This window comes from Bactrocera oleae, chromosome 5, assembly GCF_042242935.1.
Source record: "Bactrocera oleae isolate idBacOlea1 chromosome 5, idBacOlea1, whole genome shotgun sequence".
Taxonomy (NCBI): domain Eukaryota; kingdom Metazoa; phylum Arthropoda; class Insecta; order Diptera; family Tephritidae; genus Bactrocera; species Bactrocera oleae.
In genome coordinates, this window is record NC_091539.1 from 24,563,044 (window position 1) to 24,702,507 (window position 139,464).

Consider the following 139,464-nt stretch of genomic DNA (forward strand, 5'->3'; position numbering starts at 1 on the left):
TTGTATTTTAGTTAAACAATTATTTATTCGTCCATGCTCAACCACGCATATCCGACACTTAATTCGGGATTGCCTCAACTATCTATTTAATGGACTGCTTCAGTTCAGTCAGATTTATGGCTTTGATTTTGTACACCTCCTTCTTGACATAACCTGATAAGAAAAGACCAAGCGGTCCCAAATATTCTTAAACATATACATATTTATAATTATGTGTGCATGTAAACAAATATGAAAGTACTCATTATAATTGTTAATGTGTCTATATGCAACGTATGTATGTAAATATGTACACTCTTTGTTTCATGCGAGATCTCCGATGCCACGGACAACCAATGGCTGAAGCTCACGTGTTTCATTTTCTTGTCAAAGAATCACTGTGTCGAAGGACTGACGCGACGACAAAGCGTCACAACATTGTGTTGTTGGTAGAAAATCTGAGCTGTGCCGAAAAAAAATTAACGAACGGCGGCCGGGTGTCACCGCTTTCCTAGCCGCTCTAACAGCTTTGCCTACAAATTATCGCAAATATGTATGTTTATGTATGAGCATGCATACATATTGACGGAGATTTTTGTCATGGAAAAATATTTTTGAATTGTAAAATATATTAAATCGACAAAAGCTTTGTTGCCACTTTTTTCTGTGTTTTGTGGGCTTGTGGGGTTGAAACTTTTCCCTTCTAGAGGGAACATCAGAATTTTCGCTTTTGCCATCGTCGCGAAAAGACGCTTATAGGCAAACGCATGCTCGGGGAGATGAGAGGGTGTCTGTTGTGAAGCGAGATTGCTTGTTGAAAGTACGAGCGCTTTCATGAATGAAAATGTTGTTGTTATGTGATTTACTATAAATTTGGCTTCGGCTATTTGGCTTGTGACGGTTGTTGTTTTTGTAGAACAATTTTTGTAGTTTTTGCGGGTGACATATTTACATGTGTATGGATATTCATATGTATGTAGGTTGGTTTGTGTATGCATTATTTGTTCGGCAATTTTATATATACATACATATATATGTTGACATATAAATCAATGCGCGCACATATAGTGTATTGATAAGTAATAAAGTTATGATTTGAATTTCTGAATGCGTACATTCAAATGCGCATGTTCAGATATACATATGTTCATATAACTATATAAGATTAATATTATATGATAAAAGATATACAATTATAATACAAAATATTTATTAGGAATGCATATTATGTAAAAACTATATTATATTAATAAATGCCCAAACTGACTATAAATATTATTTTGAAAATTACATAATTTAATAGAGTCTTATGAGTTTTGCATGCATTCATAAAAATTGGCATAATGATATTAATATCAATAAATATGATTGAGCATAATTTTCATTGAATGCTCAGCTCTGTTCATACGCCACTGTTAAAATTTCTCCATCCGAACTAGCTGTTGTGAAACACGCTCATCGTATTTTGTTAGGTTTTGACAATTCACACGCTGGTCCGTAGTTGGACCTTCTCTATATTTTAAATTCTCTGACAACATCATAATCAACCGCGTGATAGAAAGTCATACAAATATAGTGGTATTTATTTCCGGTACATTTTATTTATACATTTTCAACCAAGAGTTAGCTTTTTCAATATATTTATATCAAAATGGCGCCGAACGCCATACGGATTAATTTAAAAAAGTAAATAATGGATCTAATGTATAGTGTAATAAATGTGCGTAGTAGCTGATATAGTAACAGTACAACTAGTTGGATTAAACATCTGAATAAAACACACAAACTTGATTTAACTCCTGCTAATCATAATCGTACTAGAGCAACGAATGAGAAAGATGGTGAAGATGAAACATTACAGTTTCAAAACCTTAACATATAAATATATATATTTATATTAACAACCTTCAAACTTACACTTTTTCCTTGTATATCTCTTTATTTATCAATTTAATGATGGAATTTATAATAGTTATTTTTTCAAAATGCTCGCTCATGGCATTGCGATTTGATAAATAAATTTATTACCAAATAAATTGTTAGTATTGTAACGGATTTCTCGATAAATCGTCTACCTGTAACTCACTCTTGAGTTCGATCACTGGATTGTTAAATAAAAGTCCCAATTTAATGGCTACACACTAATCTTTATTTCTAATTCCAACAACTTAACACTTATTGCTCGTTATTCGAGCTTAAAACTTCTTGCTTATAGCTTAATTGCTCTTATCACGACAACACTCTACCTAGAACTGTGTTTGCTGCACAATCCGGCAGCCCATTTATATTAAATCTCTAACAAAACATTGCTTCTAGAACATTCTGGCAACTACGAATTCGCTAACTAGCTGCTTCTGGCAGATTATCGTTGATTCGATTTTGTTCTATCATCCGTGTTCGTCACAGTATTATAAATTAAAATCGATTGAAATCGAAATAATCGATTCTTGTCCTGGACTAATAGATTGTTAGAATCGTAAAATATAAAATCGGAAACGATTCTTTATAAAAAGTTTCCATGTCTACGAAGAATGTAGGATCAAAATAGACCAGATCATAAATGCTGTGTTTACATAGGGACTCTTTGGACCCTCATTATCGGCAAATTCTCGTTTGGTGTCGCGCTGTGCATATGTTTTTATACAAGTTTTCTGTCATTCCATTTCAAAAAATTTTCGCAAATGATTGCGCGTTCGGCTATGTCACACTTAGAGATAGTTGCATATTTCATTTGTATGTTGGGATGGTGATCTCACATTTTGCTTGTAAGGAATTACCTTGAATGTGGTAGAATATACGCTTAATAGTTTAAAGAAATACTTAAGATGGGAACTCCCTAATCCACCGGAATGTATTGAATACCCGCTACTAATATTTTCAAGGCCAAATTTATAACAGGAATTTACTAATCTTCAAGTATCAAAAATTCCTAATTTCTTTACTCCATATTTTTGTCTATTTATTATAAAACATCCTTGAATTAATTACAATTCTTGTTTAAAATAAAATGATATTCAAACTTAATCCTTTGTGGTTAAAAGAAATAAATATGACAACATTTTAATATAATATGTAAATATAAAACAGTGAAGTTGCAATTTTTATAAGAATTATTTTATGTATTCTGGTATATTATTACATTTAATACCGCTAATGTTATTAAAAATGTAAATTGAATGTATTTGAGTAACTTAATTTTCTCCATTTTTACAACTGTGAAAAATATTTCTATTATTCAATGCTTACATATTTGCATATTACGTACAAAAAATAGTAACAGAATTAAAATTTCTGAACATATGGTATATATTCATTTGAAACCGAACGCTGTTGCAACCATTTAAAGAATTTGAAAATGAAAAAAAATGCTGAAAAGGGTCGAAGCGAGCAGTTACGAGCAAGAACACAAAGTGTGCCACCCGAACACGAGTGGCACGGTCCCTTCGTCTATTCTTGTCGTCCCCTCGACCACACTAAACCGGTTTGGGTTACATAAGAGTCCCAATGTAAACACACTAAAAGCTGCAAAGCTATTGATTGTTGGACCACCCTACACTTTCGATAGTTTAAAAAAAATACTATCGATACTTTTCCTCTTTGAATTCTATCTACTTTTCGCTGGTTTAAAATAAGGGATCTTGGCTTTGTACACCATGGATAAAATGATCTCAACTCTTTGTTTAGATAGAGCGCTGTCAAAGTCCACATTTTTTATAACATTTGACAGTGGTGCCATTAAGGAAAGAAATAAGTTTTGAGATTTTTAAATGTATTTCTTGGGTATTTTTCGGTTTCCATTTTACAGAAAAATATACATAAATAAAATTAGCTTAACAAGCTAGATATCCTGTATGACTTCTAAATATAAGTACATGTATATTTTAATCATAATGATTTTCAAAATTAACGTTTAAAACTAAATTTAACAAAATATTTTAATATTACAAAACACACAAGTTTTAAATAACCTAAACATGATCCTTATTTCTTTTTGATATACTCAATAAACAAATATCTTTTGATAATATATTCGGAAGTCAAAGTTTACATAACATTTGCTGGGAGTTCTAACCAAAATAAGTATATACGTAGGCAATTGGTACTGCTAAGCAAAACAATACTCTGCGACAAAATACCGCTCTTTATTAAAAACAAAACTATATTAAAACTCTTTCGAAAAATCTGATCTCACAAATTACCCACTGATTTCGCAATTTATTTCTGCGGGATTCTTAGTGGTAGGTCATTATTTTGGTTATCATCTGTTCAGTAGCTCATGAACTCGTGGTTTTCTTGGCAGCACTGAAAGTTCATGAGCTCTCTCAGAAGTCAAAGAGAGGAGTTTCGGATCATTTTATCCATGTTGTACACTTCACGTTTATGAAATAATCTGTGGATTTATTTATAAAGCGAAACATGAACATTAACGGAAAACATACAAATTAATAAAGTTTCAAATGTATAGAATTGTTCATGTTACTATATAAGCTACTCTCAGAGCTGACGAGTTTTAAAAGATATACGTTTTATACATTTACTACTGTTCAAGAAATGTATACCTAAAATACGTTTCTATTAAGTTTTTTATTCCTTAATCATCCACTTGTTTGTGTTTAAAAATAATAATTTGTCGACGTTATAAGGATTTAGTGTTGTGCTACTTCGTGATATTCAAAGTGTGAAGCAAAACCTTAGATTTACTGCACCCAAAATCGATCAATATGCTAAGAAAAATTATAAAAAATCGCTCTGCACTGACACCATTCTCATAATTTAAAACAAAAACAGGGTTATATGGGGTTTTCCGGAAAGTTTTAGAAGACAGTTATTTTTTATTTATTTTTTTTTTTATTCATCTATGATATACACTTCAATATAGGGGTCGGCTTTAGAATAACGTCCCACGCTTTCGGGTATAAAATGGGTATGGGCGGATAGAGGAGATCCTCCAGATCAAGGATATATAAAGATATAGCCGCGGGAAATTTATAGTTTTCGAGATATTTACGTTTAAAGTTGAAAATTTCAACTATTTAAAGTACGTATTTTCGCGATTTAAAATGAATTATACACTTATATTTTTTCACTAACACTTGACTAATTCGTTTTTAGAAATTTTTTGCTGCAAAAATAGCTTTATTTCAATAATTAAATCATTCTCAAATTTTATTAATTTTGACAATAACAAAATGGTTGTGAATGTCAAAAAATAAAATAAACAGAGAGATTGTATCCTAGATACAGGAAACAACGCAAAAAGAAGTTCTGCGTGAAAAATATTTTGATACACCCCGGTGTTGGACCGACCAGGGTTATTTTTTTGAAGCGCGGCCGAAGGCCGCCAACGCAAAAAGAAGTTCTACAAGAAAAAAGTAATATTGTCATAGAGGGTATAACATAGTACTTAACATCAATGCTTTGTAATAGTTTATTTCTCTAGGTTTTGGATTCCTGTATTTGGGGTATTATCTGTTTTAATTTTTTTCAGTTCAATTACAAAAGATGTCGATAAGGTAACACTGGTTATTTGAAATTTTGCAACCCTTTTGATGCCAGAATTAATAGAATTTAACAATAATTTAATTATTGAATTAAACTATTTTTGCACTATATAATGTAAAATAAATGTGTACAAACGAATTAGTGAAGTGTTAGTGGATATAAAAGTGGAAAATATGAGTGTATAATTCATTTTAAATCGCAAAAATACGTACTTTAAATAGTTGAAATTTTCAACTTAATGTCGAAAACTATAAGTTTCTTGCGGCTATATCTATATATATTCTTGATCTGAAGAATCTCCTCTATCCGCTCATACTCATTTTAAGGAAAACTTTAGTATACCGTTTCAGGCTTTCAGTTCTTTTATTCGTTTCATGGTAACCATTGCTGTTGTGCTGTTTTCTGACGAAATAAGGGTTTCTTCGCTGCCCCGTTCGTCCCTATTATGCTTTCTCTGCTTTGTATAGGCGAGGTTTCTATGGTCCTTTTTCCCCTGCTCTCTTTCTGCTATAGATTTAGCGTAAGAGGCCGAAAACATGCTAAAGCAGATGCTAGATCCTTCGGCTGAGCCGGAAAAACAATAGCTTAAACTTATATAAACCATGAACAAGAAATAAAAGATATAATCCATGCTCATGAAAATGAAAAAATAGAAATATTGAATATATTATCTTCTGAAAGTAATTATAAATTTAGTAATATACAAAAAATGTACAAGTTTTTAATACCTATAGAAGAACACCCCTTTAAATTTATTTTATACCTTATTTTAATTGATATAGTATTAGTTTAAATCGTGTATTCATGTGTAAAAATATATATCTATCGACAAGTACAAACAAATAACCAACGTAAAAGAAATTTCGAAGAAATATTCGAAACAGAATTACGCCGACTTCAGTCATAGATGTCTCGAAATGAGGATATTTCATTTTAACACGGGGGAGAGTTAACGACATAGCCGCACACCGCATACATATGTACATACATACAAACATACACATGTACATACATACATGCATATCATAAATACTTATATATAAGTGACATAACACTTATTAGACATAAATACATAATACCAAAATAAGCCTATGTAAACATATCTATCAGCTAACACACTTGAAATGTACAACACACATTGTAAAATATAAATATCAGAGATAAGAACATATAACAATAGAAATGTACTATCAATAACAACCCAAATATAACAATAGAAACGAATAGTTCTATCTGTTAGTAAACAGATAACTATCGATACAGCTCAATAGTATAAGTAGCACTAAGATTTATGTAAACTAGTTAGTCTAAAGATTATGAATAAAGAACTCGCACTTCGGCGTAGTGAAAACATATTTCTTTTTTCTCATATCGTAAAAAACGATAATAACTCGCTCGTTCATAACTCTGCGCCGCGCTATTTTTTCTGTGCGCCTGGTAAACCAAATTTGGTTTTCATATAGAATTCCTACGCATATGCGAAATTAAGTTTATAAAATGAATGAATGAATGAAATTGAGTAAAACGAGAAAAATTCAATTTTACAATTTGACAGCCACCACTGAAAATCCTACCATCCCCCTCGCATTTGTATGTTGCCCACAAGCAGCTTCCTCACAACATTTGCTAAAAATCAGAAATTGAAGAATTTGTCTGATGTTCCCTTCAGAAAGGAGAATTAGCAACATGACCTATTAGCGAGTTTAAATAATATTTATATTTTTGCATATTATGCACTATATATGTCATTAAATTAAAAAATTTATATAAAATTGCCATTCATATGAAATCATTAACTACTTCTATATATTCTAAGCACACTGCACATAGTACTTTTATATGTTTACTTATTATCATTATTTCATAGTTTCTCAATTTAGCCCATTTTATCTAAAAGCGACGCTATGAAAATGCAGCCCAATCGGTAATCGCAATATTTCAAAAGAGCATAAGTCAACTTTCAATAGCAAACCACTGCAAAAACAAATTTTGTCAACTCCGCGACGATGCGCAAAATTTGGCGTCAATATGTATGCGGGCTCGTTTGTATGTATGTATGTTTGTCGACAAAGTCGTCTTTTCGTTTTTTCAACAACACAATGTCTGCGCGAACTCGCCGTTATTTCGTTGGCTTGCCACCATCACAGAGGCGTTCTAACTGAGGACTCTTAGTATATTATTATGTTGCTTATATTGTATTGAAAAATACTGATGCATTTATGAATTATTTTCGTAATATAATATATATTATATATATATATATATAAATACACATAAATTCATACCTACAATCGTTTTTAAACTAAATTCGATTAATAAAAACTATCTGAAATAATTATGTGGCAGTGCGCCCCAACCCCTCCTTGCTTGTGATCGTTCAACTTGATTCTCGTAAAAAGCAAAAAAATAAAAAATGCATTACAAGAACAGGTTGAACTTTTCCAACCAGATTTCTCAAAACCTTTTAGTTTAACAACAGATGCAAGCAATGTTGCCATTGGTGCAGTTTTAGCACAAAATCGTCAACCAATTGCATTTATTTCACGCACATTAAATAAAACGGAGCAAAATTATAGTACTAATGAGAAGGAATTATTAGCAATTGTATGGTCTTTACAAAAACTTAGGAATTATTTATATGGCGTGGCAGATTTAACAATCTACACTGATCTTCAATCCTTAATATTTTCTATTTCCGAGAAAAACCCAAATACAAAATTTAAAAGGTGGAAAAATTTAATCGAAGAATATGGTGCTAAGTTAGTCTATAAACCTGGACACCAGAATGTCGTTGCAGATGCGCTTTCGCGTCAGCAAATCAACAATACAACAAATTGTTCCGATCACTCACTACAAAGTTCCCCTGTCGAAACTATGAAAAAAGTTAAACAGCCACTTAACTCTTTCAAAAATCAAATAATTATTTTACAAGATAATGAAAGGAATGAAGGCCTCAATCAAACAATATTTCCCGGGCAATTTAGACACACAATATTTTATAAAGATACCCCGGATTTACTATCTAAACTTAAAGATGTAGTTAATCCAAAAGTTACTAATGCGATGAAGATAAATGAGGAAATACTATTTCACTTAAAAGAAGAAATTATCTCCGCCTTCCCAAACTATAACCTGGTGCTAGCCCAAAATAAGTTAAATGACGTAATTTCCATAAACGAACAAAGAGAAATCGTCACACAAACACATCAACGTGCTCACAGGAACTACAAAAATAATAAGCAAGAAATATTGTTGTCCCATTACTGGCCCAATATTAAAGAAATGTGTCGTAAACTAGTCGTAGGCTGTGAAATATGTTTACAGCACAAATACGAAAAAAAACCAAATAAACAACCTATATGAAAAACTCCAATACCAACTCGAGTAGGAGAATATATACAAATGGACATATTTCATATAAACAATATGCTGTATCTTAGCTCAATAGATAGGTACTCCAAATATTGTTATTTACGAAAACTAAATACAAAGATAGATTGCCATGAATCAATAGAAGAAATACTCACACAAGTTTACCCTAATGCTAAATATCTCATGACTGATAACGAAAGTATATTTAATGGAAACATAGTAAAATCTTTATACAATAGATTAGATATAATACATTCAGTTACTCCAGTACACCATTCAACTTCCAACGCTCAAGTAGAACGGTTACATAGCACAATTATAGAACTTTGTCAAAGTTTAGCAGCTGAAAACAAAACCGCGCCTGGTGAAGAAATTTTCAACGCTGTTCGAGAATACAATAGGACTATTCACTCTTCCACAGGACACAAACCTGAAGACATATTTTTCAATAGGGAAAAATATACCAATATCAAGGATATCTTGGAGCAAAAACAGGATAAACACTAAAATATCATAACAAAAGCAGAAAAAATATAACATATAAAACAGGTGATATTATATATAGCACAACAGATCGACGTAATAAGCTTGCAACAAAATATAATAAACACAAAGTGAAAGAAGATCGCGGAGACACGATTTTAACAGTGAGGGGAAAGGTTATACATAAAGGTAACATTAGGAAGCAAAGTACACAATGCAAAGAATAAGAGTCATAAACTTTTGCATATTTATTTTACAGCCTACCTGTATCATATAGCCAACCTTTCGACAATATTAGCGCCTTATGAAAATATAATCAGAACAAGATACAGTAACATACAATCCCAGGAAGAAAGTATTCTCATTAATAAAATAGAAACACTGAAAACACAACTGATACCATCCGAGCATCGTATCAAACGTGCCCTTAATTTTTTAGGCTCAATTTTGAAATTTATAACAGGTACGCCAGACCACGACGACCTAATAGAAATAAAATCAGGTCTTAACCAGTTAATAGAAAATAACAACCTACAAAGACAAATTAATTCACAGTTTGAGAAAATCCTAGAAACTTTAGATCCAAAATCTATAACAGAAACATTAATAATTAGGGAAGTATATAAAGAATTAGAATCAATAACAAACACAATTAATTTTGCGAAAACAGGTCTTTTTTATTCAGGCACTCTTAACCTTAAAGATATTAAAGAAATCATTAAAACAGAATCATATGACATTCCAATAATAAATATCTTAGAATACTCCAATATCCACGTGTGTATTTTTAATAGTGCCATTGTGACAATTTATAAATATCCAATAATAACCAATAAATCTAAATGTATAATTTAATTCCATTAGCATTTAAACACGGAAAATATGAGCTAAAAAATAAAATTGCTAAATGTAATAATAATTTCACAAATCTATCAAATTGTAAAAATTATATAGGAACTAATATCTGCAAAATAGAATTAAAAGATGAATGTACAATCCCATTATTATTGAACCAAAAAGCCCAATGTAACGTGATACAAGAAAATAATAATCCTTTACAAATATTAGATCATGGTAATATTATAGTTGATAATGTTCATATATGGAATGGGCAGAAAATAAATGGTCAACATTTAATCCAATATGACCATAGCACCACCATTGATAATAAAACATATATAAACCATGAACAAGAAATAAAAGATATAATCCATGCTCATGAAAATGAAAAAATAGAAATATTGAATATATTATCTTCTGAAAGTAATTATAAATTTAGTAATATACAAAAAATGTACAAGTTTTTAATACCTATAGAAGAACACCCCTTTAAATTTATTTTATACCTTATTTTAATTAGTATAGTATTAGTTTTAATCGTGTATTCATGTGTAAAAATATATATCTATCGACAAGTACAAACAAATAACCAACGTAAAAGAAATTTCGAAGAAATATTCGAAACAGAATTACGCCGACTTCAGTCATAGATGTCTCGAAATGAGGACATTTCATTTTAACACGGGGGAGAGTTAACGACATAGCCGCACACCGCATACATATGTACATACATACAAACATACACATGTACATACATACATGCATATCATAAATACTTATATATAAGTGACATAACACTTATTAGACATAAATACATAATACCAAAATAAGCCTATGTAAACATATCTATCAGCTAACACACTTGAAATGTACAACACACATTGTAAAATATAAATATCAGAGATAAGAACATATAACAATAGAAATGTACTATCAATAACAACCCAAATATAACAATAGAAACGAATAGTTCTATCTGTTAGTAAACAGCTAACTATCGATACAGCTCAATAGTATAAGTAGCACTAAGATTTATGTAAACTAGTTAGTCTAAAGATTATGAATAAAGAACTCGCACTTCGGCGTAGTGAAAACATATTTCTTTTTTCTCATATCGTAAAAAACGATAATAACTCGCTCGTTCATAACTCTGCGCCGCGCTATTTTTTCTGTGCGCCTGGTAAACCAAATTTGGTTTTCATATAGAATTCCTACGCATATGCGAAATTAAGTTTATAAAATGAATGAATGAATGAAATTGAGTAAAACGAGAAAAATTCAATTTTACAATTTGACAGCCACCACTGAAAATCCTACCATCCCCCTCGCATTTGTATGTTGCCCACAAGCAGCTTCCTCACAACATTTGCTAAAAATCAGAAATTGAAGAATTTGTCTGATGTTCCCTTCAGAAAGGAGAATTGGCAACATGACCTATTAGCGAGTTTAAATAATATTTATATTTTTGCATATTATGCACTATATATGGCATTAAATTAAAAAATTTATATAAAATTGTCATTCATATGAAATCATTAACTACGTCTATATATTCTAAGCACACTGCACATAGTACTTTTATATGTTTACTTATTATCATTATTTCATAGTTTCTCAATTTAGCCCATTTTATCTAAAAGCGACGCTATGAAAATGCAGCCCAATCGGTAATCGCAATATTTCTAAAGAGCATAAGTCAACTTTCAATAGCAAACCACTGCAAAAACAAATTTTGTCAACTCCGCGACGATGCGCAAAATTTGGCGTCAATATGTATGCGGGCTCGTTTGTATGTATGAATGTTTGTCGACAAAGTCGTCTTTTCGTTTTTTCAACAACACAATGTCTGCGCGAACTCGCCGTTATTTCGTTGGCTTGCCACCATACACAGAGGCGTTCTAACTGAGGACTCTTAGTATATTATTATGTTGCTTATATTGTATTGAAAAATACTGATGCATTTATGAATTATTTTCGTAATATAATATATATTATATATATATATATAAATACACATAAATTCATACCTACAATCGTTTTAAAACTAAATTCGATTAATAAAAACTATCTGAAATAATTATGTGGCAGTGCGCCCCAACCCCTCCTTGCTTGTGATCGTTCAACTTGCTTCTCGTAAAAAGCAAAAAAGTGTTTACAAAAGCCATTGTTTGTTCGGGGAAAGAAAAAGCTAGCATCAGCGTACGTATATTTAAGAATGTATGTGTGATTATCACATTTGTGTAAATACGCATAATAAAGAAATATTCAATAAACCTAAATATATGAACATATTTTCCTGATATATTTTAATTATATCAGGAAGTAAAATATGCAACGCACATACAAAAGAATTCTGGGGTTTTTACCAGTAATCCTCCTTTTTAATTCAAAAGACTTTTCATAATTATAAATTTGTCATATCATAGAAATTGAAAACATAAATCTAAATAGGTATGCGCAACGATTTTTCATATAGGAATATTTGTTGTGTCTATTTATAGCATTTCGCATATTGTGTGGTGTATTTTTCTTTTTCGAAGTTATATTTTTCGATGTTCCCTCATGTGGAATTACAAATTGGTACTCAAAAGGATTTCATTTAACATTTGCTCCTTCTCTATTCATTTACATTCTCTGCTAATATCACAAAGGAGCACAACACTAAGACCAGAGAATGTTAATGAATAGAGGAGCTAATGTTAACTGTACTAAAATGTTAATAACGATGAGGGAACATCGAAAACGCACAAGTTCGAAAATAAAATTTCACCATCCTATCAGGCGACGCAATGAATTACACCACTCTATAAGCCAAATGTATATACACAGATGTTCTTTGATATGCGCATAACCAAAAAATTAAATATTAAAAACGAAAATAATCGACTTCTGACAAGAAAATATAAATAATGAGGGAAATAATATAAAAATAGAATTAAAATATCATTCAATAAAAAAGGGTTATTAAAAATAAAAAATAGTATATAAAAATGTGATAGGATTTGAACTTAGTCAAAACATTTCATTGCAATAAGGAAGTGTGCTATACAAGGAGCACCACAGATGATATTCGAACAATTTTGTCTAATCTGTGAATTCAAACAGCTATTGTTGTTTACTTGCTTCAAATGTTCATAAGTCCATATGTAAATATTCTTGAAATTGCCTTCCTTCATTCGTATGTCCAAATATATTTGCAGATATGTACACAAATGTACATATGTATGTCCCTCAATATGTCTTTCACAAAAAATCAAACATTCGCGCAAGTGACAAAAAAACGTAGACGCACCATCATCGGCCAATAATATTCAAGCGAACTCGCGGCTTATTTTCTAAGTATTTCATATTACAACGACAACAAATTCATTCATAAGGAACGTGCGTCTGCTTCAAAGCAAAGTGCGTTCATTCATAACTCTGCGCCGCGCTATTTTTTTTGGGCGCCTGGTAAACCACAGTTGGTTTGCCTATAGAATTCCTACCGCAAATGCGCGAAAATAAAAATGAATGAAATTAAATAAGATGTCTTCAGTGAAGAATGAGCAAAATTTCAATTTTTACAATTTGTATCACTGAAAATCCTACCACCCCCCTCGCATTTGTATGTTGCCCACAAGCTGCTTCCTCACAACATTCGATAAAAATCAGAAATTGAAGAATTTGTCTGGTGTTCCTTTCAGAAAGGAGAATTGGCAACATGACCTCTTAGCGATTTGAAATTTTATTTTAATTTTTTTCATATTATGCACTATTTATGGCATTAAATTAAAAAATTTATATAAAATTGCCATTCATATGAAATCATTAACTACTATTATTTCATAGTTTCTCAATTTAGCCCATTTTATCTAAAAAGGACGCTATGAAAATGCAGCCCAATCGGTAATCGCAATATTTCAAAAGAGCATAAGTCAACTTTCAATAGCAAACCACTGCAAAAAAGACAATCGAGACAACATAGCCGACTGACATTGTCGATTCAAACAAATTTTGTCAACTCCGCGACGATTCACACAATTTGGTGTCAATATGTATGCGAGCTCATATATGAATGTATGTATGTATATACAAATGTATGTTTGTGGACAAAGTCGTCATTTGGTTTTTTTCAACAACACAATGTCTGCGCGAACTCGCCGTTATTTCGTTGGCTTGCCACCATATACAGAGGTGTTCTAACTGAGGACTCTTAGTATATTAGTATGTTGCTTAATTCGTATTGAAAAATACTAATGCATTTATGAATTATATATATAAATACACATAAATTCATACCTATAATCGTTTTTAAACTAAATTCGATAAATAAAATATATATCTGAAATAATTATGTGGCAGTGCGCCCCAATCCCTCCTTGTCTGCGATCGTTCAACTCGCAAAAAGCAAAAAGTGTGGACAAAAGTCATTGCTTGTGCGGGGCAAGAAGAAGCAAGCATCAGCGTACGTGTATTTAAGAATGTATATGTGATTATCACATTTGTGTAAATACGCATAATAAGGAAATATTCAATAAACCTAAACATATGAACATATTTGCCTGAAATATTTTAATTATCTCTGAAAGTAAAATATTCTATTTAAGTAATTGAATTGAGATATGCTAATTATTTCCAATTAATAAAATAAAAAAATTTTAATTTTATGTATTTTACGATTCGAACGTATATTCGGATTGAGCTTAACTCCTTCACGCCTACGACCTAAGCCACTATATAAATGGAAACGCGGCCACTTAGCCACAGTTTTATTATTATCATTTGTCTAATAAGTATATTGCTTACGCAACGCACATACATAAGTTGGAAAAATTGCATATCAAAGGTTATTTTATTATGAATTCTGGGGTTTTTGCCAGTAATCCTCCATTTAATTCAAAAGGCTTTTCATAATTATAAATTTGTCATATCATAGAAATTGAAAACATAAATCTAAATAGGTATGCTCAACGATTTTTCATATAGGAATATTCGTTGTGTCTATTTATAGCATTTCGCATATTGTGTGGTGTATTTTTCTTTTTCGAAGTTATATTTTTCGATGTTCCCTCATGTGGAATTACAAATTAGTATTCAAAAAGGTTTAACATTTGCTCCTTCTCTATTCATTTACGTTCTCTGCTAAAACCTCAGACTGTCGACAAATTATTATTTTTACACACAAACAAATGGATGATTAAGGAATAAAAAACTTAATAGAAACGTATTTTAGGTATACATTTCTTGAACAGTAGTAAATGTAGTAGCTTATATAGTAGCATGAACAATTCTATACATTTGAAACTTTATTAATTTGTATGTTTTCCGTTATTGTTCATGTTTCGCTTTATAAATAAATTCAAAGATTATTTCATAAACATTAAGTGTACAGCATAGATAAAATGATCCGAAACTCCTCTCTTTGACTTCTGAGAGAGCTCATAAACTTTCAGTGCTGCCAAGAAAAACCACGAGTTCATGAGCTACTGAACAGATGACAACCAAAATAATGACCTACCACTAAGAATCCCGCAGAAATAAATTGCGAAATCAGTGGGTAATTTGTGAGATCAGATTTTTTGGCGGTATTTTGTCGCAGAGTATTGTTTTGCTTAGCAGTACCAATTGCCAACGTATATACTTATTTTGGTTAGAATTCCCAGCAAATGTTATGTAAACTTTGACTTCCGAATAAATTATCAAAAGATATTTGTTTATTGAGTATATCAAAAAGAAATAAGGATCATGTTTAGGTTATTTAAAACTTGTGTGTTTTGAAATATTAAAATATTTTGTTAAATTTAGTTTTAAACGTTAATTTTGAAAATCTTTTGTGATTAAAATATACACGTACATATATTTAGACATCATATGTGATATCTATCTTGTTCAACTAATTTTATTTATGTATATTTTTCTGTAAAATGGAAACCGAAAAATACCCAAGAAATGCATTAAAAAATCTCAAAACGTATTTCTTTCCACAGTGGCACTACTGTCAAATGTTATAAAAAATGTGGACTTTTACAGCGCTCTCTCGATTCAAAGAGTTTCGGATCATTTCATCCATGGTGTATATTAATCGATAAATATATATAATAAGTAAATGGTGCGTTAGAACTAAGTAATAATTGAACCAGTACAGCTAGTGTGTTACATATTTGCAGATACTCTGCTAATGTGCAAACAAAAATTTAGTGTTGCCGATTATTTGCATAATATGCGTACAAAAAAGGGAAAACTTTAGTAGTAGTTGTTAGTCAAGTAGTTGTATACCGTCGAAGGCTTTCGGAGATAAAATAGGTATGAGCGGATAGAGGAGATCCTCCAGATCAAGAATATATATACATAGATATAGCAGCGGGAAACTTATAGTTTTGGAGATATTTACGTTTAAAGTTGAAAATTTAAATTATTTAAAGTACGAAATTTTTCGATTTTAAAAGTGTTATACACCTTTATTTTTCACTTTTATATCCACTAACAATTCACTAATTCGTTTGTACACATTTATTTTACATTATATAGTGCAAAAATAGTTCAATTCAATATTTAAATTAATGTTAAATTCAATTAATTCTAACAATGCAAATTGTCAAATAACCAGTGTTACCTCATCAACATCTTTTGTAATTGAACTGAAAAAAATGAAAACAGATAATACCCCAAATACAGGAATCCAAACCGGGGTGTACCAAGGTCCTTCGGCAGCGCTGCAAAAAAAAAATAACCCTGGTCAATCTAATACCGGGGTGTATCAAGGTTTTTGTGCTCAGAACTACTTTTTGCGTAGGAGGCCTTCGGCCGCGCTTCAAAGAAACTACCCTGATCGATCCAACACCGGGGTGTATCGAGGTTTTTTACGCGCAGAAATTATTTTTACGTTGGTTCCTGTACCTAGGGTATAATCTCTCTGTTTATTTTATTTTTTTTTCGTTTGCAAAATATATTAGTATAACAACACTGGTGTTTTTACATTTACAACCCTTTTGTTATTGTCAAAACTAATAAAATTGAAGAATGATTTAAAAATTGAAATAAAGCTTTTATTGCAGCATCTTATATAAAAAAAATGTCTGAGAACGAATTTGTCAAGTGTTAGTGGATATAAAAGTGAAAAATATAAGTGTATAATTCATTTTAAATTGCAAAAATACGTACTTTACATAGTTAAAATTTTCAAATTTAAACGTAAATATCTCCAAAACTATAAGTTTCCCGCACCTATATCTATATATATTCTTGATCTGAAGGATCTCCTCTATCCACCCATACCCATTTTATCCCCGAAAGCGTGGGACGTTATACTAAAGTTTTTCCCAATATAGAAAGAAATTTATCATTTATTTAACCACCGATAAAGAATAACGATAAAATTAAGATTAATGTTCAAAAATTGTAAAAGTATTGCTCTCTATTTCGCTGTTTTACGCACTTTGTACACATTTAAAAAAAAAGTAATCCTAGTCGATTGATCAACAGGTTGTTCATATTTTATTTTTTTTTGTAAAAATTCATTGTATAGCGTAATTACAAATATACTAACTGCAAGTGTGTAACACATAACGAAATAGCGTACATTACTTTTAAAATTTTTGAGCTTTACATACAAATATCTCGAAAACAATAAATCTGAGCTGGGAGATTGTGTGTGCATTTTTAATCCTGAGAACCTCCTCTGACCGTCCATAACACTAGATCGCAGCGCTAATGAAATCGTTATCATGCCATAATAACAAAAAAACTTTAACTAATTATACTTCCCAAACCATTTGTGATCTACAGGAGATAACCACTTATGACAACCGCTTAAATTATTTTGTATTATATACTTTATATAACTGTGTGACGGATCTTCAATTGGTGTATGCTCTGAATCAATTAACAGATTGTGTGATATAACACGAGCTTTGAAAGGTAATTGCTGCGCCACTATATCCAAAAAGGATTTTACTTCAGAAAATTCGCAGTTACCAGCGATTTCAAGAATAACACGACCCTTTTTTATTGGAGTAACGTAATAGTCTATGGCGCCTTTTCCACCTCCCATGCGCTGGCCTTGGCCTTTTTTAGTTACAGGTTGCCAAGGCGGCGGCACTCTCCATATGGCGAACATTCTGTTAATATCCATCTTGCGACCAATTGTAAGCCTTAGCATTTCGAAATGGCCCCATCGCAAACGACCGCCACTTTCCGCAACAATTCCATACTGTTTATGAATAAAATTTTTATGAACAACTTCAGGTCCCCTCATAAACTTCAATCTTTTCTGCATTTTTGGTGGTCGGAGGTTAGGGGGATACTGAGGTACTCTCTCCATTACTCTTAATTTTGGGCGCTCCAATTTCTCCACATCTTAAAATATATTAATATATCAATGATTCTTTTACATTGTTATAAAACATACAATCACTTTTTTTCTGTGGCGCAAAGTATTTCATTCCAATAGCTGTAATTATATGATCACGATATCACAAAAACAACAATTATAAAACAATTAAGTATTATACCGGTAAACTTGCTAGGGCACCATAACTTCATTTTAAGATTTGCCCACATTGAACAAGCCGTAAGTAATTTCTTTACACCTTTCAAAATATTTTACCAATATAACCTTATGGTACTATTAGGAAATGGTACACACGTTCAATATATATTGAATCACGATATTTATTGAGTTAGGAGCACGCAATAATGACGCCTGCCACACGTTCAATTTAAATGTGATATATTGAAGATGATGGATCGCGAGCTTCAATTTCAATAAAAAGCACGTCAGTATTGATTTCAAACAAATCGAGTGTTTGAGAGATATATGTTTATAAATAGTTTTGCTTTATTATTTATTAAAATTTTGGGAAAACTTTTGTTTACCATCCCAGGCTTTCGCGGCCAAAATGGGTATGGGCGGATGGAGGAGATCTTCCAGATCAATATGTATATAGCATAAAAATATATATATCAATATAGCAGCGAGAAACTTATAGTTTCACGTTTAAAGTTGAAAATTTCAACTATTTAAAGTACGCATTTTTTCGATTTAAAATGAATTATACACTTATATATTTCACTTTTATATCCACTTACACTTCACTAATTGTTTGTACACATTTATTTTACATTATTTAGGGCAAAAATTATTTAATTCAATATTTAAATTATATTTAAATTGTATTAATTCTGACAATAACAAAAGGGTTGCAAAATGTCATTGGAATCTTTACTACTCAACATTTGCAGAAGGCTCAGAACTTGTAGACAGGTTACGTACAAACAATACCCGAATCAACAGTAACTTACCTTCACATAACCGTGAGTCCACAGCGCCCCTCTCCACAGCCTCCTATTCACTCATTTTAATTATATTCAAACTACAAAATCACCACACACTATTATTATACTTCGAAATATTTCGTATGAAATATCAAATCAAGATTTAAAATTAACAAACTGACTTTATTACTGAATTTATTACAAAAGTCAACACAATTAAAACACTCGCATTGGAAGCCATGGCATGCTTCACTCACTAAGGCATCAACATTTGCTGCGTAGCTCTCTATCTCTTTCTTTCTCTTTCTCCTTTTATTAACAGTGGCGTTAAAAGCTTAACGCAACCGTGCCGGTGCTCACTAGTGGATGCTTATGGATTTGCTATTCAAAAGCCAAATTTTATTCCGAAAGAAATAAAATTAAAAATTCCACAGGAAGTAGGACTTCCAGCACTAAATGCCTGATAAAATAGTGAAAATAAACGGCAATAATTAGAAGTATTAATTCTTAAACAGCGGATAGTACTTCAAGAATTGAATCACCAGCAGGTCTTGAAAAAAGGACAGCGACAAATTCATGAAGATTCACAACATATCAAAAAACAACGGAAAACGAATCCTGCAAAAGTTTATGAAAAGTGGAACAAAGTAAAAAAGGTATAGGTCTATAGGTCTTGAAACAGCGGATAATACTTTCACGAAGATTCGATCCTGATCCTGAAATAGGAAGGTTGAATCATATATGAAGGTTGAATCATGAATAACAGATCCTGAAACACTGGACAGTTAATTAAGACCTTAAAAAAAACCAAAATGGAACAACAAATGGCCCAACTTCATGCACAAATGATTGCATTAATGGAAATCATAAACAAGCAACAAGAGGAATTTACCCAAAGGTGATCCTTAGTGAAGCAGCAAAAAGTCCACAAGAAACTCCAACTTCAAGCCTAGATGTTTCGAAATGAGGACATTACATTTTAACATAGGAAAGAGTTAAGGAACCTATTACTTATCACAGTAATATCTTAAACCAACAAACATCAAAACACCTTATGTTTCAGTAAACAAAACATATCAAAACAAGATTTCGAATAATAATTTAGAGATAATCTAAATGAACAGAATATATGAAAACAATATTATCATAGAACAAACAAAATGAATCTAAACAAACAGCTATCAGCTATAAGTAAACTACTAGTAGTAAGTAAAGACTGGTGTCGGTATAAATAGCAGTAAGATCTATGTAACAAGTTAGGCTTAAGCATCGTAAAAGGGGAGGAGAGAGAGAGAGTAAACAAAGCGATTTCTGAGAGTTATCCATGGAGAAATGTCAAGTCCGATTCGGGGATGAGGAAAAAAAGTAGTCTTAAAAATATTCGTTATATGTAAAATTTTTTAAAAATAAGTTTATTTCAATATATATTCTTAAAGGAGCGAATATTATTGGCAAATTCCAGAATAATTGAGGATTATATTTATGCCTCTTTTTAACTGTGGTAAATTTATAAATATTCACCACAAAAAAATGTAACGTTCAATTAAGCAACCATGTCAAATAACGGGATCAAGAAAGTGCTTTCTCAACGAAACTGAAGACTAGTTTTATAAATTTGTATAAAAACAATTATTATATTAAAAACAATAATCAAAAACAACTCACCTTTTGAAAAATCCATCCGTCTGTTTCAAAAATATTTAAATATGTTTCTATTGAGCATGTCGTAACAGTGTTGCTTAAGCTAATTTTAAACTACTTTTTAGGAAATAAATATATCTACCGTGTTTGATACAAATAATTTATTTATGAAGTATATATATTTAAAACTAAACCGAGAACTATGTATATAATAATATGGTAATATTTAAAAGAGCTGTTAATGAAATATTGCACATAATATCACAGCCAAAACCTTAAATAAAAATTATAATTAAAATTTTTTTTACTTAAATTATAGGAAACATCGGCTCTGTAATTGGCTCTAGGTATATAAATTTTGTTGAATTGAATTAGTATGACTTGTAATACCAACTTCTGTTACAATAGTTCCTGGTCCACTCATAGTAAGCGTAACTTCAAGTTTGTCCATGAATAACTTTGTTAACATCATCAAAATATACCGCATATTTACCAATATCAAGATGGTATAATATCATAATATGCTAACAGTTCGGTTAGGTTAGCAGGTTGATCCCAAGAAGGATCTCACTTGGACAGCTTAAAACGCCAGTCCGTTGTGATACCTAAAAACTCCTATAATATGTATCAAAAGACTCTTACATGTCGACAAAACGCTTTGTGCTTATAACAAACTTGTTAAAACGGCCAACATTCATTTCGGCTAAGTATTCAGATAGCGGAGATATTTCAATCTCAGCCTAGCGAAAGCCGGACAGTGGAGAAGAAAGTGCCGGGATGTTTCCACCTCGCCCTTCTCCATATAACTTTGGCAACTACCCAACTCGGGTAGTACTCTAAGCTGTACCGAAAGAGTGCCCATTGGACAGTGTCCAGTGAGAACTCCTACCATAGCGGCGAGATGCACTTTGCTCAGGGCGAGGTCTATTGATCCAAAGCAAGAACGCAAGACGTTAATGGAGATCCAACTCAATCCCATTCCGATGTGAGCGGGGCAAGGGTGCCGCCCCTGGCTAGAAAATCGGCTTTAACCAGGCACCCAAACGAGCCTAATGTTGAAGAAGCCAGATGCTATTTCTAGTGAGAACAAACACTCCTTGACTGGCTTTGATTGCACGGTTCGCGCGAGTTACGTACTCACTAAACCTCCACTGTAAAGATTAACAGCAGATGAGTAAACTTGTATGTTATATTGTTATTATATGTAGACTCTCCTGCTTTAAATGCACACACATATGCGCATATTACATTATATATTTAGTTATACATTTGGTAATACACTACCTATCCACAGTTAGAAGGTGCGTGATTTTTGTCGTAAGTTAGTCTTAAGATCAATTTGAATGAATAAAGTAATTTTATGTTGTTATTCATATAACTCGCGCTCAGAGCTAGTATTGCCGCCCTACTATCGGAGTGGATGCTCACTTCTCTAAACGTGGCTGCACTACGTAGCAGTACTTCTACCGGTTTCTTCCCATCCACATGTCCCTCATCGGAATAGGAGCAGAGAAAGAGCCGCCTCGAGTGGCCTCAGTGACTTTTCCTGAATGCAGCTGAAGGAGGAAATAATTTTGGCGTGTCCTTGTTCAGACCACTTCATAAGCCCAGCTTCTCTAAGCCTTAGAGCACACTTCGAAGCAATAAGGGATGCCGGATTGTGCAGCAGACACAGTTCTAGTTAAAGTGTTGTCGTATTAAAAGAAATTGAGATATAAGTAAGAAGTTTTAAGCTCGTATAATGAGTAATAAAGCGTTAAGTTGTTGGAATTATGAATAAAGATATGTGTAAAGCCAAGGGAATTTTATTTAAACAATCCAGTGATCGAACTTAAGAGTAAGTTACAAAGTGCCCTGGGATCCATGTTTCCACACAGGGATCGTATCGCCTCACTAGCACCCAGCAGAATTTTGGAATTTATCAACATGCTGGGCCTAGATGATACGATATGACTTAGGGGAGGGCACAATAGACCATAGGTCGCGGTGCATACCTCGAAACTAATCTAATCTAATCTAAGTTACAAAGTAGATGATTTATCGAGAAATATAGTGTGGGAGTAGGAGAAGTTGGAGAAGATATTGGGGGTATTTGGGAGGGAGCTGGAGCACGACCTTGAGCGGAGACTTGGTCCATTGTTATGTACAGCAAAACCTGCAAGTATAAAACATACTAATTCTTAATCTCTAATCTTAAATTAAAATATTAAATAGTGGTCCAAAGTCCCAACACCCGCAATCCATCAACCGTAAATGTGCTATGACAAAAAGAAACAACCAAGTTTCTTCCTTGAACTATACACTACAACTAGAAAATAAGTAAAACACTGTATTATGTATGTATATTGTATTATGACAATTATTTTGAAAAAATTTGCCCTTCCGTTTTCGTTTTTATACGCGACATCTGAAAATAATTCCTTGAATGAGTGCTGCTAACTTTGTTTTAACATAAATATTTTTGTATTCGTACATACATACATATATACATATTTACAAATAAAATCTTGGCCGAAATATTTAAGCATAGATGTCTTTTTATTCATACTTATATTTATAATCGATAACGCCTCTGAAAATAAATATGTCTATTATAAAGACATGATGTAGCGTACTTTAACTCTAGAAATTTGCGTTTTCTGCATCTTCGATGGCAATTTCGGTATCTTGTGATTCTTCTAAAACTTCTTCGAAGCCAAGATCTGCAGCCACACCATGTTTCATTAAAATGTTGTGAAAAATTGAACAAACGTAAATAATCATCGCCGCTTTTTCAGAGCTGTAATGAAGAATGTGGTTTTTTGAGAGACACCGAAATCGTGACTTCATGACTTTTCTCTCAATTATATTGCGAGCCTTGGCGCTCAACTTATTGCAATGTACTTCCCTTGCATTTGAAGGTTATGTGACAGGCGTTAACTGCAATGGCAATGACTGGAGCACCTAACAACCACGTATTATGAAGTGCATACGTGTTGGGGATGTGGTCTAAATACCAGAGTCATGATAAGACCCGGTCGATCGATGATCGCACACTTGTCAAAAATGCATATATAAACAAAAACATTGGTAAATAGTTATAATTATATAAAACATAACATACTGCTTCTGCATTAGGGCTGTAAATCATCTGTGGTCAGTGATGACTCCATCCACATTAATCTTAAAGACTTGCTCATTGAAAGTAGGTAGTTATTTTTCTTCGAATTTTTTATATTAGCCATGCCCTTAAAAATATAAACACGCCAGGTAAAAGGCATGCTTGATTTTTTTATTATGCGGTACTAATTCCTCTAAAAAGACTTTACATAACGATTTTAGAAATCGGAACGTTTGTATAAATGCCGAGTCCTGCATGTTAAAAGGATCGTTTTATCTCGCAGACCCTTTAGGAATTTACTACTTTTTACCGATTCCTTTTGCTCCTCAACAACAGCCGCACAAACAAAGAAAAGTTCCTCCATTCTATTTCAATCAAATATTAGCAAATTCGATTAAAAATATTGAAATAAAACAAAACAAACACAACTGTTTCACAAAATTCAGTAACCTCACATTCAGGGGTAAAGGGATGTCCAATTTATTCCAGTCTGAGAGTACCTCAAAATTAGAGGTTTTAATAACATTTTCCATTGTAAACAGATCAGAAAAACCACTAATTTTGAGGAATTTTAAATAAAACATCCAATTTACAATTCCACACCACCGATGAGGTATGCAAAGGGCGCGTTACGGAAGGTATGTTTCTATAAATTTATTTGCATGAAAAAATGTAAAAACGAAAACAATTCACAGATAAATACATATAAAATTAAATTAACAAAAACAATATCACTTCATATTAGAGAGTAAAAAATATTAATAACTATAAAAATATACATATATACAAATGCTTCCATTTAATCCCCAAATTCTCATTTATGTGTACAAAACTTTCTAAAACGTCGTAAGTTTAGAGTCTCATAAAGTTAACAAATCTTTAAATTTAGAAAATAGAACTTCTCTTACACATATTTTATGACAATTTTTGTTAAATTCCTCAAAAAATTTTATTTCTAAGTTATTAATATATGCAACCAATTATTTAGGCGGCTTGGCTAAGTTGCATTTAGCGACTTGGTTTTTGGATATGAAGATGTATTCATCCGAAGGAATTTCATCTCCCACATAAGGTAATGGCAGGAGAAATGTGTGCATCTGGAAAAATTTCAAATAAAGATAGCCACAAAAATAACTAAACGCATTTTCATTTAAAAAGTTAATTTCTAAACTACTATCTAAAGTGATGGATCAAACAATAAAGTTTTTGGGCCGTGGTAAGCCCTGGAAATCCTGTCAAGAAAGGTCATCTAAAAAGGAATCATTTAACACATTTAAAAAGACCATTATTGCTATTTCTGAAATTACTGCAACTTCTGGTTCTAAAGGCAGCTTGCATTTAACTTTGGTTACAAAATTTAGGTCTGATCAAAAAAAGTGTTCTAAGCTGTCCTGGCATAGTCTTCTTGTCTTTAGGTATGGAAATTCTGAGTGTGACAGCTATCGTCACAACCATCTTAAACTACTTACCTATGGTTGTTCCGAAGTTTAGAATTCCCGAAGTTCTTAACGCGCTTAAGGATCAAGGTCCCGGAAAGATGGCCAGATAAAGCAGTACAATTGAGCTGCGCCAGTTAAGCAAATTGGCGTGGATGAAGATGGTCCATTTCCCACCAATAAATTAAGAAATAGTCATGTTTTGGTAGTCAAGGACCATTTCAACCAATGGCCACAAGTATTCACAATTATTAATCAAGAGACCGAACCAGTGGTGAACACAATACTTTGTGTTTGGTACCGCAAATATTTCTAATCGGGACGATCAGACTTCGGTGGACGGCAGAGTGACGAACACGGATGATAGAACAAAATCAAACCGACGCAAGGAGCAGCTTAATAGCGAATTCGTAGTTGCCAGAATGTTCTAGTAGCGAACTTTTGTTTAAGATTTACTATATAAGGGCTGACGGATTGCGCAGCAAACACAGTTCTAGTTAGAGTGTTGTCCTGTTGAGATCAGTTGAGACATAAGCAAGAAGTTGTAAGCTCAAATAACGAGCAATAAGTGTTAGGTTGTTGGAATAAGAAATAAATATAAGTGTATAACCTTTAAATTGGGACTTTTATTTAATAATCCAGTGATCGAACTCAAGAGTGAATTACAAGGTAGACGATTTTTCGAGAAATTCGTTACGGTATTTTAAAAAGAACTTTTGAATTTATTAAAAATAAGTTACCACACAAATTAATACTTCATGGAAGGCAATCAGGTAATGAATTAAAAGAAATTTATAAATCGATAAATGCTAAAAGTATAATTGTTGATTCACGGCTACTCATAAACATAGAAATTCCCTTGATGTCATATGAAATGTCAAACGTATACAATTAAATCCAATTCCACTAAAATACAAAGGTTATAGATTATTCCAGTAAAAAAACAGAATATACATACCTACATAAGTGGTCACGTTTCGCTAACTTTATTTTTAATAATACCATTAATCATTTCTATTTTATATAATATATAAGATCAAAATGTGTAGCAAGAACTGTGACTATTCCATTTGAACTGCCATTAGACGCAATTAAAAAGATAATAAAAATGAAACATAATATGCAAGTAAAATTAAAACATAACTTTGCCTCCTGGCAGAATGTTCATAAATATATGAACATGAAACTTTTATTACCTTAAGATAGAATTATATATAGAAAATCATATTTCTGACACAAGTACATTAATACATAAAATACACATGTAAACAATAAGTAAAATAAGAAGAATATACAGTCCACTAAATGTCAAGTGCAATAAAAACTTGCCTATAAAAATGTGAAAATCATTGCTTATCGAACAAAACACATAAATTAGTGTATACATAAAATTAATATAAATACACAAAATATACATACTCCAAATACTAATGCACACAAGCAGAAACCGATAAGAGAGTATCATGTGTATATAAGTGCGTTATATGAACTAAGTCACACAGTGAATCTAAACAGTTGTAAAATATCAATGCATTAGTATCTGAAGTATGCAATAAAAATAACATACATATTTACACATATGTACTTTAAGGATACACACATATACATATATACCTAGTTAAGATATTAGAATTAAAAAATGTATTTAAGAAAGAAATTTTAATAAATAAAGGCAGAGTCAAAATTGAACTCTCAGCGTACAAAATAAATTAAGGAATTTTTCTGTACACCATGTCTGTATTAATTAGTGTTTTGATCGTCTCGAATACTGTTTTTATTTGTGAAATTTAGTCAATGGTATAAGTATATTATACATTATAATGACCCGTTTTAATGGAATCTTTGCTAATTCGAGAACAATCTGCTTTTTTAACAATTCAAGGGTTTCTCAGTCGTTTCAACCGTATAAGTTAATGATAGCTCGCTATGAAGCGTGGCAGCATCTGACTGGACCTCATTCTCGAGGCTGTTTTCTCTTTTTTAGGTAAGAGCATCTGCCACGAAGTTTTCCTTGCCTGATTTGTAAAATACTTTTGCATTGTGCTCATCAATGTATAATATCCATCTTTTAATTTTCGCATTAGTGTTTTTATCTGAAACTGCGAATTTAAGGGGTTGATGGTCAGTGAAAATATTTATTTCATTGACATTCTGATGCTAGTATGCTCTTTAGACTTTCGAAGGCGTTTCGTTGAATTTCATTAAACTCGATCTCAACTTTTTTTGACATATGCTTACTCACCGAGCCATTTTCTCCTTTGAAGATATTGGTCAAATGTCTCGTTATTGCCGCGGAGTCTTCAAAAAACCTTCTGTAATAGCTAACAAATATAAGACACGATCACAAGCTGTACAGCTTTTTCGGCTCAACATATTCTTTTTTGACCCTAACTTTAGCAGGGTCAGTTTTTACTCCGTTTTTGGTTACTAGGTTACGAAGCCTAAGAATTTAATGCTTTCTTTAAAGAAATTCGATTTTTCTTGAGAGACTGTCATGTTAGAGTGATATAGGCATTTCAAAATTGTGCTTATTTGTGGCATATGGTAAGTTTCGTTTTTAGAAAAAATTATTACGCCGTCAACATAAATGTAACTTATCGTTCCTATGTGCTCTGTTATAATGTCGTCAACATTCCTTTAAAAAATACTTCTTGCTTTTTTCAAAACCAAAGGGCTACCGGCAGAACTCATATTTTCCACCGTTCACCGAGAATGAAGTTTTTTCCGGTCTCGTTTTGCTAATTAAATCTGATGATACCTCGACTTTAGATCTAGGGTTGTGAAAAAGTTTTGTTCAGATTTGTTTTGTTATTTAATAGTGCTTTATTTACGGATTGACCTTACATTGCATGTGTTAATAAAATTTTACACAACTTCGGTTCTTCCTGGTTTAAAAAAGTTTTTTCGAAATACGGTGGAGTATCTGAGGAGGAGTTATTTTGATGGTCTGTCTCTAGTTCTTCGGCCCATTAGTTTCTTGCAAGATGTCGTTTCCGTCCATGGAATTTCCTTAAACCTGTATATGGCAATTTATCACAATCTCGTTTGCTTTGTCTAGATTCTTCTACGGCCTTAATAATCAACAATTTCTACACCAATAACTGCTTCTGATATTGGTGAAATCTGCTGGCTTTCTTTTATTAGCGCCCCTCTACCGTTGTATTTGTTATCACAACCGAACATAAGTTATTATGACTTCGTCGACGATATTTGCTCCTATAAAACTGTGTAACAGGGCTAACTTTCCAATTACGAGCGCTTACTCGTTACTTTATCCATATCCGCAGTCCGTATGCGCTTTTTGCCGTCTACACATTCACTAACTATAACGTTACTTGGATTCCTGCTGATCTGTAAAATGGAGAGTACAAAGTATTCGCTCGCGGGAACTAGCCCATGCCCTTTTCATCTGGCTCGCTTTACTTTAACGAATAGTTTGGTTTGTCATTTGCTTGATCTTCCTCTGCTTTGTGTTTGTTTCCAGCAGGATTTTTGAGTCGGTTAATTCGGTATTACAGTTGCGTGCTATATGGGCTCTTTCTATGCAGTTGGGTTAGATTAAATTTCATTAACGACGCCATTATCTTTTTTTTACTAATTTCGGTAGATTTTCCCATCTTTTCTTCAAGCATTTCAAGTAATTGCTTTTTCTAGAAGCGTTCGATTGTTAATCAGAGATATTGTTTCTTGTGTCAAAGCTTACTAGAAAATTTCCGTAAACGTCAAATTTGGATATGCTTACTCAGCAAAGTGTGTAAAATTACCTCGCATTTCTTACGCTCTTAATTTTCGTATCCTCGATGAACTCTGCGAATTTATGTGCATGAGCCAAGTGAGCTCTCGTTCTCCGTAGAAAATTCTTGCGGAGACACATTGACATTCTGCCTGCGGTTCAGCCACTCAATTTGGAAGATTTGCTTCTTGTATTTACTATCATACAGTTTTTCTAATGCACTCATCAACGTTTCATAACTACTAGATTAGCAGTTTGGAATAGTTTGTAAGGTCTCCGCTGCAGATATTTTTATTTTAGTTAGTTTATCTTCAGCGGTTAAATTATTTGCATCTGCGCTCTTTTCAATTTGAATATTAATAACAAAGATCAAACTATGCGCACAAAATGATACAGGTTTTACTATGGCTGAGACGATCTTTCAATTCCTCCACTTCAGTCTTAATTTATCTCCCTCTTCCGATATTTGTGAGGATACTTCTGCTATTTGTGCTCTTTCATCAGTGAGGACACCTGTGCGGATATAATTTAAAATATTCTCCCTTATGAAATTTTATTTGCCATGAAATTGGCAATTTCGGACACCAATTGTAACGGATTTACTTAATAAATCCTCTACTTTGAAACACTCGCTGAGTTCAATCATTGTATTTTTAAATAAATTATATAGTATAAATGTTGTTTGTCTCTAATTAACGCTTTATTACTTGTTAGTCGAGTTTGCAACTTCTTACTTAAAGCTGTTAACTAAACAGCACTCTGACTAGAACTGGTCTGTTGTCAATACGGCAGCCCTTATATAGTAGATAGACAAAACTACTAGACAATTTATCGTCGATTCTGTTTTGTAATAGCATTTCTATTCACCACAACATAGATACTTTACTTTACTTTCCAGTAAACGCCTCATTTGTATTGCTTGACTTATAAGTAAATATTTTTTTGCGTAAGAACTCGTTTCTAATGCCTTTTTAACCATTGGATTTTAAAGAATTTTTAATCTCAACAAATATTTCATTTATACAGCTTTTACATCCATTACTCACTTAAGTCCACAAATTTACGACAAACAAGTAACGAAGGGCTAAGTTCGGATGTAACCGAACATTTTATACTCTCGCAAAGTTAAATGGTATACTCGTTTGAGATTTCTTTATATATTTTCATAATTAGAAGTAGGAACTGTTGCCTTAGTTATTTACATTCACAGTGAAAATAATTAGAGCAATTTGTAAATTTAATTTATTTAAATTATGAGAAATCGTTCTTGTGTTTTTTGTATACGCTTATAATTGATTTTATATAGAATGCATTACAACTGTATTGAGAAGTATGAAAAGAAATCGTTTTTGGACAATGAATAACATTTTTTATTTATTATATCCATATTATTATACATGTTTAGCTTAAATATAATAAATATTAACAACTTTAAAAATTATATTATTATATTAATTTGTATATAATATTTACAATATTAAACATAAATTTTTATAGAGACTCTTATACATTTATCCAAATTATATTTCTTTTCTCCTTATACTATTTAATTTCTATCACATATTTATACAATAATGTCATATAAAATAACAAATTATACATATAATTTAAATTTTCTTAAATAAATTATTTACATATTTTTCTTAAAATTGTCTTAAAAACTACTGTCAAAATTGCTACACTATTCTAATTCGATTATATTTGGAAAAAAAATGAAGAACTATTGCACTAAGTCTGAAAACTTTAGTTCGAAATAGAGACACAAATACTGTCATGATAGTTGTGTAATGTCTCAAAAGTAATTGCATTAAAACGGGAAGGATCCATGTTTAAAAGTGCCCAATCAATTTGTGTATCGGCAGGTGTAGTTGAATATTCTGCACCAAGCAGGGAACTAAAGATTTTTTCTTGGAGCAGATTTCTTATTGCAGTCCCTGTAGACATTAAACAAATGTTAAAATCTCCAACAATTAGCACATTTTGTTTGTCTAACTCAGAAGTAAGGACTTCCTGAAGTTCTACAATTAAATGTCTGACAGAGAAAGCTGAATTTCTATAAAGAACCAGAATATTAATATTGAAACATTTAAACAAAACTGCTTCTAAAATTTTGCGGCCTGAATAAATTTTCTTTACAGCCTTTGATTCTATAGAGCAAGCAATACTATGCTTTGCATATATTATACTTGTAATGCCCCGTTTATTTCTGTTGCTTGTTTCCGTGCTATCTATCCTCAGCTCGTTAATTGGAGTAAATCCTGGTATATCAAAACTTTCGCAAGGATAACTCCTAGTTTCACCAAAACATAAAATATCTGAAGATAGCATCTAACAGTCGCTTTTTATATCATTAATGTGAGCGTGAAGACTCTGAACATTATTATATATTCGGAAAATCATTAAATTGAAACTTGTTGTCAGAGCTTTATTTGTGTTCAATTCCCTCAGTTCCCTAAATACAGGATCCGATTCAGAAAGTTTGTTATTAGGAATAAAATTTCCTATGATGAATAGACCTTCTGCAGAAGTAGCTCGACTACAAGCGACATATATTAAAGCTCTAGGCATTCTGGGTCGAGTATGAACTACAACTTTATTATATGTGGCACCCTGGCTTTTATAAATAGTTATTCCCTCAGCCGGAACAACTGGAAACTGATTTCTTCCAATAGAAATTTGTTAATTTCTTTTATATTGAAAAGATTTTAGAACTTTTTTAATTGGTGTCCAAGAACTTTCTAAAGGATGAGGCTTTTTTGATCGTGCTATCAAACCAACAGAAGGTTCCAAAAATTTAATCCACAGAATTGTTGGAAAAGAACAATGGAAATCAATTTGCATAAGCTGTCCAGCTGCCCCATTAACCAAGCCATCATATATTTGGCGGAGGTTTTTAGTGTCAATTCATAGGGCAGTCCCTGCGTTTCAAAAATTTTAAAAAGTTTAACTCTTTCCAAAACATTCTCATTTTCACTTATACCAATTCCTTTAACTGAGTCTTTTGCAGTTGAAAAGATAACTTCAGTTTGTATTCGACTGAGCTTAATTGCATTGAAATTATTTGTCTCTTCATTGGACCAAAATAAATGTCGGGAACTTCTTCGAAATTAACTACTCTAGTTTCAATGAGTGATATGTCCTTATTTGTCATAGTACCAAATACCATATGGTTTAATGCAGTTGCAAAGGTCTAATCCTGCCGTTGTCTCATTATTTCTGTTAATTCAAAGTATTTAAATAACTCCCAAAAAGGGGAACCAACTAAAGTGCTGTATGCATCATTGGGATTAGGAGAGAATATCCACCTATCTCCAACATGTGAGAGTCGCTTCAAATCAAAGTATTTAAATAACTCCCACAAAGGGGAACCAACTAAAGAGCTGTATGCATCATTGGGATTAGGAGAGAATATCCACCTATCTCCAACATGTGAGAGTTGCTTCAAATCACCAAACACTATGATCGGTATACCACCGAAGGGGCTGTCTGTTTTGAAAATTTGTTTTAATCTCGCATCAACAGAGCTAAACATACGGAGCACCTACCATCCATATATCATCAACTATGATTAATTTTAAATCGATAAGTCGGGAATACAATGAATTAACTGTGTCATTGCTAAGTGGCCTCAACTCTCTTTTCAACTGATTAACAGGTAAAGAGAATATTAAGTGAAGGGTCATTCCACCTATTCCGAATGCTGCTTTACCCGTAGGTGCGCAAAGAAGAACTTTTAAGGAACTTGGATTGGATCCAGGTGTAGAATTGTAACGATGGTTAAGAGCTTGATATATTGCAAATATCAAACGACTCTTTCCTACACCTGCAATGAACTCATAAAATGGGCGATTTGTTTTTAGCTGGTGCATCAAATGTGTCAAATAGGTTTTTTGCTTAGTATTTAGACTTTGAACTAAATAAAATAATTCCTCAACTGGAATTAAAGGGGGTAGTTTAATGGGTCTAATATTGCAATCAGATTCAGTCATTTCTGTTGAATCTTCACCATGCAAGTCCAGCAAATTTATATTTGGGTTTATTTCTGGAAGTGCCAATACTCTGAACTCATTTTCCACGATCACTCCAAGTCTATTTCATTATAAAGACTTTCTAGAACATTTTCAAGTTCTCTTTGCTCAAAAACATCATATTTCCTTTGATTTTCCTCAATTATAATACGATAATAATGTCTACGAATAATGTCTGCTCATTATTCATTCCGCCAAGGATAGTAAAGCATTACCATTTCGCGGAATTACTCAACTCTGGCCAAATCTGGGTTAAACCTTCTATACCGAATAATACAAGGTTTGGTACGTTTTTTCACAAAACCGCTACCGCCTTAAAAGGCATGACAACCCCGCTTTCTGGTATATTATCGTCTTCCCTCTCTTCTTCTTCATGATCACTGTCTTGTGCTCTTCTACTAGATTTAAAATATTTTCACCTAGATTCAAAATCGGCTAAACAAAGAGTTGCTAACTGATCGGATCTTTGAACATAACGGTCTAAAATACCGGCTACAAATATTTCAGTCGAACCTGAAGAAAGGTCCTGGAGTTCCGCTTTAGGTTTAACCATTCGAACACCTTCCTCAGGTCGACAGGTATTTATAAATATTTCGGCATTACTTGCTTCCGAAAGATGGAGGCCAATGCAGCAATATACTGCTTCTTCTGCATACATTTCTGTGCCTGATATAAATTTGTGACCTATATGTTTCAGGTTTTGCTCAATATATAATTTCCAGCATTTACCTCTGATATAGCTTCACTTAAGGGCCTAGAAATTTCCCTGTTAGACTTGTTAATATAATTAATTATATATGAACAGCAAGCATATGTATCCAGTATATATTGGATATCCATATTTGCTCTTTGGAGTTCCAAAATCAGAGGATTATAAGCGTTTATAAAACGATCCTGTAATTTTCTTTTTAAAAATTTTTTGGGTTTTGTTAAACTTGACTTAAGGGCTAACATCATCATCATCAGACATATTTATTCTACTATCAGACAGGAAGTGTTCAAAATCGTTTAAATTAGAAATGTCTTCTGTAGTCATATTTGAATTTAAAACGTTTTGAATTTTGGAAAAGTTTTCCTTGTGTCTTTTTGAATTTTGACTTGTTTCTATAAGAGGTAGCAGTATTTGCGTTGAAGGCATTGGTGGATATGGTATACCAAAACGACAAAACTGTTGTGCTCTTATTTCCCCCAGTACAAGACCGACTGTGGTTATGCTTTTGATAACCCAAATAATTTTCTAAGTGGCTGACCGAAACATCTGTAGAAATATAATTGTCAATAAAACTAATGACATCCGGGAATGTCTGACGATCTTGAAGGTTGATCCAATACATGCCATGGGGGACCTCTCTGTTGACACTCCACTCTCCAATAGAATTTTGTGACATAATGCGTTAGCTTTAAAACCCTTAAGAATTTGTCGATAGCGGTAGTCAAAATATCTAGCACAAGCTACCGCGTCTGACCGAATTAAGCGATATTTATCTTAGACTGTTAAGCTGTTGGCTTCCTCTTCCGAAATATCTTTAGAATCATCAGTTTTAGAGTGGATGACCAAAAGTTCAACCCACTGAAATTCTGCAGCCGATAAAGTGATGAAGAAGGTTGGAACCCCAAAGTGGCGAATCATAGCGATTGCCTTTTTCTTCTCAGCTTTCCAGCGTGCAGGTGAGGATCTAACGTCTTTCAAAACATTGTAACCATCATCGTGTTGAACAAAGTTTTCGTTTAATAGATTCTGGACCGTAACTCGGTTGCGACCTGAAAACTTTCTAAGGAAAATGGATGTACTATTCTTAATTTGTAGCAGCTCTAATTTTTTGTAATCATAGAACAACTTTGGAATGGTACACGCTCTTCTGTCAAAACGGCGAATTTCAGAACGTATTAGCTTGCTATACGTTTCAGATCATGTACGCTTCTGTCCAACGTATATTGTTCCAAATGACAACTCTTCTGAATTATTATCTTGAATTATGTCAATTGGTCTCTGTCCTTCAACTGGCGCTACAACTAAACGGTTATAGTCTAAGTTTTCTACAGGAATATTGTCCAAAAGAGTTTCTTGACCGCCTGAATTTAGCTCTGAAGGTAAAATACCCGTGGGAATATTATTACCTGAGGGATTATCATGAGAAGTTTGTGCCGCATGAAAAGATTGAACCAGTCGGGAATCCTCTGCAGATGCAACAAACGGAACTTCTTCTTGTTTATTAAATTCTGAAATCCAGTTTTCATTAGTATATATATTGTGCTCACGATACAGAGGGGTATTCACTAAGAACTGCAAGGCTTCCATAATCTTTGCGGAGCGTATGGTATCGATCATGTAATCATGATTGTATTCCAAACGCCTTCTTAAGTGAATTTGTATCACATGATCCTCATCAAGGAACCTTGGTAGAGATGTCACAATATTGTTAACAGAAATTGGAATATTAACAACAGCAACATTTGAGAGAACTCTGACCTTGATATCCTAATGGACGCATTGTTATAAAAGGCAATCTAGGCATTATGAGACGTTCTTCAGTTGGGGTTAAATCTTTCAAACAATCCGGTATTTCAGGAAAGTCTAGACCGTTAGCTAAACACCATTTGGAACGTTCTTTTTAACAATCGCATTTTTGCAAGTAGCACAAAAATTGTAATTTCCATCTTCCGAAGGTAATCTTTGCAGCAAATACATATTTCAGTAGGGCCCTTATTTATACTTTGGAAATAAAGGTTTTTAAAATCTGTAAAATTGCCACTATAATCAGTTTTTATAACATTATTTTCTCTCGGTAATCGGATTCGTTGGGACTGTCTTTCATTTTCAATTTGCCTATTGACCGGGTTATCTCTCCGAATTCGAACCTGACTTTGTCTAAAACGTCTCTGATTTAAGATTTCTTCCCTGATACCCCTCCTACTAAGCTGTCGACGTTGGCTTTCTTCTTGCATGTTCTCTTTGCGTTTGATCACGAATGCGCTCTCAATTCCTATACTCAGGATTTCTACGTTGAACAGTTTTTACAACTTGCTCAACAGATTGAACCTCGCTGTCTTCGAGCCGAAATCTATGACCTCGAGTATTTCTTATTTGCTCCTCAGAGCGAATTTGTGGATCTTGCCGCCTTGTTCTATGTTGAACAGCATTTGTTCGGACAGACGTACTTCAGAATCTAACCTACGATTAGCATGTCGTACAGTATTTTGAGACTGCTCACTATCTATATATAAAGAGTTGGCACGAAGAACTCTCATACGTCTTCTATTCTGAAGACGACTTAGTAATGCAGATTTTCTACTTAATCTAGGCATAATTAATTAATAATAAATGGCTTAATATATATAATACTTATATAATTCAGTCCGTCCGTGTGAAAAGTTGGATCCTAGGTGCTGCTCTCTTTCACTGTATTTGAGTCCTTGCTATGACTGCTTTCCTGTTCGGTGTATATGTACTATGGTATACTGGTGCACATATGTATATGAGTTTGCTCGCCACTGTATATAATAATAGTTTAAACACTATATAACTAATACACTAAAATTAGTTTGAATAAAGCACTTTGCTGGTAAATGAATCTAGTGTAACTGAAACTACAAACACAGTGTATTGATATTTATTATACTCTTGCAACATGTTGCTACAGAGAATACATACCTTTGTATACCCTTATATTACATAGATATTCACTAACATAAAATACATAATATTTAGTTATATTTATATTTTAGAAATTAGTAGTTTATTATTTAATTGTATTGGAATTAAGTATTTGGAAAACCCCTCCGTTAATTGCTTTTGTCTAACACTTTTAAAACAGTACCTATTTTGAAGGGTCTGCCCATGAAGGCTAAATTAACAATAGCTTACATATAATTAAGTATGGTATACACATATGTAGAGTAGGTATGTAGATTTTCTTCCTTCTGTCTTAATATCTAAACCAACGGCTGGGTAAAAATGTAATTCTCTTGAGTTTACAGTTCACCTCATGACCTTCATATTAAAATGAGACGTAAAACTGAAATAATACACAGTAGCATTTAAACCGATGGGGTCGCAGTTTATCTATTACCACATAAAAACGATCTTTAGCCTTTTTCATACCACACTACTAATATTTATTTCATGCGATTTTTTCTAGAAAGATATTTTTGCTCTATACAAAGTCCAGCACTCTAAGAAACTTTTTTACATTGTTGTCTGGTATATTTTGTAATAAGTTCAACATGATGACTGAGAAAATATACCCATCCACTGATTTTCACCAAATATTAGAAGAAATATATGTATATAGAAATCTATATCTATCTCGATTAGTTTTAGGTGATGCAAACAACCGCTTTTTGTTGCAACATGTTGCGAAAGTATAAAAATGTTGCGAAAGAATTCAATTATTTTGAATATCATTTGATTATTATTTGGTATCTTATTAACTTATGTTATTGATCATAGATTTATTTAGTGTCAATATTATTATGTTTTTCTCCGAAATGAAATATTAATATAATATAATAACTTTAATAAAAAGAAGCTATTTACTCAAACATAATATATGTGATATAAACTAAATCAAAGGGGTTAGATTTAAAATGTGGAGGTTGCTGTTGTACCAAAGGAGTGGAAATCAGTATATTAGGGTTATAAGGATTAAACAAAGGTCTAGAAAAATTTCATTCATATGCAGCGATATACCACGTTATTTTTAAGAAAAACTGTCCATTTAAATTCATTAAATTATCAAATTAAAAAAAAAAATTATACCATAAGTAGTATATGTGAGCTGGAAAATTAGTGGACCGATTTCGCCAAACGGAAGTTTTAATTTTTTACATAAAATATGTTGGAGATAGATTCAAAGGCCAGGAAATTCCTTCAAATATTATATTAAAAAAATGTTGAGAAAGTATTAAACATGCATTATTAAATAAAATAGTGATTTGATTACAATCAAATTTGGTATCTTCTTAACTTATATAAAAGGCCATAAACTTAGTCTCATTTTTATTGCTTGAAGTGAGATATACATAAGTATGAATGTGATATTAACTCTACCAAAGTGGCTAAAAATTATATTATAAGCTTATGTGGCAAAAGTCTACCAGGATCGGAATTCATTATATGAAAGTGTGAGGTTTAGACCAAGGTATATACTAATTTCATTCTAATTCAGCGCAAACCACATAATTTTTACGAAATCTTATCCACTTAATTTCGTTAAAATATATATATTGGGGACAGAGAAAGATATTAATTTTGACATTGCTCAGCTATACTCGAGAACATATTTTGAAGCAATTTTATATATAAACAAGTAAAGAAGGGCTAAGTTCGGATGTAACCGAACATTTTATACTCTCGCAAAGTCAAATGGTATACTCGTTTTAGATTTTTTTGTGAATCTTGCCGCCTTGTTCTTGTTGACCGATATTTTCGTTAAAAAGTCAACTATAGGCACTGAGGTCCACATCTTCAGTACCTAGGGGCTTGAACAGTTTTGGTTCAATTTAGATAACTTTTGGTCACAAGGTGGCATACTTTAAACGCATTATTCACGCAAAGTTTTACGCCGATGTAATCATTGTTACTTGATTTGCATACTGGAAAGTGAAAAAAACAAAAGGAATTTAAAATGATGTTATATAGGAAATAGGCGTATGTACCGAATTTGGTTGAAATCGGTTAAGCAGATCCCAAGATAGGGGGTTTCACCTAAAAGTGGGCGGTGTCACTGACTAATTTTGAACGCGGTTCCTATAAAGTCATCTCATACCATCCTAGAGATAAAATTTAATGTCTCTGACTTATTTAGTGCTTGGTTTATCGCGCATTTAGTATTTTTTAACAGTACCGTTATATGGGAGTGGGGGGTGTCACCCGATTTCACCCATTTCCACATGTAGGTAGCGGTGCTAAAAACAATTGCTTCCAGTGAATTTTGTTATTATAGCTTTAGCAGTTTAGGAGATATGCACATAAATATGCACACCTATTAGGGGCGGGACCACGCCTACTTAAAAAAAAATTTTAACTACAGATGTCTTCCTTAATGTGATGCTGTGTAACAAATAATAGTCTTGTATCTTATTGCGGAGCTTAGTTATGGCAATTTATTTGTTTTTGATTAATGGCGTCTTTTGGGCGTGGCAGTGGTCCAATTACGCCCATCTGCAATACCAATCGTCTTACGGTACCAAGAAACATGTGTACCAAGTTTCATAAAGATATCTCAATTTTTATTCAAGTTACAGTTTACAGACAGTCATCCGGATTTCAACTCGTCTCGTCATCCTATAATACAAGCAACCGTTAGGTGAACAAAACTATTATACTCTGTAGCAACAAGTTGCGAAAGTATAAAGACGGGTATCACCTTATCCAATATTTTAAACTGAGCGAGGATTTTTCGCTGCTTTTTGGTAGAACCGAATCAACAACTGCAAAAAAAAAGACGATGTACAAATTTCGAAATGTTTCATTGCAGCATAAAATGTTTTTAGATATGTGTGGCCATATCACCTATACTTCAAACCATTACCCAGTTAGACTACCTGATGCTTTGAATTTTGCAGGGAAGTCCTACACATTTATGGTGTTACGTGCATATATGTTACATATTGATCTATAGTTGTATAAAAGTTTCAAAACTCTTATAGGAATATTAATATAATCTTAAAATCAAATAACATACTCATTCGTTGATAGAAAAATAGATATTCATGGATATATGACATTCCGTAAAAATTTCTACGCACCCTAGAGAGTTTACTTATATTTTTTTATTAAAACGGAATCGTATTTTTTTTTTCAAATCATTGTCACATTTCAAGTAGAATCAGGGCCGGATTTAAATTTGTGTCACCCTGGGGCACTGAAGAATATGCCGCCTTATGATAGAAATTAATAAAAATCTTATTTTTTAAGAATCAGAATAACTAATTAATTGCAGAAAATTTATTATGTATTATACATATATTATTTATTGTACGGTGATATAAAATTTTTTTGTGTTTTCTTTGAATTATAAATTTTTCACTAAGGACGACATTGCATTATTTTTTTTTCACAGGCAAACTCGCCTGACTTTTTGAATTGCAAACTGGTCGATTAAATCTTCACAATCTAAACGTTGAAGTCCATCTAATTCTATGCATAGAATAGCGAAGCTATTAAGCCTATTTGCACCCATTGTAGAACCTAAGTAATGTTTAACTCGTTTTAAACAAGAAAACAGTCGTTCTCCGCTACAATTTGTTACATCTAAAGTTATAAATATTCGATAAACGATTTCTACGTTTGGAAACTATTCGTCGTATTCGTAAAAGGTCGTTGAAGAAGTTACTGAAGATCAAAAGGTGAATTTTTTTCCATATTTTTTTCGGTGCAATGAGTATGAAAGTGCACAAATTCATCATCTAATGAGGACTCAAGATCTGAGCAATATATTTTCCTCAAACGTTTGGCTAGTTTACGAGTTTCCCTATCATCTACATCACCAAATTCAATGATAACCGAGAGCTTTTCTTGAATCTTTTCATATTCTGTACATCTTTTACGCAACCCAGATCCCAGACTGTCAAGAATGACATTAAAAGTATTAACTCTATACTAGTCTCGACCTGACAGCTGCACATCTCCATATCGTGTTTCATCAGCATGTAATTTTCTCTTTCTGTGTCTGGAAACTGTTGTTTTATATTCTTGAATTTCTGAAATTTTTAAAGCTTTTTTTCAAATTCATTTCGCGTATCAGCAAAAAGTTTGGTCAAAGATGATAATCATCGATTACATCAATGCTACAATAAAATTTTTGCAATCTTTGTCTTACAGCATTAATTCTTGAGAGTAAGAAATGCCAAAGTATCTGCGTAAATGCTGTTTCAAGTCGTTCCAATAGAATTGGAATACCTTTAGCTTCTTGCCGTGTAATTCCGTTTTCTTCGCTATCTTCTTCAAGAATAATCAAAGTCTCAATTATTTCAACAAAATGTTGATTAGGTGCTTAAACCCCTTCATAACGAGCTGACCATCTGGTTGCAGATAAATATTTTAACGCAATTCTTTTTTCAGTTTTACGAATTCTTGCCTGTAGGCCCAAATAAATCCTTGATATATTATTTGCGTTATCATATGACTGACTTCGACAATCTGCGAGATCAAGATCAAAAAACTCAAGAATAGATAATACAGCAACTAGCAAATCTTCAGTTTCGTGTCCAGAGTTCTCAATAAACATGAGAAAACGTTCAACAGGCGTTCCATCATTTTTCACATATCTGATAACAGGTGTCAGGTGTGGAATCTACTATTATTGCGTAATATTTCCCTGAATTTGACTTCTTGAACAATACTTTTTGTGCTAAAAGCTGTATAAACTCTTCATAGATAGTTTTGGATAGGTAACTTGTACTGACAGATCCTTTATTTCCAAATTTTCTAATATGTTCTTCGTGAAATGGGTCAAAAGATAGCAGATACTTTTTGTGCTAAAAGCTGTATAAATTCTTCATAGATAGTTTTGGATAGGAAACTTGTACTGACAGATCCTTTATTTTCAAATTTTTTAATATGTTCTTCGAGAAATGGGTCAAAAGAAGAAAAAAATTCCATCAGCATCAAAAAATTGCCATTATTTGGTGAGCCAAATTTCTCATTACTACCTCGGAATGGAAGTCCTCGAGAAGCTAGGGTTATAGTGGCAGCCTCTACTCTTCTTAAAACATTTCTCCAATACGAGATCTCGTCTCTGTTTGAATAACTAAGTCATGGTCTATTCTATTCTTTGTATCTGACCTTTGCTTAAGGGTTAACATGCATTTTTTATGAGTTTTAGAGCTTTCATGCTCATTAACACGAACGCCTGCATGTTTCCAATCATTAAATCCGATTTTGCCATTAAATGAACAGTCAACATCAAATAGAAGATATGCTGCACAGAATACCGATTCTTTACTAACTGAGTAAACAAGCCATGGACGTGGAACTTTTTAACCGTTAATAGCGAATGCTTATATCAACAAAAAAAAAATCATTGTTATATTCTGTAAAATATGGAGCTTAATAAGACTCTCTCGACAAACCTTCATTTTCAAAATTTGTGCAATCTTTATTCATAGATTCTGATTTCTTAGTTACACATTCTTCCTTTTTAAAACAATCATCCAACTTAAAAGTTATACTCAAAACCACTTGCTCCTTTTTAGTTTTATCCAAAGCGCGTTTTCGATACTTATATCCACTTAATTTTTTGCGTTCATCAAAATCAGATTTTGTCAAACAGCTGTTTTATAAAAGTAAACAAGGGAAAATAATAAAATGGATAGCCAAGAAACGTAAATAATTTCGCAAATTTAGTAATTTTGATGGAACAATAATAATTTTGATTATTTTTAGGCATAAAATACATAATGCAACATTACATAATGATACGTTGAATGCCTTAAGACAAGGATGACATGATGCGAGACTCTCTCATTTTCGCTGACTTTTCTGTTATTCTCTTTCCCTGTTTATTAAAATCAGGGAATTTCGAACAGCTGATGTCAAAAAAGGCGGGATGCCAGAAATAAACCTGCTAAAAATAGCTAACAAAAGCAGTGCGAAACGAAATTTCAAGGAACGACCCAAATACTTTTGAATAACGTGCAACTAAATTTTATTTGTTAATTTATTTTAAAACGTTCATTATAAAACCATGATCTTTTATTATGATATGTATTGTTTTTTTGTTATAATTTTTTTATGTTATATGATAAAATTTAAAAATTTTATAATATAAATACAAGTATATAGGGATTTATATGCGTTATATAGGCCTACTCGGGGACGGAGACCTAAAAATAATATCGATATGCAAAATACTCACAAGTTTTTTTTATAATACCCAATCCATTTTCGTTCGACAGTGGCATGATTGGCAAATGTTATAAAACATGTGGGTTTTGACAGCTCTCTCTCGATTCAAAGAGTCTCGCATCATTTCATCCTTGCTTAACATGCCTAACGCGAACAGCAGCCAAGTAGAAGGACGTAAGTTCAAAAGTGTTTGTGTGTGCTTTGCCATATAAAAATATGTTTTCTGCACATACAGTCTTAAGCACATTGCAACTATCGAGCGCAGAAAACTAAGACGCATGCGTGAGTGACTGGTACAGGAATGACGGAGTTTGAGGAGCAGGAGCGCTGATATGATAAATTAAACAAATGCCAAATTGGTGATTTATGTGAGAACACGTTATATGGCTGTTAGTTTGAACAAAGAGCCAGTGAAAATATTTATGCGCAATTTTATGTTTGGGCTTTAGTAACGTATTACATCCCCGAATTTGGGGATTAAATGGGTATGGACGGATTTATATGTATATATGGGCAGATATATAATTATATAAGAAAATTGGGAAAACTGTAGTACAGCATCCCCCGAATTTGGGGAAAAAATGTATATGGACGGTTAAAGGGTGTTCTGCAGATTGAGAATTATATGAGGTATATTTTAGTGTTTAAATTTTTGGACTTTCATGTTTAGATCAGAAAATTTACAAATTATAATATTCTAAATTTGAAGAACATCCTATACTAAAGTTTTTTTTTAATCTTATTATATATTACATGTTTGTGTATGTATCGGTTTTCAAGAAAATTATTGGAATGGACTGCAGTTTCGGGTAGTCGGGACTTTCTGATTAATTTACAACCGTGACAATTTTATCGATATAATATTGTAACGGATTTCTCGATAAATCGTCTACCTGTAACTCACTCTTGAGTTCGATCACTGGATTGTTAAATAAAAGTCCCAATTTAGTGGCTACACACTTATCTTTATTTCTAATTCCAACAACTTAACACTTATTGCTCGTTATTCGAGCTTACAACTTCTTGCTTATAGCTTAATTGCTCTTATCACGACAACACTCTAACTAGAACTGTGTTTGCTGCACAATCCGGCAGCCCTTATATAGTAAATCTGTAACAAAACATTGCTTCTAGAACATTCTGGCCACTACGAATTCGCTAACTACTTTACTACTAGAACATTCTGGCAACTACGAATTCGCTGTCTAGTTGCTGGCAATTTATCGTCGATTCGATTTTGTTCTATCATCCGTGTTCGTCACACTGCCCTCCACCTAAGTCTGATCGTCCCGATTAGACATATTTGCGATACCAAACACAAAGCTTTTATGTCCCACATCTCGTCTTCTAGGCTGGTGCTGACATCGTTAGCCGTCCTTCTCTTCTTGAAGTTAATTGCATCCGTTTTCCGGATACTCAGTTTATGGTACATCCCTTGACTTAAAGCTGACTCGAGATTCCATTCTTGATCAGAACGTAACTCCATTGGAACACCGAATCTCGTTACCCACTTGTTGATGAATGCCTCCGCCACTGGTTCAGTCTCTTGGTTAGGAATTGTGTATACTTGTGGCCATTCATTGAAATGGTCCTTGACTACCAAAACATGACTATTTCCTAATTTATTGGTGGGGAATGGACAATCTTCATACACGCCTATTTTCTCAACTGGCGCACGCGAATTGTGCTGTTTCATCTGCCCATGACTCCTGGACCTTGATCTTTTAGCTACAATGTTCTCAGCATATTTCGCAATCCTTTCTATAGCTGATTGACAACCAGTCCAATAAAACCTTTGCTTCAAATGCTCCAAGGATTTCATGTCTCTCAAGTGCCCTCCTCTCGGACATTTGTACTGCACGTTAAGAACATCAGGAATTCCAACCTGGGAACAACCATAAGTACTCGGAAGGGTTGCTTATTTTCGCTTTTCCATACTCGATGCAAGCAGCCATACACTAACTTTAAACTGCTCCGTTCTGTCCAATATGATTTTGTGACTGGCCTTCCTGTAGTTATTTCTCCAATCGTTGTACATTGGTTCAACTCCACCTAATGTAATGCACCTTCCAATTCTGGATCTTCTTGAACAGAGTCATCCGTTTCAGGTTCATTTTTATGCTGATCTTCCACCTGTGATGGTATACACGCTTCCTGCTCTTCCAACTGTAAGGACACTTGTGCTGGTATCCAAGTTTCTTGCTCTTCTAACTGTGAGGAACCTTTTACTGGTCCTCCTCTTGCAACTGTGAGAACACCTGCCCTGACATACGCAGTTCCAGCTCTTTCGACTGTGAGGACCCTTGTACTGGTACACACGCTTCCTCCTCTTCCGACTGTGAGGACACCTGCGCTGGCATGCGCCCGTTCAGTTCTTCCGACTGCGAAGACACTTTTGCTGGTATACAAGCTTCTTGCTCTTCATACTGTGAAGATCCTGGTTCACATGCTTCCTCCTCTTCGATCTGTGAGGATACCTGCGCTGACATATGCACGTCGAGCTCTTTCGGTGCTGACAACTGTGCTGAAAAACGTGCATGTTGCGCTGCGAACAGCTCTTCCAAATGCGTTGACAATCGCGTTTCTAATTGCGTTGACATCTGAGACATACGTGTATCCTGCTCTTTAAATTGTGTCAACATTTGCGTCCCCATCTGCGATATTGCAGAAAAAAGCATGTTCATGTCCACCATCTTTGACGAGCATTGAGCCTCTTCCTTTTCTTCTACCTTTGTTGTCTCTTCTTCTAATTCCATGTGAAAGACATATTCCTCAACATTAATGTTTTCCGCCTCCCTGGCCTCTCTCAACCGTGATTGTAATTCAGTTTTTAATCCATTTGTCGCCAAACCACGTTGCTCCAGCTCCTTTTTCAATTGTGGAATCTTCAGATCGTTGAACTTGGCCATTTTCAAATAATTATCTCCTTGGGAATTTATTTGACAATCCCACTTCTGACACCAATTGTAACGGATTTCTCGATAAATCGTCTACCTGTAACTCACTCTTGAGTTCGATCACTGGATTGTTAAATATAAGTCCCAATTTAGTGGCTACACACTTATCTTTATTTCTAATTCCAACAACTTAACACTTATTGCTCGTTATTCGATCTTACAACTTCTTGCTTATAGCTTAATTGCTCTTATCACGACAACACTCTAACTAGAACTGTGTTTGCTGCACAATCCGGCAGCCCTTATATAGTAAATCTTTAACAAAACATTGCTTCTAGAACATTCTGGCCACTACGAATTCGCTAACTACTTTACTACTAGAACATTCTGGCAACTACGAATTCGCTGTCTAGTTGCTGGCAATTTATCGTCGATTCGATTTTGTTCTATCATCCGTGTTCGTCACAATATGTTAATCGATGAGTGGTGTCAGTATGAGTACATCACTGAATGTTTAGATGTCGCTCGAGGAAGATTGATCTCGGGGTACAATAAGTTTCATTATATTAAGTATGTCGGATTGGGCTCAGAAAGCGGAGGATCAAGAAATATCCAGACTGGTATGATTGTCCCGTTTTGTTTAATCTATATTTAAAAATATGTATGACTTAGGTGAATTGTCTAGAAATAAGGAAGGAGGATGACAAAGACAAATTTGTAGAAAACGCTGACGTCCCCAGGTAAGGCTAATTAATTTTTTTTTAGTAAAATATCAAGAAACATAAACTCGTTTATTGCAAGAAATGTGCATAAAAGTCGCCTCAAAAATTGGTAATATATTTTCCAAATAGATAGCAAAGATTTCGTGCCAATAAGAAAATTTAACCACTTGTAATGAATTGTAAAACTAACTATTAATTGTTCTGAAAATAGCGAACGCAATCACGTTGAAAACGTTCCGTTAGCATAAAACTAGTAATGGATTTTCATACTTTAAATTTTCCATGAAGTTTGTAACACCCAGATCTCAGGAGAACTTATAATTTATGTATAGAAATGATCAGCAGTTAACTGAGCCGAATTAGAAAGATCCGTCAATCTGAAGCCATGATGCCGACTACTTGGGTATGGGCTAAGGCGGAACGTTTTGGGATAAAGGATATATAGCCAACTCAGACTTATAGATTTTAAAATATTTGTTTTTACAAGTTCAAAGATTTCGAAACATATACATAGATGCTAAATTGACTAGGTATAATACGCTCTCTATTTTTTTATGGGTTTAAAAAAAAGGAAATTTACAAAATTACTTGGTACACACTCGCAGGTTCAAAGATTTGTGTTAACTTGTTCTATAGATGATTAAGCTGTCACTTGTTCATCATGAACAGGTCTAGTAAGATTTCCGTGTAAAAATGGAATCATTCTATCAATCTACAAAAAACCAACCTATGTAATTTAACAGCAGCAATCACATTATATGATATGATATCAATGTCAACATAAAAAAATATTTGCACCGAAAAAATGGGTCGGCTTTAGAATAACGTTCCACGCCTTCGGGGATAAAATGGGTATGGGCGGATAGAGGAGATCCTCCAGATCAAGAATATATATAGATATAGCCGCGGGAAACCTATAGTTTTCGAGATAATTGGGTTTAAAGTTCAAAATTTCAACTAATTAAAGTACGTATTTTTGCGATTTAAAATGAATTATACACATATATTTTGCACTTTTATATCCACTAACACTTGACTAATTCGTTTTTAGAAATTTTTTTTATATTAGATGCTGCAAAAATAGCTTTATTTCAATATTTAAATCATTGTTCAATTTTATTAATTTTGACAATAACAAAATGGTTGTGAATGTCCAAACATCAGTGTTGCCATACTAATATATTTTGTAAACGAAGAAAAATAAAATAAACAGAGATTGTACCCTAGATACAGGAAACAACGCAAAAAGAATTTCTGCGCGAAAAAACTTTGGTACACCCCGGTGTTGGATCGACCAGGGTTATTTTTTGAAGCGCGGCCGAAGGCCGCCAACGCAAATAGGAGTTCTGCGCAAAAAACCTTGATACACCCCGGTGTTGGACCGACCAGGGTTATTTTTTTAAAGCGCGGCCGAAGGCCTCCAACGCAAAAAGAAGTTCTGCGCGAAAAATATTTTTAATACACCCCGGTGTTGGGCCGACCAGGGTTATTTTTTTGAAGCGCGGCCGAAGGCCGCCAACGCAAAAAGTAGTTCTGCGCGAAAAATATTTTGATACACCCCGGTGTTGGACCGACCAGGGTTATTTTTTTTAAAGCGCGGCCGAAGGCCGCCAACGCAAAAAGAAGTTCTACAAGAAAAAAGTAATATTGTCATAGAGGGTATAACATAATACTTAACATCAATGCTTTGTAATAGTTTATTTCTCTAGGTTTTGGATTCCTATATTTGGGGTATTATCTGTTTTAATTTCTTTCAGTTCAATTACAAAAGATGTCGATAAGGTAACACTGGTTATTTTAAATTTTGCAACCCTTTTGTTATTGTCAGAATTAATAGAATTTAACAATAATTCAATTATTGAATTAAACTATTTTTGCACTATATAATGTAAAATAAATGTGTACAAACGAATTAGTGAAGTGTTAGTGGATATAAAAGTGGAAAATATAAGTGTATAATTCATTTTAAATCGCAAAAATACGTACTTTAATTAGTTGAAATTTTGAACTTTAAACCCAATTATCCCGAAAACTATACGTTTCCCGCGGCTATATCTATATATATTCTTGATCTGGAGGATCTCCTCTATCCGCCCATACCCATTTTATCACCGAAAGCGTGGGACGTTATACTAAAGTTTTCCCAAAAAATAACTATAAATCGAGAAATTGCAAGAAAAAATTTGTAAAATTTTCAATTTAAAATGAGAATATCTCGAAAACTATAAGTTTCCGGCGGCTATAGTTATACATATATATTCTTCATCTAAAGAATCTCCTCTATCTAACCATACACATTTTAACCGAGAAATCGTGGGATGGTATATTAAAGTTTTCAACAAAATTGAAAAAGGTGTGCACAGTGTGTTAAACTTAGTGAAATAGCGTGAAGTACTTTTACGATTTTTGAATTTGAAATACAAATATCTCGAAAACTACATTTTTTTATCCTGAGGACCTTCTCTGTCCTCGAATCGTGACGTTTAGGGAACTCAGAAATTAAGCACTTATATTAGCTCAACCGATCAAACCGCATTTCATTGCTAAATGCAAGGTATATAAAAAACATTTAAAAAACACGAAAAAAGAACCAAAAACCAAAGCCAGAATAGGAATTGGTTGTAAAATATAACAAAGAGTAAGCCACGACGTCCATAAATTCTATAGATAACAATAAAATTAAATAGTGGTCAACACAAACGTAACAAACACCAAAAGGATTTGTAAACCCTATACTTGTTAATTAGTCGGTACATACATCGCTTGTTACAGACTAGCTTTGCTTATGCTGTTGTAGCGGATACCTAAACCTAGCTAATATGAATAGATAAATAGATTAATTTTGAGGTATGTACGGCGACCTATGGTCTGTTGTGCCCTTCCCTAAGTCATATCGACTCATCAAGCCCCAGCATGTTGATAAACTCCAATATTCTGGTGGGTGCTAGTGAAGCGATACAATCCCTGTTTGGAAACATGGATCCCAGGGCCTTGAATTTGAGTCTGCAGACTGCTGTGCAGTTCATTAGCAGATGCTCTGGGGTGTCCGGCTCCATGTCGTAGAACCGGCAGTTTGCAGAGAAGACCAAGCCCATGTTAAATAAATGCTTGTTGAGCCTGCAATGTCCGGTGTAGAACACGACCAGTAGCCGGAATTTGTTCCTTGGGAGATTAATTATGGCATTGAACCGCTTGAGGTCGTAACCCCCCATTAGCAGTCTGGCATGGTGCATGCCCTGGAGTTGTTGCCAATATATCTCCCTGCCTGCTCTTTCCTCCTGCGGAGGAGCTCTTTGATGGTATGTGGACCAACCGCTAAGTATGGTTCCGGCCCTACCATTCTTGTAGAGGCTGCAGAGCGAGCTAACTCGTCGGCTAGTTCGTTCCCAGCTATACCCCTATGGCCAGGCACCCAAATAAGGTGCACTCGGTTGTGCTCAGATAGGTTGTTCAGCCGTTCTATACACTCCATCACTAGGAGCGATCTGACCTCATAGGCAGAGATCGCTCTTAGTGCCGACTGACTATCGCTGAGTATACCGATACTTTTATTGCGATAGTTGCGTTGGAGATTTATTCCTACACACCGACTTATAGCATAGACCTCGGCTTGGAAAATGCTAGGGAAACTTCCCATGGGAATGGAGAGTTTGGGGCTTGGCCCAGCGACCCCTGCACCAATCCCCTTCTCCGCTTTCGACCCGTCGGTGTACCACTTGATGGTGCAACCCCTTAGCAGCAGGTCTAGTGAAGAGTCCTTCCACTCAGATTTGCTGCCAAGGGTTATTTGGAACTTCCTGCTGAAGTTTACTACTTTGGTAATGCTATCCCTTGGGAGAAGGGCTAGTGGTATTTCCTCACTTAGCTCTTTCATCTGCTGGGATGAGATTACCTTCCCTTTGCCAGCTCCCTCTGCTGTCATTTGGAGCAGAGTTCATTTGGCAGTCTGTTTGATTACCAGGTGTAGCGGTGAAAGTTCTAGAATGACCTCCAGTGCTGGACACGTTCGCATTGCTCCCGACGCGCAGATGCAGGCAAGTCTTTGCAGCTTCGACAGTTTAAGTCCTACCGAAGTCTGCGATGCTTTCGAACCCAACGATACTGCTCCATACGTGATAATCGGTCTCACAATCATGGTGTACATCCACCTGATAGTCCTTGGGGAGCACCCCCAGGATTTTCCAGCAAGTCGGTTGCACACTATGAGTGCTTTTGTAGCTTTGGTTAGGGTCTGGTCCACGTGCTGATTCCATCGCAGTGTGGAATCCAGCGTGAGTCCCAGATACTTGACCGTGCTGGACATCTCAACCACTCTGCCGTCCAGGGATATATTCCTGAGGCCCGGCAGTGACCTCCGTCTGGTGAAGGGAATGATTGTAGTTTTAGCGGGGTTGATGTTTAAGCCAACCCCCCTACACCATCCCTTTGCCATTCCCAATCCCCTCTGAACGATATCGCAGAGTGTGTCTTCAAATTTTCCCCTAGCTAAGATAACAATGTCATCCGCATATCCCTGACAGTCTCGCCACCAATATCCTCCCTTTTAACACTAGTTAAAAAGGTGGGTTCGCACCCCACGTTTGCAATACTTAAATTCATACTAGCTATAAACTCAATGAGAGGCTCACCCTGTGTGTTGCAGTCCGTGCTGCACCATTCGATGTGGTGGGCGTTAGCGTCACATCCCATAATGAGGGGCTGCTTATTCCTTCTGCAATACTCCACCAGGTTGCCGACTGCCTCTGGGGGTGCTGTCGGAGTCTCCCCCGGAAAGTACAACTGAACAACGACCAGGTCCTGTGTTAGGAACTCTGAAATGTAAAAGAAATCAATATCGTTCCTAACTACTATGCAGGTTCTAGGTCTCTCACTAAAGAGATCCCAGATTACCTTGTTCGACTCCATTTCGAGGCCCCTGCCCCGTTGTGAACCTGCTCGCGATAACCGCCGAGGCGACGTCGCGTGGTGAAGGTTCACCTGAGCGACTTCCATGAGCGGCCCCACTACAGGATCGGCTCCATGAGGAACTGATCCTCATTCTCACCGTCCTCCGCGATGCCCCCCGCTAGGTCCGTGAGCCCCTCCAGAAGCTCCTGAGTGGAGGGTAGCATGCTCCTCGAACAACGCTCGGTCTCTGGCGAAAGGGCGTCCAGGAAGCTGAACTTGCGTTTAGTCCCTGATTCGCCCTTACCTGCACCGTTGCTATCTTTGTCCGAGTTCGTTCGCTGCTGTTTTTGCCTAGTTCCATTGGTTGTTGTTGTGTTTGTTGTTGGTTGGCTGTTCATCTTGTTCAGCTTTTGTAAAAGAATAAAGAGACCGCCGCGCCAGAGCCCCATGACGCGGTAAGGCCACCGTTACTTCCCAATGCGGCCCGGTGTTGGGAAGATTCCGTTAGACTACAGCCGAATTTACCTCCTGGCTGCAAATAATCCAATGGGCACGGGAGTCGCATAACACCCTGGATTAGGAGGTGGCAGCTCTTGGTTGTCGCACGCATGCGATTTCTGACAACCAGTGTGAGGGGTGCAAGCACCAGCTAATATGAAGACTATTTGGTTGGTAACTAAGTAATTGCGGTTTTTTTTTTAATCAAAGACAATTTTTTCATGGAACTCAATAACTTTGTTCTGTAATGTATTGCCCATTTTGATCAATAACCTTTTGCCAATTTTTAGGCAGCATCATAATCCCACGTTCATAAAACTTCTTTTTTTTTATTAGCAAAAAACTGAATCAGGTACATTTTGACATCATCATCATTATTGAAATGTTTACCATTCAAGGAGTTATGTAAAGATCGAAACAAAAAGTAATCCGATGGTGCAAGTTGCGAGTGACCAAAGATGTGTGTGGCCTTGCATTGTCATGATGGAGTACAACACCTTTTTCGATTTATCAATTCAGGCCGCTTTTCTTCAACTGCATTGTTTAATTTCGTTAGTTGTTCAATGTAGACAACAGAATTGATCGTTCGGTTGGGTGGTAAGAGTTCAAAGTAGACAATTCCTTTATAATCCCACCAAACTGATAACAAAACCTTCTTTTGACAAATACCAGCTTGGCCTGCTCCACGATCTTTCCGCTCGATATTGTTGTAAACAACCCATTTTTCTTTGCCAGTTATCATTCGTTTCAAAATTGGATAATTTTCATTACGTTTCTTTAGCAAATCGCAGCTGTTAATGCGTTGCGTTAAATGCATTTCTTTCAGTGCGTGGGGTTCCTCCATGTATCGAGTTTTTGAACATAGCCAAGTTGTTTTAAGTGATTTTCAATGCATGTATGTGATACCTGAAGCTTCTCTGCAATCTCACGTGTTGCCCTGTGACGAATCGATTATTGCTTTGATTAGGTCGTCATCAATTTCAACTGGACGACCAGAGCGTTTTTCATCTTTGAGTGAAAAATCACCAGAACGAAATTTGGCAAACCAATTTTGACACTGCCATTCTTTTATGACTTCGTCGCCATAAACAGCACATAACTTTTTGTGAGCTTGTGATGCGTTTTTCCCTTTGCGAAAATAAAAAGCAAAATATGATGAAAATGTTCCTTTTGAACTTCCATTTTTCAACGAACGCCAAGCGGAAACTACGCAACCGATCAAAAAACTTTTTTTTTACTGATTGTCAGCTGAAATGCCAACTATCAAATAACAAAATGTGTTTTGGACTACGCCAGCAAACCTAAAAACTCAACTAAAGCCATCTATGAGTTAAATCCGCAATTAATTAGTTGCCAACCCAATACTTATAATTTTTATACTCTCTTATAGAGTAGGAATTGTAATATCTCAATAAAACTTGGACATGTGTTTCTTGGAGTTCTGACGCGGTTGGTACTCAGATGAGCGAAAAATTATTAAAGGTTAAGGATACAAAGAATCATGTTGTTGTAACGGTTATACAGCTTCTGATTAGTTGGCAAGGATGTAAGTTGATTGTAGTCTAAATCAGCAAACGAAAGGCCCAGGCAACGTGTGTTTGGACCGTAGGGAATAGGCTGTTAGATTAGTTGGTTTCATGGGGTATGCAAAGAGGTGGTAATAGCTATGACGACGACTCTTTGCATGGGGGTTTCTCGATCAAGATGATCATGAATAGATGGTTGGATGCGAGAGTTAGCACAGTCAGATTATGCTATTTATGAGACCAGCGCTAGCGATGGTAATATCAGGCGAGCTGTTAAATGTGCTCATAATTCTGCTCGATCCTCTTACGGTCGTTTAACAGACTAGAATGCCAAAACAGTTTTCATCTTGAAGCAGCGCTCTAATGTTCGAGTGATTTTAAATATGTCGAGCTCGACATCGCATGATCAGATAACTATGCCCTGACATTCTAAGCTAGGATCTCTGCCGTCGTTAAGACGATATTACAAAGTGTAATACAATATGAATGCTAAGCGTCCACCATTATCTCGCTTGCGATCATGAATGCAAATATCTCTTCGATCGTAAAATTCGTATTTGTCGCGTTGGACCGAAGCCTGCCTGCACGGATCAGAAGGATACAGAACAACCCTGTTGCAAGTTGATGCTCCAAGGAAGACAAACTTAACTAACTACCGATCCAAACAGGGTTAGATCATCGAGATAATAGCTGTGCCGGATAAAATCCAGATCAGTTCAGGTAACATACAACCGACTGTTATGAAAATTGAATAGTCAATAGTCTATTCCGACAAGAGCCGGTTCTTTGTTACCGGATTTTATCTGGCCAAGGTCTTATTTCGGCGATCTAACCCTCTCTGGATCGGTAAGTTTCAATCTAAGATTGTCGTCTTTAGAGCTACACCTAACAGCAGGGTTGCTCCGTATCCTGTTGTTGTTTTAGCGACAGTATTTTGAAGAAAACTTTATTACGCCACGTTCATAGAAGAACTTTTTAATGTTGTTGTTGGGGCGGAAAACATTCCTGAAGTATTGTAATTTTGAGGAATGGTGCCGAGTTCACAGTCCTTGGCCGGAAAAAATCCGGGTCCGTTCCGGTTACATAGACCCGACTGTTATAGGAACAGCTCCGTATCCTTCTCACCCGTGCTGGCACCGAGCCCAACCCGGCTCGCAGAAATGGATTGAGCGATCTTAAGAACTGCTCAGGCCTTAAGGTCCATAGGGAGTGAACTACAAGTTATGTGGCCCCATGACCCCTCAATTTTCCTGCGAGAACCATTGAAACCGCCCTATGTCGGAACGTCACATCAGTCAAATATATTCCTGTACTCGCTGTGGCTGGTGTCACTTTCCGTCGTGTTCCGGCCTGCGCACCACACGTGAGTGGAGTGCGTCGTATGTTGCCGCGTGCTGTAGGAGTCTGCCCCCGGAACAATCAAAAACGGCGTGCGCCAACTGCCACTTTAGGTTCTGCAGCTGGAACAACCTTCACCTGTACACCACTCCCTCCCTCCTTCAAAAATTAAAATAGGAATATACATTTTTGTTTTTGCATTTTGAACTTAAGCATATAAAGAATAAATACATGCAGAATATTTGAACTGAATTACCCATTTACATTGTGTTTTTACTTCACTTAAAAAAATGTGTCGGGTGAACGCAGACTTTATTGGCTATGTGTAGGTACGCTGCTTCGTGGTGAAAACCGTTTGGTGCTAGGTGACCTTAACGCGCACCACGATCTATGGCACTCCTGCCTGTCAAACGATCTTAGGGGGATGGAGCTGGCGGAACAGATTGACGATTCGACTTTCTACACAATGAATGACGAAGCCTCACCAGAATTATGGGCACATGTAATAGCTCGTCCGATATTACCATCGCTAGCGGTGGTCTGATAAATAGCATAACCTGCGACCTATGCTAACTCTAGCCTCGGACCATCTACCCATAATTATCTCGATGGAGTAACCTCCCGACTTTATTTCTGTGGACAACCGTACCTTTATTAACTTTAACAAAGCTAACTATATAGAAGAACTGAGAGCACATCCAACGCACTACCCATTCCTACGGACGTCATCGTTGGCGAGCGTCAATTCCACAAGGTGATCACTGCTGCTACTGCTCGCTTCATACCGGCTGGAAGAATCGCGGAACTCCGCCCTAATTTCCCTGCCGAAGCAGCTGTATTAGCAAACGAGCGCGACACCTTACGTCATGCCGATCCCTGTGATCCCCGAATAAAGGATCTCAATTTGGAGATTCGGCAAATGGTAAAGCAACATAAGCGGACAAAATGGATAGAGCACCTGTAGTCCTGCAATCCCTCCACCGGTGTAAGTATGCTTTGGACTACTGTCAAGGCCTTGCCTAGTCCGAGGAGATTTGACGACCGTGTTGAAATTTAATTCGATGGCTATGCCTCCTTGGACCCAAAGAAATGCGCGAGCTATGTTAGCCGGCAGTTTACACTGCACCCTTCGGACGACAAGGCCAAACGATGTGTTACCCGACGGCTGCGCAAAATGCCAAAAGTCTGCGCACCACTTATTTTCTCCGATGGGGAGGTTTAGAGTGTCATCAAAAAGGCCAAATCGTCTAAATCCATTGGCCCTGACGGAATAAGCATGCTGATGCTAAAATATCTAAGAACGACGGGAGTAAGCAACCTCACCAAGGTCCTCAGCCTGTCGATGTCCACTCTTCAAATACCCGATGTGTGGAGAATCGGAAGAGAACTGAAACCTGGGAAACCCGCCAACAAAGGGGAGTCCTATCGCCCGATAATTAATTTCCCCAGTATTGAAAACACTTAAGGCCTTGCTAATCCCGACATTCACTCACCACCTGAGTCTAGCAGACTATCAGCATGGCTTCCTAAAGGTGCACAGCACCACCACAGCACTTAGCGTCATAAACGCCCAGATAATTCATGGCCTAAACCAGAAGCCACCCTGCGAGAGGACGATGCTCGTAGCATTGGACCTGTCAAAAGCTTTTGACACAGTCAATCACAGAACGCTACTTGAGGACCTAGAACAATCAACGCTCACTCCAGGAACTACCTGAGCGGTCGGCATTCATCCGTACTGTTTCGAGGCCGAAACTCCAAACTTAAAAGAATTAAACAGGGGGCTCCGCAGAGAGGTGTCCCCTCCCCACTACTGTTTAATTTCTATATATCGAAACTTCCCCAGCCACCAGCAGGAATTTCAGTGACCTCGTACGCTGATGACTGTACGATATTTACGTCGGGCAATGGAATCGATGGCATGTGCTCAAAAGTAAACAGCTACCTCTCCGATCTTTCTCGCTTCTTCTCTGCAAGGAGCATCTTTACAAATTGGACGAAGGAATACAGACGACCTGAAAATTTCAGTCGATGGCACAAAAATTCCGACAGTTAATAACCCTAAAATTTTAGGCGTAACATTGGACAGTCTGTGCTCCTTCACTCCTTACACGACCGCGATAACTGCCAAAGTACAGAGCCGCAACAAAATCCTCAAATCGCTTGCCGGCAGCTCTTGGGGAAAAGACAAAGACACGTTGTTGGCAACATACAAGTCAATCGGCCGGCAGATCCTAAACTATGCATCACCAATATGGTCGCCTGGATGTAGTGCAACGCAGACGAAGGAGCTTCAGACATGTCAGAACACTGTACTCCGGACTATCACGGGATGCCTCTTGATGTCTCCAATAGAACACCTGAACAGTGAGGCCCTCATGCTTCCGGTTAAAGAACATAACGAGCTCCTCTCCAAACAGTTTCTGCTGGGGTGTTTTAGTAGAAATCATCCCTGCAGTCGTCTGCTTGATTCGGAACCGCCTCCTAGGAACATTAAGAGGTCATTCCTTGATTACGTCGACGACATCAGACAGTACGCCGACCGGACTTTAGGCGCAACGAACTACAGACAAGCACTGACCGCCATTCACAGTGGAGCCATTAACACCTTGATCGACTCCCTCTCAGTGAATGGCGTACTAGGAGTCAAACCACCACCCATAGCAGACGAAGACCTCGAGTTGCCTCGCGAAAGCAGAGTGACTCTCGCGCAACTTCGTTCAGGATATTGTAGCAGGTTAAACTCCTACTTATCCAGAATAGACCCCGACATTCCAAACATATGTCCTGCGTGCAATGAGGCTCCGCATGATACTAACCACGTCTTTGCACGCCCAACAAACCCAACTCATCTAACACCCTTTTCCCTATGGCCCGACTCCGTTGTTGTTGTTGTAGCGACAGAATTCTGCCGAGTTGACAGTCCTTGGCCGGAATAAATCCGGGTCCGTTCCGGTTACGTAGACCCGACTGTCGTGGGAACGGACTCCGTCGACTCCGTCGAAACAGCCTGTAGGCCCGTTAGATGACTTCGACGACAACCAAACTATCACTTATCATCCAAGCGGGGACTAGATACCCGTTACAACAACAACAAACAGCTCGTTTCCTGGGCCTCCCGTTAGATGACTTTGACGACAACTAAACTGAACTTTACCACCCAAGCGGGGATTAGATAACCGTTACAACAACAACAACATAATTGTATAGTATGTAGATAGATGTTGGTCGAAGCTTTTACCCAATACGATGATATCGTCGAGGTATACTAAACAAGTATTCCAGTGTTAATCTGTCTAAGTCTGTTTTTTTGTGTCTTCATTGTTTACCTCCACTTGCCAACAACAACTTTTCAAACCAAGTGTTGAGAAACATTTTGTGCCTGATAACGGGTCCAGAGTGTCATCGATTCTAGTTAATGGATAACTGTTTTTCTTCGTTACATCGTTCAAGCTTCTGTAGACAACACAAAATCTCATGTTCCCATCTTTCTTTTTCACAAGTACTCCAGGTGAACTTCATTGACTTGCTGATGGTTCGATAACGCTGCTTTCGCTCATTTCACGTATGTTCTGGCTTACAACTTTACTTTTTGTTGGTGGAACGCTTCGAGGAGCCTGGCGAATTGGTCTTGCATCACCTGTGTTAATAAAATGTTTCACAACATTAGTTCTTCCTGGTTCGCAATCGTGTTTATCAAATATGTATGAGTAATTAGTATGAGCGTTAATTTCGCTCGATATGTCGTTTTCGTCCATTTAATCTTCCTCAAGTTATATTTTGCTAATTATCAATCTCTTGACACTGCCCTAATATAGATTCTCTGGAAAGTTTGATTGGTGACTTGCACTCATTACTTACTCTTACTAGAACACGTTTATCATGTCTTGTCATAGCCAGGGTTTTGCCTATAAGTAAGTTTGGTGTAGATTTTTCTGTGGCTTCAACAACCCACAACTTGTTTGTTCCATAGTCTCCATCTACAATACTTCTGCCCAAATAATTGCTTCTGATTTTGGTGGAATCTGCTGGCTCTCTGTTATTATCACGCGTCTAACCTTGTACTTGTTATCATAACCGAATATAAGTGGCACTTCAATATTTGTATAGGTCATAATCCTGTTCTCCATGTAAATTTTTATTCCTTGATTTACTGGTCGACGATATCTGCCACTATAAAATTGTGTTCCACGGCTGACTTTTTCCAATTACGATCACTCACATTACTTTTCCGAGAACTTGAGTATCTTCTCCGACTTAACCCCAGATAATGGCATTACTTTATTAACTAGATCAGATCGAATAACCGAATGTGATATACACCTCCAAAAACGTTTTACTCGTATTCCTGCTTACTTGTGCTCGCTGTAGTCTAACGATTGATTGGATTTGACCACTTTTTCCTCAGTTGATGCAATTAACCACACTATAATTTTTCCTACGCGTTTCTGTAGATTTTTCCAGAACTTTCTGCATCTTTTTTCAACTTTCTCTAGTAGTACCCAAGTGTGATCTTCTATTTCACTTGATGAGCTTTAAATGTTCGATTGCTAAGCAAAGATGCAGTTTCCTGTTTCAGAGCATACAAAATAGTTTCCGCAAATGTCAAATTTGGACATACTATACGCAGCAAAGCATGTAGCGTTATCTCGTATTCAATTAACGAAGAGCCGACTCTCGATGAACTCTATGGACTTATGTGCATAAGCTTAATGAGCCTCTCAATCTCTGTAGAAAATCATGCAGAAACTCATTGGCTTTCTGGCGACGATTTTCTAACTCGATTTTGAAGATATGCTTCCTGTTCTGTATTTCTCCAGCTCCTTTTTTAATTGTGAAAACTACAGGTCGTTAAACTTGGACATTTTCAAATCTTCTATTTATCTCATTGAGCATTTAGTTGACATTCCCTCTTCTAACACCAATTGTAACGGATTTCTCGATAAGTCGTCTACCTTGTAACTCACTCTTGAGTTTGATCACTGTATTGTCAAATAAAAGTCCCAATTTAATGGCTATACACTTAGCTTTATTGCTAATTCAAAAAACTTTACATTTATTACTCATTACAACTTATTGCTTATAGCTCTTTACTAAGCAGCACTCAAATTAGAACTGTCCCTGCTGCACAATCCGGCAAACCTTATATAGTAGATTGTTAACAAAACTTCGCCACTCGAACATTCTAGCAACTACAAATTTCGCTGTGAAGTTGATTTTAGCAATTTATCCTCTATTCTATTTTGTTCTGGCATTCATGTTTGCCACAGTATGTACTTTTTTTATTGTCAACATATATGTAATATTTAGTACATTTGTTTACATCTGTGACATACAAATATGTACATACATTTGTAACGTTAACCTTAGAATGATAACGCTATTTTATACCACTGAAAATATACCGATACGTCGAAATGACTAATCTTCTTTTAAAAGATTAAAAGGATGTCGAAGATAAACAAAGATGAGTACGTCTTTTTAACGTAACCGTTATAATACTAGGGTCACACAAGCAACTTATGACTGCAAACATATGTACATACTCATCAAATTTCCACGCGAAGGTCGACCAAAAATAATAACAGCATAATTTGGAGCGTTTTAAGCAGAATAAAACTGAATTCTTGTTTCGTTTTATAACTATGTATGAGACTTGGATCTACCACCAAAGGAAAGATGGTTATGGCATCAGTTTTTTGGGATGCAAAAGGAATTTGGTTGATTGATTATCTGCAGAACGGTAAAACAATCATCTATGAATATATTCCAGCCTTTTGGATCAGCTGGATGAAAAATTTTTTCATGAAGACAATGTCGAAATTTTCGCAAAACAACTGTTAGATATTGGCAATAGAAAATTTTTTGTCCATGAAAATATTGGATGCAGAAAATTACCAACTGATTTCTGCACAATCATCAATGCACAAAATACTTAACAATATATTTCCCAATGTACACACATAATATAAAAATCGTGAATGGCTGACTGAAAGAGCGATTTTGGCAACAATAATGTGAACGTCAGAGGATTAAATTCAATGATATAACAGTTGTTGCTAAGGGACTGGGTGTCATACAAATCTATTGACGCCAACTAAGCTGTGAATTATCCAATCGACTTTTTGAATTCATTGGATATGCTGGGCATGCGTTATTTTGCCTCATAATTTGAACCCACTACATCTTTACAATGGCACAAGGTTAGTCTTAAAAAAATTAATGGAAAACATTATTGAAGCCACCAGTTTGAATGGCAAGTTCCGACGAAAAAATGTATAGCTGCCAATGATGTGTCAATTGAATTGAAATGCACTCAATTTCCAATTATATCGGCATTTGCAATACCGATCAATTAATCGGACAACAAATGTTGTCTGTTTGTGGCTAATAGTTGTTGGCTTATCTAACGGACAACTTTATGTTCTCGCGTTGGCAAACCATCCATTTTGTTTATATTCGCTAAAGACGAACTGACCAAAAATATTGTACAATCTATTGCGTTAAGAAATTAATCTTTGTTTATTTTTAATTGAGATAATTAGTGGTAGAAATATAATATTAAATATTTTCGGTGTATAGATAACTATCAATAATTGTAAACAATTTCCTAAAACAATATTTCTATAGAAAACATTTCCTAAAAATAAGGTACATATATGACAAATCAACGTTCAGCCAGTTTACTCTCCAAATATATTTATTTGGTTATTTTGGGTGTAGAATATAAAAAACTGAAAAAAAAGATTCCTACGTTGTCTTTGTTTTAACCAATGCTCATCCACAAAAATCTGTAATTTTGGTTTGTTTACATTTTTATCTGTCAAAATATGGTTTATCATTATTGCCAACTACTTTTTTCGGCAAAAATTGTACTATTATGAATGAAAACAAGAAAAAACGTTAACTTCACAAATACAAAGGTTTCTTACAAGAACTTGATTCCGATCTAATTTCGTGAAGATACCTCGATACCTTTTCCATGCAGGCACTCTATTTCGATCAGTTGATATGGCAGCTATATGCTACAGTCATCCGATCTATACAATTTCTTCGGAGATTGAATTATTGCCATAAATAATAACCCATCCCAAATTTCGTGAAGATACCTCGTCAAGTGAAAAAGTTTTCCATACAAGCATTTGATTCCGATCGTTCAGTTTGTATGACAGCTATATGCTATAGTAATTTGATTTGAACAATTTCTTCGGAGATTGTATTGCTGTCTTAGACAATAATCCTTGCATAATTTTGTGCAGATACATTGTCAAATGAAAGAGTTTTCAATATAAGCCTTTAATTCCGATCGTTCAGTTTGTATAGTAGCTGGATGCTATAGTAATCTCATCAGAATAATTTCTTCGGAGATTACATTGTTGCTTAGACAGTTCCGATCGTTCTGTTTGTATGGCAGCTGTATGCTATAGTAATCTCATCTGGACAATTTCTTCGGAGATTACATTGTTATCTTAGACAGTAATCCATGCCTAATTTCGTGAAGATACCTTGTCAAATAAAAAAGTTTTCCGTGCAAGCACTTTACTCTAATCGTTCAGTTAATATGGCAGCTATATGCTTTAGTGATCCGATCTAAACAATTTCTTCGGAGATTACATTGCTGCCTTAGACAACTATTGCCAAATATCGTAAAGATATTACGTCAAATTAAAAATTATCCTGTTAGTGGTCCGATATTGGCCGTTCCGACAAATGGGCAGCTTCTTACTGAGGAAAGAACTGGTGCATAAAATCAGATAAAAACTGAGGGACTAGTTCGTATATATGCAGACAGACAAACATGGCTACATCAACTCTTAATAAACCCTGTTCAGGGTATAAAAACGAGGAACTAGCAATGGCTCTAATTCAATATACAAGCTAAGATAGGTTTTGACAAGCCTATATAAATATGTTGCCTACCAACATGTTGAAACCAATTATTCATTCACGGTTTCATCAAATAACGAATATTGGAAGTATTTTTTAATATGAAGGTTTGCCAACACCTACAAATATATCATCTCTTAGCCTCGCATATTGCGAGAGTATAAAATGTTCTCCTACTCCCGTATTTAGCCCTTCCATCCTTGTTTGCATCTATTTTTTTTCAAATACAAGTATTAATTTTAAAATTTTTTTTTATAGTGCTGCTGAAACAAGTTTGCTTCTCAAGATAATTCGAAAAGGACTTGTTGAATCTACTTTGGATTTAGAAGTACAACGCAAGGACCCCAAATCTCCACTGCATTCCGTAAAAACATTTGAAGCGCTACACCTGTAAGTTATTTTAAGTGTTGCCTATTTGACAACTGCTTTTTATAAAAAAATCAATAAGTATATAATTCAGGTTTTCAGAATTACTGATTAATAGATTGTTTAAAAAAGGAATTGTTTAATATATACATATTTGTTAAAAATAAATTTAAAAGTATAAAAGTGAACACTCATAATTATATATCTGATAAAAGAGTCTTATTCATGTAAGATTCAATTTATATTGGCAACTGATAATCTAACGCAATCTATTTCGGCATTTTTCAATCAAAATTTTTGATTTTAGTAGCTTTAAAAACTATTAGATATTCTTCCAAATTACCATATTTTTTGACGGCGTGAAAGCATTAAACGTGTAGAAAGGGTTCCACATATTGATGTAAATTATTTCGTATGCATGCGATTTAGATTCCAAAATGTTTAAACTATAAATATAGCAGTATATTAAGCGTTTAGTTTAGAATGCATTGATCGCCTATTGCTTTGAAAGACAAAATTATCAAAAGTAGGAATATTTTAAGACATTATGGTGTTTTTTTAATAAAGATCTCATTAATTTTTTAAATATATATATATATATATATATATTGTTCTTATGTTTAGAAAACCCGAGCTGTTAAAAGGTATATACGCTATGGGGTTTAATGCACCTTCCAAAATTCAAGAAACAGCACTTCCAACATTACTTGCGGACCCTCCCCAAAATATGATAGCCCAGAGCCAGTCTGGAACCGGTAAAACGGCCGCATTCGTTTTAGCAATGTTGAGTCGGGTTGATATCAAATTGGATTTTCCACAGGTATAAGTATATATAACTTAAAAAACAAAATAACAAAAACTTTAAACTATTTCGTATAAACATTCGGGTCGGGTATTTTAATTATTTTTATTTTTTGCTAGCATAAGTAAGATATTTCATCCTACTTCCGCAGCCCGTATACGAATTCTACTTGTGTACGTAATTATTCTTGGATAATGTCAGCTCAAGATCATGTTATGTGGTCCAATTCCACCAATGCATGACTGCGCTACCGGTCTTTGTGGCAGGAAGCAAATGTACCTTCTAACTTGCGGGTTGTCACCTCAAGTGACCAACACTCGACCTTAATGCCTGCTGCGACTGGTAAGGGGAGTATGCCATTACTTGCTTCTTGCTGTTTAAAGAAAGAATTAGCAAGTTCGTTGCTGAGAATATTGATTCTAATTATTTATTGTTTTTTCAGTAAATGTGACATTTACGAGGTGTGTTCAGAGGAAAGGGTGAATTTCGAATTTTTTTGAAAAGTACTTATTTATTCATCAATATCTATTTTGTCCCCTTCAAAGTAATCCTCTTCGGATATAATACAATTGTGCGAACGCTTTTTCCAATACTCGAAGCACTTCTGAAATGCGCTTTTCGTTATGACCATCAGCTTTGTCTTCGATTCTGACTTGACCTCATCAATTGTGGCAAAACGCTTTTTATCATTGGTTTCTTCAATTTTGGGAATAGGAAAAAGTCGCAGGGAGCCAAATCTAGTGAATACGGTGGTTGAGGGATGATTACGGTTTTGTTTTTCACGCAATCGTTGCATAACTTCCTTGTAGTATTCCCTATTAACTGTACGACCTTTTGGCAGGAACTCATGATGCACCACACTGTTGTAATCAAAGAAAACAGTGAACAAAATCGTTACACTTGATTGAACTTGGCGTGCTCTTTCGGTCTTGGCTCATCTGGCAGCTTCCATTGGGATGATTTATCCTTGGTTATGACGTCGTAACCATATACCAACGTTTCGTCAACAGTTATGACCGAGTTGAGCAAACTCGGATTGTTGTTGACGTCATTCAACAATTCCTAAGGGATACTAATGCGACATTGCTTTTGCTCAGAATTTAGCAATTTCGGAACAAACTTCGGTGCCTAACGTTTCATGCGCAAAACATTTAAGAAAATGGAATTGAATGAGCCAACATCCTCTGCAACTTCCCTAATAGTGATTCGACGATTTTCAAGAACAATTTTTCTCACTGTTTCGATGTCTTCTTCGTTTGTTGGCGTGGTCACACCTCCAGGATGCTCATCGACATCAACATCTTCTCGGCCTTCTGTAAAGGGCTTCTACCACTTATAAACATTTTATTGAGACAAGGTGGGCTCACCGAATGTCATATTTCAAGTGCCTTGGATCACTTTTTTCCATTTTTAACGCAAAATTTAATACGTATTCTTTGATCCATTTCTTTCAAAAGTCAAAAAACGAAGGGCACCCAAAAACGTGTCTAACCTTTTATGTTGTCAAAAAAAAAAAATACTATTCGAAATTGCCTCCTAATGCAAGCACATGATAAACATGTGTCTGATTATAACAAAAACAAAATATAAATAATCGAATGTACACAGCCCGCGAACAATAAAAATTCACATTTTTCTTTGAACACATCTCTTAGTAATATTTCTTAGCTTATTTTGACAATGACAAAATATAAATTTTATTTTATATGATCAAATTCGTTCATAAATATATGCGTTCAATAAATTTTTTTCAATTAAATTTGCGCAAACTTTATATTGAATACATTAATAGCTGTTTTCGATTCGTAAGCGTTACTCTCTAGCAGCTAGAGAAGGGTTTGGTTCGTCTTTGTCTCCTGTCCAAGTAAACCCCAACTTTAAATAGTCTTCATGGTATTGCCGTTTAGTATTCATAACTTTTTGTTTTTTAACGACGGGTTGACTCGATGACGGTTGATCATCAGTTGACGTATGGGTTACGAATTTTTCCATGTAGAAGGTCTCGTTAGAACCCAAATATACACACACTAAACACAGCGAGTTTGATATAATGCAGCGAGACCAACAAAGAACAAGTGAGACGAGTACAAGACTGCGCGAAAGCACGACAAGTGGACGAATGAATGAAACAAAACAAGGACAAGCAGCGGCCGGCCGGCGGATTCCGTATCCTTCGCTCTGTTACTCAAGCTCTACGCGTCTTATGTTTTTCGAAATATTTTTTTATGACTGCAATTAAGCATCGTCGCGGCACAGCTAATCGAACAAACTATACTAGATGCTCAAACAATCGGGCAGCACTTGTGCAACATGTCTTCTGACGTATGTGCAATTCTTTCTTAGTGGAGAAATTCTTTTTTTTTTTTAGCGTTTTAAAACGTTGCAGTAACCAACCTATAATTATTTTAAGTATTAAGTTTTAAAAATACAAGAAAAAAAGAAATTTGTATTTTCATTAGACATTTGAACCATTTACAATAGTAAAACTAATCTACTATCAAATACGCAAAACTAAACTTGGTTTTACTTTAACCTCCTCTACGTTTACTCGTTACAAATTGAACTCGATAACTTTGTTGTTGCTTTCACATGTAATTTTTTTGACTAGAGATCAGAAGCGACATTCTAAAGCATCTGTTTGAACTTACAACACAATTATTAATAATTTTTTTTTTGGTATTGTATAAAAATATTAATGTAACAAAAAAAAAACGTTGCATTTTTAATTAAGAACAACGGACAAACATCCATTTATATTATTTTCAAAGCAAAAATATAATTACCACTTATTATTAAAGGACATCGTTTATTTTGCTTTCATAAATATATGCGCACGCTTTCAGCGCACGTCTTGCGCCCTGCGTAGTTAAAAGCAACTGCCACTGTCTTCGTTTCTACAGTATAAAAATTCCGAAATAAAGAATATTCGTTTTAACGAAAACCGAAACAAGTAAATTTTTTAGTACTTGGTTTAACGAACAACATAAAAAAAAAATAAGAATGATCTTCTTATTTCGTCATTCTTAAGGCAAGATGAGTATACTTTGGCAATGAGGAATGAAGTTCAATTGCTGAATTCGGTTTTTCCAAACATAAATAACGTTAAATTATATGCTTAAGCCTTTTCAAATTAATATTTTAATTTAATATTTTCGACTTTAATTTTTAGTCAGCAATTTGAATGGATGGGTTGAACAAATTTCATACATGATTCGATGAGGTTGATATCTGATCAAATGGTTGATATGATCAACAAAGGAGCCATCAAATGTAATCTGCGTATTCCAACGAAGTAAACGACGATCTCAATAAAACAATTTATTAAACTGCCATTTTCCGATACCCTTCTTAGTTTTTATTGGAAAACATACCCCGTATGGTGGGTACTTGAATTAACGAAAAATTCGATATAATGAACGGGCCTGACAATGTGTTCGATAGCCATTCCACTAAGGATATATTGGGGCAGAGTTTGATTCAAATTGGTCGAGATGTAATTTTCACCTAATTTGGGAAGCGCCACGTTCATATCCTTACTGTACCATCTTTACAGTAAACTTTAATGCTTCTAGCGACTTTCTTTAGAAAGTTATAGCACTTTTAGTTGTCTTCGACATAAATTTTTTATTGGGGTGGGCGTGGTTATTATCCGATTCAACCCATTCTCACACTGTATGAGAAAACTTTAAGGGAGCGGTTAGTATAGTTTTTAAAAAAAATTTAAACGTGAATGAAAAGAATTTGAATATTCCACAAAAAGTTTGATTATACAATATAAAAACAGGAAAAACTGTTACAGTAAACTAGTCTTACTATAGCTTATATCCATTGCATAAATATTCCAAGAAAGCATTAACAGGTCAATTGAAAAGTCCCCGGCCTACCACAGTAAAAAACATTTTTTTTTAAGCAAAATTTGTTTTTTTGGTAGGTAGTACGATTTGTCCTTTGCCTTGTCCTTCAAACGGCCCAAAAACGCTATGTAAAGTCGCTGTTGATGGTTCTTCCTTTTTGAAAGTAGTTAATAAGAATTATTCCATGCGCGACCCAAAATACAGACGCCATAACCTTGCCAGCCGACTGTTACGTTTTTCCATGCTTTGGAGCCGGTTCATCATGTGGAGTCCACTCGGATGACTGTCGATTGGACTTCGGAGTGAAATGATGGAGCCATGTTTCATTAATTGCCACATATGGACGCAAAAATTTGGGTTTATCACGCTTGAACAACTCCAAACACTGCTCCGAATCATCAACTAGTTGTTTGGTCAAAAGTGAACTCGCGTGGCATCCAGTTTACACAGACCTTTCTCATACCCAAATATACATGAATGATATGTGATATGATCAGTTGATATCTTTAGAGTACCTGCAATTATTCAATTTCAATTTACGTCATTAAAATTGATTTTGTGGATTTTTTTTCGATGTTTTTGTCGATCCATTTCGTTAATTTTTTTCACAATAACAAAAGTTGCTTCACTCAATATGCTATAATTCACAAAGTAATGATCTGACGGTTGTCAATTTTATACACGCGTCTTTTGAAGGTAAGGGCTAACTAAAATTATATGAATTTAATTCTAGTAGCGCCTCTATTGGTCAGGTTGGGGCTTCCCAATTGACCTTTTATATGTATTTTAAATATATGTATATACCTCCGTTTACAAAGTATAACTTCAAGTCCGTATGGATCGATACGGTTTGCATGCCTTTAATATTATTACTCGTTCCACACCTTCAAGTGTCCGCTATAAGATCACTTTTCAATTTGGAGTTCTTATCAGTCGGTGAAATGTAATGTTTAAGTTTTAAGTATAGATCCTTTGGTTGCAGAAAAGCGGAAGCTTTTCAAGTAATTCCAATATTTTTGTCCTTAAACTATGATTGAACCCAGAAGGATTTGAGAATTCATGTCATTGCTTGCTATAAAATATTTGAGGAGTTTAAAATTACTTATGCATGCAACAAACAGCAGTAGCTTTATTGTGTCTATTAATACGTTGACATATGTGACTAAAAAATAATATTTTTACGTCTATTTCATTTCCCTCGTAAGGTAATTTGATACTAAAAATGTTCGCAATAAATTTAAATATTATTTTACTTTATCTGCAGGTGCTTTGTATTTCGCCTACTTATGAGCTTGCAATACAAACGGGTGAGGTAGCTGCTCGAATGGCACAATTTTGTCCAGAAATTAAATTAAAATTTGCTGTACGTGGTGAAGAAGGTTATAGAGTTTTGTAGAAAAGCAAAATATATACAATAATGTTAATTTCATTTAAGTTACTCCAAACACCAAATTAAAGGACCACATAATAATTGGGACACCTGGAAAAATTTTGGACTGGGGATTAAAATATCGTGTTTTTGATTTGAAAAAAATACGGGTGTTTGTTCTCGACGAAGCAGACGTAATGATTGCAACCCAAGGCCACCACGATCAATGTATTCGAATTCATAAGTAAGTGACATTAAAAAACTTTTTCGTATATACATATACATATATGTATATATGTAGGTAGTTAATTTGTGTGTAGTTTTGAATTGTATTATTTGTTCTAATAAGTGGCTTTGTATTTTTGAAATTTAAATAATTTTAAATTAGTGCATAATTGTACTATAATACATTATATTCATATATACTAAATTACCGATGAACAAAATTTTATTCGAAGTGGTCACCCTTTGCATTCACACAAGCTCTCAAACGTTTCGGCCATTGATATAAAGCAACACGCATAGTTTCTATTGTTCTCCAACTCTGGCCACAAACTGTAGTCCATTGGATTCTAATCTGCACTTTCAGACGGTCAATCGTCTGCAGCTATGAAACCAGGAATATTGCCTTTAAGCCACTGCTGTGTGGATTTTGCTGTTTTGTGCTGGAGGAGAATCTTTCTTCAATGCTCTACATTGAAGAGAGTATAGCTTAACTACTTTACTGCACCTTCTAAAGCATCGTGCTGTACACTTTTGCCCCGTTTTTACTCCTTTTTCACAGAAGTGAAAAGGTGTAACGTCTTTACAGGAGACTCCCTACCTAACCATTACAGCGGCATTATGCGACATTTTGCTTATTAAAAACTTCTTCAACAGTTAAAATTTTGTCATCTAAAAAAAAAGAATTTTTCAAGCACGTTGTCAGAAGAAGACCAGTTTGTTCGAACCATGCGAGGAACTTCTCTTTCCATCATCAACTGCAGACTTTTGGAAAAACATAGTGAATTTTCGAAATATTAAGCTTTTTCAGAAGCTCATAAATTTCACTTGCGGTTTTGGTCCGGTCGCCTGAAGCTAAGATTGACGGAGAGCTCCTTGCAGAAAACTCCACCTCTTAGCTTCGATCCAAAGCTGCTTCTTCCCATCCACATGTCTCTCGTCGGAATATGAGTAGAGAAAGAGCCGCCTCAGTGACGCAGTGATCTAAATTTTCCGGAATGTAGCTGAAGGAGGAAAGAGTTTCGGCGTGTCCTTGCTCGGACCTTTTCATTAGTCCAGCAGCTCTGAGCCTTAGAGCATACTTCGCAGCAATGCACCTACCGGCAATGTCCACAGGTGCTATGTTTAAAATAGCAATAAGAGTTAACGTTTGTGTGGTCCGCAGTGCACCGGAGTTTCCGATGAGCGCCGCTCTTTGGACCCGCTCGAGCTTTTTTAGTCAGTGTGAAGCTTTCAAGCGTCCTCCACCAGACGAACACACTAAAGAACATTATTGGCTTGACTTCGGTTTCCTAGAGCCAGAACACCACCTTAGGTGAGAGTCCCAACCTTTTCCTTATAGCCCCTTTGCAACAATATATGGCGACCGATGCCTTCTTAACTCTCTCCTCAATGTTTGGCCTCCAGGAAAGTTTTCTATCGAGGATAAGCCCTAGGTATTTGACTTTATCAACAGGTTGAAGACGTGAACCCACGAAAGAGGGGAGAGGCACATTTGGGATATTATAACTGATAGTAAATGAAACCCTTTTGGTTATACTTGGGTTGATGGCTAGGCCGCTTCTATTCGCCCAGTTAGATACCACGTTTAGGTACGCCCGTAGACGGTATGTAGGAATTTTCCCTTAACCATAAGAACCATATTATCAGCTGTCGAGTGACAGCCTTGTTACTCGAGTTCTATAAGTAGGTCGTTTATCACCAAGATCCCGAAGCTTGCTGCAGCACAGAACCCAGTTGGTATTCCTGAAATTTCTATAGGTTTTGAGCTCCGGGAGCGAGGCGTTCAAGCTAAAACCAATATATCTATAAAGGAATGGTCGTCTGCAACCCTCCATTCCGAAATCAAGGGTAACGTCAAGGACTTCCGCTCTGCTAGCTGTCACTAAGGTAGGGCAGTTCCCCTATTGCATATAGAAAGGTCTACACTACAAATTAAATCAAAAAGTGACTCACCGCTTGCGTTAATGTCCGAGCTCCCCCAGACGGTGTGCCTTGAATTGGCATTCGAGCCTATTAAGACTGCGGCTCCTCTGCGCCTGGCCTTTGCCAGAGCCCTCCTCAGCAGGTCCGGAGGAGGCTCCACCTCGTCGTTGTGCGGTATGTAGGCTGAGACAAGCCAGAGTTCTCCAGCACTGTCTTCCAGTCTAGCAGTGACGACATCTTCGTCGCTGAAATTAGGCAAAAGAGAAACGTTAAGTTCGTTTCTGATCAACAAGCAGGCTCTGGTTCTACCTGTGCTGCTTGCAGCCGGGAGCTTATGGCCTTTTGTCTTTAGACCAGAGATACCGCTGCTGCTCAGCCACGGTTCTTGGATAAGGACAACGTCGACTTCGTCCCGTCCTAGACGAAGCAATAGATCGGCGGAGGCCACTTTTGAGTGCTGGAATTTAATTTGGAGGATCCTCATCCTCCATCCGTAACGCTACTTCTTCGACCTGCTTCCTCCCTCGTTCTTAGTTGTGTTGTGTTTGCTATTCATTTTAATTGGGTCGCCTTCCATGGTCCCAAGATTGTCTCAGTAACAAGGCCAAGGCGAGGCACGCCCTTATGAGGCAATGCGGTTAGGGCCTACCAGCGCAAAGAAGGACTCATCTCAACAAACAGCTACCACACCAACTTAATGATGACAGAAGGGGAACATACTCTGAAAGCTGCCCTGGTTTTAACGGGACGGAGTCGGCCCTGGCATTAGCCCGTCAGCCATTTCTGCTGGGTATCACCCCTGCATACTCAGGTGACAATACCACGACTAGCTCAGGTTTCAAACCGATCCATCCAATAGTCCAAGCTATGTCCGTGTAGAGCAAAGGTCAAATCCAAAGGCCGCAGGTCATTTAGCGTTATCCAGGATGCACCGCGTGGAGGCGAACCTGATTTTCATACCAAAGATATAGACTAATACAGAATATTATTATTTTCTTATTATTTAATTTCTCCATTCATTCATTAAACTTCACTGGGATTTAGGAGTTTTTGGTTGGCAGTGAAAATTATAATAAGAATCTTTTAACAGAAATATAAAAGATCTTTGAAAATTTCTGAAACTTAAGTTTAACATTATGTTTTTCATAAATAGTGTAATATAATAATACTCCTATTAAGTATGCAAATAAGTTTCTCGTTGCTATTTATGGTCTATGTGTACAAAAATCGCGTATTATTTGGTAAACCGATTCATTTCAAAATGTTTTTATCATGTGCGAAACCAGACAATAATTGCGCCTACTCTCCATGTAACTGAATATATAACTACATCAGATCGTTTTACCAGGACCAATAACGATATCGGAAAAAATCTATGTAAAAATAGAGACCATAAAATCTGGCATTTTTTCATCCACTAAAATTGTGAACCTACCCGGTTAACATAATAGATATAAAGAGATTTAAGTCTTTGACTACATTGTGGTTACGTGTTTATTAAACCTTCAGATATCTCGAGATAATTCAGACTTCTTAGATTGTTACGATTTTAGTTCACTAAACTCTTTTTTATCTTTCATTTATATTGTATTTAATTTCTCTAATTTTATATTTTTAAATAGACAACTTTCTTCGAAATGTCAAATGTTGTTTTTCTCCGCAACGTACGATAAGGAAGTTATGAATTTCGCTCAGCATATAGTACCTGATCCTACTATTATACGGTATGTATGAAAACGTATACAATGTGAACCATATGTATTGTTATGTTTCACTGTTTTAGACTTATGAGAGAGCAAGAGTCGCTAGAAAATATAAAGCAATATTTTGTGAAATGTATGAATGAAGAAGACAAATATAATGCAATTCAAAATATTTATGCCGGAATAACAATAGGTCAGGCTATCATATTCTGTCATGTATGTATAATTAAAAACACTTTAGAAGAAAATAATAAAATTTGTTTAGACTCGTAAAACTGCTGGATGGCTGGCAGGAAAGATGTCATCGGATGGCCATTCTGTTGCTGTACTATCTGGAGATTTAACGGTGGAACAAAGGCTTGCAGTTTTGGATCGATTCAGGGCTGGTCTCGAAAAAGTTCTCATAACGACAAACGTACTCTCAAGAGGTTAGTTCGAGCTAAATTTTCGTGTGTCAAGTAACATTCCTCAAATAACAGTTGCGGTTATGTAGACCCATAAGCTTTTAATTTTATTGAATAAAAAACGACTAGACTAGAGATGCACTTTCGCTTTCCTCACCCAATTCATTAATCGGCGGTTCCATACCTTCGGAATTGGCTCAGTTTGCAATAGATCAATATTTATTTGTATTTTATTACGTAAAAATCTTAAAGCTCAATTTCATTGCGAGAATACAGTTAAACATATAGGATACCTAACATGTCTCTCATTTTCGCAGGATGCCCTCCCCGAGGCAGCTCCTCCATCGTTCCTGACATTAAATCTTTAATTTCAAAGAATTCTTGAAGTATGAGCAGGATTTGAAGGTATATTCATACTTGTATTATTTTGGAAATCAAAAAATATCTGCTGGCATTTTTTGCATGTGTTTTACTGTTTACCCTACACACTTTAACATATTTACAGAGCTGTGAATAAAGTACTGGCTATCAAACCTTTATTGCACAAAATGAAATGAGCATATAAGTTAGATTATAATACCAACGCAGTGATCGCATACTTTCTATTTCGCGAAGAAGTACTTAATTTAATGCACATTTTTTTAAAATTGCTAAAAATTTATATTCCAAATAAGTTGGCTACTTGGCGTAGTGGCGATTACTTAACAATCTTGCGATACCAGTCGCTGAGCAACGAACATGAAAATTTGCTATACGCAACCGTCTTGTATTATGTATAATTTATTCCAAAGAGGTCTCCACAATAATATTTGTTCATTTAATACTTTATTAAAACACACTTTTCGAATAAAATTTACTTGCCTTTCATAAAATTATTGTTGAGATGCAGTTTTTAAGCAATGCTTATTAACATATTAATTTTAATAATTAAGATCGACATTTTTCCCAAGTTCGGTTGTTGTAGCGATGATCTAATCTCTGCTTGGGTGGGTACTTGAGGATTTTGTTGCGGCTCTATATTTTGGCTGTCTTATGCAGCGAATGAGCCTGTCTAGTTTTACACCAAAATTCTTAAAATTGTTGACAGCCGGAATTTTAATGCCATCGACTTTAATGGTAAGATCCAATCTGTACTACTTCGCCCGGTTCGTGAATATGGCGCTGTGGATTTAGTTCTGTGGTGGTGCTGTGCACTTTTCGAAAGCCATGCTGGTGGTCTGCTGGGCTCAGGTAGTGAGTGAATGTCGGGAGTAGCAAGGTCTCAAGTGTCTTTACTACTGGAGAAAAGAGAGTTATCGACCTTGGGGAGATAGCTTACTCCCGTCGAGCCTAAATGTTTTAGCATCAGCATGTTTATTCCATCAGGACCAATGGGTTTAGACGAACCTTGTTGATGACACTCTGAAATTCCCCCTCGGTAAAAGTGCCGAAAAGTGCAGTGTGAATTGCCGGCTGAAATAGCTCGCGCACTTCTTCGAATCCGAGGAGGCATGGCCATTGAATTGAATTTGAAATCGTCGTCATGTCTTTTCGGATCTTCCAGAGCGTGGTGCATCTTTGACATCGAAATTACCGGAACGTTATCGACGAAACCAAAATTGCGCATGATTGACTGTTACACATTTTCAGCCGCCTGGCTTGCGTTTTAGTCCTTATCGAAGACACAATGTACAATATAGCTATTTTCGCTTTGCTAGTGTTCATTTTTGACGTGCGCTCTAACAAAACTGAATCAACCAATTACAAAACTGTCAAAAAAGCTTTTTTAGTCCGAAATGTCATCTTCCTAACGCCATCTAGCCGAACCCGATCGGATTTATTTTTACTATACCTAATATAATTAAAATAATATTTATAAGTTACTTTATGACTCGGTGAATTTCGCACCGCAAAAAAAGGCAAAAAATATAGTTTATAAAAAAGCTTTACGTTAATTAACTGTACAACCAGCCACAGCAGTGTCAACAACAACAATCCTACAGATTCACATCTGTATTTTAAGCTTTAGGTTAGGTTAGGTTAGGTTAGCGGGTCGATCCTAAGAAGGATCACACTTGGACAGCTTAAACGCCGGTTCGTTGTGGTACCCAAAACTCCTATGAGCCGGATCAATAGACCCTTACATGTCGACAAAGCGCTTTGTGCCTATGACAAACTTGTTGAGATGGCCAATATCTGTTTCGGCCAGATCTTCTGGACCGCCAAAAGTATGATTGCCGAGATGTTTCAATCTCAACCTAGCAAAAGCCGGACAATGGAGGAGAAAGTGCCGGAATGTTTCCACTTCACCCTCCTCCATACAGCTTTGACAACTGCCATCGGGTAGTATTCTAAGCCGCACCGCATAAGTTCCCATTGGACAGTGCCCAGTGAGAACTCCTACCATGGCGGCGAGGTGAACTTTGTTCAAGGCGAGAAGATCCCCCGACCTCCTGCGCTCCACTCTCGGCCAGAAGGATCGCGCAGGAGCTGGTCGCCGACCAGCGTCTGCTGAGCTCCTGCGAGGTCCATTGGTCCAGAGCGAGAATGCAAGACGTTAGTGGAGAACCAACTCGATCCCATTCCGATGTGAGCGGGGCAAGGGTACCCCCCCTGGCCAGCTCATCGGCCTTGCAATTCCCAGCGATTCCTCTGTGACCAGGCACCCAAACGAGCCTGATATTGAAGTAGCCTGATGCTAATTCTAGCGAGGACAGACACTCCTTGACTAGCTTTGAATGCACGGTTCGCGCACTCAGGGCTTGTATTGCCGCTCTGCTGTCGGAGTGAATGCTCACCTCTCTAAACGAAGCTACACTACGTAACAGTACTTCTACCGCCACCTTGAACGCGGCCACTTCCGCCTGAAAAACGCTACAGTGGTCCGGTAGCCTGAAGCAAAGATTGACGGAGAGCTCTTTACAGAAAACCCCCCCTCCAACTTTCCCTCCTAGCTTCGACCCATCCGTGAAAAAACTCACCGCGCCTCTTTTCCAGCGGCTTCTTCCCCTCCACATCTCCCTCGTCGGGATATCAGCAGAGAAAAAGCCGCCACGAGAGGCCTTCGTGACGCAGTGATCCAAATTTTCAGGAATGCAGGTGAAGGAGGAGAGAATTGCGGCGTGTCCTTGTTCGGACCTCTTCACAAGCCCAGCTTCTCTGAGCCTAATAGCACACCTCGCAGCAATGCACCTACCGGCAATGTCCACGGGTGCTATATTTAATATAGCGTTGAGAGCTATCGTTGGTGTGGTTCGCAGTGCACCGGAGATTCCGATGAGCACCGCTCTTTGAACTCGCTCAAGCTTTTTAGCCAGGGTAGTCTTTTTGAGCGCCTTCCACCAGACGAACACACCATAGAACAGTATTGGCTTGACTACGGTTTCGTAGAGGCAGAACACCACCTTTGGTGAGAGTCCCCACCTTTTCCCTATAGCTCCCCTGCAGCAGTATAAGGCGACCGATGCCTTCTTGACTCTCTCCTCGATGTTCGGCCTCCAAGAAAGCTTTCTATCCAGGATGAGCCCTAGGTATTTCACCTTATCAACAGGTTGAAGACGTGAACCCCCGAAGGAGGGGAGAGGCACATTTGGAATCTTATACCTCTTAGTGAATAAAACCATTTCGGTTTTACTTGGGTTGACGGCTAGGCCGCTTCTGTTTGCCCAGTTGGATACCACGTTTAGGTACCCTTCGGTGAGCTCATAGACGGTATTCAGGAATTTACCTTTAACCATAAGAACCACATCATCAGCATAGGCTATCACTCGACAGCCTTGCTCCTCGAGTTCTATAAGTAGGTCGTTTACAACCAAGATCCAGAGCAGAGGGGAGAGTACTGCTCCTTGCGGAGTTCCCCTATTTACCTTTCTGGTTGACTTAGCACTACCCCACTCCGCTACGACTGTTCTGTCGCAGAGAAGACTGAAAATGAGGTGTTTGAGGTTCGAACTTCAAACTTTTCGAGGGCTTTAACCACTGCCTCTGGCCGAACGTTATTGAAGGCCCCCTCGATGTCGAGAAAGGTGCCCACTGCAAATTCCTTTTGCAATAGCGCTGTCTCCAGCCATGACACTACATCATGCAAAGCAGTGTCGACCGACCTGCCCTTGATATAGGCATGCTGCGCTCGTAACAGTTTACCCCTCGGTATTCTGCACCTGATGTGCAGATCCATAAGTCTCCAGCGTTTTTAACAAAAACGAGGATAGGCTGATGGGTCTGAAATCTTTTGCACCGACATGAGAGCTTTTACCGGCCTTCGGAATAATCGCAACCTTAACCTGTCTCCAGGCCTTCGGGACTTGGCCCAATCTAACACAGTTCGCGTAGATAGGGGCCAGCCAGCTGCATGACACCTTAACCGTTCTTTGTAGTTGCGCCGGTATGATGCCATCAGGACCCGGGGACTTAAAGGGCTTAAAAGATTTCAGCGCCCAGGTAAGATGACGCTCATTTAGAAGGTCCAAGAAGGCTGTACAGCCTTCCTGAAGCTCCCCCAGTGGCACTTCTTCAGCAAAGCGATTTCGTGGAAAATGAGCATCTAGGAGTAACCTCAGCGACTCCATGCTACTCGTAGTCCACCCGCTATCTGCATTTCTTAGATACCCCACCGGAGTAGGATTTTTCGCAAGAATGCGTCTAAACCTTGAGGAATCGTGACAACCCTCTACACTGTCGCAGAAGGCTTTCCACGAAGCCCTCTTGGCTTTCTTCAAGTCGGACTTGTAAATGGCCAATCCGGCCTTGTACAACGCCCAGTCGTCGCTAGAGCCACTTTTACGGGCTTTATTTAAGAGTCGTCTACTCGAAGATCTGATCTCCGTTAGCTCCGAAGTCCACCAAAGGGGTTTCCCTCTACTTTTCTGAGTTTTCAGAGGTCAGGAGCTTTCAAGAGCAGATCTGCTGACAGAGCGGAAAACCTCGACGAGCTCCTCAATCGCGTCCGCAGATAGGATCGAATCCCTGTCAGGCGCGGTTGGGAGAGCTGATCGAAGCTTCCTGCAATACAGGACCCAATTGGTATTCCTGAAGTTTCTGTAGGTTCTATGCTTCGGGCGCGAGGCGTCCAAGCTAAACCCAATATATTTATGATCAGAAAAGGAGTGGTCGTTTAGAACTCTCCATTTCGAGATCAAGGGAGCAATTTCCCTAGAGGCTAGCGTGACATCAAGGACTTCCGCCCTGCTAGCTGTCACAAAAGTAGGGCAGTTTCCCCTATTACAGATAAAAAGGTCTACATCACAAATGAAATCAAAAAGTGACTCACCTCTTGCGTTTGTATCCGAGCTCCCCCAGACGGTGTGCCTTGAGTTGGCATCCGAGCAAATTAGAACCGCGGCTCCTTTGCGTCTGGCCTCTGCCAAAGCCATCCTCAGCAAGTTCGGAGGTGGTTCCACCTCGTCGTCGTGCGGCATGTAGGCTGAGACAAGCCAGCTTTACAATGTTGACAAATTATTGACATTTACCCAATTGTTACAGATTCTTCGGCTTTATAAACCGGTCATCAACCCAATCTTCGGTTTATTGCCGCCATCTTTTCATCCGGTATGCTTCCATTACTCCATCATAGGACAGTTGAGTAAAATAGCAGTTGTTTATATCTCTCACTACCTCATTCCCTTATACCTTATGGATCTCATGCGCGCTGCTGTTATGATCGATGCGCCCAAACTCGTTCCATTCTATGCCTATCCACTTTATTGTAATTCACTGTAGAACGCAAAGCTGTCATCCCCTTACGACTGTTATTATTATCATTCTCTCGCTGGTCATCAGTGCGTTTAGCGAAAGTTTTCGTGAACTAATAATGGTAAATATAATGATGACAGAACGACAAACAAAATTTTTGTTCTCGTTTTTGGTGTTAGCTTCAACGCACTTTTCATATATTCAGGATATGACAAACCTTTGACAATGACTTTGACAGTTTATATACGGGCTCAGATCGTGTAAAGAAAACTTTTTCAGTATATTTCTGACTGCATCCAAGACAACAACCAAATGCCATACATGTTTTAAATCTAGAAACGTGATATTCGGACAATTATTGATTCTTATAAGTATGTTGTCGATTCCAAACTTTTATTTAATCTAGATCTATCGGGCAGATTCTGTAATTCCCTTTCGAGTGGATTTTAACAAAGCCACTTTTAATCCAACATTCGGTGTTCTATATTTCACTTTCACTATTTAATTTCCTTATTTTTTTAAAATGAATTCCGAGTGGAAATGAGCGTTTTGAAAAACGAATATTCAGTTCAAATCAATTGTATTAATTTGGTGCGCGCAAACATGTAAGTGCTAAATTTATACAGAAAAAATATTTAAAATAGTAAATTTTGATTATAAAAGTAATTGTTAGTTAATAAAGCGAAAACATAAGGACGTAGAAAAGGGAGTATTTTTTCTACATGTGGTTTTCAAGAAGTAATAAAACGTATATAAGATAATTTTATTTCCATAATTCCATTATGTTTTAAAAATGATTTCGGACAAGTGACCGCCGCGAATAAATTCCAACTGAGAGGCCAAATTTTAGACCACTTTTTATAGCAATTGGGGCGATGGTTTCTGTCCTTACACGAGTTCAATTTTGTAAGCCCGCAAACTAAAATCTTCCATAAAGTGGATGGCACTGATCCAATTATTGCGCGCGATGGCTGATGGACTCATTCGGGTCTTCTTCAAAACTCTGCTCCTCTATAACAATAGCGCTTTCGGTGCGCTCTGTACGGCGTCTCTGAGGTTGCGTATTCTCAACTAGAGTAAACGTAGTATGAAAATGATCCATGGTTGCTCGAATTACCTCCTCTGTGGGGCGATTATGTCGACCGAATATTCGACGTCGCGCGAACCGACCAATTATTTTAGTAACAAATTTTAACGATTTTCAAAAGTTATTCCTGAGTTAATCTCTTCATCACAAAATGGCAAACCAAACTGAGTATAAGTCAATTAACAGCTGTTAAAAATATCAATTTCGCAAAATTTTTTGCCTCATTGAAAACAACATGTCTAAGAACAACACCCGTTACATGATCCACCTGGAAGAAGGTAAAACCAGTAATTTTGTTTTTCAAAAGATGTTCTTTTAAGCTAATTTTTCATCAGGTTTAGATGGATTGGAAGGCTTTCATTAGGAAAAGATTTGTTCACAACATTTCTGAAGCTAGACAAATGGGCCATTTAATAAATTCACATTAACCGCTTCAAATAATTTCTTCTGCATTCAACTCATCTTCCATAACAATCGTTGCAATTTTATTTTGCGCACCCGTTTTTTATTATTAGTGTTAAATTTTATTGTTTGAATAATTTGAATTCATTTGTATGACGTAAGCATAACGACAACTATGATACACTGGCCTTCCGCCATACATAGGTGTGTAAATCTGATTAATCATATTTGGTCGTTAATTGTTGCGACTTTTAAATTAAAAAATCAATTACTTACAATTGACAAAACAAAAAAAAAATTCAAAAAACAGATAATATCTCGTTAATTCTTTTTCGATGATCTCAGTATTTCGGTGATGATTGTTTAATTTCGGATTTTTATAATTTCCACCACCGATAATGATTAATTTTATATAAATCCTCGCTAATAATTAGATTTGAACTAAAAACCATGAATAATTATTTGAGATTTTTTTTTTTGGTCAAAATAATACTCGTTTTTAGATCACAGGTTTCTTATGCTAACTTCGTAGCATGTCCTTTCAGAACAAATCTCAAGGATCAAATTTATGTTATGGCATTGCCTTTTCCGCCCCTCCGAAAATTAGAAAAAATAATATCATGCGTAATTATTGAGATAGGGCCGTGAAATTTCACACACAGGATTATGTCCTGGTTTGCATGACTATATTTTATCGTTATCGAATCCAAAACATGAAAGTTATTCCAAGAATTGTTTCTGTCGCAAATATGGGTGTTATCAAATTTTTGTGTTATTCACAAAAGAGAAAAAGAAGATATATGTTACTTTTTTCTAAAAGAGTATACAACGAAGTTAGCAAAACACTTTATAAAAAGCGTACAATCAAAAGTTAGCTTTATTTTGTGCAAAAACGAAATAAAAATCATAAATAATCTATTCTATTAAAAAAAAAAATTAATATCATAATCATTATTTGATTTCCATAAATAGTCATTATTTGTGATTTTAAGTTTTTTTTTTGCTCAAATATAATGATTATTTACGATTAATCAGGAGTGTTGTAGAAACTGATAGTTGTCGGAATCAGATTTAAAATGGATAAAAACGTAGAAAGTGTCATGAATTCAGATATTATTGGTTTGACGTTCAAAATAGAAATTGTATCGGTTTTAGGTGTCACGGAATCCAATTTTATCGAGTTTATTATCAGAAACAAAACAGGAGGTCAGTCGCTGACAGATTTGAAATGTAATACTATGTTCGCACCGAATTGAAATCCTCTTGAAAACACAATTTGTGGTTTGTCAACCAAAGTCGTTCTGACCGACATTGTGTGTTTTCGATGAGTTTTCGTTGACAGTTCACACATGTTTACATTTGTTATGTACCCTACAAGAACAGTGACGGTCATCTGATGGGTAATATGACAGTCATAGCTGAAAAAATTTTGTCAGCGCGCACAACAAAGTTTCTAGCCTTTTCTTGATCCTTGTTTTTTTTTGTTTGTTTGTTTTGATTTTTCTGAGTCATTGCTGACCATAAATCCGTCATAGCTGAAAATTGTCAGTTATGACTGAAACGCTAACAGAAGTGAAAAATTCTTTTGCGCAGTAGATAATATAATTTTTATTTCTTTAATAAATTTCAAACTTTTAATCAAAAATAGTAATAATAATATACTTAAATATAAAAAGGAATGCAACAAAAAATATAATAAAATATGAAAATATAAAAATAAATATTCACTTGATGCCATCTCCTCCTCTCAATAGGTCTGCGTACGCCTTTCTCCAATCAGTGGATAGTTCTGAATTTAAAAATGCAAATGTAAATTAACAGTACTGACATATCAAATGTGAGTGTATTGGTGAACCCATCAGCAGTTTCTTGTAGGGTATGTTTAGGTCAATTATGGAATGTAAACAAATTGTCAACTGACATTTAGGGCTGGCAAAATATGTCTTCTAATAATATCGATTAAACTAGAGAAGGCACCGATTATAATGAGTGGAATGTAAGTTCAAGGGGTTTTCAGCGAAAACTGTGTTCTCGTTTGACAGATTTTGTATGTATGATAACACATATAACAAGTTTTCGCGTGAAAACCTCTTTTGTCTATGAAAACACGAATTTTGTGTCGAAATTATTTATTAATTATTATTGTTACGATTTAATTTATCTTTATTTCTATAAGGGAAAACATAAAACCAAAATGTCATAATTGTTTAGTTTGTGGCAAACATCCAGAGTTTTTATAGGAAGCCTTACAAAACGCAAAAAACGTAATTTAACTCCCAAATGCGTCTTTATTCAGTCGATAATGTGATATAAATCGGTAAAGTAAGCATGTATACAAGCATACAAGTAAATGCAAGCCAAATTTCACATGCGATTCCCCTGGTACATCAAGTGGATTACGGTGATCTTTTAATATAATATTTTCGTTGCTTTTTTATTCCAATAAAATAAAAGCTGAAATATCGGCAATCGTAAACTTTAGTGCACTTTGTTCAGTATTTTAAATTTATCAAACGTTCCGAAATTCATTCATTTGCAAGTTTTGTCACATTAGTAAACAGCTGATTCGAATATTGGTATTGCGTATTTTCGAAAAGACGAAAACGAGTTCTGTGACACCATTGAAATCCAGAATTGGTTTGCAATTGTGACAACTACGCGAATCTGTTAGGATTCTACCACACCCCTGTATATTAATCAAAATTAATTATTATTGGTGAAGAAAATCGTAAAGCTCAATATATAATCATTATTACGTCACATCATTAATTAATCATTAAATCTTGTTTTCTCTCTGATAGTAAAAATCGACAACTATCAGGTTTAGCAACTACCATGATTATATTGTTTTTTTGTTTAAACGCAAAAAAAAAAAAACTGATACAATAGTTGGCGGCCATAAACTCCCTGCCATTTCATGCAATAAAACATACTTTAGATCCAATGGGTTCCTATTGTCACCCATTTGTGAAGTTATATATCATTCAATCTTTTACTTAAGATTGCATTTCATTCATTTAATGTACGAGTTTAATTTTACAAGTTCATTTCGTCTAGGTATTGACATTGAACAGGTTACGATTGTTGTTAATTTCGATTTACCCATGGATGCAAAGGGGAACGCTGATTGCGAAACATATTTACATAGAATTGGTCGTACTGGAAGATTTGGTAAATATAAAAATTTACATATACAAATTGCAAACAGCTTTCATTTCGTAATATTTTTCAGGCAAAAACGGTATAGCAATTAATCTGGTTGATGGAGAGAAGTCTATGAATATTTGCAAGTACATTGAAAACCATTTTAAAAAAACTATTCAGCTTTTGGATACAGCCAATTCAGATGAAATTGAAAAGATTGGATATTAATAAAATGTTATAAATTACGTATATGTTTGTGTTTACTTGATTCAAAAACTCACATTTGTAGTAATTATTTCCAACAAATTGGAATTTGGAAAAAAAAACATATGGACGAATAGAAAAAACATTTGTTATCCTGTAGAAAATAGGAGTCACTTCCAAAACCCAATTTTTCCGTTTATTGCTTCAAGTTTATTTTTAATTCGTTAAGGTATGCATATTTGTCCATTTTGGACTCTATAATTTCCATTCGACCAACACCACAGCAAAACCTTTTAAAAAGGCTACTTTTACGAAAACAAGTAAAACTATAACTTTCCGACACTTTTACATTTGGTTATATGATTATGCTCTAAAATTTAGTATATAAAAGTGATTTTTTAATGAAAGAAAATAGAGAATAGATATAATATTAGCGTTTACACAGACTTTTTCTGGCGAGAGTATGCATTTAAGGTATGGAAGGACTTATAATTCTAAATAAGAAAAAGTATGGTACACCAGACGTCCAAAGCTAGAACTTAAATTCATAAAATTGTTCACATATTTTCTGCAAAACAACAAATAACGACGTCAGATACAATTGGGCGTTATCATAGTTTTTCAATTTTTTTTTCTAAATTTCGATAATTTCTCTTTGACGTTACGCTATATGTGACGAATACTGTAACGGATTTCTTAATAAATCGTCTACCTTGTAACTCACTCTTGAGTTCGATAACCAGATTGTTAAATAAAAGTCCCAATTTAATGGCTATACACATTTTTTTTTTAATTTAAACAACTTATCACTCGTTATTCGCGTTTACACCTAATTGCTTATAGTTCTTTATTAAGCAGCACTCTAATCGAAATTGTGTACCTGCTGTACAATCCGGCAGCCCGTATGTTGTAGATTGTAAACACAACTTCGCCACTCGAAAAGTCTGGTAACTACAATTTCGCTGTCGAGTTGATTCCAGCAATTTATCGTCGATTCTATTTTCATTAGACATATTCGCAGTACCAACCGCTGCAAGGCTTTCCAGACGATACACTTGCATTTTATTCCAATGTCCAAGGTTAATGATCTGTATGTGCTTCACTACCATGGCATGTTTTCCTCCGTTGGCTTTAATTACAAATTGTAAATCAATCGGTAGCCAAAGATTATTACTAAAAATTACCCTTGCTGGAGTCTGTCCTGTTGTTTCATGTACAGCAAACCGATAAGCCATCGGGAACAAGGATGGGTGCTTTCGAGTTATGTAATAATTACAGCAGTACAGCAACTGTGTTGACTATTTGCTGATGTGCAGACAAAAATTTAATGTTGCCGATTATTTGCATAAATTGCGCGCAAAAAGTGACAGTAGAACGTGATGCTGCTGCAAGTGTTGCCATAAACTCACGCAGAACGTATTACTTTGACAAACTTGCAACACTGCTGTCGTGATTGCCATCTCGAACGTACCCGATATATTGGTATCCCAATATTTTTGATACTCGTTCACACTTTCGTCAAATGTTCTTCCAACTTTCGGTTGAATCGTTCTACCATGCCATCATACTGCAAATGTAGTGCAGTTGTACGGGTTTTCCGAATACCCTGATTCTGGTACAATTACGCTGATTCAAAACTCCTCCCTTGTTCAGAATGAAATTCTATTAGAATTGTTAATGAATATGACCGCTACTGTTTCTGCCTCTTGGTTAAGAACTGCGTATACCTCTGGCCATTTGCTGAAATAGTTCATGACTACCAAAACATACTTGTTTCCTAACTTAATGGTGGGAAATGGACCAGCGACATTCATTGCAATTCGGTCAAACGGCACATCTGAATTGTACTACTTCATCTGGCTATGACTCCTGGACCTCGGCCCTTTAGCTGCAATGCACTCGGCACAATTGGCGATCCACTCCGTAACTGATTGATGACAATCAACCCAATAAAATCGTTTTTAAATTTCCCCTAGGTTTTAGTGAAACCCATGTGTCTTCCACTTACTTTCGGAACAATCATCAGAGCTCGTGACCTTTGCCGTACTTCGCTTTCCCTGCGATGCAAGCACCCAGACACTTCATACTATTCCATTGTGTCCAATACGCCTTTGCGACTGGACATTATGCAGCTATTTCTTCTCTCGTTGAACGTTTATTCATCTCCAATCCATGTATTACACATTTCAAATCTGGATATTCTTGCTTTTACATTTCCGTTGTTCCTCCTTATCCCAGTCTGGTATGATTGTCATTAATCGGACATCTATAATTTCTTGTTTAGTCTCAGCTTTTGAGCAATGTCTGCATTCGAAGCTACAAGGATGGTGGGACATCGCATCCGCATTTCCATGATTACTACCTTTGCGATGTTCTATAGAGAACTTAAGAGTCCCTCAATATATTGTGCCAACTTTCCCTCTGAGTTATTGAAATGTGCTGCATGTCATTTTAATGCTGCATGATCTGTCCTTACGTGAAAACTTTGGCCATAAAGGTACTTATGAAAACGTTTGCTGCATTTCACCAACGCCAGTAATTTCCTCCGAGTTACACAATAATTTCTCTCTATCTTGCTTATTGTCTGACTGTAGTACGCAACTACCGTCCCATGCCCACCAATGACTTGTGATAGAACTCCTCCTACTGCATACCCACTAGTATCCAAAATAAACGCTGATCCTGGGAACGTGTATGTTAACATTTCCGCAGTAAACTGCCGTTTCTTCAGCGTTTGAAAATCCACTTCCTGTTCTTTATTCCAATCAAAGACTCTGTTCTTTTTCGTGAGTTCGTGAAGGCTACTAGCTACGATGACAAAATTTGGAACGAATCGTCGATAATAAATATGTAGTCCAAGGAAACTGTAATTTAATATATGACCCGGCGAATTTCACACCGCAAAAAAAGAGAAATAATATAGTTTATAAGAAAGCTTTAAATGAACTAACTGCATAACCAGCCGCAACAGTGGCAACAACAACAATCTCACAGATTCACATCTGTATTTTAAGCTTTACAATGTCGACAAATTATTGACATTAATCGAATTTTGGCATTATAATCTATTTCCGTATCGTTAGAGATTGATCTCGTTCTAGGTTCACTGAAGCTTTGCATCTGCGGAATCAATTAGTTTCATTTTCCCATGCGCGCTGCTGTTATGATCGATGCGCCCGAACTCGTTCCATTCTATGCCTATCCACTTTATTGTAGAACGCAAAGCTGTAATGCCTTTCCGACTGTTATTATTATCATTCTCTCGCTGGTCATCAGTGCGTTTAGCGAATGTTTTCGTGAACTAATAATGGTAAATATATTGATGACAGAACGACAAACAAAATTTTTGTTTTCGTTTTTGGTGTTAGCTTCAACGCACTTTTCATATATTCAGGATATGACAAACCTTTGACAATGACTTTGACAGTTTATATACGGGCTCAGATCGTGTAAAGAAAACTTTTTCAGTATATTTCTGACTGCATCCAAGACAACAACCAAATGCCATACATGTTTTAAATCTAGAAACGTGATATTCGGACAATTATTGATTCTTATAAGTATGTTGTCGATTCCAAACTTTTATTTAATCTAGATCTATCGGGCAGATTCTGTAATTCCCTTTCGAGTGGATTTTAACAAAGCCACTTTTAATCCAACATTCGGTGTTCTATATTTCACTTTCACTATTTAATTTCCTTATTTTTTTAAAATGAATTCCGAGTGGAAATGAGCGTTTTGAAAAACGAATATTCAGTTCAAATCAATTGTATTAATTTGGTGCGCGCAAACATGTAAGTGCTAAATTTATACAGAAAAAATATTTAAAATAGTAAATTTTGATTATAAAAGTAATTGTTAGTTAATAAAGCGAAAACATAAGGACGTAGAAAAGGGAGTATTTTTTCTACATGTGGTTTTCAAGAAGTAATAAAACGTATATAAGATAATTTTATTTCCATAATTCCATTATGTTTTGAAAATGATTTCGGACAAGTGACCGCCGCGAATAAATTCCAACTGAGAGGCCAAATTTTGAACCACTTTTTATAGCAATTAGGGTGATGGTTTCTGTTCTTACACGAGTTCAATTTTGTAAGCCTGCAAACTAAATTCTTCCATAAAGTGGATGGCACTGCTCCAATTATTGCGAGCGATGGCGGATGGACTCAGTCGGGTCTTCTTCGAAACTCTGCTCCACTATAACAATAGCGCTTTCGGTGCGCTTTGTGCGGCGTCTCTGAGGTTGCGTATTCTTAACTAGAGTAAACGTAGTATGAAAATGACCCATGGTTGCTCGAATTTCCTACTCTGTTGGGCGATTATGTCGACCGAATATTCGACGTCGCGCGAACCAACCCATTATTTTAGTAGCAAATTTTAACGATTTTCAAAAGTTATTCCTGAGTTAATCTCTTCATCACAAAATGGCAAAATAAAATGAGTATAAGTCAATTAACAGCTGTTAAAAATATCAATTTCGCAAAATTTTTTGCCTCATTGAAAACATCATGTCTAAGAACAACACCCGTTACATGATCCACCTGGAAGAAGGTAAAACCAGTAATTTTGTTTTTCAAAAGATGTTCTTTTAAGCTAATTTTTCATCAGGTTTAGATGGATTGGAAGGCTTTCATTAGGAAAAGATTTGTTCCATAACAATCGTTTTATTATTAGTGTTAAATTTTATTGTTTGAATAATTTGAATTCATTTGTATGACGTAAGCATAACGACAACTATGATACACTAGCCTTCCGCCATAGGTGTGTAAATCTGAATAATCATATTTGGTCGTTTATTGTTGCGACTTTTAAATTAAAAAATCAATTACTTACAATTGACATACATAAAACAGATAATATCTGGTTAATTCTTTTTCGATGATCTCAGTATTTCGGTGAAGATTGTTTAATTTCGGATTTTTATAATTTCCTTCACCGATAATGATTAATTTTATATAAACCCTAGCTAATAATTAGATTTGAACTAAAAACCATGAATAATTATTTGAGATTTTTATTTTTTGGTCAAAATAATACTCGTTTTTAGATCACAGGTTTCTTATGCTAACTTCGTAACATGTCCTTTCAGAACAAATCTCAAGGATCAAATTTGTGTTATGGCATTGCCTTTTCCGCCCCTCCGAAAATTAGAAAAAATAATATCATGCGTAATTATTGAAATAGGGCCGTGAAATTTCATACACAGGATTATGTCCTGGTTTGCATGACTATATTTTATCGTTATCGAATCCAAAACATGAAAGTTATTCCAAAAATTTTTTCTGTCGCAAATATGGGTGTTATCAAATTTTTGTGTTATTCACAAAAGAGAAAAAGAAGATATATGTTACTTTTTTCTAAAAGAGTATGCAACGAAGTTAGCAAAACACTTTATAAAAAGCGTACAATCAAAAGTTAGTTTTATTTTGTGCAAAAACGAAATAAAAATCATAAATAATCTATTTTATTAAAAAAAATTAATATCATAATCATTATTTGATTTCCATAAATAGTCATTATTTGTGATTTAAAGTTTTTGTTGTTCAAATATAATGATAATTTACGATTTATTATAAACAGGATTGTTGTAGAATCTGATAGTAGTCGGAATCAGATTTAAAATCGATAAAAATGTAGTAGGTGTCATGAATCAGATATTATTGGTTTGACGTTCGAAAAATAAATTTTTTCGGTTTTTATTGTTACGGAAACCAATTTTATCGAGTTTGTTATCAGAAACAAAACAAGAGGATAGTTGCTGACAGGTTTGAAATGTAAGTATATTATTGTTACATTTAATTTGTCTTTATTTTTATAAGGGAAACATAAGAATAAAACACAAAATTTTATAATTATTGAATTTGTGGAAAAATCCAAATATTTTAGGAAGATTTACAAAACGCAAAAAACGTAATTTAACACCAAAATGCATCTTTGTTCAGTCGACAATGTGATATAAATTCGTAAAGTACGCAAGCCCCTGGTGCATCAAGTGGGTAACTGCCATCTTTTAATATCTTCCTTTAAATATTTTCGTTCCTTTTTTTTTAATAAAATAATAGCTAAAATATCGGAAATCATTGTTAACCTTAGTACAATTTTTCAGTATATTAAATTTATCAAACGCTTCTAAATTTATTCATTTGCAAGTTTTGTCCCATTTGTAAATATCTGAGTCGAATATTGGTATTGCGTAATTTCGAAAGAACGAAAATCCAATCAGAAATCCTGTGACACAATTGAAATTCAAAATTGGTTTGCAATTCTGAGAACTACGCAAATCTGTCTTAGATTCCATAACACCCCTGAGAAGTCTCTGAGAGCCTTTTGGGTAATTAACCGGCGACTTAACCGATTGGTTATTCTTGGCTGGGTTGCGCGCATGTGGCTTTAAATCGTATGTACAGATAGTTGTTAAAATAATATTCAAATTGTTAAGTTTAAATATTTTTTACACTTTGGTTAGGTGTTGGATGTGTTAGAGGGAATGTTGCAGAAATATTTAGAATTAGGTAAGAATTCAATATTATAACAAGAATTAAGAACCATGGGAAAACAAAAATTGTAAAGAAACCTTCATTTTATTTAGTACTCTTGTTTTAGAAAATTAAATTATGAAAGATCTTATGTGAACATTCTGTTGTAATTGAATTTCCCCATATATATAATACATATACATACTCATACCCAGTAGCATTGGTCTGCCTACAGTGCATATAAACGAATATCACGTTAATTAAATTTCTTGATCTCATATTAATTTTGCAAATATATAAAAAATTTAAATTTTTTTATAACTCGTCCGCTCTCAAAGCAGCTTATGTAGTAAGGCTGTGTGCCGAACGGTAACCTTTTTCCCTGTGTTGAGTTTCCTATAGTGCACAGTTGAAGTTTAAAGCAAACGCAATAGCGATATTTGAAATTTTGTCTTGTTATTTAAATTAAAAAATATACTTTCAAAATTAATAGCATTCAAAACAATACTTGTATTACAACTACGTTTTTTTTTATATTAATTTTGTACAAATCATTACAGGATATTGTTTATCTTCATCCAAAAATTACATCTGAGGATATCAATGATAATATGTCCGGTAATAGAAAAAAAAATTAGAATGCATTTAAGGATCTCTGCCAGCACGTTTAGAAAAATTGTGCTAATCATTCCGAAAAATCACATGGTTGGTCATTGTTCTTTTTTTATTTTGGTTGGATGGTGGTATTTTTTTTATTTTAGTTGGATTGTGGTTTTTTTATTTTGGTTGCATTGAGGTTTTTTTTTTTTTGGTTGGATTGTGGTTGCAGTTATCGTATTGCTGCAACATTTATGTGTTTCAGCCGGTTAAAAGTAAGGAATATTATACATAATATGTTAGATGAATTGCGAAACCACATCAATTAATAAAACATGCTTCTGTTAACGATTATAATAGGCTACATAGGTTTAGAGTTTGGCAGAAAAGCCAAAAGTAAAGCTTTTCTCAAATTCATTAAAGCCATCGATTGTTCTCACATAAGAATTAAATGTCCTGTTAAAAAACATATTGAATATACTAACCATAAGAAGTTTGATTCAATTCAACTGCAAGCATTTTCTGATAGTGATGCAAATTTTACGGACGTTTTTACAGGCTTTTCGGGATAGGGGCATGACACTCGTGTTTGCCTCAACAGCCCTCAATATGCAAAAGGTAGTTACCCTTCAAACCACCCTCACTGCTGTCAAGCAAATAGGGAGGGTGGTAATTATCCTAAGGGGATGCATACGCGTGCATTGTCTCAAAGTACTCCCAATCTTAAACCTCTTTCGCAGCGGCCTCTTCTCAAGTCACTTCACCTAAAGAAGCAATATTTAATTTATGAAGTATTTCAATAATAAAACAATGTTTTCATACCGGTCCAGAGCTGAAGAAGTTTTTATATTTTTAAACTATGCTGTTCCAATGTGATTTGCAACTGACCTAGTTCTTTGGATCAGGAAATATTTCCGCTACTTTTCTAAAAAGATATAGATTATGATCTGCATATTAATTGAATAAACATTATGGCTGACTTCAAAAACGTCAAATGAAATGTATAAGAACAAAGTATAATGTTCTGTAATGCATCCGAAACATTTTTGACATTGCATCATGTTTTAAAATGCATTAAACGGGCAGTCGTAACAGTGTAACATCAGATTATACAACGCATTATTTTGCAAAGGAGTTTGATTACATTCCAACGATGTATAAATACTGTAGTCATTGTTTAAATATTTACACTTGCACTCATCGTTCAAATGCGTTTCTTAAAAGCCAAAAAAATTACGGAGAAGATTCAAGATCTTTTTTAGATCACCCGGCGGTATCCTCTCCGTTTATTAAAAGGGATATACAATGTATTAAAAATTTAAAATAGAACTCGGGCGAAAAGTTGCTGCGGTTGGGGGACGTCTATACGGCGCGAATGCGAACGAAAAGAAGAGGCCTCTGGTCCTTTGTTAGTCCGTTTTGATGGTTTGGTTGTGTAGAGTTGTGATGTTATGTGATGTGAATGTGTGGGTGGTCTGCGTGGTGTGATGTCTGCAGGGTTGGTGTGTGTAAGTGGGTGCAGTCTTCTTGTGGAATGTGTTGATGTGATGCGTTGGAGCTCAGTGGTGTGTATGGAGGAGAGAGGCGTAACTCATCAAGCCAGTCATATTGTATCGATACCAGGGATAATGGGATGCCCAACTCTTTCCAGTGTGAGAGCGCCTCAAAGTAAGCGTTATTTATAACATTTTACATTGTAGTCAGATCGGAAATTAGAACACGCAACATTTAGTATGATTAAAAATTGGGGTGGGCTTTAGTTTAGCATCCCACGATTTCAGGGTTAAGAGGGGTATGGTTGGATAGAGGAGATTCTCCAAATTACGAATATATATAATTATTTCAATTTCGCGTTTTCTTTCATTTTCATTGTTTTCCAATTTTTGTTAGTGATCTTCAACAGCAGCACAAATCTCTCTGTTTACATATTTTTCTGTAGGATTTTAATCTGGCCGTCCCTCTTTTTCCAATTGCTAAACGTCAGACCTACTGAACTTTGACAGTTGCTTGAGTTCAGTAGGTTTTGACGTTTATCAATTGCGCTCTCATTTCCAGTGAGAGACGAGTTGGGCATCTCTTTATCTCTGATCGATACTTTGCAGTAGTACGTTATCGAAGTCTACCTATTTTTACTTACTTCCATCCATCATTGGAGTTTGCGTTTGGTCCGCTTAATAGCGTATTCTCCTCTATTCTCTTTCTTATTAGTAAGAGTCTTTCTGAATACTACTTTTCATATTTAAGAAATAACAGTATAATTGAGTCGATAATTCTAATTATTTATTATTTTAGAACTTACAAATTATGTAGTTTTTTTTCTTAAATTTTCCGCCATCTTCGTTGTTATATACGCAACTAGTTCTTTTGAATTGACATAAAAAAATTTATACGTAACTTTATTAATTTTTTTGTTTTTTCCATCATTGTTCATATTTTGTTTTATAAATAAAGCCAGCGAAAAGTAAAAAGATTTCAAGGGGAAAAACTCTTGATAGTTTTACAGCTCTACGGTGAGTTCAAATATAAAATGATGGTTGATGAGTTTATTTGAACGTTTGCGGGCAAGACTTCACTCACACATATGCAATCTTAGATGTAATTATTTAATCATCTCCAGGGCACTTTACTCTATAAGACTTTGCGAATTAGTACTCTTTAACACATTTGCATTGTCAACAGTATTGTACTGTTTTTCCGTTGACACCTTTCAAATATATTTGGTATTACTGGCCAAAACGAAGGAAAATGAAAACAAAATGAACAAAATGTAAAAAATAAACGGACGTACATTTTTCAAATTGTGCAGTGTTGTAAATTAAGTTGAAAGTTTTAAAAGGTGTATATATTAATTCTGTTAAGTTGTGGGAGGAATACACAAATACACAAATAAGGAACGAGTGGAGCGAAAAATTATTAGGGACAAGTCGAATGTAAAGAGTCTTAGTGAAAAAAGTCAAATGTGAATGATAGAATATAATGCGAGTTTACTCATAAATAGTTTCGTGCAAATTTCCGCTTAAGCAAGGAATGATGTAACTCAACGCAGGTCCACAAGAATACCAGTAATTGTAAAACTAGCTGCAACTTTAAAGTTTTTGACGCAGGGAGGATAACAACAACGAATTAGACGAAATCACTATACAGGACTAGCCCAACAAACAGTTTCACGTCATGGAAGGGGGAGATAAAGCGAAACGAGCTTTTTACCCAATATCTGTTAATTTTTAGAATGTTCCCTAACAAAAGAAATTATTTTAGTAAATTTAAACAAAAAATAAGCGTTAAGGACTTACATAGTTTGTGCGTTACGTTTGACAATCGCTTGCGCAGTACGGAGTGCTGCCATCGCGAAGGGGGAAAACGCATCCGTAAAACGCGAATTCCAATGCGCCAATCGCCTTACAGAGATGGATTTTCGCGTTAGCGATCATTTTTACTCGTGTAACGCTTTACACAGTAACTCTCCACGCCGGAATCTTCATGAAGCTCTGAGGAACAGGAGTAATCAGCAAAGACCAAAATTATTGCCAGCGTTCCACAATTTAAATGTCAAAAACAATAATGAATGTATTATTAAATGTATATTGAATTATGTGCAAATGGAAAAATTAGCCCAGGAGAAAAAAAGGTCGTAGAGGTAATAAAAATTTTTTTAAATAAAGACCGCCTATAACCTAGGGCTTCAAGCAGTATTGGAACCGAATAAAAGATTTACTGATGTAACCTGTAGCAAACGTGGTTCAATTAATATTCAATTCAATTCAGTTAATTTTTCTTTTTTTTTTTAAACTTCTTGCTGCAAGCTGAATTAACTGCTTGCGGTTTATTAAAAACAATGTATAGAAATTTAATATATTTTACCGAACATATTCTGAATATATACACTCTATTGCAAAATTAAAAGACCAATAAAATTATAGTTGTTAAGTCCAAGAAGTAAGTATTATGAAGAAAATTTCTTCCATGAAGCCTGTATATTGACAACTCAAGTGCTTTGGAACCAATTTTAATAACAACACTATAAAAACTAAAAAATTTGGATAGAAAATGTATGAAATACGTGTTGCAAAATTATAAAACCACTCATACTTTGCTTCTGTTTTGCGGACTTTTGTGATTTTTTTTTAGCTTAAGTGCGTTTGAATTAAAATTGGTAATTAATGATTTAATTAAAATGCTTAAGGGCAAAGCGTTTAGTTAAGTTACGAGGTGTTTTAGTAAATTAAAGTCCAACTGTTCCTACTTGTTGACTGTGGCGACATTAAGTTCATGAAAATTATAAAATTAGCGATTTTAAGTGTAAATACAGCACACAACGATCTCCCATATGTTTTCAAAATAATTTACTTCTGAGGAGCATGCCGGCTACTCGAGTAAGTTTATTGAGATCGTGGCCATCCAAGTGAAGAAAGGAACAAACTTCTGCGGAGAATCCCTATGTAATCATGGCCATTCCTTCGGATAGAACAAAACTGCAGTTCTTTTCGTGAACGAAATTACTTCCAAGACAATCCTTTCTACGCCGAAATTTCGTTTCGAAAATGAAAGCGGTTCTTTTCGAATATCATACTGGTATCTTTTAAAAACATCGGGACCATCAAGGTTAAAGTTCCTTTCGGCAAAAAATTACATATGGCAGTACATTTTCAATAAATATGGTAATTTTTATGAAATAAAAATATCACTTATTCGTCTTTCAATCTAGAAATCCGTCCTATATATAACACCATTAACGCTTTTATCTAAGGTATTTTGAATAAATTATTATATAAATATTTTAATCCAAGAGCACTAAAGCTAATAAAACAAGTTTCATAAAAGTCCGCAAAATTGAAGCAAATTAGTAGAATAAACACTTGTAAAGTTTATATTATATATTTTCTGTTCCCATTTTAAAAGTTGTATAGTTATGTTATTTAAATTGTTTCCGCAGCATTAAAATTGTTAGTACACAAGTTTCATAGAAGAATCTTTCTTCAAAATACTTATCTGTTATACTATGTTCGCACCGACATTAAACTCGTGTTTTCATAGACAAAAGAGGTTTTCACGCGAAAACTTGTGTTTTCATCCATACAAAATCTGTCAAACGAAAACACGGGTTTCGCTGAAAACTGCCTGCTCTAGTTTAATCGATATTATTAGAAGACATATTTTGTCAGCCCTAAATGTCAGTTGACTATTTGTTTACATTCCATAATTGGCCTAAACGTACCCTACAAGAAACTGCTCATGGGTTCACCAATACACTCACATTTGATATGTCAGTACAGTTAATTTACATTTGCATTTTTAAATTCAGAACCATTGTATAAGCCTACAAGTAGCCAAAGCTGTTTTCCTATGTGTGTGAAACAGCCGTGATCACCTGATCGAATCTGCCTTTTTTTTGACACTGAGATGTAAATGAAAGGCTTGTTTGTGAACATGTATTTGTAATGGAGAAAGTTAATGAAAACTTTTAAGGATAATGTAACGGATTTCTCGATAAATCGTCTACCTGTAACTCACTCTTGAGTTCGATCACTGGATTGTTAAATAAAAGTCCCAATTTAATGGCTACACACTTATCTTTATTTCTAATTAAAACAACTTAACACTTATTGCTCGTTATTCGAGCTTACAACTTCTTGCTTATAGCTTGATTGCTCTTATCACGACAACATTCTAACTAGAACTGTGTTTGCTGCACAATCCGGCAGCCCTTATATAGTAAATCTGTAACAAAACATTGCTTCTAGAACATTCTGGCAACTACGAATTCGCTAACTAGTTGCTTCTGGCAGTTTATCGTTCATTCGATTTTGTTCTATCATCTATGTTCGTCACACTGCCCTCCACCTAAGTCTGATCGTCCCGATTAGACATATTTGTGGTACCAAACGCTGCAAGCCGTTCCAGATGAACCACCTTCATTTTATTCCTTGGTCTTCCAATGGTCTGTATGCGATACACTACATCATTGAGTCGTTTAATAACCTGGTATGGTCCTTCCCAATTACACTGTAATTTGGGAGATAACCCTTTCTCTCGTTGTGGGTTATATAACAATACCCAATCGCCTTCAATAAAACCTTCCGAGTTTATTACCTTGTCGTATTTTGCTTTCATCTTATCGCTCATAATTTTGGTGAGCTGTCTTACCATAGCATGTATATCCCTCATCTCGTCTTCTAGGATGCTATTGAATTCCTTAGTATTCCTTCCTCCGTTGGCGTTAATTCCAAATTTTAAATCAATCGGTAGTCGAAGATCATTACCAAAAATTACCCTTGCTGGAGTCTGCCCCGTTGTTTCATGTACAGCAGACCGATAAGCCATCAGGAACAAGGATATATGAGTATCCCAATCTTTTTGATACTTGTCCACAACTTTCCTCAAATGTTCTTCCAAAGTTCGATTGAATCGTTCTACCATGCCATCGGACTGCGGATGTAGTGCAGTTGTACGCGCTTTCCGGATTCCCAGTTTCTGGCACATCTCCTGAATTATAGCTGATTCAAAATCACTCCCTTAGTGAGAATGTACTTCTATTGGAACACCATATCTCGATACCCAATTCTTGATGAATACGTCCGCCACTGTTCCTGCCTCTTGGTTAGGAATTGCGTATACCTCTGGCCATTTGCTGAAATAGTCCATGACTACCAAAACATATTTGTTTCCTAACTTACTGATAGGAAATGGACCAGCTACATCCATGGCAATTCGCTCAAACGGCGCACCCGAATTGTACTGCTTCATCTGAGCATGACTCCTGGACCTCGGCCCTTTAGCACCAATGCACTCGACACAATTGGCGATCCATTCCGTAACTGATTGACGACAACCAACCCAATAAAATCTTTGTTTTAATTTCTCCAAGGTTTTAGTGATACCCATGTGTCCTCCACTTGGACCGTTGTGCAGCTCGTTGAGAACTTCAGGAATTTTTACTTTTGGAATAATCATCAGAGCTCGTGAACTTTGCCCATCTTCGCTTTCCCATACGCGATGCAAGCAGCCAGACACTAATTTTAAACTATTCCATTGTGCCCAATAAGCCTTAGCGACTGGGCTTTCTGCAGCTATTTCTTCTCTCGTTGGACGTTTATTCATCTCCAATCCATGTATTACACTTTTCAAATCTGGATCCTCTTGCTGACATTTCCGTAGCTCCTCCGGATCCCAGTCTGATGTTATAGTCATTAATCGGACATCTATAATGTCTTCTTTGGCCTCAGCTTTTGAGCAATGCCTGCATTCCAGATTACAGGGACGGCGGGACATGGCATCAGCATTTCCATGATTACTACCTTTGCGATGTTCTATAGAGAAGCCGTAACTTTGGAGTCTTTCAATCCAACGTGCCAACTGTCCTTCTGGGTTCCTGAATTGCAGAAGCCATTTTAATGCTGCATGATCTGTTCTCACCCGAAATCGCTGGCCATAAAGGTACTTATGAAAATGTTTGATGCCCTTCACCAACGCCAGTAATTCCCTCCGAGTAACACAATAATTTCTCTCTGGCTTACTTATTGTCTGGCTGTAATATGCAACCACTTTCTCATGCCCATCAATGACTTGTGATAGAACGCCTCCTACTGCAAATCCACCAGCATCCGTATCCAAAATAAACGTTGATCCTGGGACCGGGTATGCTAACATTGGCGCAGTACTTAATCGCTTCTTCAGAGTTTGGAAAGCCACTTCCTGTTCTTGATTCCATTCAAAAACTCTGTTCTTTTTCGTGAATTCATGGAGGCTACTAGCTACGCTGGCAAAATTCGATAATAAGTACACAGTCCAAGGAAACTCCGAAATTCATGTAAATTTTTAGGATTGGGCCAATCTCTGACTGCCTCGATCTTTTCATTAGCTGTGCAAATGCCCTCCGTTGTCACTTTATGTCCTAAGTAGCTTACTTCTTTTTTTGAAAAGGGAACACTTCTTTGGACTCAGCTTCAGACCAGCGCTAGCTATCCGTTGGACAACCTCTTCCAAGTTCTTAAGGTGTTCATCGAAGCTTTTACATAACACGATGATATCGTCGAGGTATACTAAACAGGTCTTCCAGTGTAATCCTTTTAATACCTGGTCCATAAGTCTCTCAAAAGTAGCAGGAGCGTTACATAATCCAAAGGGCATTACGGTAAATTGCCATAGACCATCTCCAACGCTGAAAGCCGTCTTTTCTTTGTCTTCTTCGTTTACCTCCACTTGCCAAAAACCACTTTTCAAATCAAGTGTTGAGAACCATTTTGTGCCTGATAACGAGTCCAGTGTGTCATCGATTCTAGGTAGTGGATAACTGTCTTTCTTTGTTACATCATTCAACCTTCTATAGTCCACACAAAATCTCATGTTGCCATCTTTCTTCTTTACAAGTACAGGTGAGCTCCACGGACTCTCTGATGGTTCGATTACGCCGCTTTCACTCATTTCACGTATGGTCTGGCTTACAACTTCACGTTTTGGTAAAGGAACGCTTCGAGGAGCCTGTCGGATTGGTCTTGCATCACCTGTGTTAATGAAATGTTTCACAACTTTGGTTCTTCCTGGTTTGGCATCGTCTTTATCAAATATGGATGAGTATCTGAGAAGAATTTGTTTAGCCATAATTTGATGGTTTGCCTCTAGTTCCTTGGTCCATTCGTTTATTTCGCTCGATATGTCGTTTTCGTCCATGGAATCTTCCTCAACTTTGCGTTTACGTCCAACTGGATTATTGGACTGATTACAGTTGCGTGCAATATGGCCACTTTTCCCGCAGTTGAAGCATTTAAACACACCATCATTTTTCCTATGCGCTTCCTTAGATTTTTCCAGTGCTTTCTGCATGTTGTCCAATTATTCAAGTAATTGGTTCACCCAAGTGTGTTCCTCTATTTCTACTTTGTGAGCTTTAAATGTTTGATTGCAAAGCAGAGATGCAGTTTCCTGTGTCAGAGCATACGAAACGGTTTCTGCAAACGTCAATTTTGGACATGCTAATGCAGCGAAGCGTGTAGTGTTATCTCGTATTCCATTGACGAAAGTCTGAATTTTCATATCCTCGATGTATTCCACGGATTTATGTGCATAAGCTAAGTGAGCTAACCTCTCAATCTCTGTAGAAAACTCCTGCAGAGACTCATTGGCTTTCTGGCGGCGATTTCGCAACTCGATTTGAAAGATCTGCTTCCTGTGCTCACTACCATACCGCCTTTCTAATGCACCCATCAACGTTTCATAACTACTCGCCTCGCAGTTTGGAATGGTCTGTAATATCTCCGCTGCAGATCCTTTTAATGCAACGAACAATGCAGCTACTTTGTCTTCAGCGTTTCAATTATTTGAAGATGCCGTCTTTTCGAAATGAAGCTTTAAAACGTGGAACGGAACAGTGCCATCAAAGGATGGAGGTTTTACTTTGGCAGAAGCTGACGACATAATTGGCCGATTTATTTGTAGCTCACGGAGACGATCTCTCAATTCATCCATTTCAGTTTTAATTTTATCCCGTTCTTCCGAAATCTGTGAGGAAACTTCTGCTATTTGTGAGGTCACCTGCGATATCCGTGCATCCTGCTCTTTCAATTGTGAGGACACCTGCGCTGATATACGTGCATCTTGCGTTATGAACTGCTCTTCCAAATGCGTTGACAATCGCGTTTCTAACTGCGTTGACATCTGAGACATACGTGTATCCTGCTCTTTAAATTGTGTCGACATTTGCGTTGACATCTGCGATATTGCAGAAAAAAGCATGTTCATGTCCACCATCTTTGACGAGCATTGAGCCTCTTCCTTTTCTTCTATCTTTGTTGTCTCTTCTTCTAATTCCATGTGAAAGACATATTCCTCAACATTAATGTTTTCCGCCCCCATGGCCTCTCTCAACCGTGATTGTAATTCAGTTTTTAATCCATTTGTCGCCAAACCACGTTGTTCCAGCTCCTTTTTCAGTTGTGGAATCTTCAGATCGTTAAACTTGGCCATTTTTAAATAATTATCTTCTTGGGAATTTATTTGACAATCCCACTTCTGACACCAATTGTAACGGATTTCTCGATAAATCGTCTACCTGTAACTCACTCTTGAGTTCGATCACTGGATTGTTAAATAAAAGTCCCAATTTAATGGCTACACACTTATCTTTATTTCTAATTAAAACAACTTAACACTTATTGCTCGTTATTCGAGCTTACAACTTCTTGCTTATAGTTTGATTGCTCTTATCACGACAACATTCTAACTAGAACTGTGTTTGCTGCACAATCCGGCAGCCCTTATATAGTAAATCTGTAACAAAACATTGCTTCTAGAACATTCTGGCAACTACGAATTCGCTAACTAGTTGCTTCTGGCAGTTTATCGTTCATTCGATTTTGTTCTATCATCTATGTTCGTCACAATATTTTCGAAGCAAAATATTATTATATATTGTATTTATTGCTTTTCCTCAGAACCTCTGAAGTTGCAATATTGGTGCGTTACCGATCATTTTTAGGTGTTCGGTTCCCCCATATAATAAATATACAGTTCTAAAACAAACTACTTTTCATAACAATTATAACTCGAAAAGATATATACATAAAATCAGGTACATGAATCAGGTTCATGAATATTAATTATTTGATTTGAACAAAAATAAATATAAAAAATGGGTACAATTCAGGAACAAGAACAACAATCAAAACAATCTACTAAGTAATAAATAATATTTACAAATTATTCATAATCACCGTTACACAATAATATATTTGATAAAATTGGAAACATTTAATAATATTTCAATACAATAAATAGTAATTTAAATAATAGTATGTAAATTTAATCTTTAGGAATTAAAACAACCGAAAAATAATATATGAATATGTAATAAAACATACTTAAAGTTATAAATTTTAAAACATAACACGGCAACACACTATAGCAGATTTGTGTCATTGGACGTTTTAGTAGTAGAATATTGGTTGGCAACCCGCACCAAGTGAGACTTTAGTAGCAGAATATAGGTTGGCAATCCGTACCAAGTGTGATTTTAGTAGTAGGATTTTCAAGGCAACCCGTACCAAACGGGACATTTTTGCGTGTGTATTAGTGAAAATCTTAGGATTGGTTACTTGTAGATTTATACAATGTTCAGAACTATCCACTGATTGTAGAAAGACGTACGCAGAGCTATTGAGAGGAGAAGATGGCATCAAGTGAAAATTTATTTATATATTTTCATATTTTATTATATTTTTTGTTGCATTCCTTTTTATATTTAAGTATATTATTATAACTAATTTTGATTAAAAGTTTGAAATTTATTAAAGAAATAAAAAGTATATTATCTACTGCGCAAAATAATTTTTCACTTCTGATAGCGTTCAGTTTAGACTTAACTACTACAATTTGATCGGTCTTATAATTTTGAAATAGAGTGTGTTATTATTATTGTTAGTGCTTTTTTCCCCTATAATAAGTGTTAAAAATTAATGACTATTTTGATGATTTTTTATAAAGTCAACACTAATACGTACTATGTGGCAGCACTGTTTGAGAAAATTAATTTTTTTACCCGCATGTTCCGCTGCGTTACAGATGCCAGTAAAGAATACGTATTGTAACTCATTTCTCGATAAATTGTCTACCTTGAAACTCAATATTGAGTTGCTACATAAAACACTCAATGTAATGTCTGTACACTTATCGATCCCAATTCTTTCAATTCCATCGAAGAAAATTATTGTGGCGAACACGAGTACCAGAACAAATCAGAATTGACGATGAACTGCCAGAAGCAACTAGACAGTGAATTCGTAGTTGCCAGAATGTTCTAGTAGAGAACTTTTGTTTAAAATTTACTATATAACGGCTGCCGGATTGTGCAGCAGACACAGTTCTAATTAAAGTCTTGCCGCGTAAAGAGCAATTAAGCTATAAACAATAAGTTGTAAGTTCGAATAGCGAGCAATAAGTGTTAAGTTGTTAGAATTGGAAATAAAGATAAGTGTATAGCATTAAATTGGGACTTTAATTTAACAATGCAGTGATCGAGTTCAAGAGTGAGTTATAGTTAGACGATTTATCGAGAAAGCCGTTGCAATTGGTGTCAGAAGTGGGATTGTCAAATAAATTTTCAAGAAGATAATTATTTGAAAATGGCCAAGTTTAACGATCTGAAGATTCCACAAATGAAAAAGGAGCTGGAGCAACGGGGTTTGGCGACAAATGGATTAAAAACTGAATTACAAACACGGTTGAGAGAGGCCATTTAAGCTTAAAACATTAATGTTTAGGAATATGCCTTTTACATGGTATTAGAAGAAGAGACAACAGAGATAGAAAAAAAGGAAGAGGCTCAATGCTCGTCAAAGATTGTGGACATAAACATGGTTTTTGCTGCAATATCGCAAATGTCGACGCAAGTATCGACACAAATTAAAGAGCAGGATACACGTATGTCTCAAATGTCAAATCAAACCAATCGTTAAACTAAAGCGAGCCAGCCGAAAAGGGCACGGGCTGGCTCCCGCAAGCAAATGCCCTGTAATCTCCATTTCACAAATAAGCAGGAATACGAGTAACGTTATCGTTAATGGATGTGTAGACGATAAAAAACGCATACTGACTGGATACAGGCGCATCACATTCCATAATTCGATCTGATCTGGTTGAGAAAGAAGTGGGACCGTTAGCTGGGGCAAAGTTCATACTGCAACTGGAGAAGATACCCTAGTTCTCGGAAAGGTAACGTGCGAGATCGTAATTGGAAAGGCAGCCGTGTTACACAATTTTATAGTGGCAGATATCGTTGACGAAGTCATAATTGGAGTAGACTTTCTAGCGAATCAAGGAATCAAAATTGACATGAAAAACAGGATTATGTCCTATAGAAATATGGAAGTGCCACTTATGTTCGGTTACGATAATATGTACAATGTTAGACGAGTGATAACAACAGAGAGCCAGCAGATTCCACCAACATCAGAAGCAGTTATTTGGGCAGAAATAGATAGAGACTATGGGTGAAACAAGTGGTGGATTGTTGAGGCCACAAAAGAATCTACACCAAACTTACTTATAAGCAAAACCTTGGCTACGACAAGACAAGACAAACATGTTCCAGTAAGAGTACTTAATGAGTGCAAGTTACCAATCAAACTCTCCAAAGGAGCTGTATTAGGGCAGTGTCAAGAGATTGAGACCATGGTAAATTGCGAAATAGGTCTTGAGGCAGATTCCATGAACGAAAACGACATATCGAGCGAAATTAACGCATGGACTGAGGAACTAGAGGCAAACTATCAAACTACGGCTAAACAACTTCTTCTCACATACTCATCCACATTTGATAAAGACGATGCCAAACCAGGAAGAACCAAAGTTGTGAAATATTTTATTAACACAGGTGATGCGAGACCAATCCGCCAGGCTCCTCGGAGCATTCCTTTAGCAAAATGTGAAGTTGTAAGCCAGACCATACGTGAAATGAGCGAAAGCGGCGTAATCGAACCATCAGAGAGTCCGTGGAGCTCACCTGTAGTACTTGTGAAAAAGGAAGATGGCAGCATGAGATTTTGTGTTGTCTACAGAAGCTTGAACGATGTAACGAAGAAAAACAGTTATCCATTAACTAGAATCGATGAGACACTTGACTCTTTATCAGGCACAAAATGGTTCTCAACACTTGATTTAAAAAGTGGTTTTTGGCAAGTGGAGGTAAACGAAGAAGACAAAGAAAAGACGGCTTTCAGCGTTGGAGATGGTCTATGGCAATCTACCGTAATGCCCTTTGGATTATGTAAGCTCCTGCTACTTTTGAGAGACTTATGGACCAGATATTAAAAGGATTACATTGGAAGACCTGTTTGGTATACCTCGACGAAATCATCATGTTGGGTAAAAGATTCGATGAACACCTTAAGAACTTGGAAGAGGTTGTCCAACGGATAGCTAGCGCTGGTCTGAAGCTGAGTCCAAAGAAGTGTTTTTTCCTTTTCAAAAAGGAAGTAAGCTACTTAGGACACAAAGTGACAACGGAGGGCATTTGCACAGCTAACGAAAAGATCGAGGCAGTAAGAGATTGGCCCACTCCTAAAAATGTACATGAATTGCGGAATTTCCTTGGACTATGTACTTATTATATTGCCAGCGTAGTTAGTAGCCTCCATGAACTCACGAAAAAGAACAGAGTTTTTGAATGGAATAAAGAACAGTACTTCCTGAGATTGGCCCACTCCTAAAAATTTACATGAATTGCGGAATTTCCTTGGACTCACGAAAAACAACAGAGTTTTTGAATGGAATAAAGAACAGGAAGTAGCTTTCCATACTCTGAAGAAACTGTTAAGGGCATGAGAAAGTGGTTGCGTATTACAGCCAGAGAGAAATTATTGTGTTACTCGGAGGGAAATACTGGCGTTGGTGAAGTGGTGAAGATGGGCAAAGGTCCCGAGCTCGGATGATTGTTCCAAAAGTAAGAATCAAAAGTAAATTAGCAAACAAATATGTTTTGGTAGTCATGAACTCTTTCAGCAAACTACCAGAAGTATATGCAGTATCCGAAAAACCCGTACATCTTCAATACAGCCGCAGTCCGATAGCATGGTGGAACGATTTAACCGAAAGTTGGAAGAACATTTGACGAAAGTTGTGAACGAGTACCAAAAATATTGGGATACCAATCGGGTACGTTCGAGATTTCAATCACGACAGCAGTGTTGCAAGTTTGTTAAAGTATTATGTTCTGCGTGAGTTTATGGCAACACTTGCAACTACATCACGTTCTACTGTCATGTTTTGCATATAATCGGCAACACTAAATTTTTGTCTGCATATCAGCAAATAGGCCACACAGTCGCTGTACTGCTGTAATTATTACGTAGGTCGAACGCACCAATCCTTATTCTCGATGGCTTATCGGTCTGCTGTACATGAAACAACGGGACAGACTTCAGCAAGAGCAATTTTTAGTAATTATCTTCGGTTGCCGATTGATGTAAAGTTTGGAATTAACGCCAATGGAGGAAAACATGCTGTTGTAAGACAGCGCACGAAAATTATTAGCGGTAAAACGAAATCAAAAAACGACAAAGTAATGAACTCTGAGCGTTTTACTGCAGGCGATTGGATGTTGTTATATAACACACAACGAAAGAAAGGGTTATCTCCCAAATTACGGTGTAGTTGGGAAGGACCATAGTAAATTATTAAACGACTCTATGATGTAGTGTATCACATACAGACCATTGGAAGACCTTGGAATAAAGTGAAGGAAGTTCATCTGGAACGGCATGCTGCGTTTGGTATCGCAAATATGTCGAATCGGGACGATCAGACTAAGGTAGAGGGCAGTTTGGCAACACGAATTCCAGAACAAAATCGACGATAAATTTCCAGAATCAAGTCGAGAGCGAAATTCGTAATTATCATATTGTTCTAGTAACGAAGTTTTGTTAGCGATCTACTTTATAAGGGTTGCTAGATTGTAGAGCAGACACAATTCTAATTAGAGTACTAAATATAGCCATTAAATTTGGAATTTTATTTAACAATCTAGTTATCAAACTCAAGAGGGAGTTAAAAGTAGACGATTTATCCAGAAATCCGTTGAAATAAATTCACTGAATTCTTCCCCAATTTTCCACATTCGTTAGGTAAGTAGGTAGGTAAAGTGGCTGTCATTCGACACACTTAGGCCTTTAGGAGGCCAATTGTGATACTACTGGGACTGTGATCCCCTCACTCTATTGGCTCCTCTCTGAACCACCCCGTACTTCTGATGAACTTCATCAGCGAGACAAGTTTTATCTGTGCAACCTCCGAGACGTCGTCAAGAAACCCACGACCGATGGTTGCGATTATTTTCCTATACAGTGTTGCGCAATCGCATAGAAGATGTTTAATGGTCTCCTCCTCTTCTACTTCCTGACAACTTTTACAATAGTCGTTATATGGCTTGCCAAGTCTACTTGCATGTCTGCCTATTAGACAGTGGCCTGTTAGTACTCCTACTAGAGTTCTTATATCATTCCTCTTGAATTTAAACAGTCGGCATATGCGGCTCAAATTCCATTCTTGCCACGTTTGCCTGCTAGTTGAGCAGGTCAGGGACTGATTCCACTGACACTCGGCTATATTAATGACATGTTTGTCGATTGAGTATCTACAAGTAGCCAGAGGCATGTTTATGTCCTCCTTACCAGGCTCTAGTTGTAGGGTAGTGCCTGTTCTGGCTAGTTCATCTGCTACGCAGTTCCCAGGGATGTCACTGTGTCCTGTGACCCATTGCAGGTTTACCGTGAAATAGGATGACAGATCCGCTAGAAGATCATGGCATTCTTTCACTGTCTTCGACGAAATCCTATGAGACATCAGAGATTTCAAAGCCGCCTGGCTGTCTGTATATATGAACACACTTCGTGTTGTGATTACACTTTTTGTTAATACAAGAAGGCTTTCTTTAATTGCAGTGACCTTCGCTTGGAAGACACTGCAGTGGTCTGGTAATCGGAAGGCGATTTTGGTATCTAGTTTAGCCGAGAAGACACCGCCGCCTACTCGGTTATCCAGTTTGGAATCATCCGTATAGAAGCTTATCCCCGCTTCCTTTCCTTGTTCCTTGAGGGGAAGGCAATATTGAGGAGCGGAGTTAGGTTCAGCTCCATAGGATTGCGAAAATCCGTAGTTAAGGGAAGAAACGGGAACTTTCTAAGTATCATAGAATGCCCCTTGTTGCTGGCGACTAGAAGGGAGGATTCGCTCAGTCTCAGAGCTGACTTCGCTGCCATTTGCTTGCAATACAGATCTGTTGGCAGCAAGTGTAAAACTATGTTGAGTGCCTGGCTTGGCGCAGTTCTGAGAGCTCCACTGATGCAAATACTAGCTGCTCTTTGTATACTTTCCATGCTTCTGATCGTATATTTCTTTTCTGTAATTGGCCACCATACTACTATACCGTAGGTCATGATAGGCCTTACAATTGCTGTGCACAGCCAGTGAGCCACCCGAAGTGTCAGTCCCCATCTGGGCCCCACCATTCTTTTACATGTGTAAAGCGCTGTAGCTGCTTTCTTTACCCTCGCTTCCAAGTTTTGTTTCCAAGAAAGCTTCCTGTCCAAAATTAGTCCCAAGTAGCTTGCTTTATCTCCTACCGTTAGCCTGGTGCCATTTAAAAATGACTGCGTGATTTTTGGAGTACTGTGTTTCTTTGTGAACAATACTAGTTCTGTCTTGCTAGCATGTAAATTCAGTCAGCATGATATGGACTATACCTGTCCCCCTGCGGGTAGGGGTAAGAATTTACCCGCGGTAAGGCATGCCTGTCGTAAAAGGCGACTAAAAGCCAAATGCACTATGACTGTTATTATGTACCTTGCTCAGTAATATCAGCATAGTATGTCAGAAATAATGCTATAATACTCAGCTTGAACTGATATTATAGACTTTAAGTGAAAAAGCAAATAAAAAGACATTTAAAGTTCAAGCGACAAATGTCACCAGTCATTGAGTAATGTGTTGCTCAACTGGCAGTAGTTTCGGCTACACAGTCTTACCGGAGACTTTCTGGTACCACGGGGAGCAGAAAGCCCTTGGACTTCGGTCCAATCTGCTCATTGGGCTATGGCCCCTTTGGGGAGATTTGTGGTGGCTATGGTTGAAACCTAAATGCAGGAAGAACTGAAAATTCAGCCTAACTGTTTTTTCAGTTCTAAAATAAAGTTGCAAAAAGCAACTGGGTTCCGTACCCGAAAACGGAAAAGGTTTTAGGTCCGCCTCGAATCATACCAAGATGGTAGTGTGGACCCAGACACACTGCCACTGGTATCCAAATAAATACTTGCAAATAGCTCGTATTGTTTGGGGCGCTTATCAACGCATTGTATTGATACGCTGTGTTTTGGAACACCGTGAGGTAAGGCCGTCGACGGCAGGTACGTGAGTACAACAACAACAACGAAAGTTATACCATCGATTAATATCGTTTAATATTGTCTGCATAAGGCTAGCGAGGGTGTTCGGGAACTTGCCTCTAACCGAGACTGCCACATCATCAGCGTAGGCCACAACATGTACCTCCTTCTTTTCTAGATCCACAAGCATTTTATTCATTGTCAGGATTCAGAGAAGTGGGGATAACATGCTTCCTTGGGGTGTACCCCTTCGGACAGATCTGTGCATCGTTGAAGCTCCCAGCGTTGAAATAATTGACCTGTCCAAGAGCATCTGTTCAATTAATTTCCGGAGAGGCTCAGAGATGCCCAGATCTTTAAGCGCGCTCAATATGGCCTTCGGCTGCATTTTGTTGAAGGCACGTTCTATGTCTAGGAAGGCTACGAGGGTGTATTCTTTTATTTCCAGAGACTTTTCAATCTCTGCTTCGAGTACGAATGCTGCGAAACTGCCATTTTTCTTGTGTTTAGTATGTCCGTTATATGTATTTCTATTAGTCTCTCCAGCGTTTTTAAAAGAAATGATGAAAGACTAATTGGTCTAAAATCCTTTGGATTAATGTGTGAGCTTTTGCCAGCCTTTGGTATATATATCACCTGGACTTCCCTCAATATCGAGGGAATATAGTTTAATTTCAGTGCCCCTCTAAACATGGTTGTTAACCAGTTTATTGTGTAGCTCAGGGACTGCTGTAACTGAGCCGGGAATAAATCGTCTAGTCCTGGCGTTTTATAAGGCTTGAAGCTGCCTATTGCCCAATAAATATTGCTATCTGACACTATGTCTAGCGGAGGGGACTCTGAGCCTACTTCACTCTCCATTATATGCTCCCCTACGAGGTTCTCGGAACTTTCTGGGAAGTGAGTATCCATTAGTAGGCCCAGAGTCTCTTTACTGGATACCGTCCAGCTGTGATCTGGCTTCTGAAGGTATCCGATGCTATGTTTCGACTGTGTCATTATCTTTCTCAGTCGAGACACTTCTGCCGTATTTTCGATGTCATTACAAAAAGATTTCCACGAATTTCTTTTTGCTTTTCTTACCTCCTTTTTGTATGTCCGAAGGTGGTTATGATAGTTATCCCACTCTATATCTTCTTGGGATAGTTTGGCAAAATTGAATTGCTTCCTGCAGAGTGGAGACCACCAAGGAAGTCTAATTCTTCCCCTACTGTACGTTAATGGACAAGCTACGTCTAGTGCTTGACGACAAGAATCTGTGAATCGTTTAACGAGGATGTCTAGGTCCTCTTTCTTTTCCGGTTGAAATGGTGGAGTCATAGGAATACGCTTTTTTAGCTCCTGCATGTGCATCTGCCAGTTCGTTTTCCTATGATTCTTATATTTCTCTTCCCTAACTACATTTTCTTCAATTATACACTCAATGTAGCGGTGATCTGAGAAGGAGTGTTCCTCCAATACCCTCCAATGTGTTATTTTATCCACCAGTTCTTCCGATACCAGTGTTATATCTAATACTTCCTGTCGGTTTCTGGTTATAAATGTTGGCGTAGTACCTTTGTTACATAATAAAATCTTACTTCCTATTAAATAATTTAAGAGCAACTCACCCCTTACATTAATATCCGTGCTTCCCCATAGAGTGTGGTGCGCATTGGAGTCGCACCCAAATATAATCGAACACTTGGATGCTTCGGTATCCCGTACCATCTCCTTGAACTGCTGCCATGGCACTGCTGCCTCGTCGTACGGCATGTAGCATGATGCTAGCCGGTATTTCTTCTTACTAGCTAGCCAATATACATGTCCTAGGCTTACCTACACAACCATTCGCGTACTATAATCTGTCCTCAGACCGCAAATACGCCTTCCATTAACCCATGGCTCCTGAATGAGGACAAAGTCAGGCCGTTCTTCTGCCATGCGGTTAACTAGGGCTAGAGACGCTAGTTTGCTGTGGTGTAGACTAATTTGGAGAAGACGCATTAGTTATTGTCTTCTCTGCATCATCATCAGAGTCGCTTAAAAGCTCACTCTCAGTGTAAAGTTTAGAGAGTTTGTCCGCAAGCTCAGACCCCGAAGTACACTCACCTTGATCTGTGACCTCAGCGTCGCTCGAGGTCTCCACTGGATCTCCCTCGACTTCGCACTCCGATTCCGATGCCAAGTTTTCTCCTGCATCGGCGTCTGACTTGTAGGGCTTGACCTTCACTTTTGTGAGTCCGTAGTTGATCTCTCCGCCATGACACCTTGATCCAGCCTTTTTTATACCTCCTACCATGGTAAGACCTCCTATCTGGATACTGCACTATTGAAGAGTACCGAACACCCAGAAAGGAAGCCTGACCTTAGCTAGATACCTCACTACTACAACAGGGTGGTATCTGTTCCCAGTCGGCACCCTCTTGGAGGGTTCAGCGGAGGATTTTGCCAACCTTCCACATGCATTAAATGTTAATAAAAAAAGCCTTATTTTAAAATTCGCGTGAATAAATCAATCCCTTGTATATTTATCTATCTTGAATTTCGTGCGAATGACAACTTATGTTCAAATATCGATTATGCCATTGTAAACTTCGGCAATCTGTCACACATGTTCTTGTTTTGACTTAGCCAATTATACGACTGTTTTAGTCCAAAAGTGTGTTTTTATTTTTATTTATGTATGTGCATATTAGAGCTCTTGGTATTTGACTAGTCGACTAACCGGATTTACCGGATAGGGCATTATTCGAATAACAATAAAATTTGCAGTACCCGGATTGTAGTAAGTCGTCGACTATGCGATTAACCGATCATTTTCGACTATCCGGTTAGCCGTTCGTTGTCGACTATTCGAATAGTAAGTTGTTAAATTCTATTAATTCTGACAATAACAAAAGGGTTGCAAAATTTGAAATACCAAAGTGTACCAAAGTTTTTACGCGCAGAAATTCTTTTTGCGTTGTTTCCTGTATCTAGGGTACAATCTCTCTGTTTATTTTATTTTTCTTCGTTTACAAAATATATTAGTATGGCAGCACTGATGTTTGACATTCACAACCATTTTGTTATTGTCAAAATTAATAAAATTGAAGAATGATTTAAATATTGAAATAAAGCTATTTTTGCAGCATCTAATATAAAAAAATTTCTAAAAACGAATTAGTCAAGTGTTAATGGATATAAAAGTGAAAAATATAAGTGTATAATTCATTTTAAATCGCAAAAATAAGTACTTTAAATAGTTGAAATTTTCAACTTTAAACGTAAATATCTCGAAAACTATAATATTCTGGATCTGGAGGATCTCCTCTATCCGCTCATACCCATTTTATCCACGAAAGCGTGGGACGTTATTCTAAAGCCGACCCCTAATTAAAACAACTAACGCTCTATTACCCGATATTCGATTTTTCAACATCTAGCTTATAGGTCTTTACTAAAAGCTTTTTCGCACAGGAGCTAATTGATCAATTAACCCGTCATTGTTCGATTAAAGCGCTAATTTAGATCGATTTACATAGAAAATAAAAATTTTATTTAACAACGTTAATTCTTAGTCTAATACAAATCGAGTTGAAACTGGAATTAAACTCTGTGGGCTGTTGTCCACAATATACATTTGGCTGTGTTTATTGATAAAATATTGTTCATTTTTTGACTATGTTCTCACCTCACCTTTTTTTCACTAAACGCTCACTTCTATGTAAAAATTGCAATTTTTCTTCGTAAAACGTTTTATTTTCTTTTCGAAAAAATTTGAAAAAATAAATTAAATTCTATAAGCGAAGCTAAATAATGTACCAAATAGACGGACGACCGTAAAAAATGGCGCAACTCGAATTTATCCTGTGCTATCGCTGTCTAGAAAAAGAGGCCGGCGCGATCGCCGTCCCTCTTTTTATTAATGTTGGTGTGTAAAGTTATGGTGTCTTGGTATCCTGCTGTGTGTGGGTGTATGCTGCTCCTTCCAGTAAGGTTGGTTGTGGTGTGCCAGTGTTGGCTTGTGAGTGGTGACTTGTTGAATGCATCAGGGCGGGAAGCTCAACTCATTTAGCCATCACCGGCATTTCAGCGTACATAGCTACCCGTATGGAGAAAAGGGCGAGTTTGGTTACGGCTCAATGGTATAGGTTATGGATATTTTTTTTTTTATATATAACAAAGTTTCTTTGGTTTGTGGGGGTCGTATTAGTCTACCCACTATTGTATTAGTATATATGGTTTACTACTTGCGTTTTCACTATTATCTATTATATTGGTAGGAAGCATAGTTTAACGAAATCTAGTATTGAACCTTTTCACAGCTGATTCCCATAATCCACCCATATGAGGAGGGCTTGGAGCGATAAACTGCCAATTAATACCTTGGGGAGCGTACTTTTGTACAATCTCAGGTGAGATTTGTTTGATAAAATTCATGAGCTGTTCTTCTGTGGCTCTTTGGGCTCCTATAAATGGTGTTCCATTGTCGCTCATGAGTTTTGGCGGAAAACCGCGTCGTCCAACGAAGCGAGAAAATGGCGCGAGAAAAGTTCCCTTTGTCAGATCCGTACATAGCTCGAGGTGCACTGCTTTTGTCGTAAAACAGACAAAGACAGCCTCATAGCCATTAACGAGGGTGGGACACTTAACATGGACGCCTTTATCTGAAAAGCCCCAGCAATGTCGATACCTCTAATAATGAAAGGCAGAGCGAAATTACAGCGTTCCGGAGGAAGTGCTATATAGAGGCGCAGTATGCCTTTCCAGGGGCGTCACAGAATCCGTGTAGTTCGACTTTGTGTTCGGGGGAATTGTTTACCCATCGTGCGATTTGCATCTGCCAGATATCATTTAGATTGCTCGCCAACTGGGACCATTTTTCTAAACGAAGTGGTTTGACTTGTTCGTAGGAATATTTTGTGTGGATAGAACCGACAAACAATTAGAAACAGTGGATTGGAGTCTAATAAATTCTTCACTTGTTTCTTTTTGAATCTTAGGCAAGTTCATTAGTATCGTTACTTGCTTATCGACCAATATTCCAATCCTAATTAAAAATTATCGTCATTTAGTGCGAACTATTTGACAATTGCGACTGCTTGGCCTTTTGTTTTGTATCGGAGGAGATACATTTTTGTGCATTTGATATTTTGACGACCGTTGTTCATAACCATCATGAAAAATGTCTGTGTCACATCCGGGTACCTTAAGATGGATGCCTAAACTTGCCTCTTGACTACTTTCGGCAAATCTACTCGCTGATGAGGAGTAGGTGCAATTGCTGTTATTAGCTTTAGATGATTAGAAATCATTGCTTTATTTTCTTCAAACTGGTCTTAGCAGTTTTCGTATTTGGCGTAAGCCGAGGATTTAGAATTTTCTGGTAGGTCTGACCGTCAGATTTTATTATGGCGTCATATGCAGCTTGAAGACGTGTATAGAAGTTGTCATTTTTGATTTCTAATGCCTATTCGGAATTACCCTGTATCAGCGAAGATGAAAACCTAATGCAGTTTCTTATTAAACTCTCACTTTCCGAAATGAATTTTGTGTAAGAAATGTCTTATCCCCATTTTTGTTTTGTAGCACCTTGCTTAGAGCGTGTAGCTTTTGCTGGTGTAGATGGACTTTTATCATCAGAAATCATCTCCGGTACGTGTAAATATATTTTGAAGAATTAGATTCTTTTGAATCTGTGTTAATTTAGAAAAATGGAAACCTAATAAAATAATTTTTTTCAGTGTATATTTAATAAAATAAGCGATACTTTGTAAATAATAACTGCAACCGAAACTCTTTACTTTACGCAAATAAGAGTTGTTAATTCGGATACAATGAACAAAGGTGCGCGTTTTTAAATGTTTTTTTTTTGTTTTTAATACCGATTCGGATGTTTATTTGAGATATCAAATAATAATTTGTATTATATTTAAGTATTTGTATTGGTTACAAATGTTTATATTAAATTATTTATTAATAACCGCAATTATTATTAACGTTTTTTTTGTCCGAAACTCCTATAGGGTATACCTATAAGCGGATCAGTTTATAAACATATATTATATTTGTGTTTATGTACAAATGAGAGCTGGTGAAGAGATCATTTTATACAAAAATATGCCCGATTTGTTTGTGCTTGAAGTTCTGTATGCAATCCTGCCGAAGTGGCCTTTGAATATCATTTAGTTGTTGATCAACCAATATACAATAACAATTTTTTGTATTGTATTGTTGTATAATAATAAACCGTTCTATATTTTGTGTTTTTGACCAATTTAAGATTTGTGTGAATTCCGTTCATCGTGCTGTTTTAATTTGCGAAATGTGACGATTACTTTTTCGCACGATTGTACCCTATGTATTTAGGGTATACAGGCACAAGCACATTGTATACTGTGTATAGGTATGTACATATATATGCATATGCGTATTATTTCCGCGGTACGAATTAAGAGAGCAGAGAAATACAGGTATTTTACCGACTGCACTTATGTATGTATAGATATGTATAAATATGTTTAAATATCTAAATTTGTGCGTATGCAAAAGAGCAGCTCCTTTAACTTTCGCTCTCGCTTTTGCTATTTTGCACTTAGGAATTAGTATGCATGTATATAATGAATATGAATATACGTATAATGGATATTTGTATGTATGTTTATTCTTATTTGTTTCTTTTCTCTCCCCTTATATTTTCCTTTATTATTACTTTTTATAATTCCTCCAGGTGTTTTGGTGTGTAATATATATTTATGTTAGATGTAAGTATCTGAGTCGGAGAGTCCTTTCCGCTGACTGTTTCAGATATCCGAGATTCTGTTGCCTTTTAACTTCGTTGTAATTCCTTGTCTGTTTGTTTGGATGTTATCTGTTTCTATACTTTCTGTTTTAGTACGCGCCCGCTCAGGTATACGATTAATTTTGTTTTTAGTTTCGCGCTCGCTTATATGGGTTATTTGGTTTTAGTTTCGCGCCCGCTTTGTTTGTTATTATTATTAACACTTAATATTTTATTTAGTTATTTTTATACTCTCGCAACTTGTTGCTGCCGAGTATAATAGTTTTTTTCACCTAACGGTTGTTTGTATCACCTAAAACTAATAGAGTTGGATATAGAGTTATATATTATATGTCTAAATGATCAGGATGAAGAGGCGAGTTGAAATCCGGGTGACTGGCTGTCCGTCCGTCCGTGCACGGTGTAACTTGAGTAAAAATTGAGATATCTTTATGAAACTTGGTACACATATTTTTTGGTACCGTAAACACGGTTGGTATTGCAGATGGGCGTAATTGGACCACTGCCACGCCCACGCCCACAAGACGCTTTTAATCAAAAACAAATAAATTGCCATAACTAAGCTCCGCAATAAGATACAAGACTGTTATTTGGTACACAGGGTCACATTAAGGAAGGGCATCTGTAGTTAAATTTTTTTAAAGTGGGCGTGGTCCCGCCCCTAATAGGTTTAATGTGCATATCTCCTAAACTGCTAAAGCTATAATAACAAAATTCACTGGAAGCAAATGTTTTTAGCACCTCTACCTACAGTGGGAAAATGGGTGAAATCGGGTGATCGAAAATATCGGTAACCATAGAACAAGGCGGCAAGATCCACAAAGAAATCTAAAACGAGTATACCATTTGACTTTGCGAGAGTATAAAATGTTCGGTTACATCCGAACTTAGTCTTCCTTACTTGCTATTACTTTTCTTTGTTTCACTGTATTTTGTTTTGTTTGTTACGTCACCTTTGTTTCATATTTATTTATTTGAATATAAACAAAGGTATATATGTTGCCCAAAAAAAGAAATAAAATTGCTTGGTTTTTTCTGTTTTGGCTTTCACTTCACAGGGGTAAAAAAAAAAACGCTGTTGCCGACCAAACGCACGAAACTTTATACCACTGCATATGTACATAAATTATATTTAGTTTTGCACTATAACTGCACTTTTTCTTTTTTTTCACATAATATATATGTATGTTTTCACATATACATATTTATACCTATAGTATGTCTTTTTCAAGGACAAGAGGAAGCTGTTAAAGCAGTCCATTAAGAAAAGCAAACGAGAATGCTTTCTGAAACTCTGCGACGACGTTGAAGATAATGCTTGGGGGCTAGCATATAAGGTGGTAATGGCAAAACTCCGTTCTCGTGGGCAAATGCCGACCTCCCCCCCAATGCTGGAAAGAATAGTATCGGTACTTTTTCCAACCCGACCCCTGCATTCCCAACTTCATCAAGCGATTATAAAAGTAGCCCCAGATATACCGTCTGTTACGAACGAAGAGGTCCGAGAAGCATGTGACCGGTTAAACCCATCTAAAGCCCCGGGCCCAGACGGAATACCTAATTTAGCGCTGAAAACATCGATATCTAAGAACACAGACCCCTTCCGAATTATGTATGACACATGCATTAAGGAAGGTTGCTTCCCTAAGCTATGGAAAAAGCAGCATCTAATATTACTGCCAAAACCAAACAAGCCTTTGACAGACCCGTCCCATTTCCGGCCACTCTGCATGTTGGACTCCGCTGGAAAAATCCTTGAGCGAATTGTATACCGACGCCTAAACAAAGCAATCGATGACGCTGGCGGATTATCCCCGAATCAATTTGGATTCAGAAAAGCAAGATCCACCATCGACGCGGTGACCCTAGTAAAGACACTGGCCGAAAAGGCAATTAGTGGAAAAAGATGGAAAGGCGGCACAATACAATATTGCTTGGTCGTAACACTCGACGTTAAAAATGCTTTTAACTCAGCATCTTGGTATAGCATATTAACTGCCCTAAAAAGTTTCTCCGTGCCTCAATACCTTTACAACATAATCGTAAGCTACTTTAATGAAAGAATTCTGAGCTACGACACAAGCGACGGCTATAAGGAATATAAAGTCACCGGTGGTGTACCACAAGGATCTGTACTCGGACCGTTACTCTGGAACATCATGTACGACGGAGTATTGCGACTAAAGGTACCCAAAAATGTTCACATCATAGGATTTGCAGATGACATTGCTGTTGTGGTGACAGCTAAGCACATAGAAGATATTGTTGCAATAACCAATGCAGTAATATCTTTAATTAATGATTGGCTTGAAACTAATGGACTTACCCTAGCAGAGGGCAAAACGGAAGCCGTGCTTATTACTGGCAGAAAAACCCGAGAGACTGCTACATTCAGAATAAAAGGTGCGTGTATAACTACACAACCAGCGTTGAAATACTTAGGAATTGTTCTTGATGCAAGACTTTCCTTTAAAGAGCATTTAGCCTACACCTGCGAAAAAGCTTCAAAAACATGTAGAGCCTTAACCCGAATGATGCTCAATACCCGTGGACCGAAGCAAAATAGGAGAAGACTCCTGGCTGGAGTTCTGAAGTCCGTCACTCTATATGGCGCCGAGGTTTGGGGAAAAGCACTCGAAACAAAATCTTACCGACGTGGCCTTTTTTCCATTTATACCATTTGCGCACTCAGAGTATGCTCAGCTTTCCGTACAGTGTCAGAAGATGCTGCCCTTGTAATTGCGGGCTTACACCCATTAGATCTCTTAGCCAAAGAGACCAAAAAGCCTGTAACGGACTTACCACCCCGAACCGTAAAAGGAAATGCCCGAGCGGAGACGGTGGAGAGTTGGCAAAGACGATGGGAAGTCAGTCAAAAAGGACGTTGGACTTTCCGACTGATTCCCAACATTGACCCATGGCTAAAAAGACCACACGGCGAGGTAGACTTTTATTTAACTCAAATCCTGACAGGGCATGGCTGTTTCAAAGCATATTTGAAACGCTTTCAACACGAAAATGATGATATATGCGATAAATGCGGTGGCGAGACAATTGAGAATGTAGAACATACGTTGTTCCATTGTCCGCAATACGAGCAAGAGAGACGATTCCTCAAGAGTGCATTCGGTATAGACCCAACCCCCGAAAACTTAGTAGACCAAATGGTGGAATCAAAAGCTAAGTGGGAGGCGGTGTGCGAAATAGCCGCCAAAATCATGAAAACCCAAAGAGCCCGAGAGCAGCAGCGGAGAAGAGAACTCCAAAACTTAACGGACCACTAGAACGCGGACCAAACAAACGCACTAAAGGGGAAGGGTTTGGCGACAAACATTGCACGGGGCGGGTTTAATACCAACAGAGGTGGGGCCAAGTAAATGCAACTTGTTACTGAATGCATTGAGACTACTACAAACGTATGAGCACTCAACTCAACCATCCTCCCGACGGAATACTTGACGGTGGTACCGGGGGGAAAGGTACATGACGGTAGGAGGTTTAGTTGGATTAAAGTTCCACACTGACTGGGGTTCAGGCTTTCGATGCTTCCTCCTCGTAAAAAAAAAAAAAAAAAAAAAAAAAAAAAAAAAAAAAAAACCTATAGTATGTCTATAATATTGATTGATTGATTGATTAATTTCTGAGGTATGCACCGCGACCTATGGTCTATTGTGCCCTCCCCTAAGTCATATCGTGTTATCTAGGCCCAGCATATTGATAAATTCCAAAATTCTGCTGGGTGCTAGTGAGGCGATACAATCCCTGTGTGGAAACATGGATCCCAGGGCCTTTATTCTGCGTCTGCAGACTGCTGTGCAGTTCATCAGCAGATGTTCGGGGGTTTCCGGCTCTATGTCGCAGAACCGTCAGTTTGCAGAAGAGGCTATGCCCATGTTAAAGAGATGCTTCTTGAGCCTGCAGTGGCCGGTGTAGAACGCTACCAGTAGCCGGAATTTGTTCCTTGGGAGATTAATTATGGCATTGAACCGCTTGAGATCGTAACCCCCCATTAGCAGTCTGGCATGGTGCATGCCCTGGAGTTGTTGCCAATATATCTCCCTGCCTGCTCTTTCCTCCTGCGGAGGAGCTCTTTGATGGTATGTGGACCAACCGCTAAGTATGGTTCCGGCCCTACCATTCTTGTAGAGGCTGCAGAGCGAGCTAACTCGTCGGCTAGTTCGTTCCCAGCTATACCCCTATGGCCAGGCACCCAAATAAGGTGCACTCGGTTGTGCTCAGATAGGCTGTTCAGCCGTTCTATACACTCCATCACTAGGAGCGATCTGACCTCATAGGCAGAGATCGCTCTTAGTGCCGACTGACTATCGCTGAGTATACCGATACTTTTATTGCGATAGTTGCGTTGGAGATTTATTCCTACACACCGACTTATAGCATAGACCTCGGCTTGGAAAATGCTAGGGAAACTTCCCATGGGAATGGAGAGTTTGGGGCTTGGCCCAGCGACCCCTGCACCAATCCCCTTCTCCGCTTTCGACCCGTCGGTGTACCACTTGATGGTGCAACCCCTTAGCAGCAGGTCTAGTGAAGAGTCCTTCCACTCAGATTTGCTGCCAAGGGTTATTTGGAACTTCCTGCTGAAGTTTACTACTTTGGTAATGCTATCCCTTGGGAGAAGGGCTAGTGGTATTTCCTCACTTAGCTCTTTCATCTGCTGGGATGAGATTACCTTCCCTTTGCCAGCTCCCTCTGCTGTCATTTGGAGCAGAGTTCATTTGGCAGTCTGTTTGATTACCAGGTGTAGCGGTGAAAGTTCTAGAATGACCTCCAGTGCTGGACACGTTCGCATTGCTCCCGACGCGCAGATGCAGGCAAGTCTTTGCAGCTTCGACAGTTTAAGTCCTACCGAAGTCTGCGATGCTTTCGAACCCAACGATACTGCTCCATACGTGATAATCGGTCTCACAATCATGGTGTACATCCACCTGATAGTCCTTGGGGAGCACCCCCAGGATTTTCCAGCAAGTCGGTTGCACACTATGAGTGCTTTTGTAGCTTTGGTTAGGGTCTGGTCCACGTGCTGATTCCATCGCAGTGTGGAATCCAGCGTGAGTCCCAGATACTTGACCGTGCTGGACATCTCAACCACTCTGCCGTCCAGGGATATATTCCTGAGGCCCGGCAGTGACCTCCGTCTGGTGAAGGGAATGATTGTAGTTTTAGCGGGGTTGATGTTTAAGCCAACCCCCCTACACCATCCCTTTGCCAGTCCCAATCCCCTCTGAACGATATCGCAGAGTGTGTCTTCAAATTTTCCCCTAGCTAAGATAACAATGTCATCCGCATATCCCTGACAGCGGATTCCATTGCTAGTCAGCCGCTCAAGGAGGTCGTCTACAACTAGGCTCCAAAGTAGGGGGGATAGCACTCCGCCCTGTGGGCAACCTCTTGTTGTTCCCAGACGAATTTTAGTTTCTCCTACTGCGGCTTCCGCCACCCTAGTGCGCAGTACGACTGCAATCCATCTGCGCACTGGTGCTGCCACACTCCTTTTCTCCAGTGCTCTTGACACGCACTCGTGAGACGTGTTGTCAAAAGCACCTTCTATGTCGAGGAAGGCGCATAGCGTCACCTCACCCCCATCTAACGAATTCTGGATCTCTGAGGTTAGCTGGTACAGAGCAGTGTTAGTTGATCTACCTGCTCTGTAAGCATGTTGCTTCTCATGAAGCGGTGAAGCTTTCAGCACCTTCGATCGTAATTCGTGGTCTATGATCTTTTCCATACTTTTGAGTAGGAAGGAAGTAAGACAGATTGGCCTGAACGATTTCGCCAATGAGTAGTCTTTCCTTCCTACTTTGGGTATGAAGATCACCTTTGCGGTGCGCCATGGTTCTGGAATATATGCCAGCGCTAGGCTATCCCTCATCAGCCGAACAAGGTGGGGCAGTAGCACCTGCTCCCCCTGTTGCAGAAAAGCTGGAAGGATACCATCCGCACCCGGTGACTTGTATTTTTCAAAGGAGGCCAGAGCCCACTTGATGGAGTCTGCTGTGAAGAGCTGTTTTGCGAAAGTCCCATAGGTCGAATCTGGTCTTCTTGAATCGTCTCCGGGAAATGCGCTAGTAGAAGAGCCGTAGCTCTTTCTTCTGCGCTGGACGTAAAGGTCCCATCAGATCGTTTGATCGCTAGTACTGTGTCCGTCTTGCCCCTAGCCAGAGCCTTATGCAGTCTAGCTGCCTCTGGGGTAGAGGAGACGCTCTCACAGAACTTCCTAAAGCTCTTCTGTTTCGCGGTCCTAATCTCCTTATTGTAAGCAGTTAGGCTGCACCTGTAGTCCTCCCAGTTTCCGGTGCGCTTAGCCTTATTGAACAGCTTGCGTACCGTTTTTCTTAATTCTGAGAGCTTACTAGACCACCAGGATTTATTGTGGCTCTTGGTGGTTGTCTTTAGGGGACAGCTGTTGTTATATGCCTCTATAATGGATTGGTTTAGAGCAGACAATCTGCTTTCCAATCCAGAAGCCGTTGCACTCCAGCTGCCCGCTTCTACTAACATTTGTTTTAAGCGAGTCCCTGAAAACGGCCCAGTCCGTGTTCCTAGGGATACGCTTGGGAGGGGGTTGCCCGACCCCCATCCCCAGCACGAATCTTATGATGCGGTGATCCGACATGGAGGGTTCCGATGATACCCTCCATTGTGAGATCAGCCCCATCTCACTGAGAGTGATGTCAAGCACCTCCCTTCTGACACTAGTTACAAAGGTGGGTTCGCACCCCACGTTTGCTATACTTAAATTCATACTAGCTATAAACTCAATGAGAGGCTCACCCCGTGTGTTGCAGTCCGTGCTGCCCTATTCGATGTGGTGGGCATTCGCATCGCAGCCCATGATGAGGGGCAGTTTATTCCGCCTGCAGTGCTCTACCAGGTTGCCGATTGCCTCTGGGGGTGCTATCGGAGTCTCCCCCGGAAAATAGGCCGCTGCCACGACGAAGTCCGCTCCTTCGTCGTTCGTGGCTTGTACAGCGACCAAGTCCTGTGTTAGGAACTCTGAAATACAGAAAAAATCAATACCGTTCCTAAGTACTATGCAGGTTCTGGGTCTCTCACTTGAGAGGTCCCAAATTACCTTGTTTTACTCCATTTTGAGGCCCCTGACCTCTCCTTTTCTGACCCATGGCTCCTGGATCAGTAGTATGCCCAGACCATCGATCGTAAACCTGCTCGCGATAACCGCCGAGGCTGGCGCCGCGTGGTGCAGGTTTACCTGGGCAACTTCTATTCGCGGACCCACTACAGGATCGGCTCCATGAGGAACTGGTCCTCATTCTCACCGTCCTCCGCGATGTCTCCCGCCAGGTTCGTGAGCCCCTCCAGAAGCTCCTGAGTGGAGGGCAGCGCCCCCCCTTGCTCGCCCGTCTTCTCGGAAGGGACCTTCACCGATGTCTCGGCAGCTGCCGCCTGCTCCGACGTTCTTGGGCAGGGATGAGTGGCAACCTCATCCACCTGCATTTTTTCTCCTACATCGCCCTCGGTGGTCGTTTTAGGCCTGAATGGCCTCAGGACCACCGAGCTGAACCTATAGTTCAGGCGGAAGCTCACCTTCCTGACGAATTTGTACGATTCGTCATCTATGGAGAGGTTGAGCCTCCACCCTGAATCCTCCGCAGTGCTGCTGGTCACCCGCCAGGCCGATGTATTCAGGCCATCGTTCTGGTTGCGGATGAGCCCGAGAGCAAATTCGTAAGGCTTGCCTGCGCATCTTGGGAGGAATACCGTCATGCTATGCATGGGCGGAATTTCGTCCCCCTTTTTCGCGCAGAGGATGGGTCCATTCCAGCCTGCCAGCTTGGGAGCGATCTTCCGCAGCCAACAAGCTGACCTTTCATACTTGCAGTCAACCTGCAATATGCCTCCCTTCAAATAAACCCCATGGAAGGAGGCTTTGTATCCAGACCCCCTGAATACCTCCTCCATGAGCAGACCTTGGAGCACGGTGAGCTCCTCCGACCCCATCGTCTCCGCGGGGTAGTTCAGCGGCAGCACCGCCATACGAATGGCTTTGAGGGCATCCGCATACCTGCGCTGTCCCTCCGCTACCCGGGGGGGATTTGGGGCGGAGCGGTTGCCACCAGTCGCCTGAGCAACGTTGCCCCTCTGCCGCTTGGTGTTGGGCGGCTCCTGTGGCGTCAGCTGTCCACTTTTTCGCTTCGCCGCTTGGGTGGTCGAGGGAGCTGCCCTTTCGCAACCTCGGCCTGCGGGCTGAGTTGCGTTTACTGGGCAGTGGCCTCGATTGTTGCCATTGCGTTTCTTAGTGGCCGCGGTATTTCCACCCTTTTGATTTCCGGAAGCCGGGGAAGTGCTGTCACCTCTCACCCTGTTCCGCGCTAGGTCTTCTGCTACCTCCGGAGTTCTTCCCTCCTGGAGGTGCCTCAGGTACCACTTCAGGCTGGCACCGCTCATACCTTTCCTCCTGGGATCGTCCTGTCCTTCCGGACATCCCGTTGGAGGCAGGGGGGGTAGTCTGCCTCTCCTCTTCCTTTTCCGTTTAAGAGCCCCACCGGAGGTCGCCCGTTGCGACTCCTCTGCATCCGAGCAGTTGCTCCTGCTCGAGAGAGTCTCCGTGGGGTTCTCTTTTGCTTTTTCCGCAGCGGCCGCAGTCGAAATCGCCTGCTGAACGCCGCTGCACGAGGGCATGTCACCGTCGTCGTCCCCGGGAAGCTCCTCGAACAGCGCTCGCTCCTCTGGTCCAGGAAGCTGAATTTCCGTTTAGCACCTGATTCGCCCTTACCTGCACCGCTGTCCTTGTCGTTGCCATTTGCCGTCGTTAGCTGTTGTTGTTGCCGAGATCCGTTTGATTTTGTTGTTGAGGTTTTGTTTTTGTTATTCATCTTGTTCGTACGACCCTTGGCTCGACGAGGCGAGCCGTCGGGTCAGCTTTCGGTAAGGGAACAAAGAGTCCGCCGCGCCAGAGCCCCTTGACGCGGTAAGGTCACCGTTACTTCCCAATGCGGCCCGGTGTTGGGAAGGCTCCGTTAGAATACAGTCGAATTTACCTCCTGGCTGCAAATCATCCAATGGGCACGGGAGTCGCATAACACCCTGGATTGGGAGGTGGCAGCTCTTGGTTGTCGCACGCATACGGCCTCTGACAACCAGTGTGAGGGTGCAAGCACCGCTCGCACCAGTTGGGAGATGCCGAGAATGCCTGCGACTTAAGCCCCTGCACCACGGCAAGGTGCCTGCCATTCGCAGAGGTCTATAATATATCTTTTTCTTTGTACTTTTGTAAATTCCCTGCTTCCTTTATTGCACTTCACGCAGGTTTTATTTTCCGGTTCTTCTTTTTTCACTTTTTGATTGCACTGTGGTCGTATATCGGTAATTTTTTGGTTTGTTTTTGTTTTCTATAGTGCCTTTCTTTTAGGCTCGAAGGACAATGTTCTTTTTTTGACTATGTTCTCACCTCACCTTTTTTCACTACACGCTCACTTCAATGTAAAAATTGCAAAAGGCTAAACAAGAAAAAATGCAGCAAGTTTTCTTTGTAAAACGTTTTAAGTACTTTATTTTCTTTTCGAAAAAAAAATATATAAATTCTATAAACGAATTTTAAATAATGTATGAAATAGGCGGACGACAGTGGAAAATAGCGCAACTCGAATGTATCCTCAGCTATCGCTGTCGATCGCCGTCCCTCTTTTTGTTAATGTTGGTGTGTAGAGTTATGGTGTGTTGGTATCCTGCTGTGTGTGGGTGTATGCTGTTGCTTCCAGTAAGGTTGCATTGGTGTGTGGGGTGTGGGTGTACTGATGTTTCTAGGTGTGGTGTGCCAGTGTTCTCTTGTGCGGTGTCAGCTGATGAATTTTAATCGTTACAATACATATACAAAATGAAGAACATAGTATAACAGCTGATCGTTAATCAAGTAACCAGCAGTGCAAGAAGCGAAAACTGGTTTCTCAACTATTATCTTAATGTACTTAACTAATTTGGCTATGCGAAAACGCTATAATGCTAAAGTTACACGATTAAGAACTTGCTTTCAATTTGATCACGCAATTTACTTGTCAAAACTGATTTAAATTATCAGCCGTGACATAGGGTGCAAGTACCTAATAATCAGTAATAATTTTAAAATTTAGGATGCCAGAAATAAAAAATTTATTGAAAGAAGGAGAGTTGGATAGAGATTATCTCGTTTTACGAAACCAGCTTCAGAATTCATTCAAATATTCAAACTCCAGATTTTTTGCTTTTTTATACTAATGCAACATATTGCTACAGAGTATAATAGTCGTGCTCGCCTAACGGTTGTCTGTGTCACCTAAAACTAATCGAAAGAAATATGAAGTTATCTATATGTAAATGATCAGGATGACGAGACGAGTTGAAATCCGCGTGTCTGTTCCTTGGCACCTAAAGAAGTTTGGTATTGTAGATGGGCGAAATCGGACCACTGCCACGCCCACAAAACACAATTTATCGCTCATTAAGAATTAAGCCTGTTGTTTTTGCAAACCTGCAATGAATTGCATTAATAAGCGGCATCTGTAGTTTTAAAATTTTGTAAAAGTGGGCGTGGCTCTGTTCCTTAATAGGTTTAACGTGGTGAAATTACATATCCCTGTACCTAGCCGACCAATTTCAACCAAATTCCCCATGTAACACAATTTTAAATTCCATCAAAGGAGTTCACTTTCTTTTATACAAAGAAAGCTCTAATAAATATATCGGGATAAAACTATGCCCAAATAATGCCTTAACGGGATTCTATCTTAAGCAAAAATTATCAAAATTGGACTATAATTGTTCAATCCCTAGATACCGAAGATGTGAACCCCAGTGCCTATGGGTTCTTGCCTGCATTGCCAACACAGTTCGTTTTTAAGCAAAAATATGATATAAGCTAAATGCGTTTTATTTGTCATTGATTGTCGGTCAAACAAAGCACGCCTATTAATGATGGTATGCGAGGTACCGTAATAACGCTCAGAGAGCATACCATCCTATCTTCCAAATACAGTGTGGCTCACGAATTATACTACAAAAACAAACCGTAGTAACTTTTTTTTAATCAATTCATAACATTTTTTTTTATTGTATAGCAAATTATATTTTATTTTACAAGTATATATATATGACCTCCATGCTCAGCGACGCATATGGGACACCTAATTAGAAAATTATTAATTGCGACCTAAAGGGTTGATGTCGAAATTGCTTCAGTTATCGATTTAATGGACTGCTTCAATTCAGTCAGATATCTGTGTTTTGATTGGCACACCGCTTGTTCGACATAACCTCATAAAAAAGTCTGGTGCAGTCAGGTCATTCATTTTTAAAAATCTATATAATAACCTGCCATATACAAAAAAAGTAAGTCGATTACTCACACAGAAAAAAAGTAATTACGGTTCTCTTTTGTAGCACGATTCGTGAGCCACCCTGATTATGAGATTTTCAAACTTTCTGTTTGCTTTATTTTAAAAATATCTTCCAATATATATAATAAATTAGCAAAATTAACTGAACGTATAATATTGGATATACTATACCATAGTTTAATGTCGAAAATATGTTAAATTGGTTTACCAATTACCTAAACTCTCTTATACTACATACCTATAATGATTTTCATTTTGCCGAATATATCAGTCAGTGTATGATTGCTAACATATTCTCAATTAAACCTGAGCAATGTCAAAAATTAATTCAATAAACCCACACCTTTCTCTGCTCTTAAAACTAAGTGAGTCTATGACTTATAATATAACTTAATAAAATGCCAAATTTTATTGTAATCCATTCATGATTCGAATGTCGAATAATGAATGTTTAATTCTTTCGCAAAATTTTTTTAAATAAAGTTTTGCCAACACTTGGAGGCATTTGCCCGGCTTTAATCATTGCAAGTTGTAAGAGTATAAATTGTTTGGATACACCCAAACTCAGCTTGTTAAACTTTATTTTTCTCCACAATAAGCTATTCGCGAGACACAGATTTTTTCATTTCTGTAGAAATTGATTATATACGTTTATTTTGATATCAGTCCATCGATATAACAAAATATTCATATTCCCTACAATTGCCCGACATTTGTTTGCAAAACTGTAATATTTGATCAGCTATTTTAACTTGATTGACTTAAAATATTCTTAGAATTTTAAACAAAAATTTTTAATTTGGAATGTTTTATTTATTATATATATTTTATTTTACATACTTTTCCGGTAGGTTTTAAATCTAAAGTTAGCCTTAACTGATTATTACCCTTTTAGGCACTATATATAATCCAAAACAAATACTTTGCATCACCGCCACCATAAAGTACTAAAAATTAACTTTTTGAGAAAACAATACCGCTAGCCAAATTTCATGTTTATAGTGTGTAAAAAGAGAATGCACAACTAGCTTCTGCACAACTGCAAGCAGCACAATCGACAGCAGCGATAATGGCAACATAAACCGGTAAAAACTCTCTTAACTTTTTACGAACATCTTTCAATTAATACCTTTTTTTTTACACAATTTCAATCGCTCCTCCTTGCAGCGCAATTTTCTAACCGCGCGTACTGTGAATGATTTTTGCTGAAAGTTTCAGACTTGGAATGTCTATCTAAGATAAACTTGTAATAATTGCCAGACAGTCCAATAATCCAATTAGTTATATAAAAGTTTCTATTTTGACATTTTTCACTCTTATTTTAATTTCCCTTTTTGGAATTTTTTTATAAATTTTCCATAATGACAAATGTGTTTTCTCATTCGCACTCATTTAAATAATGGGATAGGAAGCTTGGTTTGTTTGGAAAATGCAAAATTAGTTAAAACAATAAATATCCCAAGGTTATGCGTTGGGTTTAGTGCTTAAAGAAAAAATATGTAATTAAAAATAATAATAACAAAAATATGTATATATCGTTACCAACACATCGCCAATATCAATTTTTCCAACCAACTCATGTGACAACTTGGTAATCAAGTCAAAACAGCTGATTACATAGTTTTGTAAACCAAAGCCATGCAATTCTAAGAAATATAATTCGTTATATTGATGGACTGATATGAAAATAAATGAAGAGAAATAGATTTCTACCGAAATGAAAATGCCTGTGTCTTCGAAATGCTTATAGTGCAGAGAGGAGTTAAGTTGAATAAGTAAAATAATCTGTATTTTGTATATCTGTTGACATTTGACAAAAATGTCTCTCGAAATAAGATAGTTTTTTTCATAAACGAAAAGTTTAAATACGCTACTTTCTGTCTATCTCAATAAGATAGTTTTCCATAAACGAAAAGTTTAAATACGCTAGTTTTACGTCCAATCCGCATATTTTTACGATTTGTAGTAGAAGAGTTGTAGCATTCGTCAAATCAACTTCTTTCGCTATTTTTTTGTTTTGCGTTTGACAAAAGAACTTCTATCAAATAGCCAGAAATTTCGCAGAATTTCAAAATAAAACGCATAACCTACTTTGGAAAAACAGCCCATATTCATTTAGTGCTAATATAATTTTTCAGAATTGCGTTTGGCAGAACAGCTTCTTTCGGTTGAATCTTTTTTGACAAAGCTAAATTAAAAAATAGCGCTTTCTCATACGGTATAGGTTGATTCATGAATCATTCAACTGCGAAAAGTCAATTTGGTATAACAAATTGTGTTTAGTGAAGTTGTTCTGGAAATTGTAAAGTGTAAAAAATGAAATCTTATGGAATATGGAATTAGCAATTATATAATCTCTCTGCTGCGGCTGGAAGTTAAGGTTTTTGATATGAGTGGCTCTAAGAAGCAGTTTTGAAGAAGATATTTTTCCTGAAAGGGATTTTAATGATTTGCCGCGCAGTGTTCAGCAAAGAGGTCCATAGGCCGTAGTTGGAATGGTTCTCAAAGCTCCCGTTATGCATAGCGCCGCGACAAACCTGTCCACTACACCGTAGAGCAGAATTTGTCTTACGATCGCTGAGTAACACCAGTGGATGAACGAGGGAGAAATTCCCCAGGGTGTGCCGAACATTTGCCTACACGCTTATACGGCATTGCTGGCCTTTCTTACTCTTTCATCCACATTGTGCTTCCACAGCAGTTTGCTGTCCTAGATTACCCCAAGGTATTTGGTGCGGTCCTTGAGAGATAGTTGTGTCCCATTTTTCGAAGGGATCCTCCATGGAGTGATTTTGTATTTCCTGGTGAAAAGAAGCAGATCCTTTTTTCTGGATTGAACCATAGGCCCGCTTGCAATGCCCAATTCTGGACTGTATTGAGGGTGCTGATCATAATACGGCTAATGGTGTATAGGCACCTTCTCGGTATTAGGATGACAATGTCGTCTGCATATTCCATTATCTTGGGGCCCTTGTCGTTTAAGTTCTCTAACAGTTTGTTCACCATTAATGTCCATAGGATCGGAAATAGCACTCCACCCTACGGAGTGCCTCTACAGACTTCCTTGGTCATTTTAGCGCCGTTCCGTTCTGCTCTTATACTCCGAGAGGTCAAGAGGGGTCAGAAGCCTCAGCGTTGTAAAGCAGGATCAACACGATCAATAGATTCGTAGATACGTTATTGAATGCTCCAATATCCTCCAATTCCAGGAACACTCCCAGAGCGTATTCTTTAATTATAATATATATTATATAAAAGAAATGAGCGAGAGGGCTTGATATTTATATTGACAAGATTAACTAGTTAAGTGTCTTTGGGATAAGCGTATTGAGGGTTGAGCGATCCACTGTAAAAATCCATATCATTGTGTATGTAGAGTATTGACTAGCTTGGCAATTTAATCTTGTGGGCCATTGAGCACATAGTTCTTTGTAGTTTTTGTGGTTTTCAGCAGATGATTGGCCAGATTACTATGCCATACTCCAAGATAGGAAGAACTAATGATGAATAAAGGCGCAGCAAGGAGTTTGGATTTGAAAAGTCTCGGCTGGAGCTAATTATAAAACCTAGTACCTTAAAAGCCTCGAGTGTGAACCTTTCGATATGCTTGTTGAAAGTTTAGGGTGTAGTTAGCTGACGAAAGAGAGTGCGATCTTGAGTTGACATTCAGGTCGAGTTTGTTTTTGTGGCACCAAGCTGGCAATATTTCCACGTCACTCTGGAGAGTTTGGGTGTATTGTACGCCTGTTATCATTCGGAAAATCTTCAGGTCGTCCGCATAAAAAAGATATTCAGACTTGAAATTTGCACCGATGTCGTTAACGAAAATATTTAAAAGAATAGGTCCCAGGTGTGACCCTTGGGGTACTCCGGATGACACCTCGTACTTTATGGATAGATGGCCATCGACTTTAACTTGTAGTTGCCGTCCGGTTAAATATGAATGGATCCAGCTCAAAGCTCTACCTCGTATACCGTAGTTACTTAACTTAGCCAGTAGAATATTATGGTCTACTCTATCAAAAGCTTTACTGAAATTCGTGTAGATGGTATGGACTGCATGTCCATTGTTTAAAGCTTCCAGAAGGTAGTTAACATAGATGAACAGGTTAGATGTTGTAGACCTTCCACCGTGGAAGCCATGTTACATGCTGGGGATGATGTTTGTAAAGAGAACAGTGAGCTGGGAGAGAACCATCTTCTCAAAGTGTTTGGACCGTCCTTGTGAATAGGACAGACGTAAGATAGTTTCCAGTCTGTTGGGAATATTCCATCCTTAAGTGAGGTGCGGAAGATGTGGATAATGTGCACACTAAGGCTTGTAGCACAGTTTTTAGGAAGATATTTGGCAGACCATCAGGACCAGCGTATTTCTTCGTGTTTAAGGATAACAGTGTTTTATGAACATTGTTAGTAGTAACCTCGAATTCCTTGATGATATGATTTGACGTAGGTATATTTATACCGAATAGTGGGTACTGGTGAGAATCGTTAATGTAGACGCTCTCAAAAAAGAATGCGAGCAAGTTGCTGATTTCAAGCCGGAGTCCGCCACCATTTTTCCAATGCATACCAGAATGCATTTGTATCATCTTGCACTTGATGTTCAACTTTATCTACGTAGTTCCTGTAACATTTGGTACTGTTTTTCTTGAGAAGTGTTTTATGTTTCAGTTCATTAGAGAACCAGTAAGGAAAAGTATTTGATTTTTGTGTACACACTGGAACCAATCTAGAGATGTCTTCGTGAACTATATCATAAAAAGCACTAATTTTATTTTCCAGTCCGAGTGATGAATATACTTTCCACCAATTCGTGTTCAAGTAAAAGGCATTTAGGTTGACATAGTCGGCGTTTTTAAAGTCATAGAAAGGCAATCTAGCTGGTTTAAGGTTGGGCTGGAGTTCAACTATTATACAAAAAACCGGATGATAGAAATCCATTGTGACAATTGGCTGAGTCCAGGTGACTGAAGCAGAAGTCTAGCAGGTTGTCAGATTTGATTCGAATACAATTGAACTGTCGATATTCTATTTGTGAGAGTCCTTCAGAAAGAAAAAATGCTATAGGCACTACATTAATACAAAGTTAAACTAATTAATTGATTTATTATTAATAATTAATAGCAAAACTATGTAATTTATATTCCAGAGCCTTTTCAATGTTGAATACTAGTGTATGAAGTGCAGTCTTTACGTATGCCTATAGTGTAAGCATATTACCCTTTAGACAATCTTCTAGGGGGCGCTATACCCCTGATAGCGCTATATTCAAGATTTTCTGTAATGTTTTCAGCAGAAAGCAAGTTAAGCTTGGCCTTTAAGCTCTTGCGAGTAGGTTGGGTTGTTTCTACCTGCCTTCGGTAGGAATATTACACTTGCCTCTCTCCATGAGTGTGACACATATCTGAACTTCAGGCATCCCTTAAAAATCGACTTCAGGCATGGCACGGATACACAAAAGTGAATTCTGCAGCACGGCTGGAATGATTCCGTTAATACCGGGATATTTGTATGGGTCGAAGGAGCGGATTGCCTATTCTATTTTATTTTCCGTAATGATGTATGCGGGAAAGTTTACAGGACTACTCTCTTCATAGCTCGGACTAATCGCGTGCTTACAATCAGGAAAGTGCACACTTACTAGGACTTCCAATGAGTCCTCACAGTTGTTCGTCCATTCCGCGAAGCTCTTGCGAATTAGACCCGGCGCTGTGTGTCATTTGGATAATAGTTTCCTGAGTTCTTCTAGGACTTTTCTCGTTTCAACAGTCTTCGCTTTCTGTGAGCTTGGCCAAGCTGAAGAATTCTCGTACTCTGCGTTTCGTTTCGCAATATCTCTGCTAGACTTAGTCGACTTGTTGCTTGACATTCAGCTTCTTGGATATGTCTCTACACTTTCTCCTTTTCCAGGGTGCCTGCGGTTCGCTGCCTATTTTCAGCGATTAGCTCCTTTATACAATTTGCAAACGCTGGATCCGAGGCACTTTAAAAATTTCGTGTGGCGAAATGTAGCCGGCCGTTTTTCACCTCCGCTCCCTTCAGGTTGGACTTGCCTACGAGTCGGTAACATATCCAGACTGTCGCCTTGTATCGCCCTTTTGTCTTCAGGCCCTCTTTGCTAGGCTTCTTCCGGTCGCCTCTTGTTACCAGAGTTAGAACCCTTAGTCACCTTCTCAGAAGAATTCAGAATCTCTTTTTTTTCTGTATTGATGCTCACAGCGCTTTTCGTGGACTGCGGCACCCTTGCGCTGTAGACCTGGCTTAGCAGTAGTACTAGATCCACCGCAACCTGCTCCCATTGTCGTGGAGTTTGACTAGTGCATTTTACCGTCCTAATTTACTTGTGTGTTTGAACAAATTGTGGAAATACACTCCAGCTTATCGTAGGCCACTAGTCTGAGCTATATTGCGATTTTTCGCAATCTAGGATTTCAGTGATTGCTTTGCGATCGCAACTAAAAAAACCAATTTTCAAATTTGGTTTTAACAATAAATAAAATTAAAAATATAATTTAATTAAATTGAAAAATTCCATAAGCCACTTTTGGTTACTTCCTAAAACGACTAAACTTAAATTATATAAGACAACTTTTTAACATACGTATTTAAAAATATTAGAATTTTGGCCTTTCCATCGTCTAAACGCGTTCGCCTTTCGCTTAATATTATTCCGCCCGTAGAAAAAAAACTTTTAAAAGGTATTGATGATGCTAAGCATCCTAATTTTTCACGCGCAAATGGTGACAGGTACGGGTACTTATAATAATATAAAACCCAACGATTACCATCCTCCCGCCCAACCGACGCGAGGGGCGCAATCCGCATACGTGCGGAATTAGCCGAGTCAGAAAAGGCAAGAGAGTTTTTTAAGTGTTGATATCTAAAACTGCTCAGCTACAGAAACAAAAATTTCAACAGCTAAGATCTAAAGTTACAATATAATAAATTGTTACATTTTCATTTATTAAGAGAAAACAATAAAGTCTTTTTAATTTTGAAAAGTGAGTCAGATAAGTCAAATGTGCTGGAATGAGAATTAAAATCATGACATATACGGCGGAATGGCTCGTTTAGTTCAAAATTTGATCTACAGGATTTTAGCAGTAAAGGTCTAAACTGCCTTGAAAGGCGAACCGGGATATTAAATTTAATTTCAGACAGGAGAAAAGAACTGCAAACAGTTCCATTCAAAAGTTTCACTAAGAATGTTATGCCAAGCATTTCCCTACGACTAGAAAGTGTAGGTAGATTAATAAGTTTTAAACGACTAGTGTATGGAGGTAGACTTACCCTAGCATCCCATCGGAAATGCGCTAAGGCGAAAAGTAAAAATTGTTTTTGAACCGACTCTAACTTGTCAGAATTTGGTAGCTAGGGTTCCATACCACAGAGCCATATTCCAATATAGGTCTAACCAAAGTTGTATAAAGTGTTTTAGTAATATACGGATCTCTAAATTCTTTAGACCAACGTTTAACAAAACTGAGGACAGCTTTTGCTTTCAAGACCATGGTATCAATATGAAGACTGAAATTAAGCTTAGGGTCCATATTAACTCCCAAATCAACATAGTTTAAAACTTGCTCTAGAATATGGTGTTTTATTACATAAGAAGAGGGGTGCACAGATCTACGGGAAAAGCACATCGTCTTACATTTATTGAGATTCAATGGCAAATCATTTCTATCACACCATGCAACCAAATTGTTGAAGTCTGTTTGCAACAGACACCTTTCCTCAGTTGAAGTGTATGATTTAAAAAGCTTTACATCGTCAGCGTATAATAAAATTTTTGAGAATTCTATTATTGAAGAGATATCGTTAATAAACAACAAGAACAGAATCGGGCCATGATGACTACCTTGCGGAACACCAGAAGAAACATTAATTGTATCTGAAGGTTTATCCTCAAATATCACTCGTTGTGTTCTATTATAAAGATAGGAAGATACCCATTGAAGGAATCTTGGCTGAAAGCCCAGCAGATCAAGTTTATGTATGAGAATCGAGATATTTACTTTATCGAAAGCTTTGCTAAAGTCTGTGTATATAACATCCGTATGCTTATGTTCCCTAAAACCCAATGATACATGGTTTACAAATTCAAGTAAGTTTGATATAGTCGAGTTCCCTTTACGAAATCCATGCTGAGATGAGGAAATTAACGGAGAAATCGAAAAGGTTATATGGTCAGTGATGATAGCTTCAAAAAGTTTAGGTATAACTGATAGTTTTGCGATACCTCTATAGTTTTCAATGTTGGATCTAAATCCACTTATATGCAAAGGGATTATAAATGACTGTTTCCATATTGAAGGAAATATACCGTGTTTAAGAGAGGAATTAAATATCCTTGTCAAAGGCAAGTAAATATATTTGGCACTATTTTTTAGGAAGCATGAGGGTATCATGTCTGGGCCATAACTAAAAGATGGTTTTAACTTATTTAAATTAAAAAGGACGTCTTCTTCAGAAATAACTGGAGCGTTAATTAAAGTATTCGAACACAGCACTTGCTGATAAGAAAAAGTTTTGAAAGAATTATTACAGTAGTTTGACTTGAAAAATTCTGCAAACATATTGGATATAATATCATTGTCACTTGAAATGATAGATTTGTATTTCATTGCGGACGGAAATTTGGAAATCCTGCGTTTGGAGTTGACGAAATCATAAAACGATTTTGGATTACTTACAATATTTTTTTTTACTTTATTTAAGTAATTATTATAACATTTTTTGTTTAGGTCAAAATATTGTCGACGCAATAGCGAATATTTAGAATAGTCGACAAGTGAACCGGTTTTTTTAAAATGTTTAAAGGCTCGAGTTTTTCTGTTTTTCAATTTATATAACTCTTTCGAAAACCACGGACTTATACTTTTGCTTTTATTAACAATTACTATTGGAACATACTTTTCAAATAATTTCATAATAATGTTATTAAAATGAGAGACACTCAATTCAATGTCACCATTATAATTAGGCCATGTTATTGTAGAAAGTTCTGTATTTAATTTTTTTAAATTAGCTTTTGCAAAGTTAAACCGAGTACAGAAGCACGTAGTTTGATGATTATTATCCCGTACAATGCCTGAGATTTCGACAGATATTTCCAAAGCAGGATGATATGAATCCTCTGGTAGAACAAGAGGATTACTCTGAATAACGGAACACTTTGCAGAGGTATCAACGTATACTAAATCTAAGCATTTACCAAATTTATTCGGAATCAAATTAATTTGGTTCAGACCCAACTCGGACATTTTTTCGAAAAATTAAAACATCATTCGATCATTAAAACATGACCGATTGCAAATTGGCACGATATAGTCATCGAAAGGTTCCACGAAGCACACGGTAAATTGAAATCACCTAATACAATTATTGAATCTGCATTATTTGCCATCGAGGTAGCACTATTTATTAAAGAAGCATGCTGCATGTATACAGATAAGTCCGAATGAGGTGGTATATAAGATAGGGTTAAATAAATAAAGCAATTATTAACGTATACTCTAATACATTTAAATTCAAATGAGTCGGTCCCTGGAACGAGAATATTTTCAGATGGGATAGAGGAATGCACGGCAAATAGAACACCTCCACCGATTCTGTTCAGTCGATCACATCTAAAAATTTGAAATTCGCTGTTTAAAATCTCATTATCAAAAATGTGAGGTTTTAACCAAGTTTCTGTAAATCCAATTATATGGAAATTAAAATTGGAACTGTTCAAATACAAGTCAGTTAATTTTGTATTAAGACCTCTAACATTTTGATAATAAATGCTTAGCGAATTTCTACCAATCAGTTTTTTATATCGCTGGTTGCTTTTGGTAATTTAACACTGTTTTCCTCAGTTTGACTTCTAAGTTTAGGTTTAAATTCGCGTACAAAAGTCCCAGGTGGCCAGAATGAACTAGCTAAGATCTTTTTGAATGTTTCAAGAGATACGTCTATTTTAAACGATGATATACTTCTATCATAATTGAAGTTAAATTTACGTATATTGATATCATCGATTTTTAAACGTGACGAAATGTAAGATTTAATGTCCTCCACCAAGGTATCTTTGGCAAGTCTCGAAATAAATATAGACTTTTTAGGTGGAATAACTATCAAATTATTAACTGATGCTACTAAGTTAATAGGGGGAGCCTCTGGAATTGTGAGACACTTATTACTATTAGATAGAGCTTTCGGGGAATTGAGCTCTTTGGAAGTTGACGGCTTATCACCTTGAGGGCAAGGAGAAGAGAGATTTATTAGGTCATTGGGAGGAGACGTTCTTTTCTGAACAGAAGAACTAAGTGTTACTTCATCGGAAGGACGTTTACGCTTAGGAGCAGGTTTAGAGGATTCGTGAGAATCATTCAGGCACTTAAAAGATTTGAACAATTTTTCATAGTGCCTAAATTTTTCAGTGAGGGTTACAAGATCACGACCGATTTCGTTAAAGCCATTGCGTGTCTCCCTATAAACTTTAAATAGATCGATTTCAATAGATCTACAATTTAAACAGGACCAACGCAATCCCTTACAGTCGATAATAGAATCTAAGATTCTACCAGTCAGTCCAGCACATTTAATATAGGCAAGCCCATCACAAAGCCAGCATGAAACGTAGCGATCTGACTCGCCTTTAATGTTACAATTGGGGAAGTTACAAGACATAATAAACCACAAGAATGAAGATCAAATAAAAGAGTAGGTAGAACAAAATTTAATTGATTTATTAATAAATTAGTGTGTTAATAAAATATTATTAATAATAAATTCAATTAAGAACAATTTTTTTTTATCAAAGTTTAAAACCAAGACAATTTGAAGGAGCAATATAGCGAGCAGTTTTAGAAGCACTGTAACAAATAAAAAGCTAAACGCAACACAGCTGTGAATAAAGAAGTAAATAAGATAAACAAAGTGAGAAAATAGAATAAAATAAAACAAAATGAAAGAAAGGCTGACTCGGCACCAAAAATTGGAAAGTTTAAACTTTTTGATACTTTTTAATACCGCACAAAACAGAACATTTAATACGTATCATGAAACTGAGAGTTTAATCACTAAAAATTTGTATTAACACGGTAATAAAAACCAGTTAAACTTCAAGAATTTTTTAAAATAAAAACACAAATGTACACAGCTAAAAAATTACAGCTTAAGAGCTTGAAGTGTTGCTACCAATATTTGTTTTCCACCATTGCAACGAATCTTCTGTTCGGCCAATAACTTCACCTTCCGAATACATCTGAACTTCGATAATTGCACATGATGTTCTAGTATCTTTCGACTTATATGTGTCTAACTTACTCAATATTGAGAGATTTGATACAGAAGGTATATTTTAATTGCAACATCGATATTAAAAATTATGAATTTATTTTTTAATCCAAAATGTTTAAATTATAAAATTTTCACCCCTGCGTAACACTCGAAAGTAAATACGCTATGACGAAAAATCGTATACAGGTATTTCCAATACTTCGAAAAAAGCTTTTATAGAAGTGAACTGCTATTTACAATAAATGATCGCAGTTGCGATATGCTTTGCAATCACAGCGAAAATATCACCGGTAGTGAATTATCGCTCAACATTATGGGCCACACAAATATTATTCCACCTCGTCAAATCATGCCTGCTGTGGAATTATCTACTAACTATACGACTCTATTGACCATATCACATTTACCAAAATATAAATACCGCTGGCGAACTTCTCGTAAAAATTGATACGGCTCTCAATGAAATAGATGAGGATTAATTTAATTCCCATTTATTTGTATTTTAATGTATTCATCTTTATGAATTTCTTTTAAAACTATTATTATTCCAAACCACAACCATATATGTATATAATAATACAAATTATTACCCTTTTGATTTCTGAAAAGTTATTTTTTTCCAATTTTTTGACAAATTAACCTTATTAGAAACCAATTTGAAAAACAAATTGTGTGGAAAAAATCACGTTTTTTGTCACAGTGTTCATAAGCTACTATAAGTATAAGAAATTCAATAGCTAAAAATGTACTGAGTAATTGCAAATAACGTCATCAAAAGATATTTTTACTTTCAATGCAAATATTTCATGTTTTGTAGCGCACTTCATGTTTTTTTACTCTTCCGAAAAATTGGCATTTCAAAAAGAGGTTGTTTTGTCAAATGTCCACAGATATATATTGTAAAATTGTTTTCGTATAACGAAAGAGCTTTTATTCTTATTTCTTATGATAATAAATTTTTGTTATTTTTCAATACAATATCTAAAAT

At 36.7% G+C, this 139,464-nt stretch overlaps 2 protein-coding genes and 3 long non-coding RNA genes across 7 annotated transcripts; 2 read left to right on the forward strand and 3 right to left on the reverse strand.

Annotated features, from left to right (window-relative positions):
* Window positions 1–17,480: 17,480 nt before the first annotated feature.
* On the reverse strand, window positions 17,481–18,818 carry mRpL16 (mitochondrial ribosomal protein L16). The gene is made up of 3 exons (XM_014240392.3): window positions 18,666–18,818; window positions 18,563–18,604; window positions 17,481–18,510 (listed from the first exon to the last, which is right to left on the reverse strand). Exons 1-3 carry the CDS (start codon window positions 18,712–18,714, stop codon window positions 17,906–17,908), a joined length of 696 nt encoding a protein of 231 aa, XP_014095867.1. The 5' UTR covers window positions 18,715–18,818; the 3' UTR covers window positions 17,481–17,905.
* A 27,759-nt stretch (window positions 18,819–46,577) lies between these two features.
* Window positions 46,578–84,169, forward strand: Dbp80 (putative ATP-dependent RNA helicase Dbp80). 2 transcript variants are annotated; one of them, XM_014240393.3, is made up of 11 exons: window positions 46,578–46,733; window positions 46,786–46,853; window positions 63,230–63,361; window positions 63,962–64,157; window positions 69,258–69,372; window positions 69,429–69,606; window positions 73,133–73,234; window positions 73,294–73,429; window positions 73,479–73,641; window positions 83,834–83,947; window positions 84,009–84,169. In XM_014240393.3, the coding sequence occupies exons 1-11, from the start codon at window positions 46,686–46,688 to the stop codon at window positions 84,146–84,148; spliced, it is 1,392 nt and encodes a 463-aa protein (XP_014095868.2). In that variant the 5' UTR covers window positions 46,578–46,685; the 3' UTR covers window positions 84,149–84,169. The 2 variants fall into 2 exon arrangements, with proteins under 2 accessions (XP_014095868.2, XP_069966691.1); XM_070110590.1 differs by lacking the exon at window positions 46,786–46,853 and having other exon boundaries at window positions 46,602–46,733.
* LOC138857583 (uncharacterized) lies at window positions 73,648–76,061 on the forward strand. Its single transcript, XR_011396706.1, has 2 exons — window positions 73,648–74,022; window positions 74,123–76,061. It is a non-coding gene; the product is annotated as an uncharacterized lncRNA (long non-coding RNA).
* On the reverse strand, window positions 82,898–87,916 carry LOC118680239 (uncharacterized). The gene is made up of 2 exons (XR_004975736.2): window positions 85,309–87,916; window positions 82,898–85,253 (listed from the first exon to the last, which is right to left on the reverse strand). It is a non-coding gene; the product is annotated as an uncharacterized lncRNA (long non-coding RNA).
* Window positions 87,917–89,985: 2,069 nt separating this feature from the next.
* Window positions 89,986–96,271, reverse strand: LOC106621496 (uncharacterized). 2 transcript variants are annotated; one of them, XR_004975735.2, is made up of 4 exons: window positions 95,062–96,271; window positions 94,494–94,688; window positions 92,023–92,125; window positions 89,988–91,964 (listed from the first exon to the last, which is right to left on the reverse strand). It is a non-coding gene; the product is annotated as an uncharacterized lncRNA (long non-coding RNA). The 2 variants fall into 2 exon arrangements; XR_001330911.3 differs by lacking the exon at window positions 95,062–96,271 and having other exon boundaries at window positions 89,986–91,964; window positions 94,494–95,055.
* Between the last annotated feature and the right edge of the window lie 43,193 nt (window positions 96,272–139,464).

Excerpts from the sequence above, each read along its gene's own strand:
- mRpL16 (XM_014240392.3), bottom strand. The coding sequence starts at position 18,714 with ATGTGGGCAAATCTTAAAATGAAGTTATGGTGCCCTAGCAAGTTTACC. Across the intron at positions 18,605-18,665 it reads GTGCCCTAGCAAGTTTACCG|CTATTGGAATGAAATACTTT; the intron begins GTATAATACTTA and ends ATATAATTACAG. Across the intron at positions 18,511-18,562 it reads GCCACAGAAAAAAAGTGATT|ATGTGGAGAAATTGGAGCGC; the intron begins GTATGTTTTATA and ends ATATATTTTAAG.
- Dbp80 (XM_014240393.3), top strand. The coding sequence starts at position 46,686 with ATGTCGGATTGGGCTCAGAAAGCGGAGGATCAAGAAATATCCAGACTG. Across the intron at positions 63,362-63,961 it reads ACATTTGAAGCGCTACACCT|AAAACCCGAGCTGTTAAAAG; the intron begins GTAAGTTATTTT and ends TCTTATGTTTAG. Across the intron at positions 73,235-73,293 it reads CCTGATCCTACTATTATACG|ACTTATGAGAGAGCAAGAGT; the intron begins GTATGTATGAAA and ends TCACTGTTTTAG.